Genomic DNA, 144,179 nt, shown 5'->3' on the forward strand with positions numbered 1-144,179 from the left:
AATTGACTCAAAAAGTCAAAAACATCAAAAACAACTATCAAAATCCCCTGAGGCGCACTTGAGGCGCAGTCTTCTTAGCGCCCCAGCCCCTTTGAGGCGCATTAACACTAAAAACCCCATGAGGCGCGTCTCAGACTCATTTTTTTGGCCGTTTCGCCTCGAGGCGTGCCTTGAGGTGTTGAGGAACACGCCTCAAGCGTTTTTTAAAACCATGGGGTTAGACGGTGTGTTAGTTAGCGGTTTATTTGAGTTTAGAATTTTGATAAGAGCTTAAGCACAGAGTCAGTTGTAGAACCTCAACATTGTTGTAAGGGAGCCAAAATTTATTTATTTTTGACCGAAGGGCTCTTAGCCTGGTGGTTTAGAGGTGAGATACTACGGTGGACAAAAGGTGTATCTGTGTATATATAAGAGTAGAATATAGGGTGTGTGAGTTACGCGTTTAAAAAAAGAAAAAAATAATTGTCGCTGACTTTTCATTTTATGGGATTCAACAGTGAAAATGGCGGACACTAAGGCTGTGACAATCCGTACAAGGAAGTTTATGACCAATAGGCTTCTTTCCAGGAAGCAATTTGTGAGTTCATGTTTAACTGCCTACTTTTCAATTGCTGTAATTTAATTCCAACATCTGAATATTAATCCGACGAGTATGTCTGTTATGTTCATATAGGTGATTGATGTGCTTCATCCCGGACGACCCAACGTATCCAAGGTTTATACTCTTTTACTACTTTTTGGTTCTCTTTATGAATACGTGTCTTCTGTGCTATGTGCGTTTGCGCGTGTACGTGCACGTGCACGTTTTATCTGTTACCAATACCACATAATCCAAAATGGTATATTTTAACGTAAACGAGATCTTTTTTTTAAATGTCTTTTTTTTTTGCAGGCTGAATTGAAAGAGAAGTTGGCTAGGATGTACGAAGTTAAAGATCCAAACGCCATCTTTGTATTCAAGTTCAGAACTCACTTCGGTGGTGGTAAATCAACTGGTTTTGGATTGATCTATGACTCTGTTGAAAACGCCAAGAAATATGAACCGAAATACAGGCTTATCAGGGTAACTATCTTAAATTTCAAGTTCGTGTGTATGTCACGTCTTTTTTTTTTTTTTTTATGTTTTTCATATTTATTTTTGGTTTTGTAGAACGGTTTGGATACTAAGGTTGAGAAGTCAAGAAAGCAATTGAAGGAAAGAAAGAACAGGGCGAAGAAGATCAGAGGTGTAAAGAAGGTAAATGGTCAAATGTTTAAACAATACAATATGACCCGTATAAGTTCTGATGACTAAACGGGTTAAATGTGATTTTCTTGATTGTGCAGACCAAAGCCGGAGACGCTGCCAAGAAGAAGAAGTAAACCTGAGAGAGTTTGCTGTATTTTTCAAAATCATGTTAGCATCCTTTTTTATTTATCTGGTGTTCAACTTCTTGTCGCGTCTTTTCAAGTTTGATCGATTATTACCTTCATGTGATAAACTGTGTTTTGTTTAGAACTTGATATAGCAAGGGTAATTTTTTGTTGACTGTTTCTCTAATTTTGGATAGTGTATGTCTCTCTGCAGCTGAGTTTGTTGTTCATTAACTTATAAAAGAGTTTCAATAAGCAATCCCTAACCAATGGTAGTAAAAGTGTTTTGAAACCAAATGGGAATTAATATTATAGTTAGGAAAATTACATAACTATGGCAGGTAAACGAGTAACAAGCTGCCTTGCAACCCTCTTTTGAATAGCAAATCCAATTCTACGAAAAACAAAGCTATGGTTCTTTGGTGTTGATAAATTGTTGTGCATGACACTCTATCCGGGAACCTTACAGCTTCAAAGGCAAGAGCCCTAGAAGTATTAAAGGCAAAGGGAATGAAGACATGTTGATTCTTAGCACAAACTTTTTCATGCTTAGTGACTATTCCTGATTTTGTATTCAAAACACCCTCGCCAGCCACGAAATGATTTTCTCTGAGCCTGATAAGTGGGGACACCCCGGTAAGATCTACACAAGCGTGTTTCTTACCTGCCCAACAAAACACAAAAACATCCGCTGGCCGAAGAGTGGAACTCCCATTAGTGACAAAACACATATTCTTCTATAATAACAATTCATGTAGTAGCTTATAAATAGTGTATTTTTTGCTATTTTGTGTTTGTTATGTTTTGATCGGCTCATTTATATTTTTTTAACTCACTTTAAGGTTGGAGGATGTGGATGGAGCTCCTATGGGCTTTATCACGACACATCAGCGTCACCTAGGATCCACCTCAGCCATGAGGTTTTATCACGCCCCCCTTTAACTTGCCTGGTGTGAGCTCCCTATTAAACAAAATTAAAAAAAAAAAATTGGGTGAAATGATGTTGGCCCACCTGATAAAGCCTTTCTCACTCGTTACCATGATGGAGCACAGAGTTGTTCCAACGTTTTTGGAGGCCCTAAGCAAACTACAAAGTCAGGGCCCTATTAAATTGGTATAAAGGAATTGAGGATGAGATTTGAGACATTGAATAACCATATCGATGATTTTTCCTAAGCTTGGCCCTAATTTCGCTCAATCCGCAATCAGTTTCACATTGGTTACTCAAAAGACGCCGCAAGTAATGAGGGTTGATGTGTTGTGTGCATGAACAATGCAGACTTCTAGTGTAAACCTTAAAACTTGGGCCTAACGTTGTTTAAATGGCAAAAAACAAGTCTAATATATGAAAGGAAATAAAATTGGAGGCTCTTGTTTTTTGGTGGCCCTAGGCCTTAGCCTAGATTGATAAGCCTTACGGGCCGGCCCTGATGGAGCCCCATCAATGGCGCCCCAGTTTCATTTTCTTGGTGTGGGTGATGGCGCCGAGAGAAGCGCTATAGGAGGTGAGGTGACACGATGGAGCCCACGCCCTCTAGTCTAAAAGAATAATAATCGCCTTATCTCAATATTTTGGATTTTATTGGACTTTTCTGTACACGTGTAGAATTGTTTTACTTAAATGAGGATATTCAAATCTATGTTTCTATGTCCCTCAATAATCATTGTCATAAATCTATGTTTCTATGTCCCTCAATAATACTCACCATTGTCACTTGAAATATCTATTTCTACAGTATATAATAACTATGCCCCTCAATAATACTCACCATTGTCACTTGAAATATCTATTCTATAGTATATAATAACTACATGTAACAATCCAACTTCACTTAAATTAAATTACCAATCCTATTAGACAATGCAAATATGCATTATAATCCTGTATTACGGGTTTAGTACATACTTAGGGTTTCAATCATTGTGTGGTTAGCATAGTTTTACGTTTTCAATGCCCGTAACGCGAGAGTTAAACACTAGTATATAACAAATGAGGTAGGTCTTAGCAAGGGCGGAGCTTGACCAAAAGTTTCACGCGAGGTGGGGGGTGGAGGGTGGAAAGTTACAGGACCCAATTTATATGTTGTATAAATATTTAGACAAAATAATTGAGAGACGGGGTTGCACCCCCGGTTTCCACTAAGCTCCTCCCCTGATTCTTAGACCATGCGTAGTCATTTGTCGAATAATGCCCTCACCCTGTGGCGTTTTCTGCCATGTGGCAGTCCAGTCAGCATGGGGGCTATTGAGCATTTTTGCAAAAGTGGCGTAGTGAGAATAATGTCCAATAACGCTCCTTCCATTAATGACACAATAATTTTTTTTATATTAAATATTGCAAAAGTTTCCCCATTGGTCAGTCAACCCTTCCACAAGCTCTTTTAGGCATTTTTTAAACACACCGACCCAATTATTTTGTCGAAAAATGCTTAATCACGCCGGGGTGTAATGGGTGGGGGGGCGTTTTCGAGCATTTTTTTTTGAATTAAAAAAAAAACCGCCCCATTACGGGCTATCTTAGAAACATTGCCTTGTTATTATTTGAGTAAATTACAAGTTTTGTCCTTTATGTTTACATCAAATTGCAGGCGCTGTCCTTTTGGCCAAAACTTTACAGGCGGTATCCTTTACCTTTCAAAATCCTACACGTTTTATCCTTTAGACCAAACCTGGTTAGAAACTCAGTTAAAAAATGTCATCTGCAATGCACATGGGGTTACTTTATTGTTTGTGGTTACTTTATTGTTTTGTCTCGAATTAAGGTGTACATTTTTAGTCCCTCAAGCTTGCATCTTTTACTTTTGTCACTTCAAGGTTTTTTTTTTTTTTTTTTTTTTTTTTTTTTTGTCTTTAATTTAAAGCTTTCTCGGTATAAAATCGAGTTTGTTTACGTTTTATACTAGCTCGCAGTATAAGTTTGTGTCTATCTCTGCCTATGTGTTGTATTTTTGTTTCATGATTTTCCTGGTTTTGTTCGTCGTTTGTTACCATTTAGCACCATTTTACGACCCCCGCACCCGCAACACAGGGGTTAAATAGCAGTATGTATTAAATGTTGTTGCACTGATTTTTTTATTTTTTATTTTTAGAAGTCTAATACAATATAATATAATAAATATAACAAACATAAATACAGTGAAATGATATATGCTTTAGTATTTGTGTATACGAGATATAAGAGGAAATGGGTTCAAGTAATCAAGTGCCACATACTTCGTTAAAAAAAGATGCTTCTTTATATTTAATGAATTTTGTAATTGTGTAGGATATTCTTTTTAACAAACTAATCAAAGTGTTAACTCAAAGAATTCTAAGCTAATAATTCTTGGTCATTGTTTTTGTACACAAAATTTTACTTTAGATATATACGTATCTATCTATACTATATAATAAAAGAAACTAATAAGTGACACGTGTCATTCATTGAAGACGTCTACATTTGTAATTTCCTGCCTTTTCATACTTATCTTATATCAATTAATTAAATAATAAATAATTAATTAATATTAAATCTTATCTTACTTTGAATGTCGGATAGAATTATTCTATTTTTTCTAATAATATATTATCTTCAAATTTAAGTTATAAATATTCTATTTTTTCTGATAATATATTATCTTCAAATTTAAGTTATAAATTAAACATATTTTTTTAAATAATAGCACAAAACAATAATCTTAAACTTAAAAAATAATAATACGCTCATATAAAAAAAATTAAAGTACAAACAAAATATACAAAATAACTTATTAGACATTAGATCAAACTTAAAAAAAACACTAATTAGGAAGATAAGCTAATAATATAATTTTGTTTTTGATTTTTCAAATTTGGGTTCTAATCAATTCGAATTAAACTTAACCAAGTTTGTGATTTGATTCGAATTAAACCGAACCAAATTTATGATTTTTTAAACGAATCCAATAGCATATTATTTACTATGCAAAATTATATTTATTTAACTGGCGTAATACATGGTGTTTTTAAAGATATAACTTTTTTATGATTTAGTATATATTCACCCCGCCTGCGGTATGCGCATATAATATATATGTGTGGACGCTCGGAGGGAAAAAGTGAAATTGCACTAATTTTAACGTTATTTTACTAAGTTCGTGAAAATAACGTTAAAAGCAGCAGACGGTTAATAATGTATCATCATCATGTGGTGGTGTTGATAACAGAAAGACAAAAGAGAACATGCACTAATCGGTCTTTGTCCCGATTATGTGCCTTATGTCCAAGGCTTGATGCAAAACTACTATCGAGCCGGGGGTCTCACTGAAAGCAGCCTCTACATCTTACCCTCCTCAGAGCATACCTTAGTTTTTTTATTGGTGGGATTTACTGAGTATGATGATGATGATTTAGTACATATAACTAGATTTATTCAACCTGTATAATACATGAGGTTTATAAGAATATAACTTTTTTATTAATTAGTTTATAAAATTATATTTATCCAACCAGAGTAATATACAAGGTTATAAAATTACATTTATTTAACATGTGTAATGCACAGTGTTTTTAAAGATATAATTTTCTTTTTATTATTTAGTATATATAATTAGATTTATTCAACCGTACAAATCATGAGTTTTTATTATTTGGTATATAAAATTACATTTATTCAGTACAATACATGGGATTCTTAGAGATATAATCTATCTACTATAATAAAAGAAACCCACTTTTGGACACGTGTCATTTATTGAAAACATCCTCAAATATATATTTATTTCATATTAACTAAATAAATAAATAATAAATTAATATTAAGTCTTATCATAGTTTAATAAAATACTATCCTCAAATCTAAATTGTTAATTTAACATATATTTAAAACAAATACCTCTCTTTCATACTTATCTTATATTAAATATATAAATAATAAATTAATATTAAATGTTATCCTAATTTATTAAAAAAATATTTTTTTGTTATTTGGTATACAAAATTATACTTATTCAACTCGTGTAAACCGCGGGGTTTTTAAAAATTTAACTTTTATTATTTACTATATAAAGTTACATTTATATAATCCGTGTAATACACGAAGTTTTTAAAGATATAATTTTTTTTACCATTTGTTATGTAAAATTAGATTTATTCAACACATGTAATACACGGGGTTTTTAAGGATATAATTTTTTATTATTTGGTAGATTTTTCAACCCGACTATACACGGGTTTTTTAAAGATATGACGTTTTTAGTATTTAATAAACAAAATTACTTTTATTTAATCTGTGTAATACACATGGTTTTAACGATATAACTATTTTTTAGATTTATTCAACACGTGTAATATACGGAGTTTTTAAGAATGTAATTTTTTTCTCATTTGGTAGATTTATTCAACCCGATTATACACGGGTTTTTTAAAGATACGACGTTTTTAGTATTTAGTATACAAAATTACATTTATTTAATCTGTGTAATACACATGGTTTTTAAAGATATAACTTTTTTTATTATTTGATATATAAAATTACATTTATTTAACCCGTACAATATGCGAGTTTCATAAAGATATAACTTTTTTATTATTTAATATATAAAATTACATTTATTCAACCCGTGTAATACACGGGGTTCTAACCTAGTTATTATATATTTAAAAAACCAAGTTGTTAACACTACTAAACTTTTATTGTATTTCATTTTGACCATTCAAATTTTATCTTTCACAATTAATGGTTATCTGAAAATAAAGGGATTTACGGTTAAGTTGTACCCCTCCATTCAAAATTGAAGTGAGTGACATGATCGAAATTTAGTTGAAACTTTTGGGATCACATTATAAATTATTAAATACTACATATACATAAAAAGACATAGTAAGAGTAAAGTGTAAATTTTTACGCCCATGAGAAATTACGAGGTTATATATTTTTATTTACGTATGTATTAGTATATATTTAACTTGTTTTTATTAATTTGCAATTTTAAAGATAAATGTCTTTATTTTTGTTATTTAAAAAAAACAAATATATATTCAGTTTTTTCTCACTCTCAATTTCTAAATTGTTTTGGGTGTTGATGTGCATCTTTCTTAACGTGTATTATAGTGTTTTGCATAAAATAAAGTAACTAATATTACAAATTACATTACAACTTAAAGCCCTTCATAGAAAGAAAAAAAAAACATCTCAGATTTGCTTATTTTTAAAATTTTTGTTTTTTACCAAGTAAAATTTGAACTATGTTATTCTTGAATTTAGAATATAAAAAAATTGTAAATGTAGAAGATATACAACTTACTAGATTTAGTAAATCGGCTTATTCTAATTTTATTTTAAATTTATTACACAAAAAAATATATAAATAATTAAAAAAAACTCATTTGTATTACAACCAGTCTAGAGGCTTATTGTTGGTCGTTCATAAGCATAGTTTAACTGGAATGTTAGGGAACCATTGCAGCGTAAAAATATCATACAATCAAGAAAATGTCAAAAAAAATCCTAAAAATAAAGGAGTATATGGTACAAAAAAGTTGTTTTGGATGAAAATGACAAACACGCTCAAACCTCAGAAACGATTTTGGCAATTTACTGTATACTCTATCTATCTTGAATGGTAAAGTGGGTGCAATTTCTATATTACATCCCTCCTGTTTTTTCTTTGATACTTTCATCCTTGACTTTTTTGTAGTTTTGTTTGCATTTTCTATACTACATCTCTCCTTTTTTTTCTTAATATCACCTAAAATATCTATTACTTATAAATAGATATTTAACATACACATGTTATAGTTTAAGGTTTATATGTTAAACTATCTAATGTCATTTTCACGTTTTGACCTAAAGTTTTTCAGAACGAGTCGGGTCAAATATAATATATTTTCATACGTATGTTTAGAGTAATGTACGGATAGTCCCTGTGGTTTGGTGAAATTTCACCTTTAGTCCCCAACTTTTCAAAATTACACTCATAGTCCCTATGGTATGAGAAGTTGTTACTCGGATAGTCTCCAAACTGGATGAAGGTTACTCGGATAGTCCCTGTGGTTTGACAAGTTGTTACTCGGATAGTCCTTGTCATTTCACACCCACATAACCAGAAAAACTAACCTCCATCCGCTTTGGGGACTATCTGAGTAACAACTTGTCAAACCACTAGAACTAAGAGTGTAATTTTAAAAAGTTGGGGACCAAAGGTGAAATTTCACCAAACCACATGGACTATCCGTGCATTTTACTCTTATTTTTATGTACATTTTTAGTTGTTCTATGTTTTAAGGTAAATTAGAAAAAATTATTTACTCAGGTGCTTAACTTATGTATATGTCAATATAAATTCACATTTCAAGGCAAAGAACATAAATTTACTTTTTGAGATAGTTTTTTTCATAAATTAGCTGGATCAAATGTAATATGTTTTTGATGCTTATTTTTATGTACGTTTTCAACAGTTCTACGTTTTGACGTATGAGTTACCGTAGGTTTTAACGCCAGTAAGTCTTGTTTCAAAGGTAAAGGTGGTGTAGTGGTTAGGAGGAATCCCACTAAACGAACCAACCCGGGTTCGATTCCATTTCTTTTATAAAGTATAAATTCGATTTACGTTACTTTTTTATCCAACTGAAATGCTTATATAGGTTACACTAAGTTAGACATGATATGTTGAAACACGATGGTTGACGCCTTACGGACCCGCGTGTCATATAATATATACATACAAAAAGTAATTCAAGACACAATGATTTGGATCACACCTGTTGAAAAAGTAATAGCCCTTCAAATTATCTATATATTATCTATATATTAATAAACCAAGCTAATGAATAGTGCTTGGTTTATTGCACCATTCATTGGCTGCCATGTGACAATTTTTTTATTGTTTTTTCAGTACGGTCAAGTTCGGTATTAGTACATTAAAGCAAAAAATCGACACCAGCCTGATACAGAAAACGCTAAAAGTCGGTACCGAATTTATATTGAAATTCATTTAGTTCGGGAAATTCGGTACTGCTACCCGATAACATTTGCTCATCCCTGATCACGGGTACCGTACGGACAACGGTATCGTACAACTTTTTTTGTTGATTTTCTTCAACTTTTAGTAATTTCATTTTTTTTAGTTTTAGGGGTAGGAATGAGTTACTGGGTTTTAGTGGTTTTAAACACTTGAGTTCAAAATAAAAAAGTTTAACGCTCCTACTCATTAACCGCTCATTTATAACGTTTTGAGTCTATATGTTTTAACCACTTGAGTCCAATATCAAAAGTACAAGTGTTAAAAAACTGGACTTAAACGTTATAGTAAAATGCACAGATAGTCCCCGTGGTTTTGCAAAATAACACCAATAGTCCCTAACTTTTGGAAATTACACCGGCGCTCCCTGTGGGTTGAGAGTTTGTTACTGATAGTCCCTGGAGTGGATGACGGTTAGTTTTCTCCGTTAAGTGGATGTGAAATGACAAATTTACCCTTCATCTTCTCCACTCTATAAAAACAAAACAACCCAACCCCACCCACCCCCACCTTTTTCTCTGTTTTCCCCCACCATTAAGCACCACCCACCTACACCACAAGTGTAACGCCACGTATTTACGTGTATGCTCATTAACTTTGCTAGCCCACCTTGACAATTATAGCGCTATAGGATTTACGCACCGCTCGTTAAACTTGGGGTATTGTTAAGTTAAACATTTACCATCCCGCTATCAATTGGGATTAGGCTATTTTATGCGTTGGATTCTTGGGTTTGATCATAGTGTATGCCAAAATTGCATACTAGTAATTCACATATTATGAATCATGTTGGATTTGAGCCTTTTATTCTATTAAGCTATGTAAACAAACTTGTATACTCGCTCTTTGCTTTTGCATTGAACTCTATTTTAATACATGTTGCAGGTTGATTATTGAAGTATGGATGAATGATGAAACAAGTTTAGGGTGGACTAGATACACACCTAGATTTATCTATCTTTTGTTTGCTATGTTATTTGTTGAAACAATGTTGTTATTTCCTTTGAAATCTTGTATGACATTTAGTTTTTAAATGAAATTTGAATTTAATTAAATATTGTCACATAGTGTTATGACGTCTCTAGCAATCTATACACACTTCGTCTCATCCCGATGTTTCCGCCATCGGTTGGGGTGTGACAGATTGGTATCAGAGCCATAACTATAGGGAATTAGGAAAAGTAGGAATGCTTTAACCTAGTCTATAGTTTTAGAGCTTTATTCGTATGTTTTGCTTGAAACTACTTGCATGCTACTTTATTTGCTTTTATTGATTCTCTTTTGATCTTTTAAGCATGATTTGCCACTTGTGTGTTAAAGCTTGACATGCTATAATTGTTTTATTATGTGTCAATATTTGTTTCATGGTTCTCTCATTTATGTGTTATTTGTGACATACTTTTATGAGTTAATAATTGTTTCATTATTCCATTCTTTATGTGCCATTCTTGACATGTTTATACTTGTTCGTCTAATCCTTAACATACACTTTTCCTCATACATTTTACTCGATTAATCTAAATCCGACAACTCATATTGTACAAAAGAGACGAGTTTACCAAAATAGGCGTGAAACCCACAATTTGGTAAACAACTCTCATCCCGCTTGATTTCATTTTGTTGCACGAAATTACACCATTAAGTTAGGAGTGAAATCCACATCTTAATGGAAATTTCAAATTTCAAATTCAATTTCTAGTGGACCAATGTTAACGTGTCGAAATTAAATTTTGACCCAACGAGTACCAACCACATTTAGGGTACGAAGTCGTCAAGTTAGGGGTGAAACCCGCACCTCGTTGACTAGTCCCACTCCTTGATTTTTATAAATCTCGCTAAGTCTCGAATTTTCGATTGAATTGGGGCATGTAGTAACCGGAAGGGTGAATATCGTTAACCGACTTGTCGGCGAGAGTATTTCACCTATTAGGCCAAAGCATGTTTTCAATTTCAAAGGACCTTTCGACCACTTTGGTTAGTCAACGTTCCATTTTGGAACCATCCAAGTTCTTTTTATCAAACTTACGCTTCATTATTCTCGATCTTTTATGATGAAACTCTCTCTTGTCAATTTTGAACCATTTTTGAGATTTCATTTTTGCGCACACATCATACTATTACTTTTCATACGATTATGCATTACTAACATGCATAATTTCTCGTAATTTCAATTACATTTTTTCTTTTTTGTAACAACAAGTGGAGACATATCGTCGAGATAGGAGTGATTTCCTTACCTTGACGATTAACTCCGCTTCTTTTCTCATCTTACAACGACCTCACCAATGGGTTAGGGGTGATTCCCTTACCTAGGTGATCGTTACCGATACTTTCTTTTAATAGACTATGTTATGTAAACACGATCATTTATACATCTAAATCGTTTATCATTAGTCAAATCTCTAAGTATTTCAAAATTCATTGTTCATATGAATGATCTTCTTACCCTGCAATCTATATTTTCATATAGCTTACACACGGGAATTTTTTAACTTTTCCGTAGACACTTGTTTCTCAATATTCAAAATTTCGCGAAATACTACTCGTCAACTTAGTCGGTCTAACAAATCCATTGCCCACGAATTTTGTATTCAACATAACTAATAAAACAAGCTCATCACATATCATTAAACTAGAGATTTTCTATTTTTAATTGAGAATCAAATCAACTTTTTCGCACACACCTATAAAAATATTACCAGTATTATTTAAGCATTTACTAAAACTCCTTTTCAAAACCAATAAAACATTTTTCAACAATCACTAAGCTCGTATACCAAACTCCTTTTTCTAAGGATCAACTTTTCCTCAAGAATCTATAAACTTCAAAACTTTCTAATATAAAAGTTACTTAAAACGATGCAAGCTTGTTAACCCCAAGAACTTTTCAAAACCTCGCTCGATACGCCAATTAAATTCAAAACACGCGGGCAAGGAAACTTCATAGGAACCGACAAGTTCTCAACTATGTAAATTCTTTTAAAACCATAATAGCATTTCCATTCTTTTACAAAGTATCATTTCGCATAATCAAAAGATGTTTTCTTTTACATTCTCCTTACATTCACAAACTAGATTTTATATTCCATGACAACTCAATCTATTTTAACTTCACGTTTTGCGCAAACAACTATATATGTATATCATTTTACACGTTTTAATCAATATCTCACAACAATCTCACGCACGTCACTCGTTCTTTTTTTTCTTTCATACTCAAAACTTTTAATCTTTTACGCGCATAAACTTGTGTATTTCGATTTATATTGTAAACAAAATCATTAATTCCTATATCCATATTTATACATTTTATGCCTTCACTTATGTTCACACCTAAACATTTAAGTTATACTCGTGATTCAAAGTTCATACATGTTACGTTTATACATACACTCGCTATTTTATGTTGTATTCATGTTTATACTACGTTCAAATTCATACATTTTATGTTTTCATATACACTTATACAACTTCGTTTACACTTATATTCATGCACATATATTTTGTTCATACTTAAACCTTCATGTTTTACATTTGAAACCACGTTCATATCGATGCTCATGCATCTTATGTTTATACTCATACTTATATATGTATTCATACTCACACAATTCATACTCACATCTATAAGATTTATGTTATACTCGTACTCACATATATACTCTAGTTTATACGATTTATGTTTATACTCCCGTTTATTCGTTTATGCTCAGAATTTGTACTCACATTTTCCGTACACGTTATGTTTATACTTGTACTCGTACTCGTATTCATACGTTTGTGTTATGCTCACATGCGTGTTCATATTAAGGCTTATACTATGCTTATGTTTTTATTCATACTCAAAATTTATACGTTCGCACCTGTACGCGAGCGAAACCCGAGGGATTCGCTTGCGTTGGTCTTATACTATTTGGAACACAAATGTGCTTATATGCTACTTTTCTATACACTCGCAATCTTATTTTCAAAATTTATGCATACATTGATTCATACGCAACTAGTACAAGATATGCGGATCATGCGACGATTGTTATAATCGCGGGTGCACACGGGATTATAGTAATAAGCGCATGAGAACCATAGAGTGTACTGCTGCGTATGGTAAGACACGGAACGTAACATGACACGAATAACGAAACGGACGTAACATGGTCAAAACATTGTGGATACGCCGCTGGTACTTCCTATATATAAGTGTTTTCACCATGTTACCAAACTCTCGTAAAACGTGCCATGAGAAATTCAGTGTTTTGCAGACCCTTTGACCTAATACAACCTTTAAACAGCTCACAAACGCATTATATCCGATTATCCACGACGAGACCTCATTCTTAACACTACTTTCGTCTATCCGATACTTAAGCTATTCTTATACTCATAATCGTAAGTAGATCAATCGTTCACCCTCATACCCTATTATTCTTCGTTGTCCTTTTTACAAGCCTCAACTTTTATTTTATTTTTTACAATCCTCTTCGGTTTGCCAAAACCCTTTCAAGTCCTCGTTCTGAATAAATTTCGGGACGAAATTCCCTAAAGAAGGGGAGACTATAACGCCCCGTATTTACGTGTTCCCTTGTAAAAAATAATAATAATAATAAAATACAAATAAAAATAAATAATAATAATAATAATAAAAATAATAATAATAATAATAATAATAATAATAATAATAATAATAATAAATTACGACATGTTACGACGTTCGGGTCGATAAAGGGGCTTTAGAATTTTTATTGGACCGCTCAAAACACGCTAACGGGTCCTGGGCCCAACCCACTTAATATAACCCTAGAATAAAAACTAGTTATAATCTTCAACTCTTTTTATAAAACCCTAACCTTCACTGTATATGCAGCCACACGTTCATGTCACCTCCTATTCCCTTTCAAGTCTGCTAATCCAAGGAACACTCACAACACAAACATGAGGACCCTTATCTTTTCATCCCTGTAACTCTTAAATGTTACCACAGACACCAAATCCCACCTCTCCTCCACCTCGATCACTGATCGGCGACCACAAGGAAGGCCGGCGATGGTAGCCGACACCCCACTCCTCCGACAGCACTCACCCCGCTTCACAGTCCCCCTCATCCGATGAACATCAGTGGCAGTGGCGGTGTGATTCTCAGCAGCGACGAAGATGGTGTCGAGTGGCGGTTCAAGCAGGAGAAAGGGAGCGGCGTCGCCGCTCACGGCGGCGGTAGTGGAGGCGACGACGGTGGTGCCCGTTGTCTCGAGTTCGGTTCTCCGTCAAACACTCGACAAAGCTCCGGTAAGCTTTAACCTTTTAATGTTCTTTATCAGATCCCTTCTAGTTCTATGTTTCTTCGGTTTGTCATGTGATGTTTCTTCTCCGGTGGTGTAATAGTGACGATGATGATGTTTGATGGACGGTGGTTGTGGCCCGAGTGACAAACCTCCGCCGCCAATCGGCGACCGGAGACACCACTTCAGTGGTGACGCGGTGGTGATGGTTCAGCGTGGTGCGACATCGGCAATGGTGGTGGACAATATTTTTGGATCGAGTTTTGTTTGGGTCAGCTTAGTTCTGTTTCAGGTCTTGAGCTTCGGTTCCGGTCATCATCAGTCTTGTTGTTCTCGATTTGTATTCGGTATATTCTTTTCTGTCCTTTGTTGGTTTTTTTATGTTTAACGATCCGCTTTAATAACACATAGAAACAATTGGTGTTTTAATTGAAAGTGATGAATGATATAACGCAGTGGGATTATGTTCGGTTTGTTTTAAATGGTGAAGGTTGGCATCTCATCACAAGTTATATGAAAAACAAATCCAACCTTATCACAAATGGAAAGGGTTCGGATGTCGGGTCAAACCGGTCAACACGAGCTCAGTAAAATTTAAACTACGCGAATCTTGTAACTTTTATACTTTAAATCAGTATTACTTATGTAAAACCGAGCTCGAATCGATATAGTTAGTAACTAATTATATTTTGTTTTGGCACATGCTTATATACATTGTTTACAAACGTTGATTAATCGTTGAATTTTGAGTATTATATCGACAACTTGTATTGTCGGGATCGTCCAAAAACAGAGGAAACTCTGCCCGTTTTTCGTAAAATTCCGTAAATCGAAACGCGTTAATTTTGTAAAACAAAACCTTTCGAAGTTCTAATATTTTTATAAACTATAAATAAAATATACACTATTATTGTTTTATGTTAATTAATGGTCGAACCACTAATGAAAATGTATTGTATTCAATTAAATTTTTATAACAATAATTATAAATGTAATTTATTTAATTAATTATTTATTTAATTTCTTTTCTTTTTGACAAAACTTCTATAATATTATTGATAAACTTAGATTAAAATCTTTGTATAAACTTTATATACGAAAAAAATATATATATACTTAACCATCGACTAGTTATACTCTAAGTTCTACTTCGAATCCTCTGTCCTAGTTTCCGAATACTCATACACCTTCGCTTGCCCATATAGGGTGACATCGGTGTTCCATCATCCTAACCTCACACTCGTCGACACTTGGATAATCGGAAGACTTAGCAATTTTGTGAGTATACTCGATCCCTTTTTCCCCTTTTCACTTTGGGATGCAAATGTATAACTATGCAAACATCTTTAAACTAAACTAAACATACTCAATCCTTGTACAAACATGAAACTAATGTGCTTTACTTATGATTCTTGTATGCTCTATTTGAACGATTTGGAACGTATATGCTCATTAACTTTGCTAGCCCACCTTGACAATTATAGCGCTATAGGATTTACGCACCGCTCGTTAAACTTGGGGTATTGTTAAGTTAAACATTTACCATCCCGCTATCAATTGGGATTAGGCTATTTTATGCGTTGGATTCTTGGGTTTGATCATAGTGTACGCCAAAATTGCATACTAGTAATTCACATATTATGAATCATGTTGGATTTGAGCCTTTTATTCTATTAAGCTATGTAAACAAACTTGTATACTCGCTCTTTGCTTTTGCATTGAACTCTATTTTAATACATGTTGCAGGTTGATTATTGAAGTGTGGATGAATGATGAAACAAGTTTAGGGTGGACTAGATACACACCTAGATTTATCTATCTTTTGTTTGCTATGTTATTTGTTGAAACAATGTTGTTATTTCCTTTGAAATCTTGTATGACATTTAGTTTTGAAATGAAATTTGAATTTAATTAAATATTGTCACATAGTGTTATGACGTCTCTAGCAATCTATACACACTTCGTCTCATCCCGATGTTTCCGCCATCGGTTGGGGTGTGACAGATTGGTATCAGAGCCATAATTATAGGGAATTAGGAAAAGTAGGAATGCTTTAACCTAGTCTATAGTAGAGCTTTATTCGTATGTTTTGCTTGAAACTACTTCAACTTTATTTGCTTTTATTGATTCTCTTTTGATCTTTTAAGCATGATTTGTCACTTGTGTGTTAAAGCTTGACATGCTATACTTGTTTTATTATGTGTCAATATTTGTTTCATGGTTCTCTCATTTATGTGTTATTTGTGACATACTTTTTATGAGTTAATAATTGTTTCATTATTCCATTCTTTATGTGCCATTCTTGACATGTTTATACTTGTTCGTCTAATCCTTAACATACACTTTTCCTCATACATTTTACTCGATTAATCTAAATCCGACAACTCATATTGTACAAAAGAGACGAGTTTACCAAAATAGGCGTGAAACCCACAATTTGGTAAACAACTCTCATCCCGCTTGATTTCATTTTGTTGCACAAAATTACACCATTAAGTTAGGAGTGAAATCCACATCTTAATGGAAATTTCAAATTTCAAATTTCAAATTCAATTTCTAGTGGACCAATGTTAACGTGTCGAAATTAAATTTTGACCCAACGAGTACCAACCACACTTAGGGTACGAAGTCGTCAAGTTAGGGGTGAAACCCGCACCTCGTCGACTAGTCCCACTCCTTGATTTTTATAAATCTCGCCAAGTCTCGAATTTTCGATTGAATTGGGGCATGTAGTAACCGAAAGGGTGAATATCGTTAACCGACTTGTCGGCGAGAGTATTTCACCTATTAGGCCAAAGCATGTTTTCAATTTCAAAGGACCTTTCGACCACTTTGGTTAGTCAACGTTCCATTTTGGAACCATCCAAGTTCTTTTTATCAAACTTACGCTTCATTATTCTTGATCTTTTATGATGAAACTCTCTCTTGTCAATTTTGAACCATTTTTGAGATTTCATTTTTGCGCACACATCATACTATTACTTTTCATACGATTATGCATTACTAACATGCATAATTTCTCGTAATTTCAATTACATTTTTTCTTTTTTGTAACAACAAGTGGAGACATATCGTCGAGATAGGAGTGATTTCCTTACCTTGACGATTAACTCCGCTTCTTTTCTCATCTTACAACGACCTCACCAATGGGTTAGGGGTGATTCCCTTACCTAGGTGATCGTTACCGATACTTTCTTTTAATAGACTATGTTATGTAAACACGATCATTTATACATCTAAATCGTTTATCATTAGTCAAATCTCTAAGTATTTCAAAATGCATTGTTCATATGAATGATCTTCTTACCCTGCAATCTATATTTTCATATATCTTACACACGGGAAATTTTTAACTTTTCCGTAGACACTTGTTTCTCAATATTCAAAATTTCGCGAAATACTACTCGTCAACTTAGTCGGTCTAACAAATCCATTGCCCACGAATTTTGTATTCAACATAACTAATAAAACAAGCTCATCACATATCATTAAACTAGAGATTTTCTATTTTTAATTGAGAATCAAATCAACTTTTTCGCACACACCTATAAAAATATTACCAGTATTATTTAAGCATTTACTAAAAATCCTTTTCAAAACCAATAAAACATTTTTCAACAATCACTAAGCTCGTATACCAAACTCCTTTTTCTAAGGATCAACTTTTCCTCAAGAATCTATAAACTTCAAAACTTTCTAATATAAAAGTTACTTAAAACGATGCAAGCTTGTTAACCCCAAGAACTTTTCAAAACCTCGCTCGATACGCCAATTAAATTCAAAACACGTGGGCAAGGAAACTTCATAGGAACCGACAAGTTCTCAACTATGTAAATTCTTTTAAAACCATAATAGCATTTCCATTCTTTTACAAAGTATCATTTCGCATAATCAAAAGATGTTTTCTTTTACATTCTCCTTACATTCACAAACTAGATTTTATATTCCATGACAACTCAATCTATTTTAACTTCACGTTTTGCGCAAACAACTATATATGTATTTCATTTTACACGTTTTAATCAATATCTCACAACAATCTCACGCACGTCACTCGTTCTTTTTTTTCTTTCATACTCAAAACTTTTAATCTTTTACGCGCATAAACTTGTGTATTTCGATTTATACTGTAAACAAAATCATTAATTCCTATATCCATATTTATACATTTTATGCCTTCACTTATGTTCACACCTAAACAATTAAGTTATACTCGTGATTCAAAGTTCATACGTGTTACGTTTATACATACACTCGCTATTTTATGTTGTATTCATGTTTATACTACGTTCAAATTCATACATTTTATGTTTTCATATACACTTATACAACTTTGTTTACACTTATATTCATGCACATATATTTTGTTCATACTTAAACCTTCATGTTTTACATTTGAAACCACGTTCATATCGATGCTCATGCATCTTATGTTTATACTCATACTTATATATGTATTCATACTCACACAATTCATACTCATATCTATAAGATTTATGTTATACTCGTACTCACATATATACTCTAGTTTATACGATTTATGTTTATACTCCCGTTTATTCGTTTATGCTCAGAATTTGTACTCACATTTTCCGTACACGTTATGTTTATACTTGTACTCGTACTCGTATTCATACGTTTGTGTTATGCTCACATGCGTGTTCATATTAAGGCTTATACTATGCTTATGTTTTTATTCATACTCAAAATTTATACGTTCGCACCTGTACGCGAGCGAAACCCGAGGGATTCGCTTGCGTTGGTCTTATACTATTTGGAACACAAATGTGCTTATATGCTACTTTTCTATACACTCGCAATCTTATTTTCAAAATTTATGCATACATTGATTCATACGCAACTAGTAAAAGATATGCGGATCATGCGACGATTGTTATAATCGCGGGTGCACACGGGATTATAGTAATAAGCGCATGAGAACCATAGAGTGTACTGCTGCGTATGGTAAGACACGGAACGTAACATGACATGAATAACGAAACGGGCGTAACATGGTCAAAACATTGTGGATACGCCGCTGGTACTTCCTATATATAAGTGTTTTCACCATGTTACCTGTCACACCCCGATTTCCACGTGTATCACCGGTGGGCCCGGTGGGGGATTACCGTGACGATGTTGGCAACAATATAGTCAACCACACAATTATATAAATGCACAGCGGAAGCTTAAAGATAAATATATATAAACTTCAACCTCTGGTTGTAATATCAAATGTATTACAGAAGTCGAATATATCCACAGCGGATCAAATAATAAAGTATTGTTCATTCAGACACAGCATCGAGTTTGCGAGACTATTTACGATGCTTAGGAACCAATACCAGCCCATTTCGTATAGTACCTGCACTTAATCTTTTTGGGGAAAATACGTCAGTTTACACTGGTAAATACGTTCAACTGACACATTTGAAAATGTTTATTAAAATTGATTTGAATGCACAAGGCACAAACTCTTTTATAACTTGGGAAAATTATTAAAATCTTGTGAACGTTTTACATGTTCTTTTATGCGTTCAGTAGCCCGGGTCGTGCCGGGTTAAAGATTAATAGACACACCACATTGCGTAAAACCATAGTATAAAAACCAACGGCTACGTCTTTTAATTAAATGTCGACAATATATACCGGGTGTACGCCTACACCGGGATGTCGATGGTCGTGGCCATTTCGTAAAATGATGCCAAGGATATCCGGGACAACGGTCATTAACCCCCCAAAGGCTTTTAAGAAACAAAACTGTTTAAATGAGCCGATCATATTATTTAATTAACCACCTAAGCAATGGAAAAATATAATGCTCAATCAAGCGGTATTAACATACCGTATCCCAAGCCCGTATAGGGGAAATAAGTTAAAGTATTTACCTTTGCAAGTATATTCCTTAATTTGATTAAATCGCCGATAGCTTTTACTGGGGCTCCTAATCTGGAACGAAGGTTTTAATTAACCTCTTAGAATCCTAACGAGTCTTTATATTGGCCGTAGCCTAGACCGGTTGGTTCCGGATTATAAATATGGTTTAATCGCGCGGAAAGGCGAAAACCAAGAATGGAGGGTGATTCTGACCCAACAAGTTCAGATACTTGTGTTATATGGGTTTATGGTTCACACTCTGGAATTTGGGGTTCAAATAATATAATTTGACCCGTATCGGCTAATTTATGAAAACTAGTTTCATAAGCCGAACCGTGCGCGCAATAGGCGAAACGGTTAACCATGAGAGTCTTACGGTTACTTCCTAAGTCAATATGCCTTAAAGAGGTTGTGGTATCAGTAGGATACCTTCCGTGATGCCCGTAACGAGTTTAAGTTATTATTACGCCCCGTAGGGGTTTTTCGGTTATTTTAAAGACTTTTAAAGAGCTTTTCGAGTTCTACAGGAAATCTGAGTTTCCCGAACAGTTTGTAAAGTCTAAAATACTTTATTTATTATTTAAAATCAGTAGCAACTGGAATCGGGTCAAAAGACCTTGTAGAACTCAAGTTTTGGCCAAAAAGGGCATATTCGGTATTTACCGAACCGTAGCCATAACCGCAGGTTATGAGCGAGGTAAAAATTATTAAAAATCTTTAAAATTCCCAAAATATTAATTTATAACAGTGGGTAAAAGTTTTGGTGACGAAATCTTGGTTTAGATAGGCGTTATGCTAATTGCGCCTTTTATTACAAAAGTTTATTCTAATTGCGCTAATTAGCATAACTCTCATTCTAGACCTCGGATTGACGTGAAACTTTAAGGACATGCTTATAATTTAATAAGCAAGGTTCTGGTCCGTTCACGTGTCCGAAATACTCGTTTTATTTTCGAAATGGCGTTACGGTCAACTTTTAGGCGATTAACGGAAACACGTAAAAGACTCGGACAAATCATGAACCGATCACAGAGGTCTATACCATCATGTGACCTGGTCCTAAGAGAGTCCTAAGGCACATCTATACCTCACTAAAACGGGTCAGAACTGCAGTCAAAGCAAAAGTCAACCTTTTGCGACATTCGGCTCCGAACCGGTTCAACATAGCAAATGGTCGATTCAAACGAGCGCAAACAAGTTTATATTCTTAATATCATGTTTTATGAGTGTCTAAACAGGTTTCATAGCATACACATTACAGATTATGCATAAATCGCGAAAATAGCTTTCTGTTGACTTTTTAACCGCATGTTTGACTCGATATTGACATAGTTAGAGTGGTGATCAGAGGGAACCCTTTTAGAGGTTTATTACCCACATTAATACCAACTCATAACTACCTTTTATTCGTCATAAGACAGAACCATCACGGATTTATTTAATAGTCAAACCGTATTTACGACGGTTTGGTTTTTAGCTATATACTAAGCATAATTCAAACCACAAAGGTTCTAAGGAACTTACAGAAGTTAAGACTTGATTATAGAGCAGAGAAAAAGACTTGAAAGCTTTTGGAATGATCAGATAGAAGTGTTTGAGTTGTGATGAAAGTTGTGAGCACAAGGTGCTTATTTATAGCCAAGGACAAGCCTTTAGATCATTACAACTCATGCTATAGATGAATGTGGATCAGTGGCATGTGTCCTAGAGGATTATGGGTCGAGTAGGGGGCAACCATACCTCTGAAAAACCCATCACTTCATGTTTGGCCGCTTAACAAAGCCAACAGCCACATTTCTGTCGCTGGGCGCTGCTTACGGACCGTATGGCTTCGGCCTTGCGGTCCGTAAGCCATAGGCGGATCTCAGCAATCATTCCCCCTCCTTACGGTCCGTAAGGCATACCCTTTACGGTCCGTAAGGGGTTAAAATTAAATCTTTTTCAAATCTTTTTGTAATGATTAAGAATCTTGGTAATTAATTACCTGACCTTTCGGGTTTGAAGGGGTAACTTTGTGATAAGGCCCTCAATTAATTACGATTAGGGACCTCACCTTATTTACCCGTATTGTTAAGCCCCTGGTTAATTTATTTATTATTCAGAACGCCTTAATTTATATCATTGACGCTTTTAACCCTTCTCTTACGAATTCGATCGTAATTTTCTTGTTTCATAACGAAACTTCGCGAAATTTATATATTATATTCTAGTGAGTGTAAAATACTGTTACAAAGCTTTGGGAACGTTAAAGGGTCACTCAGAGGTATAATTTAAACATGTTGACACAGTTAACCCCTGCAGCTTGTAATCTCTCACTTTCTTTCGCGTTTCGCTTCCGTACGATTTATGATTTATTCGTTTGAAGGTACAAGCATTATTTAGGGTTATTATACAGTATATTTTCCCTTGTTGACATTTATAACCATCGAATTTACATACTTTCAAGGTTTGTCAAAATTAGTCCTTTGTTTATTATAGATGCCACGTGTAATCAAATGACACGTGTTAACACATCATTGGACACAAAAATTCGAGGTGTTACATCCTCACCCTATTAAAATAAATCTCGACCCGAGATTTACTCAAATAAATAGGGGTATTTCTCTTTCATTGTAGTTTCGACTTCCCACGTATATTCAGGACCTCTACGAGCATCCCATTTGACTTTTACAATTGGTACGTGCTTTCTGCGAAGCTTCTTTACCTGCCGATCCTCAATCGACAAAGGTTTTTCTATAAACTTTAAGCTCTCATCTATCTGCACATCTGTATGTGGGATCACCAATGATTCATCGGCGAAGCACTTCTTGAGATTGCAGATGTGAAACACATTATGGATTCCATTGAGCTCTTCAGGAAAATTCAATTTATAGGCAACTGATCCGACACGTTCAATGACCTCAAAAGGTCCTATGTACCTCGGACTCAGTTTACCTTTCTTGCCGAAACGCATCACCCCCTTCCAGGGCGATACCTTAAGCAACACCTTTTCACCTACCTCGAAGTGAAGATCCTTACGTTTTGGATCGGCGTAGCTTTTCTGCCTGTCACGGGCAGCCTTGAGACGTTCCCGGATTTGGACAATCTTGTCCGTCGTTTGGAAAACTATCTCTGGTCCCGATAATTGGACCTCTCCTACTTCCGCCCAACAAACCGGCGATCTACATTTCCTACCATATAATGCCTCGAAAGGCGCAGCCTTTATGCTGGTGTGGTAGCTATTATTGTAGGAGAATTCGATTAGGGTTAGGTTCTTATCCCAGTTACCACCTAAATCGATCGCACATGCACGAAGCATGTCTTCTAGCGTTTGGATAGTACGCTCACTTTGACCGTCCGTCTGTGGATGGTAAGCCGTACTAAAGTTTAAGCGCGTGCCCAAAGATTGCTGGAAACTCTTCCAGAAATGTGACGTGTACCTGGTATCCCTGTCGGAGATAATGGTCACAGGTATGCCGTGTAAAGCTACAATCTTATCGACATATAGTTGGGCTAACATATCGGAGCTATATGTCTCCTTGATGGGTAAGAAATGAGCTGATTTAGTCAGCCTATCGACTATGACCCATATCGTGTCGTTTCCTTTCCTGGTTTTCGGTAACTTGGTAATAAAATCCATAATTACACATTCCCACTTCCACTCGGGAAGCTCAGGCTGTTGTAGTGTAACGCCCCAAAACCGAATTATTAAATTTGTTAGTAAGACCCCATGTCTAATAAAATAGAATGTAGTAATTAGGTTATTGAACCTAGTTAAATGCTTAGTCAAAACAAACAAGGACATGAAATTGGGTTAATTATGAGCAAGTGTCAAACATGAGGGGGTTGATTTGGAAAGAATGGAAAGAGAAAATATAAAATAAAAATTAAAAACCCCACACACACACCTGGGCGTGTGTGTGTGTGTGTGTTCGATCAGAGGAGAAGAAGAAAGGGGGAAACCCCTCTCAAACCCTAATCAACGAATGGGATGGATTATGGCCGAAATCGAACTTGCATGAGCCCTAAAAGTGATTATCTAAGCAAGCTTTAGCCAAGGTATGCCTTAATTTTTAGTTTTGATGAACAACCATGAAGTGGGTTTTGATGAATATGTAAGTTTGATCCAAATTAGGATGAAAGTTTACTATTGCTATCATGTTTAAGTTGAATTATGGCTAAATTTTGGTTGTCATAGTGATTTGGAATGAAACCTATGTCAATGAGTATGAGAATAGTCGTGATGAATATGTGTATGTTGATGATTATGTTGATGCATAGGATATGTGGTAGGTTTTGATGGTAACATGATGCAAAATTTATGACAAAGTGATCTTGCTTGAATATGGAAAGAATATGCTTGAATTACTTATACATTATGCATAAATGTTAGTTTGATGAAATGTCTAGGCGAAGCTAGAAAGTGAAATTATTGCAAGAATTTGGTAATTTGGTGTAGAATGTGATAATGTTATGTTAGATAGTTAAGTTAGCATGAGATACGTGTTTTGGATGAAATACATGTGAGTAGTTAGTTGATGAGATGGTTCCGTGAAAGTATGCATTAGGAATTAGTACCCGATGCTTGAAAAGTGGTGCACACCATGAGACGGACTATTGGCTTAATGGTAATTTAGGATGAGCATGTACTAAGTGAAGAAGTTGTGAGCTACTAGTTAAGTATGATGTTACGTTTCATTAAAATGGCTAACTTGGTATGTAGTTGTCAAATGTAGGATTATGAAAATGTAAGTATGTGTAAATTGATTTTGTGTAACTAGGTGATCATGTAGTTTATGAGTCATACAACATCATGTATGAAATGAATATGATGTCATCATTATGGCCTACTATATCAACATGAATGCGTGTTCATAAGTTGGAGGTTATATGCTAGAAGGTTGACTTTCTGAAAGTCAACCGAGAATTTATAACATGATTAAGTATTTGACACAAATGAAAGAATTGAGAGATCATGGGATATGTGTTAGATCGATTATGTGTTATGTAAGATAATGAAATTTGAATTTTTAAGATATTGAACAATGTGGTTGACAATTCATGTCGTATACGTGATAGAGAAAGTCAATGTAAATAAGAATTTGGTAAATGTGTGTTAATTTGAAAGAGCATGAATACTAACATTATTATGGTATGACGACATGAAAGAATTGGAACCACACAAGCATGGACCAAGCATGGAAGGCTAACGGATCAATATGAGACAAGGAAGCGGTTACGAGCACGGATGCACAAGGTAAGTGACTTCCGACTCACTTCTTAGTATACATAAGAACTTATTCTGGATATTAAATGAAGGGAAGTCATGTAAGGTATGAAATGATTGAAAGTATTAAGATAACTATTGATCTAGATAGTCGAAGGTAGTTTATGGGACCAAACGGGTCGGATAAATAAGAATAAGTGAGGTAACGGTAATAATACGGGTAATGATTAAGGACCCGGGGAAAGAATCTTAGTCTAATATGTGAGGAATTGTTTTACGGATGTTTAGGAACAAGTTTCAAGTGAAACGGATGCAAAACGAGCAAGTTATGCAAATTTTAGTTTTGAAATGGAAGGCTGATCTGGGCGTCACCGTAGCTTACGGTGCCCACCGTAAGTTACGGTGGGAATTGGGGCTTTATTTCTGCCGTAAGGCAGTATAAGGCTGCCGTAGGACTTTTGGGGCCACCGTAAGCTACGGTAGCCACCGTAGCTTACGGTGGAGGTCAGGTACAAATGTAAAGTTTGTGGATTTCTTTGTTTTTCCTTCGAATTTGGACCCCGTGGACCCATTCCAAGCCTTGTTAAGCTTCTATAATGATCCTTAACCCTACTAAATGGCTTGGTAAGTTATGGATGAGTATGAACCTCATTTTTATGAACCGAAACATACCCGATAGATATTTTTGAAAGCGTTTAAGATGTGCGAATAAGATCGGGGTATGTAAGCGAGTATGCGGGGTAACGAATTAAGTACGTGGGTATGTGTGTGTGTATGTATGTATGTATGTATGTATGTATGTATTTATGTATAGATTTCACTAATGAATGTATGTATGTGTATAGTTATGTTTCGTTTTAAGTATGGGTGTAAGTATGTAGATATGTACGTAGGTAAGTATATATGTAGGTAACGGTGTAGGTGCGTATGCGGGGAGTCATACATGGGTGTAAGTTTTATGTATTTAAGTGTGAAGGTGCATACGCGTGTAGGTGTGAACGTATATATGCGGATGCTAGTATGCATGTATAACCGAATGCCAGAAGGTAAGTACGTATGTTCATATGATTTCAATATGATTGTGTATTGATGCAAATAACAGTGTACCTTGAGAATGAAGAATAATACAGGTACAATGATGAAGTCTCTCTGGAGAATGGATACTCAGACGGAAATGCCTAAGTATAAAGGGATAACGGAATAGAAAGTAAGAGTGTATGAAACTTGTTACGTTCATATCGTGTACTAATGTTTGAAATTGTATGGTAAGTGTAGGTTGTATGAGTCACGGAGGATCACTGAGGAGCGGAGATCGAAGACCGAGTCACAAGTTAGATTGTACGGGAATACTTGATTATGTAAAATGATAGTTATAAGTTATGCTTTTATTTTGTAAATGTGTACAAAAGATACATATATTGTAAGAAGGTATTTTATAATGAACTTGCAAGTAAGTCAAAAATGTTTTAACGAAAGAAATTTTTATAGTACAAATTCCGCTGCGTCTTTTCAGTTAAAGCGTGTTTGGGTGTTACAAGTTGGTATCAGAGCCCGGGTTTGAGAGAATCAAGTAGAAGGAGGTAAATACTTGAACTCAAACCAGTGTGCTCTCGTGACCAAGGACCCGCACAATCTAAGACTCGATCAAGATCTAAGGGCAGAAGCCAAGGTAAGTATGTGCTTAAGTATGTGTTTGAAAATAACTAACAGTATGTTATGTGTAAGGTCAGCATGATTGCTTGGAAAGGATGAATTGTAAATGCGGTCTAGCGCCGGCACCAAGGTATATAATATGACATATTGACCGAGGTACGTAGATTTAACTTATTGGTGCATGAAATGGTATAATTAAGCAAGTAAAAGAAAATTTCAAATGAAATATATAATGACAGAGTAAGGAAGTTTTGAAAATGTTACACGTGCCGAAACTTAATTCTGCGGACATAAGGTGGCGATTACGCGAAGGCACGAAACTAGTATGTGGATTGTGTACCTGGCCAGTACACAAGAAACATATGACGTTCGTGAGACCGTGATAATTGTTACAGGTATGTCCGTTAGAATTAGGTAGTAGGTGGACGTGGGGGGGTGAAAAGAAATGTAAGACTTTCATAAATGAAAGTATGAATGATATGTTGGAATCCGCGAGACGGACTCGAAGCATGAAAGGAATGAAGTATGAATGATCTGTTGAATCCGCGAGACGGATTCAACACGTGTAAGGATTGAAAAATATGAATGGAATGTTTGAATCCGCGAGACGGATTCAAGGAATGAAAGGCTCGAAGGGAATGTTTGAATCCACAAGACGGATTTAAAACATATAAAGGATAAAATTTACCCACATCAGTATTGTGTCGATAATTGACCATAGTTATGTCAAACGAGTTCTATGAGTAAATGTAAAGTAAATGAACAAAAGGATGATCATAATGGGCTCGCAAAGCTAAATTTTAAAATGAAAGAAAGAAGTTTTAAACCCGTTAGGTGTTAAATGTGTTAGTAATTGATCCGTAGGAGTCGTAATGTAGGGCGGGCTATGACCCAGACAATAATTTAAGTACGAATGAAAAGGGTAAGCTTGGTCATGAGTACCGAAATAACGTAATGAATGATTTTGTAAGTAAGCATGAATGGAAAGAAGTACGAACGTATACCTCGATGCATATACGATAAATAAGAAATGTTAGTTGGCCTTGAAAGATCAAATTATGAAGGTTGGCGAACTAAGTAACTAGAATGAAAAAGTTTCGTGTGAGAAATGAAAAGTACTAACTGTTAAATTTTTTTGATGGTAATGTTAGAATCTTTGATGTGATGAAACCAACAGAATTGGTGAAGGATGTGTTCGAATAGAGGCACATTACATGGATGAATGGAATCTAGCCTGGTCTGGCTAGTACTCGTGAAGAAGGTGGACAGATCTGATTTACAGATCGTTGTAGTATGGAATGAAATCGAGGTAAGTAAAGTGTTTTAATTATGACGGATAAGTATGAATTAGTAAATCGAAATCGCCCTGCAAATTGAGTGGTGAAAGGAGTATGGTATAGTATGGAATGGTTAATTCCTTATAATTAACATAAGGAGAGAACCATGTCATTGAGAATTACGTTTTATAAGTTATGAGCGAAACCTTCGGGTATGGGTTAGACTCTCGTATGAAGAACCTATATGATGCGCTTGTGTAGGCAACTTTAGTGATGCATGATTTGAGAAGAATAGTAATGTAGGACAAATGAGGTAAGTTGAAGATAAAGTATGAGAAATATGGACTTACTAGTAAGGAATGGTGTTGAGATTATGTCAAATTTCTAGTTTTTGAATATGATTGTCAACTATAGTATTTCGAATATGTTAGTGTGAGTTGAAATGGTGATACATGTGCATATATGTAATTAGTTGATCATGTACTTATGTACATGTGTGTCTTTCACCATGATTATGAAATGTAAATAATATCATTGGTATGGCTGACTAGGTTTAGATGAGTACATGATCATATGATGAAAGCATGTAGGTAAGATGATTGACTTTCTGAAAAGTCAACAATGTATGAATTTGCACGACATGTTTGCTTAAGTAGATTAAGTAATGCAGGAATTAAGGGTAGTTGTAATGTCAGATGAATAGGATAATTTGAAGGTAACGTAAAGGTACGTATGATACAAGTAACTATAGAAATATAAAATGATGTCAACCTTGTAGTTAAAGCATGTATAGTTGACTATGAATTAATAGTTTTGTTGCGATAACAAAACAAGAACTAAATGTTATATGATATACGTATAGAATGTAATTTTAAGAAATGAGATGAAGGTATTAGACCCGTTATAAACGGATCATATGAATGAAAGTGTTAGTACAAGTTCGAATAAATATGAATATTGACCTGTTGTAAACGGTCAAGGAAATGAGAATGTTATGTGAAAGTATAGTATGGATAGTAAGAGCTTATTAGGAATAAGTCAGTTATATGAATGATTTATGAAACAAGGACTGATAGTTACCTAACATGAGGAGGTACCAGTCAAAGTTAGACATATATGTGTGTGTATAAATTTCGAAATAAGGTTGTATAGTTGACGAAAATAATAAGAATGTTGAGGTGAACAAAAAGATGTATAATGCACATGATATATGGGTATTAGAATGATGAATGAACCAATAGCTAAGAAAGAGGGTTGTTACTAAGATGGGCCAGTGGTCGTGTTGATAGAGTAAGGGAAAGGATATTAGTGTCTAATAGAAATGAGAAAGGTTTCGGGGACGAAACCTCTTTTAAGAAGGGTAGACTTGTAACGTGTAACACCCGTTCTTAAAAATCATGGTTTAACGTATGTTTTACGAAAACAGTCATGTAATTAAGATTACATATACATCGAAAATACAGGCTTATTAAAACCTTTTACAATGTAACAGTTCAGAACATAATGTAATTAAGTTCTTCATTTAAAAGTAACAACGAAACGTCATGCGGAAGCTTTGTTCTTTATGTGTTCGGTTCCTCGCTGAGCTTGATCGTCCTCCGGTGCTAAATTTTACCTGAAACTCATAAAACATGAGTTGAATTAGTCATACGTAACTTAGAACGTATTTAAACGGGTTCGCAATGCGTATACGATTAAAATAAACGATTTTCGAGAAACTGGCACATGCTAGCGTAGCGCTAGCACATGCTCGCGCTACGCTAGCACCTGTTTTCGACAGAATGTTGTTTGCTGGTGCTGCAGATTCCTAGCATAACCCGATTTCACGGAAACGAGCATAACTCTCTCGTTTTTAATCCGTTTTACCCGATTCTTTTTCCTACACGTCCGTAATTTAATTCTCCATCTAATGGAGTTAAAATCCAACATCCGACATAATAAAATTTCAGACTTTTAACTCTTCGGCTTATTACCCTTTTTTATCAAATTTTGACCCGTTCGTGATTCATCATCAAACATGTTTATTTGGTCTTTAAGCTTATGAAATTCATAGTTTCAATGTCTCCTATCATGTTAACCTCAAATCACGGGTTTCTTACATAATAAAAATCGTTTACGCTCAAGTGCTTATTTTGACCCGTTAAGGGTATTCAAGCACTTTCGAGCTTAAAATCGCTTTCGATTGTTTCTAGCATCTTATTCCTACATTTCTTATCAAGTAAACTTCAACTACAACTCTTTGCGTGTTGGATTACAATGTGTATATCTATATGTTCCGAGTTTTGCCCTTCGGATTGTTATTTTACGGCAAGACTCAAACGGAGCTATTTAACTAACATATTACATCTTTCAACTTCTATACTTATTCTAAGTATCTATCTAATCATGAAATTCGTTTCCAAACAACTCTTAAGGGTTGTTTGTTCAATTTCGCCTACAAGGGCATTTTGGTCAATTTTGGTCCTTCTTTTACGACGAAGGACTCTCGCCAATTATTTGACCAAAATAGCACTTTTAACTACAACATAATTGTGCGTACCTGGCTTGGATCAACATATTAATCCGTTTTAATACCTTGTCTTGACTTACTTGCTATTTCATAGATTCGCTAATTCACGAGCCGTTCATCCTGCGAGCATGAGACTCGACATACACTTATTAGTCATTAATTGTCAAAGGGTATCAATATTACCATTTGATCCCCTTTTACTCTTTTTGCTAGTTTTAGCTTACTCATAAAGTAGCCGTTCGAAAACTCATTTTATCTTATTCTTTCCTTGACTAGTTTACCGTTCCACCCCGTTTTACCATTACTATGGTTTCTAACATTGGTTTCTAATTCCGACCCAAGTCATTTCGTGTCGGAAACCATATTTCGAATATTTTCTCCTTTGTATTTATAACATATAGGATAATTATGTATTCTACAAAAAGGCGTAAGTTTCACTTACCTTGCATCCGAGCTACGCTTTTCTTCCATGCTTGACTTGTTTGACCCGCTTTCACTCCAAGCTTCCACCTAGCTTGTTACGCGTCAACTATCATCATCGTTTTCAAGGTGGTTAGTTTAATCATACTCTAATACGATTATTCCACCTTATGCATTTCATATCAAAATTGCTATTTATCGTATTATAGGTCAGTTTGACCTTTTTAATAGTCAAATGCCCATTAGTATACTAATTTGCATTTTCGAGTTATCAACTAGTTTTTGCACTCTTTAACTACTCGGTAGGCGTTATCTTTAGACCTCCGTTTTAACCAAAGTTCTAATCGCGTTTAACACATTTAGAACTCTCTTTAATCACTTTTTGCATAATATTCGAAACATCACAACTAGGTGTTTTAACTACAAAATTATAGTTTCGAGCCTTCTTTGAGGCATTTCAACGAACACCTTAAGGGCAGAATTTTACATGTTTATTATCATGTCTCTAGCTTATCTCTTACCCCAAATTTCACATAAATCAACCATCTTACAAAGTGGTTAACTTCTATAATTTCTGAATTCACTTCAAAATCGTCTATTTACACTAGATCAACAATCTATTTCCTAGTGTTCATCATATTAACATAAAACCCACTTAGCTTATCAGTGGATCATCATGAATCTCATAGTTTTTTTTTCCAACAATCTAACATGTTATTGACTAGGGTTTACTCCTAGACATCATATTACTTCAAGATTCACTCATGCATGACATAATCAAGCTCAATTTCAGTTTCTTACAAATAACCTAGAATTTGAGATGGATCAAAACGTCACAATTTTACATACCTTGTGATCCTTTCAACTTGGTGTTCATGAATACAAGCTTGGATTTCGATTTAGGACTGATTTGGCCTCTCAATTTCTTGGATTTAGGCAAGTTAGGGTTGAACAAAGGAACTCCTTTGCTCCTGTGGAAGACATCGACCAGAACACACACTCAAGGTGTGTGTTTTGGTGTAGAGAGTTTTATTTAATTAAAACTTGCTTCTAGTTTGTCCCTTATGGCCCCTCTAATTCACCCAAGTTACATTGAGTGTATTTTAACCAATTTCTTTATTACTACAAGACTTGTAATTTAACTAGGTTATTTACTTCCTAGTTATTTTATCTTGTTCATAACCGATATTTAATATATATGTACGAAACCTATATATCTTTGGGGTGTTTCCCTATCCTTTATATTTCGAGTCCCGTCAACTCGGGCCTTTTATAAACTTATTTCCTTAAAATTATTCATTCACGTTTTATTAAATATTAGGTTTATTTATTAAATTCCTAATATTTACCGGGTTACTTCTACCGCTAACGGTACTTTACCCGTCTTTTAGTATTAACGGGGTTTGATTAGTAAACCCGTTTTCGGGGTGTTACAAGTCTACCCCCCTTAAAGAGGTTTCATCCTCGAAACCTTTTCTTACATAATTCATTGAGTTTAAACTCAAGGTATTCGATCCGAGAAATATTTTAAACATTACTTATACTTTTTAACCAATCGTTAGTATTACCCGAAAGGTACGGTAACATCTCTTTGGTTACTACTTGTCTACATATCTCATATGACATAGTGTAACTTCGAAATGACGTAATCTCGTTATTTCCACTAGTTTAGTTAACTTAGCGATACCCATCGCTTTCATATACTATCAAATTTCCTTATGAATCCGTTGCTTTGACCCGTTTAAAGATCTTTAGTGAAATCTTTCACTTTTAGCAACAGTTTCTTTTGTTTTCAAATTTACTTATTCGGTTTAGTTATACCGAATTTACCGTTTACAAGCGAACCAAATTTCTTAACTTAAATTGCTGACTTTAACCGGTCTCATTAACTAGACTTATTTGTCCAGTTCCTTTTTACCGCTTGCTTGGTTATATTGTGATTTTACTTCACATTACATTTCTTGACCGTGATTGTGTTACATCATGTTTAATTTATATCAACCCTTCATTTTTGAGAATATCACTTTTCGAATATATCATCTTGCGCCTATCAGTGTCAAGACTTGTATATTTCATGCTTGCTATTTAAATTCCTATCAGAATTTATGTTTGTAAAAACATTATTTCTTACTAAAACCGAAGTTTTAGTTTTAGGATCTTTTCTTTAACTTGTGTCAATCAGCCATACTGGGATATTGACAGTCCGTAATTTAATCCTTTACAGTCTTAGTTTTTATGCGGGGATTCTTAACTGATTTCCTCGCTTTATTCTATCTAACCCGTAGGTTTTATCACTTAGCCTTATGGGCTATTTTTATATATATATTTTTTTTATTAGACATTCACCTTTTTAAGGCGAAGTCCTTATAACTTCTTTCTAATCACGACCCGTGGGTCGTTTTAGTCCGTATATCTCTCATTTGTTTATAACCCTAAAGGTTATGTTGATCCCGTAGATCACTCTTTTTACTCGTGTCTTATTAAAATATATATTGGGTGTCAAAGCACTCTTTTTACGTTTGAAATTCATTTGTCTCAAGCTTACCGTTATCTGGCTTGCGTTTACTTACGCCTTCAAGCATTATGCTTTATTCAACCCGTTCAATCTCAACATAGTTGAATATAATTATCAGAATTTCTGTTTACGAAATTTTTATGGTCTTTTAGTCATAACTCATAATCCGAGTCTTTTGACTTTAAATTCATGTTCTCGTTTCTCGATTTACGCATGTGTTTAATTCTTACCCATCCACCGGGTGTTTTACCAAAGTCGTTATTATTGCAACCCTCCCGGTATGCATTAAGACCTCGCTTCATTTTTTTTATATTCTGACTTTGTCTTTAAGTTCGACGTTTTACAAAAATGACCCGTTAAGGGACATATTTGCATTTTCCGGGTTCGAGTGCAAGTACACCCCCTCCCAATGCATATCTAACTCATCTTACATGTTTACATTCTCCGGGTTCGAGTGTAAGTATCACTCCCTCCCAATATTTGTCTAAATCGTTTTACATGCTTGATGTTTTCTGGGTTCGAGTGTAAGTACACTCCTTCCCAATACTTGTCTAAATCATTTTACATGCTTGATGTTTTCTGGGTTCGAGTGTAAGTACACTCCCTCCCAATACTTGTCTAAATCATTTTACATGCTTGATGTTTTCTGGGTTCGAGTGTAAGTACACTCCCTCCCAATACTTGTCTAAATCATTTTACATGCTTGATGTTTTCTGGGTTCGAGTGTAAGTATACTCCCTCCCAATACGTGTCTAAATCATTTTACATGCTTGATGTTTTCTGGGTTCGAGTGTAAGTACACTCCCTCCCAATACTTGTCTAAATCATTTTACATGCTTGATGTTTTCTGGGTTCGAGTGTAAGTACACTCCCTCCCAATACTTGTCTAAATCATTTTACATGCTTGATGTTTTCTGGGTTCGAGTGTAAGTACACTCCCTCCCAATACTTGTCTAAATCATTTTACGTGCTTGTTTGTCCCTTCACTCGGGCTCATTATCCTAATGTAATACGCTCCCGTCACTTGGTTGTGCGTTTACCTTATTATCAAATATTTTGCTTATCTGATTCATTTGGGTACTTTTTAATTAGTCCCATTCACCCTGCCCTTACTACATCGGATGTAAACGTGTCCGCCATAAGAAGTTCATGGTATCATATGCCGCTACTTACTTGGCCAGAGTAAGCGATTAACACATGAAACGCATGACCTTTTTACAGTTTTCACATCACGCCCTATGTAAGTAATACCTCTATCTGTTTTTCTTGGAAACAATATCCCGGATAGGTTTTCTATTCAGGTCTTTCCAAGTTTTCAATCTACATATGCAACTTTCAATCTCTACATATCTGTTGCATATTACTATTTATGCAATGATTTAAAACGTGCACCTGATAATGCTTGCCCTAACGGGCTTCTCTTGCCATTAGCCTTGTTCGCGGTCGTTACGCGATTTAGTCCTTGATGGGCATGTTCCTCTTGTCATGCCTCGGACTGTTCCTCTATCACATCTTGCATTTGTTTAACTTTTGCGATCTTTAAATGTAAGTGTCCTTCAATCAAGAAATTCACAAGGTTAGTAATGTCAACTTTACTAAATGCCCGTATCATAGTACAAGGCTCTTGTACTATATGTCTCAACGCACGAAATGTTGTTAACCATATCTATCATTTAATTTGGGGTAACGTGTATTTCACGATAACCCTATGTGTTGTTTACAACACTTTAATACGCTAACGATTAACATACATACACTTACCGGATTTGTGATCAAGCCTCGAACCGAACACTATTCTTTAACCTTGAGCTCTGATTACCAACTTGTAACACCCGTTCTTAAAAATCATGGTTTAACGTATGTTTTACGAAAGCAGTCGTGTAATTAAGATTACATATACATCGAAAATACAGGCTTATTAAAACCTTTTACAATTTAACAGTTCAGAACATAATGTAATTAAGTTCTTCATTTAAAAGTAACAACAAAACGTCATGCGGAAGCTTTGTTCTTTATGTGTTCGGTTCCTCGCTGAGCTTGATCGTCCTCCGGTGCTAAATTTTACCTGAAACTCATAAAACATGAGTTGAATTAGTCATACGTAACTTAGAACGTATTTAAACGGGTTCGCAATGCGTATACGATTAAAATAAACGATTTTCGAGAAACTGGCACATGCTAGCGTAGCGCTAGCACATGCTCGCGCTACGCTAGCACCTGTTTTCGACAGAATGTTGCTTGCTGGTGCTGCAGATTCCTAGCATAACCCGATTTCACGGAAACGAGCATAACTCTCTCGTTTTTAATCCGTTTTACCCGATTCTTTTTCCTACACGTCCGTAATTTAATTCTCCATCTAATGGAGTTAAAATCCAACATCCGACATAATAAAATTTCAGACTTTTAACTCTTCGGCTTATTACCCTTTTTTATCAAATTTTGACCCGTTCGTGATTTCATCATCAAACATGTTTATTTGGTCTTTAAGCTTATGAAATTCATAGTTTCAATGTCTCCTATCATGTTAACCTCAAATCACGGGTTTCTTACATAATAAAAACCGTTTACGCTCAAGTGCTTATTTTGACCCGTTAAGGGTATTCAAGCACTTTCGAGCTTAAAATCGCTTTCGATTGTTTCTAGCATCTTATTCCTACATTTCTTATCAAGTAAACTTCAACTACAACTCTTTGCGTGTTGGATTACAATGTGTATATCTATATGTTCCGAGTTTTGCCCTTCGGATTGTTATTTTACGGCAAGACTCAAACGGAGCTATTTAACTAACATATTACATCTTTCAACTTCTATACTTATTCTAAGTATCTATCTAATCATGAAATTCGTTTCCAAACAACTCTTAAGGGTTGTTTGTTCAATTTCGCCTACAAGGGCATTTTGGTCAATTTTGGTCCTTCTTTTACGACGAAGGACTCTCGCCAATTATTTGACCAAAATAGCACTTTTAACTACAACATAATTGTGCGTACCTGGCTTGGATCAACATATTAATCCGTTTTAATACCTTGTCTTGACTTACTTGCTATTTCATAGATTCGCTAATTCACGAGCCGTTCATCCTGCGAGCATGAGACTCGACATACACTTATTATTCATTAATTGTCAAAGGGTATCAATATTACCATTTGATCCCCTTTTACTCTTTTTGCTAGTTTTAGCTTACTCATAAAGTAGCCGTTCGAAAACTCATTTTATCTTATTCTTTCCTTGACTAGTTTACCGTTCCACCCCGTTTTACCATTACTATGGTTTCTAACATTGGTTTCTAATTCCGACCCAAGTCATTTCGTGTCGGAAACCATATTTCGAATATTTTCTCCTTTGTATTTATAACATATAGGATAATTATGTATTCTACAAAAAGGCGTAAGTTTCACTTACCTTGCATCCGAGCTACGCTTTTCTTCCATGCTTGACTTGTTTGACCCGCTTTCACTCCAAGCTTCCACCTAGCTTGTTACGCGTCAACTATCATCATCGTTTTCAAGGTGGTTAGTTTAATCATACTCTAATACGATTATTCCACCTTATGCATTTCATATCAAAATTGCTATTTATCGTATTATAGGTCAGTTTGACCTTTTTAATAGTCAAATGCCCATTAGTATACTAATTTGCATTTTCGAGTTATCAACTAGTTTTTGCACTCTTTAACTACTCGGTAGGCGTTATCTTTAGACCTCCGTTTTAACCAAAGTTCTAATCGCGTTTAACACATTTAGAACTCTCTTTAATCACTTTTTGCATAATAGTCGAAACATCACAACTAGGTGTTTTAACTACAAAATTCTAGTTTCGAGCCTTCTTTGAGGCATTTCAACGAACACCTTAAGGGCAGAATTTTACATGTTTATTTATCATGTCTCTAGCTTATCTCTTACCCCAAATTTCACATAAATCAACCATCTTACAAAGTGGTTAACTTCTATAATTTCTGAATTCACTTCAAAATCGTCTATTTACACTAGATCAACAATCTATTTCCTAGTGTTCATCATATTAACATAAAACCCACTTAGCTTATCAATGGATCATCATGAATCTCATAGTTTTTTTTTCCAACAATCTAACATGTTATTGACTAGGGTTTACTCCTAGACATCATATTACTTCAAGATTCACTCATGCATGACATAATCAAGCTCAATTTCAGTTTCTTACAAATAACCTAGAATTTGAGATGGATCAAAACGTCACAATTTTACATACCTTGTGATCCTTTCAACTTGGTGTTCATGAATACAAGCTTGGATTTCGATTTGGGACTGATTTGGCCTCTCAATTTCTTGGATTTAGGCAAGTTAGGGTTGAACAAAGGAACTCCTTTGCTCCTGTGGAAGACATCGACCAGAACACACACTCAAGGTGTGTGTTTTGGTGTAGAGAGTTTTATTTAATTAAAACTTGCTTCTAGTTTGTCCCTTATGGCCCCTCTAATTCACCCAAGTTACATTGAGTGTATTTTAACCAATTTCTTTATTACTACAAGATTTGTAATTTAACTAGGTTATTTACTTCCTAGTTATTTTATCTTGTTCATAACCGATATTTAATATATATGTACGAAACCTATATATCTTTGGGGTGTTTCCCTATCCTTTATATTTCGAGTCCCGTCAACTCGGGCCTTTTATAAACTTATTTCCTTAAAATTATTCATTCACGTTTTATTAAATATTAGGTTTATTTATTAAATTCCTAATATTTACCGGGTTACTTCTACCGCTAACGGTACTTTACCCGTCTTTTAGTATTAACGGGGTTTGATTAGTAAACCCACTTCCACTCGGGAAGCTCAGGCTGTTGTAGTGTAACGCCCCAAAACCGAATTATTAAATTTGTTAGTAAGACCCCATGTCTAATAAAATAGAATGTAGTAATTAGGTTATTGAACCTAGTTAAATGCTTAGTCAAAACAAACAAGGACATGAAATTGGGTTAATTATGAGCAAGTGTCAAACATGAGGGGGTTGATTTGGAAAGAATGGAAAGAGAAAATATAAAATAAAAATTAAAAACCCCAAACACACACACCTGGGTGTGTGTGTATGTGTGTGTGTTCGATCAGAGGAGAAGAAGAAATGGGGAAACCCCTCTCAAACCCTAATCAACGAATGGGATGGATTATGGCCGAAATCGAACTTGCATGAGCCCTAAAAGTGATTATCTAAGCAAGCTTTAGCCAAGGTATGCCTTAATTTTTAGTTTTGATGAACAACCATGAAGTGGGTTTTGATGAATATGTAAGTTTGATCCAAATTAGGATGAAAGTTTACTATTGCTATCATGTTTAAGTTGAATTATGGCTAAATTTTGGTTGTCATAGTGATTTGGAATGAAACCTATGTCAATGAGTATGAGAATAGTCATGATGAATATGTGTATGTTGATGATTATGTTGATGCATAGGATATGTGGTAGGTTTTGATGGTAACATGATGCAAAATTTATGACAAAGTGATCTTGCTTGAATATGGAAAGAATATGCTTGAATTACTTGTACATTATGCATAAATGTTAGTACGCACGCCTAGTGTTTGATGAAATGTCTAGGCGAAGCTAGAAAGTGAAATTATTGCAAGAATTTGGTAATTTGGTGTAGAATGTGATAATGTTATGTTAGATAGTTAAGTTAGCATGAGATACGTGTTTTGGATGAAATACATGTGAGTAGTTAGTTGATGAGATGGTTCCGTGAAAGTATGCATTAGGAATTAGTACCCGATGCTTGAAAAGTGGTGCACACCATGAGACGGACTATTGGCTTAATGGTAATTTAGGATGAGCATGTACTAAGTGAAGAAGTTGTGAGCTACTAGTTAAGTATGATGTTACGTTTCATTAAAATGGCTAACTTGGTATGTAGTTGTCAAATGTAGGATTATGAAAATGTAAGTATGTGTAAATTGATTTTGTGTAACTAGGTGATCATGTAGTTTATGTGTCATACAACATCATGTATGAAATGAATATGATGTCATCATTATGGCCTACTATATCAACATGAATGCGTGTTCATAAGTTGGAGGTTATATGCTAGAAGGTTGACTTTCTGAAAGTCAACCGAGAATTTATAACATGATTAAGTATTTGACACAAATGAAAGAATTGAGAGATCATGGGATATGTGTTAGATCGATTATGTGTTATGTAAGATAATGAAATTTGAATTTTTAAGATATTGAACAATGTGGTTGACAATTCATGTCGTATACGTGATAGAGAAAGTCAATGTAAATAAGAATTTGGTAAATGTGTGTTAATTTGAAAGAGCATGAATACTAACATTATTATGGTATGACGCATGAAAGAATTGGAACCACACAAGCATGGACCAAGCATGGAAGGCTAACGGATCAATATGAGACAAGGAAGCGGTTACGAGCACGGATGCACAAGGTAAGTGACTTCCGACTCACTTCTTAGTATACATAAGAACTTATTCTGGATATTAAATGAAGGGAAGTCATGTAAGGTATGAAATGATTGAAAGTATTAAGATAACTATTGATCTAGATAGTCGAAGGTAGTTTATGGGACCAAACGGGTCGGATAAATAAGAATAAGTGAGGTAACGGTAATAATACGGGTAATGATTAAGGACCCGGGGAAAGAATCTTAGTCTAATATGTGAGGAATTGTTTTACGGATGTTTAGGAACAAGTTTCAAGTGAAACGGATGCAAAACGAGCAAGTTATGCAAATTTTAGTTTTGAAATGGAAGGCTGATCTGGGCGTCACCGTAGCTTACGGTGCCCACCGTAAGTTACGGTGGGAGCTGGGGCTTTATTTCTGCCGTAAGGCAGTATAAGGCTGCCGTAGGACTTTTGGGGCCACCGTAAGCTACGGTAGCCACCGTAGCTTACGGTGGAGGTCAGGTACAAATGTAAAGTTTGTGGATTTCTTTGTTCTTCCTTCGAATTTGGACCCCGTGGACCCATTCCAAGCCTTGTTAAGCTTCTATAATGATCCTTAACCCTACTAAATGGCTTGGTAAGTTATGGATGAGTATGAAACTCATTTTTAAGAACCGAAACATACCCGATAGATATTTTTGAAAGCGTTTAAGATGTGCGAATAAGATCGGGGTATGTAAGCGAGTATGCGGGGTAACGAATTAAGTACGTGGGTATGTGTGTATGTATGTATGTATGTATTTATGTATAGATTTCACTAATGAATGTATGTATGTGTATAGTTATGTTTCGTTTTAAGTATGGGTGTAAGTATGTAGATATGTACGTAGGTAAGTATATATGTAGGTAACGGTGTAGGTGCGTATGCGGGGAGTCATACATGGGTGTAAGTATTATGTATTTAAGTGTGAAGGTGCATATGCGTGTAGGTGTGAACGTATATATGCGGATGCTAGTATGCATGTATACAGGGGCGGAAACAGAGGGGGGTCAAGAGGGTCCGTTGACCCTCCGGTCACCGGAACTTTTTGAATTTTTATTTATATATTTTGAGTTTTCGAAGAACAAACTTAGAGATGGACCCCCTAATTTGAACCAGTATAGAATATAAGCTTATGATGACCCCCTAACTAAATCGTTCTGGTTCCGCCACTGCATGTATAACCGAATGCCAGAAGGTAAGTACGTATGTTCATATGATTTCAATATGATTGTGTATTGATGCAAATAACAGTGTACCTTGAGAATGAAGAATAATACAGGTACAATGATGAAGTCTCTCTGGAGAATGGATACTCAGACGGAAATGCCTAAGTATAAAGGGATAACGGAATAGAAAGTAAGAGTGTATGAAACTTGTTACGTTCATATCGTGTACTAATGTTTGAAATTGTATGGTAAGTGTAGGTTGTATGAGTCACGGAGGATCACTGAGGAGCGGAGATCGAAGACCGAGTCACAAGTTAGATTGTACGGGAATACTTGATTATGTAAAATGATAGTTATAAGTTATGCTTTTATTTTGTAAATGTGTACAAAAGATACATATATTGTAAGAAGGTATTTTATAATGAACTTGCAAGTAAGTCAAAAATGTTTTAACGAAAGAAATTTTTATAGTACAAATTCCGCTGCGTCTTTTCAGTTAAAGCGTGTTTGGGTGTTACATGTAGCAAGCCAGATGGCTTTTGGTGCTCGGCTTTGACTTGAGCACAAGTCAAGCACTTTGCTACGTGGGCGGCTACAGACTTTTTCAAGCCTATCCACCAATAGTTTGCCTTTAGATCTTGATACATCTTGTCAGCACCAGGATGGACTGAGTATTTGGAACTATGGGCTTCCTGGAGGATAACATCTCGTAGTCCTCCATAAATAGGAACCCATATACGTCCGTTCAGCCTCAAGATTCCATCCTTGCTAAGAGTCAACTGCTCCTCAATTACTCCTAGCTTCTCATTTGGATAGTTAGCTTCCAACACAGCCTCTCGCTGCGCAGCTAGTATCCTTTCTATCAAATTGTTCTTGACCTCAATGCTCTTTGCATTGATGCGAATGGGTTTTACCCTTTCTTTTCTGCTCAGGGCATCAGCGACTACATTCGCCTTGCCGGGATGGTACCTGATCTCGCATTCATAGTCATTCAGGGTTTCCATCCAACGGCGTTGCCTCATGTTCAACTCCTTCTGGTTGAACAGGTGCTGGAGGCTTTTGTGGTCGGAATAAATCACAAATTTAATGCCGTAAAGGTAATGCCTCCACAATTTTAGTGCAAATACAACGGCACCCAATTCCAAGTCGTGGGTGGTGTAATTCTTTTCATGCACCTTTAGTTGTCTTGAAGCATAGGCAATCACCTTGCCCTTCTGCATAAGCACACACCCCATGCCTGTGTGTGATGCGTCGCAGTAAACCACGAACTCATCAGTACCTTCTGGTAATGTCAACACAAGAGCGTTGCTTAGCTTCTTCTTCAGGACTTCGAAAGACTTCTGCTGCTTTGGGCCCCAAATAAACTTTTCCTTCTTCTTGGTCAAGTACGTCAAGGGCGCAGCAATCCTCGAAAAATTCTCAATGAACCTCCTGTAGTACCCTGCCAATCCCAGGAAACTACGAATTTCGGTAGGCGTCTTTGGCTCCTGCCAGTTCATGACCGCCTCTACCTTAGCGGGATCCACCTGGATACCACGCTCACTCACAACGTGACCCAAAAACTGAACCTCTCTTAGCCAGAATTCACATTTCGAGAATTTGGCGTAGAGTTTCTCACGTTGTAGTAATTCGAGGATGCAACGGAGGTGCTTCTCGTGGTCAGTTTGGCTTTTGGAATATATAAGAATGTCGTCGATGAAGACTATGACAAATTTGTCCAAGTACGGCTTGCAGACGCGATTCATGAGATCCATGAACGCAGCCGGTGCATTTGTGAGCCCAAAAGGCATCACTAGGAACTCGTAATGACCATAGCGAGTCCTAAATGCTGTCTTATGTACATCTTCATCTCTGACCCTTAGTTGATGATAGCCCGACCTCAAGTCGATCTTCGAGAAATAGCTTGCTCCTTGTAGCTGGTCGAACAGATCGTCGATCCTTGGCAGGGGATATCTGTTCTTTATGGTAACTTTATTTAGCTCTCGATAATTGATACACAACCGCATCGATCCGTCCTTCTTCTTTACAAATAGGACAGGTGCTCCCCAGGGGGATGAACTAGGTCGGATAAAACCTTTTGCCAGCAGTTCATCCAACTGGGTCCTCAGTTCCTTCATTTCCGTCGGAGCTAGTCTGTAGGGCGCTCTCGCTATCGGAGCTGCTCCAGGAATGATGTCTATTCTGAACTCCACTTGTCTATCTGGTGGCAAACCAGGTAGTTCTTCGGGAAAAACCTCGGGATATTCAGAAATAACAGGAAGATCTTCTATCTTCGGCTTAGGCTCTTCAATTATCACCTGAGCCATGTAAATGACACAGCCTCTGTTCAAACACCTAGAAGCTTTGAGCATAGATACGTCCTCGGGCAATCCGTACTGCGTATCTCCTCAAATGGTAAGCGATTCACCACTCGGAGTCTTTAACACTATATGCCTTTTGCCGCAAATGATTTGGGCCTGGTTACGCGATAACCAGTCCATGCCTAGAACAATGTCGAAACCCGCTAGTTTGAAGGGAAGTAGAGATAAGGGAAAAGAATGGTTCTTAATGGACATTTCACATCCCTCTAGAACAGTGGAGACGGTTTCTATCGTGCCGTCTGCTAGCTCTACTTCGTATTTTACATCTAGGGTTTTGATCGGCATATTTAACAGTTGGCAAAATTTCTGGTCTACAAAGGATTTATTGGCGCCAGAATCGAATAGTACTCTTGCAAATATATTATTTACGAGAAAAGTACCTGTAAGCACATTGTCGTCCTGAACCGCCTCCTTTGCATCCATGCGAAAGACTCTCGCATTTGACTTCTTAGTCTCCTCCGCCTTTCTGGCGTTCTTAGGGCAGTTGCTCTTGATGTGCCCCTTTTCATTACAACCATAGCAGGTTGCATCTTTGATCTTCTTGCACTCCACAGTCTTATGATCCTTGGACTTGCATAGTCCACAGGAAGGAGTCTTTTGCTGTGACTGTGAATTCGACGCAAACCTACATTTCCCAGAGTGGGGTTTCTTGCAGATTTTGCAGTAGGGTCTCTCACCAGCTTGCCCATCTTTCTTCGTCTCAGTCCCTCTCTTGCCGTCACCGCCACCATGGTGGTTCTTTCCAGACCGCCGTGAGGTATCATCCTCGCGTTTCCTCTTCTCAGCCTCCTTGCTCCTTATGGTCCTCAAACGGACCGCATCTAATGTGAGAGACAAGGAGAGGTCAGTAACTGACCTGAAGGTTGTCGGCCTGGAGGCCTTCACACTGGCCTTAATCGCAGGCTCTAAGCCCCCAATGAAACGGGCAATTCTTCGGGGTTCTGGTGTCACAAGATATGGGACCAGCCGAGACATCGTATTGAAGCTCGTTAAATATGCCTGGTAGTCCAGGTTCGTCATCACCAGCGACACAAAGTCAGCCTCTATCTTCTCAACCTCATGCTGAGGGCAGTAGTTTTCCTTTATGAGAGAAATAAATTCCTCCCAGGTCATCTTGTATAAAGCAGACTTACTTGAAGCCTGCACCAAAGCCCTCCACCATGTCAGGGCCTCGCCCTTAAATGACTGGGACACAAACTTCACCACGTCCTTCTCTGCACACCCGCTGATGTCCACAATAGTGTCCATCTCATCTAGCCAGGTGATACAATCAACAGCACCTTTCTCCCCTTTAAATTCCCGGGGCTTACAAGATACAAAGTATTTGTAGGTGCAACCCTTGGCACCAGATGCATCAGTGTATTCTCGCTCGCGACGAATACTATTTTCAGCTGACGAGTGATTGTCGTCATCTTTCTTGGGTTGAGAAGGTGGTTTGGAGTGTGTCTTTGGTTTGGAGAGTGGTTTTGTTACAGACCTGCTGTTGGACTCGGTGTATTGACGGTCAAGAGCCGCCTGAACAGCATTATCAATTAGAGCCTTTAGTTGGGCGCCGGTCAGATGCACCTGCGCATTATCGTAATCCTCTTCGCTTGTATGGCTGTTTACTCCGTTAGGATCCGCCATTTGTAACTTGAATCTGTTACAGAAGATAACAAAATTTTATTTAGTAGCTTATTATGGAATTGTCTTCTATGACAATTCGTTAACCATGGTAACAGAGACCATATTGGGTTAATTTATCATACATTTAATGTTAGGATTTGAATATATCCTATTGTAGCTATAACAATAATATTGGCGGCATAAAGCCTAATCACGAGGATGTTTTATAATATCAGCCGAGATTACAGAATATCAACGGCATAGAGGTTTGAACCGTAGTTCTATTACCCCTTTTCTGGCAGGGAGTCATAGACCACCACTGTCTTCTGTCTGTATAAGACTATTATTTCGGCCCATAGGCACTACACCACTAATGGATGTTTCAATATGGTTGGCCTGTAGGCACTACATCACTAATGGATGTTTTAATATGATTGGCCCGTAGGCACTACATCACTAATGGATGTTTTAATATGATTGGCTCGTAGGCACTACATCACTAATGGATGTTTTAATATTTTGATCACCTTCATTGGTGTTTTAGCCCATGATTTACAAAATCATTTAGTTGGGTCTTGAAATCCCTAAAAGGATTATTGTATAAGAATGACGTGTGTGATTATAACGAATCACATCTGCCATGAGTGTTAACATGCTTACAGAGGTTAACAGGGAATCTGAACCTTTTAATTAGGTCTTACCATCTTGACCGGATCTTAAAAGACACCAGGCTAGGTTTCACCTTTTAAGATTCTTTATTTAGGCAGATCAATGTAAAAGGAATGGTTTGGATTTATTTCATACATATTAAAACAAAACTCATAAAATACATTCCATAAATTTCAAATATTACCACATATTGCCCTAAACGGGTCTTTAAACAGTACATACCTTTATAAAGGTTAATAAAAGATAGGTCCGTACAGGGACTAGTACATGACATGTGTCCTTGTAGGTTTTAACGGATAAGTCCATGCAAGGACTAAAATACGATAAGTGTCCACGCAGGGACTTATTTCAAAAGTAGAAATTACAGTAATATAACCATAAGGGCTAATGGTCACGCTTCTTCTTTTTGCCCTTTAGTAGGTTTGCTAAGCCTTTGAGAAATCCTCGGTGGCTCTTTTTCTCTTCCTCAAACTCTCTCTCCACACGATCTAGTCGTTGGAGTATCTCTTCCTGCTCAGGGGGAGAGAAATGTGGTTGTGGTTGAGGAACTGGAGGTCTTGGTGCGCTGGATACCCATGAGCTGAGTAATCCGGTATTCCTCTGTTCCCGTCGGGATATCGAGTGTTATACCTTGACGCTACCACATATGGGTTGCGCTCGTAATTGTAGTTGTAGTGAGCTTGCGACGTTGGCTCAAACGGGTTATAAGCCGTTGCGTACGGAGGCAATGGGCGGTCGTCCCCAAATGGTGGCGAAGATGGCGCAACTGGTGCGGAGTTCGCCTCTTGAACTGGGCTTGAAGGCCCTTCCTCCGGTACGGATGGATAATGGCTACTTGAATGTCGAGGGGTGCTAAAGTGGAATTCCCCTCCACGGGTAGACATTCTTGCGCCTGATCTTCTACGCCTTGGCGGATCGGGCATTACTGGCTGAGTAGCTGGGGGAGGCGGTGGCGTCACTGCCTCGAAGTGGGGATCCTCGGAAGGATCTCGTGGATGTTGTTGCTGCTGCTGCGATGCTTGTTGAGATGGTGTATAATACCACTCATGTTGATCAAACAAGGCCATGAAGCTGTCTGGGCCTTGGTACTGCGGACCATGATAGGAAGATCCATCGGAGATCTCAATCGGGTGCGTGGGCGTACCACGTGCTGGTTCTGTAGGATCCGTGTCTTCATCCATGTGATCTTCAGAAAAGTGGTCTTGAGGACCAAGCGGAACAAATCCAGCGAGTTCCTGTATGTAGTCAGCCGGATTGAACTGACCTCGAAAGTATGGGGTAGGATCACCAAAAGCACGGTGAGACACCGAGCGCTGTAGAGGTATGTAGGATGGCTGGGGGTTGTTCGGATCATTTTCGGAGTCCGGTCCGAAAGAGTGACGATAGGATGGCGTCGAACTGTGCGAGGTCGAATGCCTAGCTGGCTCGTAAAGATCTCTTCGTCGTTGTGGTTCTTCGCTCCTCGTCATCGAAGGAGGTCTTGTACCCGATGGTCTAGCTTCATGATCGTTACGAGTAACAATCTCTCCTCGGCCTCTTCTTCCCCTTCCTCGTCCTCGAAATATAACAGGTGGCATTTTCCTGCTTCAAAACTTATTAAAAATCATAATGAAAATAAAGACAAAAAGGAGTATTAATCCGAATTTGTCCTAAGTTATTGTCTAGACTCAAGTATGTGCAATTGTGTCATTGAGATTAAACACATTAGGATAGTGTTTAATTCACTCAACGTTGGCTCTGATACCAACCTGTCACACCCCGATTTCCACGTGTATCACCGGTGGGCCCGGTGGGGGATTACCGTGACGATGTTGGCAACAATATAGTCAACCACACAATTATATAAATGCACAGCGGAAGCTTAAAGATAAATATATATAAACTTCAACCTCTGGTTGTAATATCAAATGTATTACAGAAGTCGAATAATTCCACAGCGGATCAAATAATAAAGTATTGTTCATTCAGACACAGCATCGAGTTTGCGAGACTATTTACGATGCTTAGGAACCAATACCAGCCCATTTCGTATAGTAACTGCACTTAATCTTTTTGGGGAAAATACGTCAGTTTACACTGGTAAATACGTTCAACTGACACATTTGAAAATGTTTATTAAAATTGATTTAAATGCACAAGGCACAAACTCTTTTATAACTTGGGAAAATTATTAAAATCTTGTGAACGTTTTACATGTTCTTTTATGCGTTCAGTAGCCCGGGTCGTGCCGGGTTAAAGATTAATAGACACACCACATTGTGTAAAACCGTAGTATAAAAACCAACGGCTACGTCTTTTAATTAAATATCGACAATATATACCGGGTGTACGCCTACACCGGGATGTCGATGGTCGTGGCCATTTCGTAAAATGATGCCAAGGATATCCGGGACAACGGTCATTAACCCCCCAAAGGCTTTTAAGAAACAAAACTGTTTAAATGAGCCGATCATATTATTTAATTAACCACCTAAGCGATGGAAAAATATAATGCTCAATCAAGCGGTATTAACATACCGTATCCCAAGCCCGTATAGGGGAAATAAGTTAAAGTATTTACCTTTGCAAGTATATTCCTTAATTTGATTAAATCACCGATAGCTTTTACTGGGGCTCCTAATCTGGAACGAAGGTTTTAATTAACCTCTTAGAATCCTAACGAGTCTTTATATTGGCCGTAGCCTAGACCGGTTGGTTCCGGATTATAAATATGGTTTAATCGCGCGGAAAGGCGAAAACCGAGAATGGAGGGTGATTCTGACCCAACAAGTTCAGAGACTTGTGTTATATGGGTTTATGGTTCACACTCTGGAATTTGGGGTTCAAATAATATAATTTGACCCGTATCGGCTAATTTATGAAAACTAGTTTCATAAGCCGAACCGTGCGCGCAATAGGCGAAACGGTTAACCATGAGAGTCTTACGGTTACTTCCTAAGTCAATATGCCTTAAAGAGGTTGTGGTATCAGTAGGATACCTTCCGTGATGCCCGTAACGAGTTTAAGTTATTATTACGCCCCGTAGGGGTTTTTCGGTTATTTTAAAGACTTTTAAAGAGCTTTTCGAGTTCTACAGGAAATCTGAGTTTCCCGAACAGTTTGTAAAGTCTAAAATACTTTATTTATTATTTAAAATCAGTAGCAACTGGAATCGGGTCAAAAGACCTTGTAGAACTCAAGTTTTGGCCAAAAAGGGCATATTCGGTATTTACCGAACCGTAGCCATAACCGCAGGTTATGAGCGAGGTAAAAATTATTAAAAATCTTTAAGATTCCCAAAATATTAATTAATAACAGTGGGTAAAAGTTTTGGTGACGAAATCTTGGTTTAGATAGGCGTTATGCTAATTGCGCCTTTTATTACAAAAGTTTATTCTAATTGCGCTAATTAGCATAACTCTCATTCTAGACCACGGATTGACGTGAAACTTTAAGGACATGCTTATAATTTAATAAGCAAGGTTCTGGTCCGTTCACGTGTCCGAAATACTCGTTTTATTTTCAAAATGGCGTTACGGTCAACTTTTAGGCGATTAACGGAAACACGTAAAAGACTCGGACAAATCATGAACCGATCACAGAGGTCTATACCATCATGTGACCTGGTCCTAAGAGAGTCCTAAGGCACATCTATACCTCACTAAAACGGGTCAGAACTGAAGTCAAAGCAAAAGTCAAACTTTTGCGACATTCGGCTCCGAACCGGTTCAACATAGCAAATGGTCGATTCAAACGAGCGCAAACAAGTTTATATTCTTAATATCATGTTTTATGAGTGTCTAAACAGGTTTCATAGCATACACATTACAGATTATGCATAAATCGCGAAAATAGCTTTCTGTTGACTTTTTAACCGCATGTTTGACTCGATATTTGACATAGTTAGATTGGTGATCAGAGGGAACCCTTTTAGAGGTTTATTACCCACATTAATACCAACTCATAACTACCTTTGATTCGTCATAAGACAGAACCATCACGGATTTATTTAATAGTCAAACCGTATTTACGACGGTTTGGTTTTTAGCTATATACTAAGCATAATTCAAACCACAAAGGTTCTAAGGAACTTACAGAAGTTAAGACTTGATTATAGAGCAGAGAAAAAGACTTGAAAGCTTTTGGAATGATCAGATAGAAGTGTTTGAGTTGTGATGAAAGTTGTGAGCACAAGGTGCTTCTTTATAGCCAAGGACAAGCCTTTAGATCATTACAACTCATGCTATAGATGAATGTGGATTAGTGGCATGTGTCCTAGAGGATTATGGGTCGAGTAGGGGGCAACCATACCTCTGAAAAACCCATCACTTCATGTTTGGCCGCTTAACAAAGCCAACAGCCACATTTCTGTCGCCGGGCGCTGCTTACGGACCGTATGGCTTCGGCCTTGCGGTCCGTAAGCCATAGGCGGATCTCAGCAATCATTCCCCCTCCTTACGGTCCGTAAGGCATACCCTTTACGGTCCGTAAGGGGTTAAAATTAAATCTTTTTCAAATCTTTTTGTAATGATTAAGAATCTTGGTAATTAATTACCTGACCTTTCGGGTTTGAAGGGGTAACTTTGCGATAAGGCCCTCAATTAATTACGATTAGGGACCTCACCTTATTTACCCGTATTGTTAAGCCCCTGGTTAATTTATTTATTATTCAGAAGGCCTTAATTTATATCATTGACGCTTTTAACCCTTCTCTTACGAATTCGATCGTAATTTTCTTGTTTCATAACGAAACTTCGCGAAATTTATATATTATATTCTAGTGAGTGTAAAATACTATTACAAAGCTTTGGGAACGTTAAAGGGTCACTCAGAGGTATAATTTAAACATGTTGACACAGTTAACCCCTGCAGCTTGTAATCTCTCACTTTCTTTCGCGTTTCGCATCCGTACGATTTATGATTTATTCGTTTGAAGGTACAAGCATTATTTAGGGTTATTATACAGTATATTTTCCCTTGTTGACATTTATAACCCTCGAATTTACATACTTTCAAGGTTTGTCAAAATTAGTCCTTTGTTTATTATAGATGCCACGTGTAATCAAATGACACGTGTTAACACATCATTGGACACAAAAATTCGAGGTGTTACATTACCAAACTCTCGTAAAACGTGGCATGAGAAATTCAGTGTTTTGCATACCCTTTAACCTAATACAACCTTTAAACAGCTCACAAACGCATTATATCCGATTATCCACGATGAGACCTCATTCTTAACACTACTTTCGTCTATCCGATACTTAAGCTATTCTTATACTCATAATCGTAAGTAGATCAATCGTTCACCCTCATACCCTATTATTCTCCGTTGTCCTTTTTACAAGCCTCAACTTTTATTTTATTTTTTACAATCCTCTTCGGTTTGCCAAAACCCTTTCAAGTCCTCGTTCTGAATAAATTTCGGGACGAAATTCCCTAAAGAAGGGGAGACTGTAACGCCCCGTATTTACGTGTTCCCTTATAAAAAATAATAATAATAATAAAATAAAAATAAAAATAATAATAATAATAATAATAATAATAATAATAATAATAATAAATTACGACATGCTACGACGTTCGGGTCGATAAAGGGGCTTTAGAATTTTTATTGGACCGCTCAAAACACGCTAAGGGGTCCTGGGCCCAACCCACTTAATATAACCCTAGAATAAAAACTAGTTATAATCTTCAACTCTTTTTATAAAACCCTAACCTTCACTGTATATGCAGCCACACGTTCATGTCACCTCCTATTCCCTTTCAAGTCTGCTAATCCAAGGAACACTCACAACACAAACATGAGGACCCTTATCTTTTCATCCCTGTAACTCTTAAATGTTACCACAGACACCAAATCCCACCTCTCCTCCACCTCGATCACTAATCGGCGACCACAAGGAAGGCCGGCGATGGCAGCCGACACCCCACTCCTCCGACAACACTCACCCCGCTTCACAGTCCCCCTCATCCGATGAACATCAGTGGCAGTGGCGGTGTGATTCTCAGCAGCGACGAAGATGGTGTCGAGTGGTGGTTCAAGCAGGAGAAAGGGAGCGGCGTCGCCGCTCACGGCGGCGGTAGTGGAGGCGACGACGGTGGTGCCCGTTGTCTCGAGTTCGGTTCTCCGTCAAACACTCGACAAAGCTCCGATAAGCTTTAACCTTTTAATGTTCTTTATCAGATCCCTTCTAGTTCTATGTTTCTTCGGTTTGTCATGTGATGTTTCTTCTCCGGTGGTGTAATAGTGACGATGATGATGTTTGATGGACGGTGGTTGTGGCCCGAGTGACAAACCTCCGCCGCCAATCGCGACCGGAGACACCACTTCAGTGGTGACGCGGTGGTGATGGTTCAGCATGGTGCGACATCGGCAATGGTGGTGGACAATATTTTTGGATCGAGTTTTGTTTGGGTCAGCTTAGTTCTGTTTCAGGTCTTGAGCTTCGGTTCCGGTCATCATCAGTCTTGTTGTTCTCGATTTGTATTCGGTATATTCTTTTCTGTCCTTTGTCTTTTTTTTTTTTTTATGTTTAACGATCCGCTTTAATAACACATAGAAACAATTGGTGTTTTAATTGAAAGTGATGAATGATATAACGCGGTGGGATTATGTTCGGTTTGTTTTAAATGGTGAAGGTTGGCATCTCATCACAAGTTATATGAAAAACAAATCCAACCTTATCACAAATGGAAAGGGTTCGGATGTCGGGTCAAACCGGTCAACACGAGCTCAGTAAAATTTAAACTACGCGAATCTTGTCACTTTTATACTTTAAATCAGTATTACTTATGTAAAACCGAGCTCGAATCGATATAGTTAGTAACTAATTATATTTTGTTTTGGCACATCCTTATATACATTGTTTACAAACGTTGATTAATCGTTGAATTTTGAGTATTATATCGACAACTTGTATTGTCGGGATCGTCCAAAAACAGAGGAAACTCTGCCCGTTTTTCGTAAAATTCCGTAAATCGAAACGCGTTAATTTTGTGAAACGAAACCTTTCGAAGTTCTAATATTTTTATAAACTATAAATAAAATATACACTATTATTGTTTTATGTTAATTAATGGCCGAACCACTAATGAAAATGTATTGTATTCAATTAAATTTTTATAACAATAATTATAAATGTAAATTTATTTAATTAATTATTTATTTAATTTCTTTTCTTTTTGACAAAACTTCTATAATATTTTTGATAAACTTAGATTAAAATCTTTGTATAAACTTTATATACGAAAAAAAAATATATATATACTTAACCATCGACTAGTTATACTCTAAGTTCTACTTCGAATCCTCTGTCATAGTTTCCGAATACTCATACACCTTCGCTTGCCCATGTAGGGTGACATCGGTGTTCCATCATCCTAACCTCACACTCGTCGACACTTGGATAATCGGAAGACTTAGCAATTTTGTGAGTATACTCGATCCCTTTTTCCCCTTTTCACTTTGGGATGCAACATGTATAACTATGCAAACATCTTTAAACTAAACTAAACATACTCAATCCTTGTACAAACATGAAACTAATGTGCTTTACTTATGATTCTTGTATGCTCTATTTGAACGATTTGGAACGTATATGCTCATTAACTTTGCTAGCCCACCTTGACAATTATAGCGCTATAGGATTTACGCACCACTCGTTAAACTTGGGGTATTGTTAAGTTAAACATTTACCATCCCGCTATCAATTGGGATTAGGCTATTTTATGCGTTGGATTCTTGGGTTTGATCATAGTGTACGCCAAAATTGCATACTAGTAATTCACATATTATGAATCATGTTGGATTTGAGCCTTTTATTATATTAAGCTATGTAAACAAACTTGTATACTCGCTCTTTGCTTTTGCATTGAACTCTATTTTAATACATGTTGCAGGTTGATTATTGAAGTATGGATGAATGATGAAACAAGTTTAGGGTGGACTAGATACACACCTAGATTTATCTATCTTTTGTTTGCTATGTTATTTGTTGAAACAATGTTGTTATTTCCTTTGAAATCTTGTATGACATTTAGTTTTGAAATGAAATTTGAATTTAATTAAATATTGTCACATAGTGTTATGACGTCTCTAGCAATCTATACACACTTCGTCTCATCCCGATGTTTCCGCCATCGGTTGGGGTGTGACAACAAGTAACCATCTTCAACTGGTGTGAGTGATAAAGTTTCCAAATTGAGTTTGTCTGTTAAGTCAAAGTCAAATATTGACTCAATTCCTGCTTTTTATGAAGCATTACCAAGTTTTCGAATAGTGTCGAGTTCTGAAAAACACAACTTTGTTCATCAAGAAGTTGAACATGTGTTGTGTGGTGTTCGATTTTAAAGAACCCGACAAGAATGTTAAAGAGAAAGATGTGAAGAAACAGACTCTGCTCGAGCTCGTTGATTATGTGTCGTTGGTTAATTCGAAGTTCAACGAGGTTACAATTCAGTAGATAACGAAAATGGTGGCTGCGAATCTGTTTCGGGCTCTACCAAATTTGAATCAGGAAAACCAAGTTGTGGATTTGTATGATCAAGAGGACGATGAGTTTTGTATGGATTAGTCGTGGCCGCATCTTCAAATCGTGTACGAGTTTCTTCTTCGGTTTGTGGCGTCACCTGAAACGAATGCGAAGCTTGCTAAACGGTACATCGACCATTCGTTCGTTTTGAGGTTGCTTGATCTGTTTGATTCGGAAGATCAACGAGAACACAAGTATTTGAAAACAATCTTGCATAGAATTTACGGGAAGTTCATGGTTTATTGACCGTTTATTAGTAGCTGGCGAAACCAATGAAACGGCGTCGGATTTGAAGGTGGTTATTTGTGGTGTAGGTGGGAAGTGGGAGGTGGCGGGAAACATAGAGAAAGGTGGGGGGGGGGGGTGGGTGGGGTTGGGGTTGTTTTGTTTTTATAAAGTGAAAGGGACTATCCGAGTAACAAACTGTCAAACCACAGGGAGCAATGGTGTAACTTCCAAAAGTTGCGGACTATAGGCGTTATTTTACAAAATCACAGGGACTATCCGTGCATTTTACTCTAAACGTTATAAAATGAGCGGGTAAAACTTTTTGAATTTTGAACTCGATTGGTTAAAACTACCGTGAAAGATAGTAATTTACTCTAATAATTAAAAAATGGCGTCATCCTGAAAATAAAACTCTAGATATAGATATAAAAAAAGAATTAAACATAAAGCCCCGAACCAACATATGAAAGTAAATTTATTCTTATGAAACAATCGAAAGCTTCAAGTCAATTGATGTTCCAAGCAAACATAAAAAAAAACATACGAAGAAAGCAGTAAAGTAGATACGAATGACACAGATAATAAAGCCAAAAACAAGTGAATAACAAACATTAATAAGAGTTTATATTTTGTGAATACATCATCATCATCATCATCATCATCATGATCACGGTGGAATGAAGAGGAGACTGACTCATGGAGATCATTTATGAAGGCGTTTGAGCTTGTACCAGCCTTTTTTGCACGAGTTTCCAATCATCCTTACACCGTTTTTGAAGAACCTCTTTACATCCTTAGCTCTTGTCTCAACTTGACGCTCAAAGCTACCCATCCTTCCTTCCTTCCTCGTTGCTTGCTTGCTCTTCTCTTCAACAAAATTAAGATCTCTTCCAATTATTGTAAATTATTGTTTGTGTGTGAGATGAATAATTGAATACACGACAGAGAGAGAGATATATATATATAGGATAAGACGGAAGTGATAACAACCGTTGGATCCAAGCACACTTATTGTCTTATAACTACTTCCTCAATATATTATATTATCTACTCTTTCTATCTAGTTAGACCACACACAACAACATAAGGTGTCGGCATGGAAATCGGGTGTGGAGCATATTATTGTGGTTAGGGCTGTAAACGAACTGAACGTTTAGCGAATAGTTTGTGAACTGTTCGGCGGGAAGTTTGTTTATGTTCGTTGAACGAACATGAACAAGAAATTTCGTTCGATTAGTTAAATGAACGAATAAACAGAGGTCTCGTTCGTTCGATTGTGTTCGTGAACGTTCGGTAAGGTGTTCGTAAACATTCATTGATTTGCTTTCGTTTATGTTCATATGTTTGTGTTTTAATTGAAGATCTTTATACTTTCTTATATTTTATTTGTAGTTTTTATACTATTAAACTTTTATTTATTTTATTAACCTAACAATTAAACTAGGAAACCCACTTTCAACTTGTTTATGCATTATTTCCCTTTCATTTCTCATTATTTACATCGGCAAATACGATCGACCTCCGTTCCACAATAAGGGATTCAAGTTCGAGTGCTACTCTCTAGGCCATCTATCTTTACCCTTCGTCGCATTCGGCAAATTTATTTGTGTTCGTTTGTAAACGCACGCTCATTTCCTTAATGAACGAACACGAACATAAAATTTTGTTCGCTAAGTGTTCATGAACCGTTCGTGAACACATTTATTTCCTTAACGAACTAACACGAACAAGGCCTTGTTCGTGTTCGTTCGGTTCGTTTACAACCCTAATTGTGGTTGAGGCTTGAGGATCTCTACCGACATGGGGGCAAATGTATGGGTGAGATGGCGGCGTTTCATTGTTGAATGGATTTTGGGTTGGTTTTGATTGGTTAATGTTTATTTGTTTTTTTATAATAACGCCACTTTCCATGCCTCGTTTCACTCCTACTTTTTGCACCAGGCCATTTTTTTGACGCGTGTTGATGTGACTGTCACATGTTGCATAACGCATCATTTTCATGTCCTTCCACACCGAATGGTCTTAAAGCTTAACTTCTTAAATTTTATATCCTTTTAGCGTATATATTTTAAAGAATTGTATTAGTATATGAAAATAGTTTTACTACTGTCACTAGATTATTTGAGTTTTAACTTGATCCTTGTTGGTCTAACTTTAGCCTTATGTATTTTTTAAGCGTTATCACTTATCGAGCTTAAATGAGGGGCGGCTCAATCTTCTTCATGCCTAAAGGCTAAAGCGGATCAAAACTCTAAAAATGCCTAAAGGCTAAAGTAGACTAAAACTCTAAAAGCTGAGACATTTTAGATATTGGTCGAAATTTATCTTGTAGTTCTGATATCACCTGATGACGAATAAAACTACAATCCATTGCGTATCACCGTGATACTATCACGTAAGACAAAAGCTAAAAAAAGATGAACAAGAGAAATAATATTTAAGAGAAAAAAATGATATATTATTGAATGACTAAACTATTACATTAGGTGTCCTTATATATAAAATTCTAAACTTGACAGATATTGCCAATTATTTAAATTAAATTTACGCGCACGTAATTAAATATTGAAATTAATGACAAAAATAAAAGACTAATAAATTGCATGAGTTGTTTACAAGTAACGGTCAATATAACTTTCATAGAAATTTCGAGCTATTTGAGCTCGAAGGTGAGTTCGTTTTTGAATTAATAAAACTCATAACCGAGTTCAAATTTAGCTTAACATCGTCCAGCTGTCGAGATTGAGCTTTGAATAGTCGAGCTTGACCGCTTATGATATTTCTTATCCCAAGGTTCATCTTATGAATATAAGGTTGCCACCACATGATCTTTAAGTTATTTGAGTTCAAGCCCGTACAATGAGATGCTCAACCTTAAAAGATGAGCATGAAACATGTAATGAGTTGGATCAAATCTCATATAGGACCCGACTTAAACTCTTAAGTAAAACCGGGGGGTCGAAAACGTATATACCCAAAATTTCTATACGAAAGCTACATACATAACACAACTGAGCGAAAAGTTCGAGGGGTCGGACGCTCCCCCACCCATCCCTTCTAACCTTCGCCCCTGATTCTATGCGCAAATGACATCGCTTTTCTATAAATCATGTTATTATATTGTAGAATTATATGTATATTTTTCTCCTAAGTTCTAAATATATTAATGCAATATTAATATTAATATTATTCTTGAATAGGTAGAGGATCCTGTAAAAAGTCCAACTTTTGTGAGAAGTGTGAGAAATAATTTGGGAATGACAAGTGTCCCTTATCTTAATTAATTCAAAATGGTATATTAGTAATTGTCCATTCTTATCAATTAATTGATTTCCAAAGATAACTGCCAAAAATATTAGGCGATATATTAGGGATGTGATTCAAATTCGATTTGTTCTATACATTTAATTGTTTCCGGTAAGTTCTTGTTGTAGTGTTATATTCCCCAGTCAATAGTGTTATATTATGTACATGTATCTTTAATCTCCTTTTCATAGTGTTTTATCCCCATCAATAGTGTTTTATTCTGTATAGTGTCTTACAGTAAACAGATAGTGTTATATCTTTCTATAGTGTTTTATCATGTAATATACTGTTCCTTTTACTAGTGTTTTATCCTCATCAATAGTGTTTTATTCTGTATAGTGTCTTACAGTAAACAGATAGTGTTATATCTTCCTATAGTGTTTTTATCATGTAATATACTGTTCCTTTTCATAGTGTTTTATCCCCCATCAACAGTGTTTTATTTATGTATAGTGTCTTACAGTAAACAGATAGTGTTATATCTTCCTATAGTGTTTTATCATGTAATATATTGTTCTTTATAGTGTTATACAAAGTTGTTGTGAAGGAAATCGAAGAATTTATTTCAGTACGAGAAATTCGCTGATTTTTTAGGAGATTGATGGGGGTTTTGAAACAGTTACCATAAATTCGGTGATTTATAGGAGATTGATAGGGGTTTTGAAACGGTTACCATATATTTGAAACGTTGGAAAAGTCACTATTGCCCTTTAATTTTACATAAGGTCCTTCTAATTAAAACACAATTTACATTTTATACCCTATTGATCTCAACCATTAGATCAAATATCCAATGGTTTAAAACACTTCTTACCCTTATGGTTTATTTATTGACATGAAAAAAGTTAATAATCAGATGATAATTTTTACTTAGAATGGTATTTCATATGTCTATACTCGCACGTCTATGTGGGTGATTACATCCATATACAAATGTAATGCAAAATCTAATGAAGAGAACCGTTATTTATTGGTAACAAAAATAAAACGGAAAACATCGTTACGACGGTTAGTGAGTAACTTCGGTTTGGATACACTAACAACCATTGTCCTTAATAACTGTTGTATCCAAAATAATGGATAGTTGTGCGTTTAAACGTCATCCATTATCCCAAATCGAATCTGACAACATTCCATAACTGATTTCTCGTACTTTCAAGCTATCATGTCGCACTATCGAAGTTAACTTCATATAGCAACTAAAAACTGCTTTGACGTAATACAAAATCGGAAATGTTTTTATGATTGACTTAGCATGCAAACTGGGCAGGTTTGGCAGCAAGTCATTACTGATTTGGGTAAGTTGTGGTCTGAAGTTCGGGCTAGAAGGGCCGTTTTCAAAAAGAGTTACGAATTGGTTAAGGTTAAAAGGGGTTCTAACCAGAACGGACCCTGATTAAATGAGTTGTTTTAGAAAGAAAAAAAAAAAGTCAAAATAAATTCACCTATGGCAACTCCGAAGTCGGTAGTAGCATAGTGGTGGTTTCGTAGTAGCGGCATATCATCAGTAGCGGTGTCGACGTTGGAGAGAGGCAGTGTAGAAGGTGGCATCAGAGACTGAGTAAGTGATGAAGACAAACAACAAAGAGTTATGCTAAGTGCTAAGTGTTTTAATCCAAATCCAAGTGACTTCCCATATTTATTTTACCCAGATCAAACAAATATTCAAAAAATGGTCATAAACAACAAGATGTTAAAACTTATCAAAACTCCTACAAAAATGTTAACGGCATTTGGAAATATAAATGTACTGTCATCAAACCCTTTTAATTCCGAGTTAAATACAAAGTTATAACCCATAAAATTATTTATTTCCATAATTTCATTCTCAGATTCAACAGAATTTACAAATTCACAAATTCCTCTCTTTTTTTTAAACTGCAAATAGAATCAATCCCGAGCACTCTCGGAGCACCCACTAGACCAAACGGAGTACTCCGAGAGTACCACGAGTCCACCACCAATTCCGAGGAAAACCTGATAACCCACCCGTCCATAGGCAGACGGTGAAATTACCGATAAAACCGGTCCCAGGTTTCCCTCGGTCTCGTATTCCACACTCTGCACAAATTCCTCTTTTATTATGTATTTTCTGCAGATGTTGACTGGACCAGATGCTGTAACAAAAAAGCACTCACAACACACACATCGATCCTTCTTTCTCACTCTTAATTTCTTCTCTCTCTAACTTCATCACTTCCACCATGTATCCGTGGTGAAATTAGATCGATCGGAGCGGTTTTCAGGTACGAATTTCATTAATTCAGCTGTTTTTCATTCGAATTTTGCTGTAATTTGTTTACGTTCAGATACTGTTTCGATTATTTGTTGTAATCTGTTTGATATTCTGCACTTTTTGTCTGTTAGTTTTATTGAATGATCTCGAATCGTGTTTTACTTCTAAAATTGAAAAATGCATTGGTGATGTATGGTTATTATGTAACCCTAGGGTTTGATCTGCTTCAATTTGTTACTACGCATTGGTGATGTATGATTATTATGTAACCCTAGGGTTTGATCTGCTTCAATTTGTTACTACATGTGTTTAATTGATCATGACTTGTAGCTATTGAGATTTGTTTTTGAGCTAGAAATTGAATCAATTTGTTTATGTTGAGAAATTGTTTTGATTATTTGTTTGATTCTGTTGTGTTCGGACTGAAGCGTTTGGTATTCATATTCTACATTTTTTTGTTAATTCAATGTGTTGATTTTTAATTGAATGATCTCAAATTGGAAACTGTATTGGTGCTATACAATTATCAAGTAACACTAGGGGTCCACCCCTCCAGCTCAGTTGGTTGTTGGACCGGTTGTTTCCTTGTGAGACTCCGGTTCGATTCCCGGCAAAGGCATATGGGTGTGACATGTGCGCTATGATGGTGAAAAACCCACCGAGGAGGGTTTGATCCTGAGCGTCACTCCGGTTTTCATCCGGCTGTTACTCCAGCGAGTAAAATCGCGTGGAGGCAGTACGGTTTCCGGGGGAATGCCTTCGACCCAAGACTGGTTAACCGAGCGCTGGCCCCGCTATCTGGGCCCACGTTCTTGGAGAGGGTCCGCAATGTGCGGATGTGACAATGGTCACCATTAGAAGTTCACCTTTCAAAAAAAAAAAAAAAAAGTAACACTAGGGTTAGATCTTACTTCAGTTTGTCACTATTCGTGTTTATTTGATCATGGATTGTAACACGTGAGATTTGTCTTTGACTTAGAAGGGGTGTTGATGTTAGTTGACATTGTGTAGGGTTTGCCAGGATGAAACTGAGATCAACTAGGGTTCTGAGAGGGGTAAAACCCCAAATCGATTCAGACATTAAGAATCAAGATTGTTCTAATAAAAAGAGATTGTTGTTGAGATCTGGTAAATCAATTTCTAATAACAAAAGAGCAAATAAAGCTGATATTTGGGCATGTGTTGATAATTCTGTTGAAAATTGTGAAATTGGTGTGAAAGAAATCGTAAATAGTGATGATAAAGGGTTGTTTTTGGGATCAGAGGTGTTGGATCCGATCAAAGATTCGGTTGTTTCTTGTTTTAAACAAGAAGTTGAAGAGGAACAAGGAAACAAATTGATGTCTGTAAATTTGGAATCAGAAACATGTGCTGATGATTCAACGGTAATCAATGGTGAACGTATGCTTATGCGCTGTAAAAATAAAAGGGGAAGGAAAAGAAAAAACGTGATGGGTTTGGGTTCTGATTGTAATGGAGAAGGAAGAGCTAAGAAGGAGAAAGTTGAGAACGATCGGGTTCGGGTTATTGGCGGGAAGGTGTTGCGGTCAACGACTTTGACCGGTGCCACCACGGTGGTTGATGGTGGAGTAAAGAGCATGCGAAAACGTCGTGGAAGACCTCGTAAATTTCAGGGCGATGTTACTCCTATACCATTGATTGAGGTACCATGGAAAAAACCGAAACGTCATGGAAGCCCGTCTAAAGTTTCACACGAGATTCCCGTTGGACCCATGAAGTCAAAGGGAATAAAACCGAAACTAAACGTCAAAGATACCACTTTAAAGAAATTCAACCGTCGTGGAAGACCACTGAAAATGGAGGCGGAAACTTTAGCAACACATGTGATGAAAATGAGAATGAAGAAACTCGTGTCGGTAAAAAGAGACCTCAAAGTTCGAAAAAAAGACGATGAAAATCAAAACAGTGAACCGTTGGTGGAAAAAGTTGATAATGATAGAAAAGGGATTATTGTCGGGAGTTTGGAGAGACGGTTGTTGAAACAGTCGGTGAGAGATAAAATATCCGATATGCTTTTGAAATGCGGATGGACAATCGATTTCAGACAAAGACAAGAAAAAACATACAAAGATTCAGTATATATTGAACCTAAAGGGAAGAGAACTCACTGGTCAATAACGCGAGCTTATGCTAAATTAAAAAAGAAGATTGAAACCGGTAATGCTGATAATGTTGAAATATCTGCATTTACACCAATACCCGAAGAAGAACTCAGTTTGCTTTATAGACACCAGGAGAAAGTACGTAAGGATAAGAACCAGAAGAGAATCAAGGGTAAAATCATCACTTACAAGAAGAAAAAAGAAGGGTCCAAGAGGAAAATGCTATTTAAGCCACGAATTCTAGCCCATGATTCTGAAAACGGGTCGAAACAAGGTAACGAGGGCGTTTTGGTAATTAAGAAGCGGAATCTTTTATCATGGATGATTGATTTAGGCGTTATTTTGGTGGGAATGAAGGTTCGGTATGGTAAAACTAGAAGGCAAACAAGATCAATTGAGGGTATTATTACTAGTGATGGGATTCGCTGCGGCTGTTGTAATGAAATTATAGGTGTATCGGCATTTGTAGCTCACTGTGGAGGGAAAACTGGTCAAGTTTTTGATAATTTATATTTGGAATCGGGAAAATGTCTTAGGAATTGTTTGATGGATTCATGGAGGAAAGAAGAGGAGTCGAATATTAATAGATTTAATGTTGTTGATGTTCACGGTGATGACCCGAATGATGACACGTGTAATATTTGTGGAGATGGCGGGAACTTGATTTGTTGTGATGGTTGTCCTTCGACTTTTCATCAAAGCTGCCTTGATATCCAGGTAATTATGGTTCCTTTCAATGATGTTTTTAAACGACCCGTTAGTACAGGTGCGAAAATGAGTGGGTTGGGTAACATGTCAAAACGTGTATATTTGTGTGGGTCAAAACAGGTCGGGCCCAATTAGAGCTGGCCCGCCACCTTCTTTTTTCTTGGTAACTAGTTAATATATCAAACATGCTTAGAAAAAAAATATAGAGTAAATTGCCATTTTCGTTCCTGAGGTGTGGCCAGTTTTGCTACTTTCGTCCAAAGGAAGGTTTGTTTTTCCACATCTCGATCCAAAAGGTTTGAAATCTTGCAATTTTCATCTGGCTCGTTAACTCCTTCCATTTTTCTCCGTTAAGTCAGGGGTATTTTCGTATTTTTTAACTTAAAGGGCAATTCGGTCTTTTTGCATGACCACCACTCTCAAAGTGGTGGTCATGAAAAAGACCGAATTGCCCTTTAAGATAACACAACCATTTTCATCCGGCTCGTTAACTCCTTCCATTTTTCTCCGTTAAGTCAGGGGTATTTTCGTCTTTTTAAACTTAAAGGGCAATTCGGTCTTTTTGCATGACCACCGAGTGGTGGTCATGAAAACGACCGAATTTCCCTTTAAGATAACACAAAAGACGGAAATATCCCTGATTTAACGATGAAAAATTGATGGAGTTAAGGAGCCAGATGAAAATGGCAAGATTTCAAACCTTTTGGATCCAGATGCGGAAAAACAAACCTTTGGACGAAAGTAGCAAAACTGAACAAACCTCAGGGACGAAAATGGCATGTTACTTAAAAATATTGTAAAGATTACAAGATAAATTTTTCATAATTGTGGTTTATGTGTTGTAGAATTTTCCCTCGGGGGAGTGGAACTGCATCTACTGCACGTGCAAATTCTGTGGAGTGGTTTCCGTTAATAACCCTCAAGTGGAAGACTCTCATGATGCAGTTACCTCTCAAATACTCTCATGCTGTTTGTGTGAGGAAAAATGTATGTCATTGGTATATAATAATGATTAACTAAACAAGTGCCTTTTTTCTTGAATGACTACATAATTCATCGTATATAGCTAACAAGTTTTTGAATCCAACAGTCCACCAATCGTGCTTACAAGAAGTTGAAGCTGAATATACTGATTATAATCGACTACCTTTTTGTGGAAGAAAATGTCAGGAGGTATGTTGTTCGATACCATAAATTATTGGAAAAATTACAAGTTTTGTCCTTTATCTTTATACCAATTTTCAAGCGGTGTCCTTTTTAACGAATGTTGACAGGCGGTGTCCTTTAATATGTATTTTGTTGCAAGTTTAGTCCTTTACACCCAACCCAGTTAAAAAACCCTGTTAATTGTTGGGTGTAAAGGACTAAACTTGCAACAAAATACCTAGGTAAAGGACTAAACTTGCAACAAAATACCTAGTAAAGGACACCGCCTGTCAACAATTAACAGGGTTTTTTAACTGGGTTGGGTGTAAAGGACTAAACTTGCAACAAAATACCTAGTAAAGGACACCGCCTGTCAACATTCGTTAAAAAGGACACCGCCTGAAAAGTGGTATAAAGATAAAGGACAAAACTTGTAATTTTTCCTAAATTATTATTTTTTTTATGTATGAAACATGTTGATCTGATATTGCTGCTTTACTAGCTCTTTGAGCGACTGCAAACGTATCTTGGGGTGAAACATGAGCTTGAAGACGGATTATCTTGGACTCTACTTCAACGTTCTGATGTTGACCAAGGTGTTCATGACACTCGGTTAAAGGTTGAACACAATTCCAAATTGGCGGTTGCACTCTCTGTTATGGATGAATGTTTTGTGCCAATTGTTGATGAGAGAAGTGGGACCAGCATAATCCATGATGTTGTTTACAATTGTGGGTAAGTTGAATTATTATATTTAGTTTGAATGTTTGATACAAATCGGTTGACTTATTAAAATTAAATGTGATAAATTAACAATTGTAACCGCTATTGTAAACTTATTTAAAGTAGCATGTGATAAATTAAGTGTTTATAATATTCTGAATAAAAAATAGATTATCATTCTAATATTCAGTTTTTGCAATCATATGTAGTACACTAATCACTTATCAAATAAATAAATGTACCAGAAAGCGTGAAAGACTCATTTTGACCTGTTACACGCCCCAACCGTCTTGCCACATATACTTACAAAGTTACAAGGTATCCAGATGCGTGATTTGGATATTATTAGATGTTAACGTTTTGACCCATCAACTTATGAATAAGGTCAAACTAAATTTTTCAGATCTCTAACGGGTAAAGCGCATGTAAAGTCGCAGATGGTCCCTGTGGTTTACCAAAATTTTGGATTTGGTCCCTAGCTTTTCAAAGTCCCTGTGGTTTGCACTTTGTTACGCATGTAGTCCCCGGCTTTTTTCCAAAAGTACATGGATGGTCCCTGTGGTTTGCACTCTGTAACGCATTAAGTCCCTAACTTGGACATGCTAAAACCTTTAGATTTGTTGGATGGGGACCAAATGCGTTACAAAGTGCAAACCACAGGGACCATCCATGTACTTTTGAAAAGTTAGGGACCAAATCCAAAGTTTTGGTAAACCACAAGGACCACTCGTGTACTTTACTTGTTAAAATGCATAAAACCTTATAAATAATTTTTTTCTAAAAGATTAAAAGAAAGCTGAATAATATAATCCTATAGTAATATTTGACTATCCTAATTATTCAAAAAGCACCCGTGATTCTTGGAAAAAAACCTTCGGGTTAACCAATCTGTCCAACCCATACAAAAAACGACCCATTTGACCCAACTCTAGATATTATTATCATTATATTATTATGTTATTATTTGTAATTCTTTATCATACTTAGGCTATGGGGTGTGGGATAAAGCCCCTAGGGGCTTTATCAGGACACGTCAGCGCCACCTAGGATCCACATCAGCCAGGGGGCTTTATCACGCCTTCTCTTAACTTGCAGGGTGTGGGATAACGCCCCCTATTAAACAAAATAAAAAAAAAATGTTATTGGATGAAATGATGTGGGCCCCACCTGCCCCCTCCCTTCTTCCTCGTTACCATGGTAAAGCCCCATCAATGGCGCCCCGGTTTAACTAGCAGGGTGTGGGTGGTGGCGCCGAGGGGGGCGCTATGGGTGGTGATGTGGCACGGTGGCGCCCTCCATACCCTCCGGCCTTATGTGCTCACCTCATATATTGGGATCCTTTTGTCAGCTCAAACTTCAGGCGACTGAATTATGCTGGCTTCTTAACCGCGGTTTTGGAGAAGGGTGATGAATTTATCTCTGCAGCATCCATACGGTTACTATCTTCAACTCCCCTGCTAATATGTCATACTAAAGATCTTAATTAAAAACTACTTACAATTTTAGTATAACTTGTGACAGGATACATGGGTATCAGTTAGCAGAAATGCCTTTTATTGGAACTCGACACATGTATAGACGTCAAGGAATGTGTCGTAGGCTTCTGGATGCCATCGAATGCGTATGTCAACCTTATTTGATACCTTGTACTTTAGCCTTAATTTCTTTGTTTTGTTGAATTGATGTAAGCTGATTGGTAGTGTTAAAAATGGAGGCGGCAAAATGGTCAGGTTAAAATTGGATTCTGATCCAAATGTGTAATTTTTTGTACGGGTCTAAAAGGGTCGAGCCTGGTTGACCGGAAACACTTTTGGTCAGGATTTTTATGATTAAAGTTTTACCTTTAGTGGTTTGGAAATAAGTACCAATATATCCGCATGTTATATCTTCACAGCGTATGTTAAGCCCAATTGTACAGTACACTTATTCTTAAAAAAAGTTATACATATATATAGGGGAAGGTTTAAATGAGAACCGTGAGAACGAATGAAAAAACCGCGAGAACTTTATTCAAAAACAATTCAAATTCAATATTATTATTATTATTATTATTATTATTATTACTATTATTATTATTATTATTATTATTATTATTATTATTATTATTATTATTCGAATACAATATTAGAAATTTAATTTACACGTTTATATTTACGTGAATTCGTAAATAAAGAAAATTTACACATGTGTAAGTTTGCTATTTACAATTGTGTAAAAAATATAATAAGAGTGATTTTGAGAGGACAAATGAATTATTTGATGTTGTACTTTAATTACAATGAGGACTATCTTAAAAAAATTGTTTTAATCGGTTTTCTCATTCGTTCTTGAGGTTCTCGCAATATTTAGCGTTCTCAAGACCAAACATCACAATTTAAGACACAATGCAACGAATTCTAGGCATGAAATTTAAAACACAAATAAAACACACTACTTAACGTTCTTGGCATGGTGTTTTAAGTTTTAAGCCTAGAATTCAATGCATTGTGTCTTAAATTATTATGTTTGGTGTTTTCTCTTGCCACAACAACCCAAAACGTCATGCCTAAGTCCAAAACATGATGCCTACATGTTAATTCCTATGCCTTCTCACACTTATCACGAAAAATGTCCTTTTTACAAGAACCTAAACCTATATATATATATAGAGAGAGAGAGAATAAGTGTACTGTACAATTGGGCTTAACGTACGCTGTTATGCGGATATTGGGTTTACAACATGCGGATTTGTGTTGGGGAGGTAAATCCGCATGTATATATAAAAAAAGAAAGTCGCATGTTGAAAACAAAAGAAATCGCATGTGGAAAAAAAATAAAAAATCGCGTGGTAAGGAAAACATCCGCATGTTGATAAAAAAAATTCCGCATGTTAAGGAAAAAAAATCAGCATGTTGAAACTGCTCAGCGTACGCTTCGTACGTTAAGGGCAATTGTACAATAACCGGCCTCAATTTCTTAATATAACTAAAAACATGTTTTGTATGAAGTATTACAGATGACTTTTATCTAAGAAGCCGACTAGAGTTTAGACTCCATATTAGATAATTCTACTTTGCTTCGTTTTATTTTATTTTAGAGTAAAGTACATGGATGGTCCCTATGATTTACCAAAATTTTGGATTTGGTCCCTAGCTTTCCAAAAGTACACAGATGGTCCCGGTGGTTTGCACTTTGTAACGCATTTAGTCCCCAACTTTGCCAAAAGTACGTGGATGGTCCCTGTGGTTTGCACTTTGTAACACATTTAGTCCCTAACTTGGACCTGCTGAAACCTTTAGATTTGTTGGCTGGGGACTAAATGTGTTACAATGATCAAACCCCAGGGACCATCCTTGTACTTTTGAAAAGCTAGGGACTAAATCCAAAATTTTGGTAAACCATAGGGACCATCCGTGTACTTTACTATTTCTTTTAAGTTCAGTTAGTCAAACATGAAGCTGGTATATTTAAACGAGTAAAATAAATAATGACAACTATTAATCATCATGTTTATACAAATGCAACGTCAATTTTTGTGTATGAAGAAGGTTAACCACTGACAGAATTGAATGATAATCACAAAAACATGGAACAAGTTTCTTTTTCCATACAAAATAAAAAGAGTTAATTGCCCGGATGGTCCCTGTGGTTTCACGTTTTTTCACGTTTAGTCCCCACCTTTTGAAAATAGCAGGTATGCTCCCTATGGTTTGTTATTTTGTTACTCGGATAGTCCCTTGAGTAGATGTCAGTTAGTTTGGAAATAACAGATATGCTCCTTATGGTTTGCATTTTGTTACTCGGATAGTCCCCTGAGTAAATGTCAGGGGACTATCCAAGTAACAAAATGACAAACCACAGGGAGCATACCTGCTATTTCCGAAAGGTGGGGACTACACGTGAAAAAACGTGAAACCACAGGGACCATCCGGGCAATTAACTCAAATAAAAATTTATATTTAATTATCTATTCTTTAATCTTCAGACTCTTTCTTCTCTTGGTGTGGAAGAATTAATAATTCCCGCCATCCCTGCACTTATGCAAACATGGACCGCTGCATTCGGTTTCACACCCCTTGAAGAATCAAAAAAGCAAGCAATGAAACGCATGTGCATGCTTGTGTTTCCCGGTATCGTTATGCTTAAAAAACCGCTTCTACAATTTCAGTATCGTGATGCGGATCATAGTCCATTTGCAGGTACTCATAATCTCCTAACCTAAAACATCAAATACTCCATAAATGTTTGTTTTTTGTTTGCTCATCCGAAACCTAAATCAAATGCAGCAGGGGTAGAGAAAGATGTTATTGATCGTGAGCCAAAAGACGAAAATAACCCCCAACTTGAAGCCACTTCATCGAACGCAATTGATTACGACCAAACACCTATTCGTACAGCTGGCATTAGTTATGAACAAACAGAAGAAGCTACTGTCGGGAAAAATGTTATTGATGATAAAATAACTGCTTCCAATGGTGTCAACGGCTTATGTGACCTAAATTTACCAGTAAAGAATGATTTTCCGTGCGATACAGACGGTCAAACTTCTGTTGACTCGGAGTTGTTTCATGATTGCACGGCTGACCCGTGTTCTACGGATTCTGTGGTTTGTGGGAATCATCAATCACCAGAGTTGACGTTAGATGTTGAGAATGACGGTGTTCCTGGGGTCAAAGTCAAACCGTCTCATTTGACTTCTATATTGGCTTTAAAAAACACATTTGACTTGAATCTGCACCCTACTGCAGTTGAGACCGATGTGCATATCGTTAGTGATGATTCTACTGATTCCAAAACCTGTGAAAGTCAACCTTTCGGCATACTGTGACTCCATTTTGTCAACCAAAGGTAATTAATGATTGTAAAATTTATTTTTAGAGATCACAAGTTTTTTTTTTACTTTTTTATGCACTTTACCCTTGATTTTTTTTGGGGCATAAATTCCATAAAAAAGTGTTTTGTTTGCAGTGTATATTTATTTGACCCATTAACTTGCAGGTAGGTGTCTGCCAGTTGGATCGACTTCAGTACGTGATGAAACAATATAAACGGTTGCATGTTAATAATAACAATAATCAACCAATTCGTTTTGGACGCTTCATACGGGCGGCTTTTTATATATATATTATGTTTGTAAATTAATTTTCATATATAGAGTTAATACGATCTTTGAGCTTAATTAACATGTGACAAGCACACAATGGTTTCGAGAATCACGGCATATTTTGGACTCCAAGATGATGTTAATGCTTAAGGTAAACTGCGTATTACCATCTTACCATTTTGCGTATGTTTGTTATTTGAGTTAATTACTGTTTTCGTCCCTGTGGTTTGTCAAAAATCACTATTTCAGTCCATTAGTTTAAAAATTGCGTTTTCAGTCCCTGTGGTTTCACTTTCATAACCATTTCAGTCCCTGTGGTTTCACTTTCGTAACCATTTCAATCCATTTATTCTGTAAGTACAGGGACTGAAATGGTTACGAGGTGGACTGAAATGGTTACGAAAGTGAAACCACAGGGACTGAAATCGCAATTTTTTAAACTAATGGACTGAAATAGTGATTTTTGACAAACCACAGGGACGAAAACAGTAATTAACTCTTGTTATTTTTTGCTTGATTTGATGCAATTAGTTGGTTCTAGAGTGTATTAACCAGTGGCGTATTTTGTAAATTTGCAGGGTGATTTTTATAGATTTTAGTCGGGAGCAACTCATGCTATTGATCATGTTGCTGATAGTCGAGTCCTTAGGTTTACTTGTGTTTGGGCATCACACAAAGGTCGTAGAGGTCGTCGTCTTTTAAACATTATGATATGTAGTTAGTTGTCTTGATGATGTTCTTGTGGGTGTGATGCACATATGCTCATGTTGTACAGCCAAATTGGCATACTGGTAATGTAATTTATTTTTTAATATAGCATGATGTCTTCTATTTTAGTTTGACCATTCTATCTGTAATTATAAAACATACTCATGCATATATATATTTCAAATATAAAAAAAAATATTAAACGACTGATTCGGTTTACATACAAACTAGATCGATCCTTTTTTTTTTGAAAGGTAACTATCATTAACACAAACTAAATCGATCCTTTAAAACCATAAATATATAACATTTTGGAAATTAATTTAAAAATTACCGTCAATTCATAGGTGATAAAGTAAACTTGTGAAAGTTACATGAAAAAGTTTCCCTCAAGCTTAGTTTATTATGTTAAATCCCCTTAAACTTGTTTAGACCATTCTTAATTCATCAAACAAGTAAAATAAGTAACAAGTTATCATTACAAGTACGTATATTTGAGTTGATTGACTTTTTGTATACTTCTACCAACTTCAGAAAATTTTTGTATACCAGATTATTCTGGGTGATCATTTGATCCACTTTAGCTATGATTATGAATTGTAGGAATTGTAGGAATTGTGTTAATACACACGTTTGACTTACTTTATACCTTATAAAACAATATATATATATACACACAAACACACACATATTTATATTTATACTTTAAAAAAAAACTAATAAAGTGCATGAGATAAATACTAAAATAGTTCTAAATATTATTATTATTTTATTATTTATTTTTATTTTTGAACAGCAATAAGGATTTCATTCATTAAAAAAGGGCATAAATAGCACGAAGCTTAGACCATGCCACACCTTAATTACACATGATATGGATTAAACATTGTGGAAAATTTAAGGTTAAAACAATTGATGAAACAAATAGAGAAAGGGGTATTCTGGTTCTTTCTCATTTGAACTCTTCACCGTCATGATTTTCAAACGGCTATAAGTTTTTCATATGTTAATTTTTTTTTAAATAAATACGTACTAACGAGCACTTCATTCGCTTTATTCGAGCAGCCTATTTCTATAGTTTTCTTAGAAAAAAATTACATGATTTTGAATACTCATTACGTGATTTTGAATACTCAGCACATGACTACGTGATTTCGAATACCGATTACGGGATTTCATTATAGAATATGAAATCACACTAAGTGATTACTTAATTACGTAACAATAGCTGACTATGTATTATTAAGTGACTACGTGATTTTAAATACCCATTTCGTGATTACTTGGTTCATTATAGTATTTCATGTTAAACACACTAAGTAATTACGTTATAAGCATAATTGTAATAACAGTAGTTATAACAAATTATATTGAATGTGTAATCAAGAAATTGATTTACATTGAAAGTGTAATCACGTAATGGTTTGTGTTGAATGTGTAATCACGTAATGGATATTCAAAATCAGTAGTCATGTGCTGGGTATTCAAAATCACGTAATGGAATAATGTGTATTCAAAATCATGTAATTTTTTTTAAAGAAAACTATAGCAATAGGCTACTCGAATTAAAGAGAATGAAATGTTCGTTAATACCATGTATTTTTTTAGATATTAACGTATGAAAAAGTTATAGTCATTTGAAAATCAATGGGGAAGTTGTTTCAAGTGAGAAAGGACTAAATTATCCTTAAAGCCAACTCTCCATGTCGCGTAGGCTTCGTACTTGAATATGGTCTTGTATAGGCTCTTTTCTTTTAAGGGTGGAAGGGGAGTAGTCACCGATGCGGGGAAGAGGAGAGAGAGAGAGTTAACGGTGTATCCTATTCTCTTCCAACTAATCACACGTTTATTTTTTTTTAAATATGTTTACCATTCTCCATGTGCGGATCACCCTAGTGTTTGAGTGTAAAATGCGGAGTGAAGAGGAAAGTTGACATGACAGGATTGGCTAGGGGAAAAGTTTACCACTCCCATGTGGGGTCTGGGGAGTACCCCTTCCACCCTAATCATCTTTGGTAATTGAAGACGAGTTCGTTACTAGCCCGTCAAATGCACCAAAAGATCTCGAATGGTGAAGGCAAAGATTGGTGAGATATTACACAACGTACTCATTCAATGCCAAATGAATGGGATCATTGAACATCCAATAAGAATGTGGCTTGTCGATTCGTTAGTTTCACTGCAAAACGAACACAGACATGATGTTTCGTTTTGCAAGTGCATCTGGCTTTAAAATTCGACCCATTTCCGTTCTCCAAGCAAATATATTTAGTTTGATTAGCACCTATCTACTCCGGGTTAGAACAAAATTCCCCAATGTTTGCCCTTCATTTTATACATATTAAAATAAACTTGCTATGAATAGTGATTTTTTAATTTTTAAGCAATTGTTTTAATTTTCTTAATAATATTTTATTTATCATATAATTTTATTATTTTCTAACAACTTGCGTTCTATGATTATTTTTTTAACATTGCAGTATAAATCTATTGAAAACGGATAATGTGTCACTATCGTACTAAATTGAACCAAAACTGATTGTTTTTTGCAGTATAAATTTTATTGAAACGGATATTGTGCCCCTATATGTATTGGTACTAACATTTATTTATATTGTGTTTGCTGCCAATAAACCAATATTTATTTATATTGTTTTTGCTTTTGATAAATTGACATCGTATCGTTACCACATCCTACCGAACAACATCGGTACCTGTACATGTACTCATTTGTTTGGTTTCTGTTTGGTAATAAGTTTTATGCCGCTACTGTAGTTAACCAAATCTAAACCGACCAAACATCATCAGTAGCGAAACCGGTACTTATTTTTATTGGTTTTGCTTTTGGTAAACTGACGTATCCTACCGAACAATATTGGTATATCTACCTGTATTCATTTTTATGGTTCCCGGTTCTGATATTTTTATTTATACAACTCTGCGATTATAAACGGATATTATTACCAATACCGTGACGATCTGAAGTGATTGATACCGTGTGGACAACATCGTCGTCGGTACCAGTGTTCGTTTTTTCGGTTTCGGTAGATGTAAAACACGTATTGATTTATATACCGAGTGCATGTATCGTACCAGTACTATAACGAACCTAAAAGACACTAATTAAATGTCCGCGATAACGTGCCGCTGCAACGCGCGAGAAAACAATCTAGTTATTATTAATGTAAAAATAAGTTTTTTTAACAGGCCCAATTTTATTTTGGCCCAATTTACAACAAAAGGCCTGGGCCGCTAACAGCTAAAACCATATTAACACAACCTCCACACCCCTAACCAAAACCTAGGGTTTCCATTATTATAGCGACTGCATCTTCCCGGAGCTTCAGCCGCCGATACCTGCAACTCCGACTGTAATCATGGTGATCTTCACATCCTTCAAAACCTTAATCTCTATCTTCATCATATTTTCATTATTTCAGTTATTGATCCGTTTTCTGTTGCGTGTTGTTGTAATTTCATCAATTTTGCAGTCGCTAGTCGCAAATGAAGATTTCCAGCACATTCTTCGTGTGCAGAACACGAACGTTGACGGAAAGCAGAAGATTATGTTCGCTATGACCAGTATTAAAGGTATTGGTCGTCGGTTTGCTAATATCGTCTGCAAAAAGGCTGACGTTGATATGAACAAGAGGTAGTTAATTTCTTCTATCATTTGTATGTTTGATGATTGATCTGTAATTTGTTGAGTTAATATGTGAATGTTTTTTGTGCTCTTAATTGCTACTGATTGAATTGTTTCGAATTATCAGTACTTTAGATTAGTTATTTATAACTATGTTCCTATTTGACACTAAAGTGTATCTTTCTAAGCATTGTTGAATTAACTGTATTGTTGCTTGTAGTTTTGTGCTCTAGGATATGCTTTTATTTTTGGAGAATTGCAGAATGAAAATTGAAATCTCTAGATTTTTGGCTACCGTTCTTTATTTTGAAGAGATTTTTGTCAAATTGTGTTTGATATGGTTTGGATTGTTTGTTTTTTGCTCTACAAATAATTATGTTGAATGCATAGTTGTTAGTAGCGAATAGCGGACAATAGCGACAACCTACCTGTACGCTGTGTAGCGATAGCGATGAAATAGGGGGCGCTATATCACATTTAGCGATACACTAGAAGAAAACTTTAGGAATAGTTTTATGTATATTTTACCAAAAAGTTAAAAGAAAATAGAAAAAAATTTAAAAATCTGCTATTTTCGCAATTTGTTGCTACCAATTATATAGCGACACATGAGCACTACCCTACGCTATTTGCTATGCGGGTACTCTTCTCGCTATTAATAACTATGGTTGAATGAGTTATGGGCCTTTACTGTGTAGAAACTGGTCCATATGATATGACTTTAGGATCATTTTGAACTTAAATTACTTTTAAAAAAGTGTACCTAGGCACAATGCCCACTTAAGCGAGAGAGGGATTACTTCTGACGTGTTAGGCGTTTATGACATATCAGGTGCACGATGTTTGCTTTTTCTACAAGAGCATAGATTGAGCTTTGGGGTTTTTTACATAGAGCTCTGTAGGCTGTGCATAGAGGTTATATATATATATATATATATATATATATAGGACAAAGATCCGTTAGGAACCACCCCTTATTGCGAGAACCGCGAGAACCAGTGTGAACACAAACAGTAATTCCTAAAAAAATCTAAAAAACACCCAAAAATTTTTTTTTTATTTTTTTACTATTTTTTTTGAAAAAATCGCTATATTTTGTTAATAAAAAAAATAAAAAAAAATTTCAAAAAAAAAAAAAATTCGAGTAACAGTTATCCATGCACATGTGCATATGTGTCGTTTCTTTGTCAAATTCCGTAATTCATTACAAATAATAGTCAATTGCACTTTCATTTACACTACTACGTGTAATACACTATCTTTTACATTACCAATGTTAGAAATGCACATGTGCATCTATATGTATCAACAGGAAATAAGGTGTTTTGGTACATTACTTTCTCTTTCATCTATCATTCCATCCATAATACACAAGCATGCACATGTGCATTTCTGTCATTTCTTTGACAAATTCCGTAATTCATTACATATATTAGACAATTGCACTTTCATTTACACTACCATATGTAATACACTACTTTTTACATTACCAATATTAGAAATGCACATGTGCATTATATGTATCAACATGAAATAAGGTGTTTTGGTACACCACTTTGAATACACTTTCCCTTTCATCTATCATACCATCCATAATACACTACCATTACCTCCTACCATCCATAATACAATACCATTACCTTCTACCATCCATAATACAATACCATTAACAATATTTTCACTTTATTACATGTATGTAAACACCATTTATACCATCCAATCAACATATTACATAAAAAATTGACAACTATAACCAAACCATCAACCACTAGATATAACTAACCAAAAAACATGCATATGGGTCTACTTCTCCATTCAAAATCACAAACTTTTTGTACCAAAACACGTTATATCATGGTTATACCTAATTATGCACATGTGCATTTTGAATATTGGTAATGTAAAAAGTAGTGTATTACTAATGGTATTGTAAATTAAAGTGCAATTGTCTATTCCTGATAATGTATTACCGAATTTGTTGAAGTAATGATACATATGCACATGTGCATGGATAACTGTTACTCGAAAAAAAAAGTTTTTTTTTTTTTTTTTTTTTTTATGGAACGAAATATAGCGATTTTTTGTTAAAAAATATTAAAAAAAAAATTTTGAGTGCTTTTTTGATTTTTTTTTAGATTTTATTTTGTGTTCACATTGGTTCTCGCGGTTCTCGCAATAAGGGTGGTTCTCGCATGAACCTTACCCTATATATATATATATTATATACGTGTGTGCATATTTCTTAAATTAGATATAGAGGTTTTTTTACATCTGAATTTTGGGCATGCGATGATAGAAATATATTATGCGATGATAGAAATATAACTGATATTTAGATTATGTTGAACTGATGTTTTGTTCTGACCCCACTTGTGTTTCTAGGGCTGGTGAACTCTCAAGTGCTGAGATAGATAATCTGATGACAATTGTGGCTAACCCACGCCAATTCAAAATCCCAGACTGGTTTTTGAACAGGAAGAAAGATTACAAGGACGGGAAGTACTCGCAAGTCACATCAAATGCTCTTGACATGAAATTGAGAGATGATCTTGAGCGGTTGAAGAAGATCAGGTTGGTCATAATTTCATAATAAATTGATTGTTTTGGGTTGTGTAGTTTTTAGATCTCAAACGAGTTTAGTATCTTCCATCCAAAAGTTAATATGGGTAAGGGTTAAACATGTTTATAGGGTTGGTTATTTTTCTAACAATATTGTCCTTTATCTTTGTACCCATTTTCAGGCGCTGTCCTTTATGTTCAAAATTGACGAGTTTTGTCTTTTATGATTTCATATCATACACGTTTTGTCCTTTAGGCCTAACTCAGTTAGTTTTTTTCAGTTAAATTTGGTCATATGCTTTGCACATGAGGGCATTTTTGTCAATTCAAAGGTAAATTCAACGGCAGATTTACAGCTCAAAGCTTCTTAAACCTTTGAATTGACAACAATGCCCTCATGTGCAAAGCACATAACCAAATTTAACTGAAAAAACTAACTAGGTTAGGCCTAAAGGACAAAACGTGTATGATATGAAAACATAAAGGATAAAACTCGTCAATTTTAAACATAAAGGACATCGCCTGAAAATGAGTATAAAGATAAAGGACAATCCATGAAATTCACTCTAAAACATATAATAAGAAAGAATCTTTATAGTCAACGCTTTATTTTAAAACGGAAAATATTTATTAGTTTGTCAAGACGGGTCATTTGTAATATACTTTTCTTATCAAAATAGGATTGGATGCTTAATATTTTAATAGTTTATTGCAACTTTATAAAATCAAATTGTTTTTGTATAAATGATATTTCACTTTTTGCCAATTTTTGTTACTAAAATAATAAGTTTTAAAACAATTATGTTACTGGGTCTGCTTGTTTTGCTATTTTGTCATATCAACATCAGACATATTTAACCGAACCTTTTGTTTTGTACGATTCATTTGAAGGTTCTTTTCGAGTTATAAAATACTGAATGTGGTTTCATGTGGCTTGTTGACAGGAACCATCGTGGTCTTCGTCATTACTGGGGTCTTCGTGTGCGTGGACAGCACACCAAAACCACTGGTCGTCGGGGAAAGACCGTTGGTGTGTCCAAGAAGAGATAAGGTGTTTTGTTTTTTTTGAAATCAGGTTACGTTCTGGGCTTAGACATTTTAATGGATCTTTATTGTCATCAGTTTTGAATGTTTGGGTTAAAGTTCTCATTTTATGGTTATACTGTTACAGTCTTTTATTTGATGTTCTTGCCAGCATGTTTTTGATTTCATGTTAGAAGGAAGCTGTTGTTTGAAATGGATAAATGATGAATTTTTATGTGTATTTATTGTTGCTGCTGCTGCTTTTTACTATTATTTCAACAGCAAACCAACCTACTATAATAATTATCATATTTTTTCTTGTTATTAATAATTAGAAAACTATAAAAGTCAGACATTTTTTGGGCTTTAGTATGAGTTACACGGCGTACTGGCTGCGTTAGTGTGTTTAATAGGACTAATATGAGATAGCCTGTATACGAAACTATTTTTCGTTTAATAGTTTGGCTCGTGTGGTCTGTTTTTTTATACAAGAAAATTCTAAGCAAGTGTATTTGAAAACTGACACGGAGATAAGGATATGTGTTGTGAAAGAGCGTGAAGACTGCCAGCTCTAGCATGAAGGGCGCTGCACGCCGCAATGGAAGCGGCTGATTAGGTGATTAGGCGCTACATGCATTATTCATTTACTAGTGGGTTTACCCGCACCATGGTTGTAAAACAAGGTCTCGGAGGCCGAGTACTCCCCGAGTACTCGCTACAAGGTAGGTTGCCGAGGCACGAGTACTCCTCCTCTAGGCCAATTACTCCCCGAGTACTCTCCGCCTAGGCCGAATACTTCCCGAGTACACCCGACTCCGACTAGGAAGCGCCTAGCGACTTTTGCGACCATGACCCGCACGTTGCAGCGGGATAAAAAATTGCAATACAACATAATTATGTACAAAATGGAAAAAAGCACTCTGGAGTAAAAACTGAGTTGCTCGTGATACTTTATTGGTGATTGCTTAGATAAAGAGGATGTATGCAATATGTTTATAACGCCTATCAAACATTACCACTTGAGTTATTTGCCCATTTTTATATAATTTATAATTCAAAGATGCTATTGGTATCATACTATCAGTAAACACATAATCTTATATAAGCAATGGTTTTTATTTTGTGGGTTGAGGTTTACTCTAAACAAGCTCGGGTCAAACCCAGTAACATATTTAGCTAAACATAATGTGTTGGTGTAACCCGTTTGCCCCATTTATTTTATTTGTTTTTTTTAATTGACGACCATGATCACGCCCTTTGTGGCGGGTTAAACCTCTTTCCAAATGGGTAATATTGCACAAAGGGACAATCCACAATATTTTGGCAGACACTAATTAACCTTCAAGTAAAGCCAAAACTAAATGTTCATTTTGAATGTGATGTCATAGAATTTGAATACGAAGCATTGACAAATGCTAATACATGTCCAAATGAATCCTTTATAAATGCTAATATTGGGATTTTACATATTTTTCTAAATGAAATACAAAATGTAAATATAAACCATAATTTGGTTTTACATAGTTGGTGCTTGTACTAACCACTACTTCAAATAAAGTAGTGGGGTGCGCGTGTGTTGTGGCGGAGACCACAACACTTTAATCAGTAATCAAGTTTTGGGTTTGCGAATATAACCCGTTAATAATAATTGTCACAAGCATTATATATATGTTCAGAACGTTGACGTATCACCAAATGTAAATTACAATCAGATTCAAAAAGTTCAGGTAACAACGAACATTAACACATAAGTTCAAATAAAATTACTATTGAAATTCGTTAAACTATATACCATAACAAAGTAAAGAAAGTAAACAATAATAAATGAAATAAATCCCTGAATTAGCTCTATCGAAAAGTGCAAATCCTTTGCGTAAAGTTCTGTAGGCAGAGTCTTCTGTTCACAACCTGATGAAGATCTTCCGTCAACGGGTTCGGTTCTCTCCCGATTGAAAACTTATCTCCTCCACATGCTCCTTGGCCGAAGCCATTGCAGACGAACAAGCACACAATGCACAATATAATTTGAATGTTAATCACTCCACAATGATGCAACAATAAGCTAATGGATCAATGACGTTATATATAATAAGGTAAGAGAGCAGAAGAGTAAAAAATTTACGTTTATGGACTCCTTGTCTTCGTTAATTATGAGTCTTCAAAACAATGCACAAATTTATACACTATAAATTAGCAACACTTTTTGGCATATACTTGTTGTACTAAGTGTTTAGGGGGTTTTTCAAAAAAAATGTTTTTTTATTGTTAACTTAAAAGTATTTAATAAATTACTTTTAACCCAAAATATATGTTTTTTTACTTTTAACCCAAAACATTGGGTAAATTACTTTTTGAGTCCCTGTGTTTTAGGGGTTTTAACCACTTGAGTCCAAAATCAAAATGTTTAACGCTCTGAGTCCCTATAGCCACTTTTCTTAACCATTTGAGTCCAATTTTCTAATACAGTTAGAATTCTATTGTTAAGTTTTGTTAAATGACCAAATTACCCCTATAATTAAAAGAACTAATTTATTTATATTTCTCTCTTTACCCTTCTCTCTCCCCCGTTTATCTCTCTCTCTCAAATGAGAGCATCTCCCAATGACAACACCACTCTGTACCAGATCCCTTTCTTCATCGTCTTCTCAATCCTCCAGGCTCCAGCTTCAATTCCATGTGATCTTCACAACACAATTATTCATGGCTGACAGTAATGAAATCAACGTGAATGAAGCTAAGGTAATGTTACTTTCTTTCTAATGTGTTTACTCTGTTTTTATTTTGTTTTTTGTCATTTTTTTCTTAAATTAGTAAATATTTTTTGGTTTTTTTCGCTAGGTTCACTTGATTTTGTTATGGGGTTTTCTTTTGTTTGATCTAGGGGTTAATCTTTAACCATCTAATTTCAGTTTTGTACATCTTTATTAGGGTTCTTGATTGAATAATTTCCGATTTGGGGATAATGTTTTTAAGTTTTTTTTTTTTTAATTTGTGGTCATCAAAGTCTGTGTTTTTATGATTACCCACTTGATTTTTGATCAATCTGAAGTGGATAGATGTTTTTTTTTTTTGAATAATTTTTAGGGTTCTTGATTGAATGCTTTTAGATATGGGGATAATCTTGTTTATTTAGAATAACAAATAGAGTAAACTTCCGTTTTGCTCCCTGTGGTTTGGTCACTTTAACGGTTTTGCCCCAAACCTTTAAAAATAGCCATTTTACTCCCTGATGTTTTGGTTTTGTTGCCAGTTTGCTCCCTGCGGGGAGCAAAATGGAAAAACAAACAATTTGGATGGAGTTAGAGGCGGGGAGCAAACTGGCAAAAAAACCAAAACATCAGGGAGTAAAATGACTATTTTTAAAGGTTTGGAGCAAAACCGTTAAAGTGACCAAACCATAGGGAGCAAAACGGAAGTTTACCCTAACAAATAAGTTAAACTCTTTACATTTCATCTTAATTAGGTGCTGAAATCCCTAAAATGCCCCTAAAGTGTCTTAAATTTTTGGACAATACACAAGTTTACCCCTCTAACATAGCTTAGCTCTCTTGTACATGTTGCTTCAATATGTGTACACAATGTAAAATTACCATAAAGGTAGAAAACTCAGTTCTCTTAATAAGGTAGTATAGATAGGCTAAAACACCACATAAGAACACAATTGCATATATTTAATAGTGTTATCATTCAGATTTCAATATGTTCATCCTCAAATGAACATATTTTTAAACATTAGGAGCTTATATGTATTCACTTTGTGATGCTAATTTCGTTGAAGTCATGTCAGACGATATGTCATAATATGTTGATAAAATCATAACCGGTGGGAGCAGGGGCGTGGCTACATGGAAGGAAAATTTTGACATATAGGTGTATTTTGACATGTAACCTAAAGAAATTTCGTCATCGAACTCGTAGAATCATTTAAATCGAATCTTAGAAAATTTCTAAATCCTTAGGGAAAAAATGCTGGTTACGCCACTGAGTGGGCAATGTGTTAAAAGACAGATGAGAAATACTATTATCCCTTCAGGATGCAAAGAATATACATAGCAAAAGCCTAACACACAACCATTTCATCCACATCATATTCCTCCAAAGATAGAGATAGCCAACACAATAGAAGATGATGACAATCACTTGTAACTTATAAGGAGTTATCGTTTAAACACACATTCCAACACCTTTTAAATGGCACCATCCAAGAAGAAAGTTGGCCCCACACCCGATAACATTTGTCATCTTTTGGTAATATGTGGCAAAAGGAATAGCAATCTATAGCAATATATGTATATACGAGAATTATAGAGAGAAAACTCACTAAGTTAAGAAAACTTTATGCAACGAACTCTTTTTTTTAAAAAAATAGGGAATGTAAGTTACATGTTATCGAATGTTCTGTAACAAAAAAAGCGCCGAGTGTTTTTTTATATATATTTTTGAAAATTCAGTGTTTTTATATATATGCTAAAAAACTGAATTTTTAACAAATTTTTATAAAAAAAATCCCATCAGCGTTTTTTTTTTTGTTACAAAACGTTTGATAACATATAACTTACATCCTCTAACTTTTTTTAGAAAAAAAAAATTACTTACATAAGGTTTTCTTGAGTTTTCTTAACTCAAGTGAGTTTTCTTTCTTTCTCTATATATATATATATATATATTTCACAAGTTTGGTTGATTTATGTAGAAAACAAACTAGTACAATCAAGAATCTCTAGTTTGAAGCTTTTCTCAAAAGAAATTAACAATTCAAGGTTTAAAACCAAAAACAACCAATACCATGGTTCATGTGCTAGGTAGGTTGCTAAGGACACAAAAGGTTAGGCAGATTGTGGGCATCAAACAAAGTGGAGAGAGAGAGGGAGACCTACATCCAAATAGCTCAAATTTTATAAACTATATATATTATCATATTATAATTGTTATCACCATGTATAAAATTATGACAAAATAGCTTAATAAGACCAAGTGTTCTGGTTTACCATTACACTTCGTTAGATCATTGTCACAAAAATAACGAGTTTTAACTAGCCCATTCTTTAAGGGGGAGCGGGGCACAATCGGTGACCCCTTGCGGGGACCATTGTTGCCGATCGGTGGTGGTGCCGCCATCCAGGCGGTGAGCCAAATCGGGGGGCCAAATCGGTGGGGAGACACCGAAGAAGGTAGGAGAGAGAAGGTGGGGCCACCCTCATTTTCAACCAATGAAAACTTTATTTATTTTTTTGAATAAAAAAACAATTCCCTTAAGAGGGGAGTGCCGCCATCAAATTGGGGTGCGAGGGGAGTTTAAGAGGGGAGTTGACGTGGCATAACCTGATTGGGTGTGCGTAAAAAAAGGGACTCCCCTAAGAGGGGAGTGCCCCTCACCCTAAGACTTTAACTATTATGTTATGAGGGGTGTTAACCCACACCACATAGTCTAATATGTATTACGTTATTTATAAAGAGTAAAATGTCATTTTCGTCCCTGAGATTTGACCATTTTTGCGAATTTTAACCCTGAAACGCCATTTTCATCCAAAAAGTTTGAAATATTGCCTTTTTCATCCCTAGAGATCACTTTTCAAGGACGAAAGTCGCAATAAAAACCAAAGGTGGAGAGGACTCCAATGTAAAAGAGACATACTTATCTAACAATAATAACACAACCAAGCTTTATGAATAGAAGCTTAAAAGGAGTTGAGCTCAAGACTAGTCAAGGCTAATAACGGGTCGATAACACCATAATAGTTAACCATGTAGAAGATGAAGATTTCATCATCAAAAGTAACACACATCATCAATCAATTTCACAACATTTGATTCAACAAAACCAAATAATTTCAAATTTTCAATCACTATACAACAACCAACAAATCCCCATCCAAGTCACCATCCTTCGGAACAACCACCACAAGCTCCCCATCACTAAACGACGCCGTCGCAAGCTCAGGCACCGTACAATCCGGCAACCGGAACCGCCACACGTCAACCTCCACCTCATCAACCGGCTCACCGACCACAACTTTCGTCACACCGGAGCATATCTCAATTGCGCGCGCACCGATTTCACCACCGATGACGTCATCATCGGTGCCGATGACGAACTTTAGCGAATCCGATGTTTCGTGTACGGAAACATCGGCGTCGGAGTAGAACGGAAGTTCGAGAACTTTTGTGAAGATGTGTGGGAGTCGCCGGAGCTTCTTTTGACGGCGGTTTATTACGGCGGCGTTGTCGTAACGCACGGTGATGTTGCGACGGTTAGGTGCCGGATGAACCTTCATGGTGGATGGAAATACGTACAGAAAGTTGTATCTATATGTGTGAATGATTGATTGGTGTGTGTTTGAGGGATATGCGTATAGGAAGGTTGTATGTATATGTGTGTGTGTGTGTTTGTTTGATTGTTGTGGATTTTATTTGATTTATATGAATATAAATATTTCTGATTTTGTAAATGAAATAAAAAATAAAAAGTATTGGCTCATAATAAAATTTTTAAAAGTGCATGAAAACGGAATTTACGAATAAATCAAGTTTTATTCGTGTGGGAATTTCATTATCTTTCTTGATGTGTGAATGAGGAAATTGGTAAATTGTCACGTGAGGAAGAGTTTTCTTTTATTTTTTTTTCTTTTTTTTTGGCACAAACCGGCCAGTTGGGATAGAAGATTGTTTCGGGTTTAAAAAACTGGTTACTAACCGAAACCAGTTATAAAAAAAACTGGTTTTTTTAATGAAAAAAAAACCGGTTCAGTTTTTAACCGAACCGATTTGAAAAAAAAAAAAACCCCAAAAGACCTCTACCCACGAGCCCACCCTGGCCTCATTCGCGCACAGTGTGTGGCTGTGTGAGCACCTAGCGCCCAACCTGTGTGGCTGCCCTTTTACGCCCACAATACATAGTCTAATAAAGAAAGCTTCGCTCTTCTTTTCGCAGAAAGGAAACCATCGATATTGTCTTTCGAAAAGTTTGTTTTTTTTAGTTCTATCCATTAACCCCATCAAGTAGTCATGAAAACCGCATATGGCACCCTTTTGTATATTGTGGGTAAGGAAATTTTATTTGGAACGTTAACTTAAGATGATATTGAGTTTTTATATTTTTACTTAAAATATTATTTCATAAAAAGACAACAATCCCTCAAATTGTTTGAGTAGTGACAAGAAATGTTGAGTAATGACCACAAACGTCTAATATTGTACAAATGCCTTCACTTGTTGTTGAGGTGAATTATTCTATAGTGTTTACTTTCGATTCTTGATTTTGATTTTGAAAACTTTATGTGTATTTCAGAATATCTGAGTAACAATTTGCCCTTATCGATTCTTCAAATAAATGACACTATGTATTTTAGCTTCTTCATCATTATACTCAGTGAATCCCACTAATAGTCTGAAAAGGGTAAGATGTAGACAGCCTTACCTCAACCCCTAGAAATAGAGAGAGTGCTTCCTATTGGACAATGACACTTCAATTTTCCCCCGGCTCAACACTATGTATTTTAGCTTCCATACTCTAAATGAACAAAAATGTAATTTGTTTAATTTTTTTTTTTTGATGGTGGCAGTTTACTTACACTAATAATAATATAACAAAAAGATAAAAAGAAAGAAGAAAGAAGACGTAAGCATGTGATTGTCACGTGATCATGGACAATGACACTTCAATTTTCCCATTTCACATATAAAAACAAAACATGCAATACAAACAAAACATGCAACATTCGTATTCCATCTTTATTGTTTTTTTACTATATAAACTACTTTTATACCACTCTATTGTGACCGGAACGCGTGTTGCGATGAGAAATAACGACGGGGTGTTCGGTTTGAAAATGTATCGTTTAACATCGAAATGTTGTATAAAAAACGAATTTAAAAATGTCATTTTACTAAGATGATAAAATGAGATTCATGATGTGATAAATTTATTAAAGTGTAGTAGAAATAAAATTTGCTTAAAAAACTAAAAAGAAGTTGGTTAAATTGTAGTGGGGTGTGTATTATTGCTCCCATTGAACCATTTGTATCTATCTGTATGCAGAATCCTGATTCATGGATTTCTTGGTTCGAGAAAAGAAAATAAGAGGATTGAACCATCTTTTCAGACTTTTTTTTCAAAGGGTTATTGGATTTTATCACCCCAAACTATTAGCTATTGGCCGCTGTCACCCCCAACTGTCACTTTAACGTCCGTCACCCCCAACTTAACACTTAGTATGTTCTGTCACCATATCGTTAACTGATCACTAACTTTAGATCTCGTTACTATACTTTTGGGGATGTCATAGGGATCTTAGGAAGGTTTTAGGGATCTTCGGACACCCCAAATGTATAGTAGCAGGATCAAAAGTTAGTGATCAGTTAACGACGTGGTGACAGAACAAACTAAGTGTTAAGTTAGGGGTGGCGGGCGTCAAAGTGATAGTTGGGGGTGGCAGTGGCCAATAGCCAATAGTTAGGGGTGATAAAATCCAATAACCCTTTTTCAAATTCGATAAATGTTGGTTGATCGTACATTTCATAAGTGTAATTGGTTAGAAAAAGATAAAAATAAGTTTTTTAAAATGCATGTAATATAAAAATATACCAAAAGACAATAAAATGTGCATTATACACTTTTTACTTGTATAAACACTCTCAAGTTTGGTAAAGTAAAAATAAAAATAAAAAAATATTTAAATTACTGTAGCTAACTTTTAACTTGTGTATAAACACTCTTGAGTTTGGTAAAGTAAAAATAAAAATAGAAAAAATATTTAGAATACCGTAGCTGAGATTGCATTTTAATAACACCAGTGATATAATTGATATAATAACACCAGTGATATTTCACAAAGAAGATTAGAATACGACAAATGTGGTAACATAATAAAGAACTAATAATCTTAAAGATCATCAACGGATTTTGGTTGTGGACCGTGTGTTATGTGTCGTTATAAATGACGTCGTAACAAGAACTACCACTCTTTAAGGAGAGTGTTTGTAACATTTTAGGCAAGTCTCATATCGTTCATTGAACATGAGAGATGTTGCCTTAAGATTGGAGGGGGCACCCACCTAGCAACTCACTCCACCAACCAATTGAATTCTTATTTAACCCAATTCAAAGCACTTCAACTCAAATAGGAGGGGGCACCCACCTAGCTCAACCCACACTCAAAAAAACGTTCGGGTTCACATGCCTTGCCAAACGTTCACAACTCAGTCGGGTTGACAACAATGTACCCACTTGACCCGGCCAACTCTTTAGTGTTCGGAGGGTTACGGGTTATGCGCCCCCACCTCCCTAAAAAGGATTATTTGACCATATAATCTATAAACGTGTTTCGATGAGAGTAGTATAAGGAAGACTAAAAACAAAGTCAGGTAAATAGTAAATAATAGTACTAATATGGTTATTTGTATCTGAAAGATGATTTATCACTCAAGAAAATAGTTTAAATTTTATTAACTTAATTTTATGCCATCTTATTTGTATTTTAGGTGTGCAACATTTTGTAGTCGTCTTTAATATTGCTATTTTTGAGAATTAAGATTTTGATATGTTAAACTCAAGTTGTATAAGAAAAACATAATATAAACCTTTTATTTTAAAAAAAATGAGTAAATTGCCATTTTAGTCCCTGAGTTTTGTCCAAATTTACCATTTTAGTCCAAATAGTTTTTTTTTGCCTCTAGGTCCCTGACTTTTCCCTTTTGTTGTCATTTTGATCACATGCACTAACTCCATCCAAAAACTCCATCTTTAACCAGGGGTATTTTGGGAATTTTCATTTTAAATGTTTTCAATTGCCATTTTGATCCATTTCCAAAAAATCAAAAAAAAAATCTAAAAAATAATAAAAATTCTAAAAAATCATAAAAATTCTAAAAAATCCAAAAAATCCGTTTCGGCGCGAACCGTTTCGAACCCGGACCGTTTCGAGCTGAACCGTTTCGACGCGAACCGTTTCGACCCGAACCGTTTCGAGCTGAACCGTTTCGACGCGAACCGTTTCGAGCTGAACCGTTTCGACCCGTACCGTTTCGAGCTGAACCGTTTCGAGCTGAACCGTTTCGAGCTGAACCGTTTCGAGCCGAACCGTTTCGAGCCGGACCGTTTCGAGCCGGACCGTTTCGAGCCGGACCGTTTCGAGCCGGACCGTTTCGAGCGGAACCGTTTCGAGCCGAACCGTTTCGAGCCGAACCGTTTCGAGCCGAACCGTTTCGAGCTGAACCGTTTCGAACCGAACCGTTTCGAGCTGAACCGTTTCGACGCGAATCGTTTCGACCCGTACCGTTTCGACCCGAACCGTTTCGACCCGAACCGTTTCGAGCTGAATCGTTTCGACACGAATCGTGCCTCGAAACGGTACGGGTCGAAACGGTTCGGGTCGAAACGGTACGGGTCGAAACGGTTCAGCTCGAAACGGTTCGGTTCGAAACGGTACAGGTCGAAGCGGTTCGCGTCGAAACGGTTCAGCTCGAAACGGTTCGGCTCGAAACGGTTCAGCTCGAAACGGTTCAGCTCGAAACAGTACGGGTCGAAACGGTTCGCGTCGAAACGGCTCAGCTCGAAACGGTTTGGGTTCGAAACGGTTCAGCTCGAAACGGTTTGGGTTCGAAACGGTTCACGCCGAAACGGATTTTTTATGATTTTTTAGAATTTTTATTATTTTTTAGAATTTTTTGGAAATTTTTTGATTTTTTGGAATTGGATCAAAATGGCAATTGAAAACATTTAAAATGAAAATCCTCAAAATACCCATGGTTAAAGATGGAGTTTTTGGATGGAGTTAGTGTATGTGATCAAAATGGCAACAAAAGGGAAAAGTCAGGGACCCAGAGACAAAAAAAACTATTTGGACTAAAATGAAAAATTTGGACAAAACGGACTAAAATGACAACTTACTCTAAAAAAATAGAGGTAAACTTCTAATTTTATCATTTTTTTTTCTTTACCATGAAACCACCTATCCTATTAAATATCATTGCATGTTAAACTGTGTATTGGGTGTAACTCAACTGTGCTGTCACATCATCCAATGACGCTGACAATTTTAGTTCATGTGGTTTGAGCTATTTTGCCTGTTTAGTACAAAGGTTTCATTTTTAACATCTGGGTCCAAAAAGGTTTCATCGTTGCCATTTTGGTCCAACTGACTTAACTCCATCCATATCTGTTAAAGCTGCCAAGGGTATTTTTGTCATTTCATTTTTGTTTTTATTAACCCTTTTTTCTTAATTGCTTTTCCCTCTCATTTTGGCAGACTTAATGCCCTTGGCAGACTTAACAGATATGGATGGAGTTAAGTCCGTTGGACCAAAATAGCAACGATGAAACCTTTTTGATCTAAATGTTAAAAATGAAACCTTTAGACTAAACTGCCAAATTAGCCCAAACCACATGAACTAAAATGGCAATTAACTCTAGAAAAAATATGATAAAATTAACAAAAACCGAATCACAACCTTCTTCTAATAACAGTACATTTTACAACCAAACAACAAACTCCCAAACAAATTCATTCATTTAACCCTAGATTAAAACCCCCCTCTAATTATGGTCAAACTTACAAAAATTGCAACAAAGTAGTCATTTGATACAGTTGCTAAGAGATCATCAATCCATCCAAAATCATTTCTTGGCATCTACATTCTTCACTACAAAATGCTTTCTCACCCCTGTAAACATACAACAATTTACCATATTCAATACTCATGATCATAATTCATCAAGTTTTCTTTAAATATAATATTAACAAGCTTATAAATCTTAAATAGTAATGTTGCTACATCAATTGTCATCGTGTCTGTTCTTGAAGTCGTGTAGACCGTATCTAGCCTTTCTCGAGCCTAAATAAACTCGGAAACTGTTTGAACATGCTAGATGCGAATTAACACGACAACAAGACCCGACCCGTATAGCATTGGAGCAACTCCAAATGATCAAGTGATTTGCTATAAATCAGATCAAGATTTAAATTATTAGGGAATTATTAACCTGTACATGAAAATGTCATTATCCTCTCCAAGATTCTTCTTACACGTCTGACAGAATCTTACAAAACTATCCAATGGTGGTGACCCGACCCGAATACCACAACAACTATTCACAACACAGTTATTAAAAATATGGGTCGTTTTCGGGTTACATCCACGAGAGATCACACGAGTATACTCTTCCGAGAGCTCCATCTCACTCAAACACAAAGGACCAGTAGACAATCTTGGAGACCCGGATCCGGTTACACTCGGACCACCCGAAAACTTCGAATTCCGGGTCTTGATCCCAAAATCACCAACGGATTCCGGTGACCCGCTTAGGATTTCAATCTTTAGCTTTGACCCAAACAAAACATTTCGGATGACCCGACTCTTATCATGTTTATTACAGATATTGCCATTATGATCTTCTTGTTCAAGAACAAGAGTAATTCCTTCAGAATCAAATTTCTCCAATCTGTGATTGTTTTCTTTCAAAATCTTTCTGGGTTTTTCTGGGTTTTTGCTGAATTGAAATGGGTTACTGGCAAAATTACAAAACTGTTTGTTGGTGTCAATTGAAGCTGGTAACAGGTTTTCACGTAAAACACCATTGAAGAACCTTAAAGAATCAAAATTCTCAGAACTGTGTTTATTCTGTTCCAAGATCTTCATGGGTTTTTCTGGGTTTCTGCTAAATCGAAATGGGTTGCCGACAAAATTACAAAACAGTTTGTTGGTGTCGAGAATTGAAGCTGCAAACAGATTTTTATGTAAGAAAAAGCCATTGAAGAACCTTGGAGAACCAAGAAACGATGAACCGGGTCGGGTCGGGTTTGGTGTAGTTGTAGATGAACAAGACGGAGCTTGGTGATCCGTCACGATCGGTGATTGTTTTGTTAGCGATATTGATCGGTTCCTCAGCATCACTACCAGAATGAAAAATAAAAAATAAAACCAAATTGTTGATGAGTTAATGAAAATAGTATTAAAATGAATGGGTTTTCAAGAAAAACAAGAAGCTATTTGAATTAAAAATAAAACTAAAACTAGATTTAGAATATTCGTATCAACGAAAGAGAGAAAGAGGGATTTTCGTTTGGTTGTTTTGGGGGGTTTTGAAACAAGATAAGGAAGAGAGTAGAGAGACGTGTGCATGAGGAGTTGAGTCATGGGTGTCAAATAATTTTTTATAGATATTTATCATTTATGATCATTACTATTTCATGAGTCATGGGTGTTAAATATTTTTTTTATAGATATTTATGATTTATGATCATTACTATTTAATAAAAAATTACTACTTTTTAAGTAACTCCAACAAATGTAAATCTATCTATACTATATAATAAAAGAAACCAACAATGAATGGACACATGTCATTCATTGGAGCCATCTATTTTTAAGTTATCTTTTAAAAAAATCTATTTTTTAGTTTTCTCATCTCTATCTCCTACTTAATTATAATTAATATTAACTAAAAGATAACTATAAATGTTTTGGTTGCTATTACATTAATATATTAATTTTTTATATACTTTTTGCTAGATATAAAATTTAATCTTATAATCTTTTTGTTTTTCTTTTAATTTTTCCCTTTTGTAATATTTATAACATCTTTTTACGTTATCATTTTATTAATATATAAATATATAATACTTATCATATTAGTATACATATTAGATTAGTGATCTACTATATATTTGTTATCTTTTAATATAAAAATTTGTAAACTGTTTAATAAATATAATTTAATTTTATATTATTAATAATCTAGAGTTAGTTACATAGTTAGTCCCTGTGATTTGCACAAAATAACATACTTAGGTACTAATAGTTAAAATCACCTTCTAGGGTATTAACTTTTCATTTTGTAACGTTTGGAGGTATTAACTTTTAGGGTATTAACATAATTAGTCCATGTGGTTTGTACAAAATAACATACTAAGGTACTAATAGAATGTGATTTTAAAACTACAAATAACGTTAATACCTCCAAACGTTACAAAATGAAAAGTTAGTACCCTAGAATGTGATTTTAAACTATTAGTATCTAAGTATGTTAATTTGTGCAAACCACATGGACTAACTATGTAATTAACTCAATAATCTATATCTATACTATATAATAAAAAAAAACTAATGGGTGTACACTAAATATAAATTAATATAATGTAAAGAGTTAAATGTTATTTTTGTCCCTATAGTTTGGACCATTTTGTCAGTTTAGTGCAAAGGTTTTATAATACACAAGGTTTTTAAAGATATAATAACAAGATATAACTTTTTATTAATTGGTATATAAAATTAGATGTGCTCAACCCATATAATACAGGAGGTTCTTAAAAATGTAACTTTTTTTATTATCTAATATATAAAATTAAATTTACTCAACCCATACAATACACAATACACGAGGTTTTTAAAGATATAACTTTTTTTATTATTTAATGTATAAAATTACATTTATTCAACCCATGTAATAAACGAGATTTTTAAAGATATATTGTTTTATTATTTGGTATATAAAATTATATTTATTCAACCAGTGTAATAAACAAGGTTTTTAAAGATATATTTTTTATTATTTGATATATAAAATTACATTTATTTAACCCGTGTATTACACGGGGTTCTAACCTAGTAATATTTATATGACAAAACGACAAAACATTTATATATATATATATATATATATATATATAAAATAGGAGTAAGGATAGTGTACATTAATTTAGAAGTATGAGAAGTGTACTATAACACTATATATAACACCATATAAATACCGTACAGCAATATGTAACATCACAACATCATATAACACTATGTAACACTACATAACAATATATAACACTATACATCTATTATAGACATGCTATCAGACAAAATATAGTATTATATTTGTTATATAGTGTTATATGGTGTTACATCGTGTTATACGGTGTTTATATGGTGTTATATAGTGTTATAGTACACTTCTCACAGTCTTAGATTAATGTACATGATCCTCTACCTATAAAAGTAGTATGGTTTTGAGTTTGGGTAAATATAGATTGGACAATACTCTAAACATTTTTGACAACATGTCGAAAATAAGAAAAATGAAGTTAGGTTCGATTTTTTAGTATGAGAATGGTATATAAGATGACATGCTAGTGTTTCCATGGGTTAACCTATAAAAGTGTGATATGTTTTAAATAAGTTAATTAGGTATCTATTAATGTATGACAACTACGAATATTTTACGGCTGTACTTAACTCTCATACTTTATCTTTTTCATCCACCATCACCATCTCAACTACCGACGATTAAAAACGCTCCTCCCCAAGGGAGGTCGTGATTTAAACTTTTGATTTCGAGGATGCGTGTTTCATTTGCTTGATTTGAACGACAAATGGTAAGTCAGGCTGGTCACAATTAGCTAGACGTAAACTAAAGATGAATGTGGATGTAGGTTATTTGAGGAGGGCGACACTTACATGTTAGCCACATTATCAATTGTTTCGGTTGTACCGTAAGACATACTCCTTTGTTCAAGAGGCGTTATTAACTTGTATTGTCAGCAAGTTTAAATGATAATTTGCCTAATTAATATTTAACGACAATTCTTTGACAATAACACATCGTGAACTTTGAAAACAAGCAACTAACGGACCTACGGCAAACCTCATAACTATATACCAAAATCTACATGATTTGTTACAAGGAAACGATCATGGTCCCAAAATATTAATAGAATCTCTAGTAAGATTTAATTGGAACCGCAAATATTGTCCGCAAGGAAAGCCATATACTAAAGTTGATAAGTCAATAATTGTGACTTAGGAGCCGTTGGCAATTTCTGAATGGTTAAGTGTTAAAACAGCAAGAGATCTGAACTATTAAGTGCTGAACCAGCAAGAGTTCTGAACAATTAAGAGCCAGTATAATGCTTAACCGTTCATAGGCAAATGTCTAACTAATTCTGATCAGAGGTCTTAACCATTCAGACCCAATCATTGACGCAACATAGTGGTGGCGGGAAGGGACGGCTGACCCCCCGAACTTTTCGCTCAGTAGTAGATAGTATGTAGTTTCCGTATCGAAACTTTTGGGTATCTACGTTTTTGACCCCCGTTTTATAGAAATTTTTGGGTATATACGTTTTCGACCCCCCGGTCGGAAATCTCAAGCTTCACCACTGGACCCAGTATATTGCTTAACCATTCAGAGGTAAATGTCTGAACCATTCAGACATCTGCTTGCGAAACAAACAGTTTGAACCATTAAGTGTTGAACCAATAAGAGCCCATTAAACAACCCCTTAGATTTACATCAACACTTGTCATATATTTGAAGCCTTTTAATTAATTTTTAATATCGTTTTCTCAATATCAAATACTACACGTTTGCATCACAATATACATTTTCGTAGAAATAAAACCCATACATTTTCTAGGTGATATACGTTTGCATCACAATATACATCTTCGTAGAAATAAAACCCATACATTTTCAAAATGAATTTGTGACACGTAACAAGGCTAACACATAGTTTACCGTTTTGATTTTAGTTTAAAAAGATTCGGTTAGTTTGGATGGAGCCTGAGAACACATTTAGCTAAAGGGCCTTGTTCGGTTTGACCACACATGTTCAGAGGTAGTCTGTTTAAACCGTTCAACTTTATATTGATTTTTTTTTAATTGTGTTCCTATTATAATTCCAATCGAGATATATTTTGTACAAAAAACTAAAAAGAAAAAATTAGCATAATGTTTACAGTTTAAACGTAGTTATGTTATATGCATTTGTATTTTTTGTTGTAAATTTGTAACTTTAGGGTAGTAATATACAAAGAATAAAATACAATTAGGTTTCGGGTTAATCGAGTCCTATTTGTATCAACCCGTGAAAACTCATGTCGTGTTTGGACTCATACGTCTAACACGATTTTCAGGTTAATGTCAAATTTGAGGTACGTGTTGTGCTTTGATAAGCCAAGCCACAAACACACCCACTTAGTTTGTATAGTTTACGCATCGTCATGTTGAAACAAAATACAAGCTTAAATAGAATAATAATTGTAATTACTTGTACTAGTCTTTCACGTATAATCGTAGGCAGATATGAATATGCGATATTTTTGTGAATTAAATAGCATTGGATAGCACCGTTTTTTTTTCAGTGTTGTAACAATCGCTAGGCGCTATCGACTAGCGATTAATCAGGATTAATAGGGATTAATCGGATCAGGATTTTTATATGTAACTTTTAGTTATATATACACCCCACACACAATTTTTATGTAGTTTTTTAAAGTAGACATGTTTAATTCCCTCATTGACCCATTTTTTTAAGTAATTGACGGGAATTTATACGGTTTGGTCGAAATTTTGCCGACCAGAATAGAACTGTCATTGACCGCCTAATGATTAATCGGACATTAATTGGCGAACCTCTGATTAACGACTAATCGGTGACTAGTCGGGATTTTTACAACCATGGTTTTTTTTGCTTGTATTATATACGAGTAATTTTTATATATATTTCAATTTTTTTGTCACATACAAAATGTCACATAAATGTTTAATTGATCAAAAGTAACAAACGATCATTGGTTACAAAATAACCCGGTTTTAACAATAAGAACACGATTCTAACTAGGGCTGATAACTTTTGACATCATTCGGAACATGACGTTGAAATAATCAGATTTTGGGTTGTTATGTCTAACTGTTTAATAAACAGGTCGTGTTCGTGTTAAGATATATATGTCACTCAACTAAATGGATCATGTTTATGTTGCCTTGTTCAACCGATTTAATTAAGTTGGTCGAATCACCAACCCAAACTTAGAATAAAAAAACGGATCATACTTAGGTTGCCTTGTTCAACCGGTTTAATTAAGTTGGTCGAATCACCAACCCAAGCTTAGAATAAAAAATAAACAGGATACTCTATATAATTGTTGTAACCCATTTATAACTCGTCAACTCATTTATTACCCATCAGCATGATTACATCTTGATTACAGCTTATTTACAACAAGCCAACCAATTTGACTCGTTTAAATAAACGGATTACGCCCATCGTGTTCAGGTTACACGATTTTAAAAGTGTCTGCGTTAAATCATGTCTGTTGATATCTTTAACACGAATAAATATATATAGTGTTTGAGTTCAACTATTCAACCACTTGCTCTAAAACCGCTAATTTTAATACGTATAAACACGTTTTAGATGATTTAACATGTTGATGACCTTGCAAGAGCCGTACAGTCTTGGGTTTGACTTTTTTAATGTGACACAAAAGTCAAAATTCTAATCTACATTTGGATGTTTTCAAGTTTTCCGCTATAAACAAACAAAATGCCTAACGACAATTACATACTAACATACATACAAATAAATCCTCCGATCGATTAAATACACGCGCCATATGTGTGTCGAATGATAATTAAAAACAGGTTCGGGTTGAAACAAGTCATTTCTGCTTTAAACGAAAACTTAAACATCAGTATTCGAAACAAACGGATAAAATATAAAAAAATCCGAAAAAAAAATAACCTAAATTTTTAACTCGACACACCCGAGAATCGTCCCCCTACAACGAGTCATGGAAGCCGCTTTCTGCCACACGGGCTTCTCATTCCCGAGCGTTAAAACATCAACATCCGACATCTTTTTAATATCCGAATTCCATCCTTCGGGCCCGATCACACCACCAATCACATATATATCATCCCGAAAGCCCATCATAGCGAACCCGATTCTCCTCTTGAATCCCGAAGCCGAAATCACAACTTTCCTCGATTCCCGGTCTTGTTTATATATAAGCCCGTGACTCATCACGTACAACGAACCGTTAACCACGGTCATCGGGCCTTGAAGCCACGAATGCTCGTGAACTCTCCACCCGTCTTTGGTCAACACCTGAACCGTGGTCAAACCCTTGTGCACCACATGCACCTCAGCCCCGATTACTAACCCGGTACACGCCGAGTTATGAGAGTAGTGAAGATCGGGAATCGAACCCCAAACGTCGTTATCCGGATCGTAAATTTCCGCTTTCGAGATCGACTTCCGGCACGTCGTGAACCCACCTGCGACTAATATCTTCCCGTTCACCACACAACAAGCAAACATGGCCCGTGGAACAATCATGGGGGCCCGTTGGGCCCACTGTCGGACCACCGGATCATACGCCCAGACCTCGTTTGTAGCAAAGCTCCCGTCTTGGTCACCGGTCAACGGGTCAACGGCATCACTACCGCCACCTAGGACAAACAATTTCCTCGCGGTAGAAACCACACCAAAATGGGCCAAATTTCGAACTTTTGAAGGAAGTACCGGGAGAGTGATCCAGAGGTCTCGGGTCGGGTCGTAAAGTTGCCACACGTTTTCTGGGTCAAACGCGCAAACGCATAACAGATTTTCACTTGATTTGAGTTCTTCACGGGCTTTATATAGCTCGGTGCTGTGAACTGCTTCGCGCCAAGAACGACAAATTACTTCTAGTTTCGGGAAAAGGTAGTACGGGACCCGTGCAAGACACCTGATAGCAACAGCATCGGGGAGACCTTCAATGAGAGCCGACATAACTAACAGCAACCTGCCAAGAAGCGAAAAAGACAAAAATACCCTTCAATCTAGGACCCGATACATCACTTTCTACGATAAACAAACATTGAGTACGTGAATTTAAGCAGTTACGGTTTAAGAAAATTGAAATCCAAGGCTTCTTTACTTACAAGAGTTCGAATCTTATAAGCTCGTGTTTTAAAACACGTAGGGGGGGGGGGGGGGGATTGCTCATAGTTGTTAATAGCGATAAGGTACCCATATGCTATATAGCGATTATCGATAAATAGCAGACGCTATTTTATAAATAACGATACACTAGAAAAAAAATTTGAAAATTTTTATATGTATATTATATCAAAATACCCTGGTATATACGCTATTTTACATGTATATTTAACAAAAACCTAAAATCCAACTATTTTATAGCTATATTTAATCGCTATTCATATTAAAAAAAAAAAAAAACTGAAATCCCACTATTTATAGCTACATACCCTGTAGCGACCTTCGACATATACGCTACGCTATTCGCTACAGCGACCGCTATTGACAACTACGGGATTGCTTATTATCTACTTATTGCTTACTAAAATAAGCAGTTTAGATAAACAATCCCGAAAATTCTCAAAGCTGATTATCGTTGTATCAAAACGCAATAAGCATAGTTGTTACATAGCGAATAGGGATAAACAGCGGGCGCTAATTTATAATTATAATGTATGGGTCTATTTTATTACGACATAAGCCGAAGCCGAGGGCTCAAACTTGATCGAAAAAACAGTTAACCGAGTTATAATCCTACAAAATTTAGATATACCACTGGACCACAATTAATCAAGAACAAAAAACAGTAGCAAAACGTAGAATCTAATCCCTATCTTGATTATAAAACTATCATCAAATCGGATTGAAATTCATGTAAGAACTTAATTAGATTTACAACCAGCACAATCTTATCTTTCTGTTTGCGTTTTTAACCCCAAATGACACAATTGCAATCACAAATTTACAAATCATCAAGATTTCATAATCGAAGTTATAAAACCCAAATCAGATAAACAGAAACTGGATCCAAACAGACCCGATTTCAACATTTTCTAATCGAGATTAATAACCCCACATCAATTGGGTAATTGGGGCTTCAGAAAACGTGCAAATTGGGTCAAATTAGTAACGTGAATCGATAATTGAAGGGAAAACAGCAAAACTTACTTGAAAAGGGAGATTTGAGGCAGTGATTTATCGAGAAATGGGGGCGAAGTGGGTGTGAAGAAGAGGGCAAAATGATTATTTTGGTCGGTTTTTGTTTATTTGAGATGAAGAGAAATCGAGAAGGGATGGAATTGTACGGAAATGCAAAGTGTAGGGATTTACAATTTCCAAACGTGGTTTTATTGGAGGAGAGAAGATTGGGTGTCAATTGTAATCTTAGGTTCATGAGACACTTGTTAATGTTTACCGAAGGATGAGTAAATGGTATCGAGTACCGGTACTGGTATTGAATTTCTTAATCTGAAATATTTTCGATACTGACTCTTGACATTTAGGGTATTGGTTCAACACCATTCTGGTACAGTACCGGTTTTTACATTTAAATACAGGTTCTTGTCTCGTTTCAGGTATTAATCGGGTGGGTACGATCGGTTCGGTTCCAGATATTGAGATCAAAATGCATACCTTATCTATACCCTACGGATAGGGTTGGTTCCAGTTTCAGGTATAGAATACCTGAATATTAAAAAAATTGGTTCCTGGTTTTTTTTACCGGGCACCTCTACCACTTATATTATTTCAACTTTTGCACATGACCCATGAATTGCAAAGTCCTTCTCAGTGAATTTCAACTTTTGAGATTGATTTCCTATATGTTGTGAATCCACATGCCTTCAATATGGAGGCTATTGGGCCTTTCAAATAAAAGTTATGGGGTCTATTGGGCCCATTGTCGGATCACTTGATCATACATTCATAGTTAGATAGCTAAACTATTATAGGGAGAATGATCCAAGATCATCGGTCGGGTTATAGAGTTGCCACACGTATTTAACAGACTTGGTTGACGACGCTAGTAAATTGAACTTAAATGGTTACAAATAGAAAAATCAGGTACCCGGGTAGTTAAAATTCTTGATTTTGAACTCAGATGGTTAAAGCCACTAAAAGACAAAGATTCAAAAAGAAATTTACTCTTGTATTTATATAGTTGTTGGCTTCATAGATTTTACAACATATGTACACATTCGTGAACAAAAAACCATAAGAATATAGTCTCATCTTAAAATTATAAAGAGTTAAATGTCATTTTAGTCCCTGTGGTTTGGGTTATTTTGCTAATTTAGTCTAAAGGTTTCATTTTTCACCTATGGGTCCAAAAAGGTTTCACTGTTGCCTTTTTAGTCCACTGGGTTAACTTCATCCATTATTTATGTTAACTAGAAGGGCGATTCTGTCATTTTATATGACCGAATTGCCCTTCTAGTTTACGGGTAAAATGACCGAATCGCCCTTCTCCTTAACAGAAATAATGGATGAATTTAAACCAATTGACTAAAATGGCAACGTTGAAACCTTTTTAGACCCATAGGCGAAAAAATGAAACCTTTGGACTAACCTTGTAAAATGGCCCAAACCACAAGTCCACAAGTACTAAAATTACATTTAACTCAATTATAAAATTATACTTGTATCTTGACAGTAAGATATCTAAACTATTGCTTAAATACCTCATTAATTTTGAATTCATCAAATTAAATCAATGTGACCACTTACATATGTCATTTCTACCAACAAAACCATAAAATCTTCCCCACTTTTAGGGCAATCACAAGATTCAAATAAACAATGGTATAAATACCAACTCGAATCATCTCAATTGGTCACCTCCTAATAAAACAATAAAATTAGGGCAACAAAAAAGTTTGATACCAAAAATCAAAACCAACCCAATTTGTAACTTACTTCGATTCGCGTCTCGCATGATAAAAAAATGGCATCTACAAAATTTGTTGCAACGCTTCTCGTGTGCGTTGTCATTATGGTTGCATCGCGTATTAGCAACGCCGAAGATCAAGAGCGATGCTTTAAAGATTGTGAGAAGTTTTGTGTAAACGGAGGCAATGCCCATTCTTTCTGTGTGTTAAAATGTGAGAGAGAATGTCGGAAAGGAAACTTATGTTCGTAAATCATTCAGACTTTCTATTTTCTGAATTTCTTAGAATTATTCCAACGGTTTTATTGATTTACATGTATCTATATTCTTTAATTTTTGCAGCTAGACGTTTTAACTGATGATACATATGAACTTACACATGGTCAAAATCCAAGTACATGCATATGTTTTGATCGCTACAAAGGAGATTGGATTTTTTATGGGATTTTTTTCTGTGATTTCAAATATGTGAATGGTCACATGCAATGAGGACAAGGGTAGACGTTATAAAGTATAATACTTTTTTAACTTTTGTGTCATGTTAGATATATGAAATTGTGTATTATATAATTGTTTTTTGTTCATGTAATCACCATTGCTATAACTGATTTATGTTTGGCATTATTATTTTTCTTCTTTTAGTCATCCAATATATTGAAACGAGTGCGTATTGAACATGACACCTCCTCTGAAGAATCAAAAGCGACATCGACGACGGTGTTCCCACTACCCGCAAACATAACTCTCTCTCTCTTTCATTTGTGGCTACTTCCCGATCCATTTACCCAGCCGGTGAGTGCTATCCGACTTCACCTACCCGACTACACCTGGTCTACCCTTACATACGCCTCAACATACATTTGTCTCCTTCCTCCAATTCATGTCGTACTGCCACGTGCTCAACGTCCTCTTCTTAGTGGTGGATGTAGCCTATGATTAGGGGTAGCCTGTGCTACTCCTCTTTTTTTGGCGAAGTACATTTTTAGTGTAAAATTAGTACAGAATATTTATTTTTCTTCTTAGTTTTATGTATTGGTTACTCCAAAACAAAAAAATTGTAGCTCACACTACCTTATACTCCATCCGTCCCATTAAAAGTGTCATATTTTGAATTTTCAAAGTCTTTATTTATAAACTTTGACCTTAAATAATTTTGTTTGTGCTATATAATATTTGATGAAAGTTATATGATTTGAGTGTGTTTTACAAGTGTTTTTATCGGGTTAATTTTCATAAAGTTTTATATAACACAAAAAATATATAATTAAAGTCAAAGTTTATAAATAAAGAATTTAAAAATTTAAAATAGGACACTTTTAATAGAAACGAAGGGAGTAACTTTTTTTCTTGACCCGGCGCTGCCTCTTCTCACATTGGACAAAATTGATGACAACCACCATGCCCTATACTACAAATCCTTACATTAATATTATATTTAATATTGATAATTCCATTTTTCTATGACACCCATGATTCCATAAAATGTTTTGTACTTTTGTCACATCTATCAGCTCATAAAATACTACAATTTCACCTGCATGTCTTTACGGGCACCTTCATGTTTGACACGTATGAAGCCACCTCAACACATGTCAATATGCATGTACGGATTCACCCTTTCACTCGCCACCTCAACTGATGATCTTGCTAACAAACCCACTTCCCAGTGACTGTATAAATAGCTACACATGGTGATTCTCCGGTCAAACAATCATAGTTGAGTTGGAAAAATAATAATGGGGGTTAAAGCAAAGATTTGCTTGGTTTTGTTGTTGTTTGTGGTTGTGTTTGTTTTCGTTGTTTCTGCTGTGAGTTTTGGAGTTGGGGTTGATTGGAAGGATGCAACAAATGGTGTTTTGCTACAACTTGAAGGACTCTAGGAAGAGGAAGCTGTGAGGAATAATGAAGTGTATAATAGTTATTTGAGTTTAAGAAAAATGATAGAATGAAATAAAAGTCTTGTAATAATTGTGATGTTTTCATATTTTTCTCCTCGGTTTAGTTTGTATGGTGTGTACATGTGACATCTTTTAGCATCTCAATCATTGATTAATTTTGAACAATGGTCTATAATCATTTTTGAGGTGAGCAAGTTAACCGTCAGAATCGATAATCGAACCATAATCAACATAACCGAATTGATTAACCGACTATGGTTCTGAAGTTTTTGCTTAATCGACCAAGTGGTTATGGTTAAGGGTAGGGTGATCATCACTTGTCACTAACTCATAACATTCAATCAATTTCTGCCATGTTATCGAGCTTTATTCCATCAGTTCTTCACGTGTGAAAATCTCAACGCGTTATATGTTCCACGCGTGATCAATATGGGTGGCGGTGGTGTATCGTGTTAGAAATAACCCGTTCATGTGACCTAACGGATCATTTGAGTAATGTTGCCAATATGACACAATTACAAGTTCCTAACATTTACTTGATGGAAGTAATCGTTACAAGTTAAAGGGACTTTACGATTTCCCTTTAGATGCCTTTAATAGAGAGAATAGCAAGAGTTTATAATCAACCATGATTTATGATCATAATTATAGATCATTAGTGATAGTAGTCATGGCTTAAAAATAGTTATATAAAGAACTCTTTTGAAGAACACCTGAAATACACTTTTTCTCTCATCATCCCATCAAGACTAAGGCATCATAACGGGAATCATGGTTTCGTCATCATCGTCTGCGAAGATAATCATTCCCACAAGTAAGTGCCTATAATTTCATGTTCATAATTATGTAAGTCTTGAATAAACATGATTAGGGTTCTATGTTTTTAACCCATGTTTAATGATATAATCAACATGTGGTTTCAGAGCAATGTTGATTATGTCAATCTGACCATGTTAATCGATCTGTTACTTTGTCGATTTTTTGCTTTACATTCACGTGATATGCAAAAGCATATCTATAGATCTTATGGAATTGGAAGTTAAAATATATACAATAAATTTGTTCCAATATTCCATGAATCGTTATTCATGAAATGACCAGACTTTTCAAAATCCATTAAATTTTAGAAGTGTTATGTGAATGATATATTTGAATATCAATTGCACTCATGAATTAATTCATTTAATATTCATGAATTGTTTTACTATGAATTTTGTACATGAATATAATATTCATAAGATCTGGATCATGCCAATTTAATTATTTTATTTTTGTACATGAACGATGAACATTGACTCTTAATTGGTGGGTTCATCTTTAAAGACTTCACCAAATATTTTCATTCACTTTTGTTTTATATTCCTATGAAGTTAGTGGGGATATAATTTTGTGATTAAAAATCAGAGTAACGATGAGTTTAAATAAATGGGCTCAAAGTGAATGAATGGGTTTTCTTGTTAAGACTTTTACTTAGGCCAACATAATTTTGTGATTAAAAGTAATATCACTAGTCACATATATTTATGTTATGCCCTTTTAGGCTTTCGCATGGGATATATTTTGTATAAATTATTTTGCATAAATTTTGCATATCTTCTATGCAAAAATATATAATTTTTGCATGCCTTATGTTAACTTTTGGAAGCCTTATTTTATTTGGTTTCGTATGATCATAACTTGCGAATGACCCAACTTTAATTTATGTCATTTTATGTTATTATGTGTATTGTTGGATAATGAACCCAACAACTAATTGTTTAATGACACACACAATAAATTATTAGCCTAGTTTACATAAATATTTCATTTCTGGCCCAAAGGTGTTATGTTAGAGCATTCACATTCAATCCACCAAATCTTGTGAGTAGAGTTTTTATAGTATAAAAAGTATAAAAAGTGGTTGTGAGTGGAGGAGAGATAAAATGTTACTGTTCATCTGTATATTTGAGGGGACACTGTTCACCCCCTATAATTTTTTAATATATTTTGAAAGTGGTTGTGAGTGGAGGAGAGAGAAAAGGTAATGATAAAGGTATAAAAAAATGTTATTTAATTGAAAAGGAGAGAGAAAATGTAGTGTTTTTTAGTGTAATTTAGGGTGAAAATATGATGGAATGGATGTGAATGCTCTTATATTTATGTGCTTTACCTTATTGTGTATGTATGTTCATCATGATACATGAATTTTGGTCAAAGCCAAAGCGAAGCTAGAGTTCATGTAGAACATTGAGACAGTCTATATTTATGTGTGTTCATAATATGTGAATTTTGGTCAAAGCCAAAGCGAAGCCGGAGTTCATGTAGAACACTAAAGACGGTCTATTATTTATATCGTTCATAATGCTGAATTTTGGTCAAAGCCAAAGCGAAGCCAAAATTTAGGTAGAACATTTAGCCGAGGTTTATTATTTTATATCGTTCATAATGCGTGAATTTTGGTCAAAGCCAAAGCGAAACCAAAATTCAGGCAGAACATTAAGTTGGTTTTGTTTATTTATGTTCATAATACATGAAATTTGGTCAAAGCCAAAGCGAAGCCAAAGTTCATGTAGAACAATAAGTCAGTCTATTATGTATGTTCATAATGCATAAATTTTGGTCAAAGCCAAAGCGAAGCCAAATTTATTTAGAACATCAAGACAATCTGTTATTTATGTATGTTCATAATGTCTAAATTTTGGTCAAAGCCAAAGCGAAGTCAAAATTCAGGAAGAACCTTAAGTTAGTCTATAATTTTGGTGTTATAGTAGACTACGTATTCAATGTAATAATTTGTGTCTGCCTTACTTGATTACCCCATAATGTGAATTACTCCAAGCTTCCTCTTAAGTTTGTATCTCATCTATTTCATCCACTCTAATTTCAAAACCTAAAATGTTTTGCTTACTAAAGAGTTTCTATAAAATTTGTTCTTATTGGATTGTTGATTATCTCTTAAGATATGACAATCCTACTGCTCTTTTCTGATAAAAGTATCACTGAAGAAAATTAGAGCATGACTAGTGGGATAAGTCAAACATTATATCTCTTATGATAATCAAGAACTAACTTAATTATTGCTATCATGTGAGCTATTCTAGATTCTAAATTTCCCAAGACTAATCTGTTTTCTTTGGAAGAATCAAAATAACTCCTTAAACGCATGCATTACTCTAGTTTCTTATTATAAAGTTAGTGGTATATGTGAATACATCATGATGTACAATACCATGAACCATTACTTAAAGGTTTACACATGGAAATCAGTACACTTTTCTGATGCATTACATATAACTTTTCCACCAATACCATAAGTTGCCTTAAGAATCAACTATACCACTCAAGAGTACCAAAGGAAAATGAGTGTGTTGATTAGCAACATATGTACAGGAAAATGAATGCATGAAACTGGAAAATTAGATGCTGTTCATCTCACTGCCACTAAACCTAAAAGGAGGATACTTTTAAGATTCAAAGGTAGTGTACAAGTACTACTTCCAGCTATAAGTTTCTTCAAAGAAAAGTCTCAATTCAAATTTTTGCCATTAACTAGGCATGAGCATGGACTATCCATAATTCAATGAGACAACTGGCTAAGATAAGTAGTTAGATATTTATGATATTTGAGTCTGCTAATGATAATATTCCAATTAACACATGATGGGTTGAGTCTAGTTCTATACGTTTACTTACCAGAAATCAACAAATAATTAATATGAGAATTAGTGGCAAAGTTTTATGTTAAGACTATAAGAACCATAATAAACTGTTTTATAATTAGGCTTTATGATATCTTATATATTCTGTAGATTATTCAGAATTTAGTATCAATATAAAAGCTACATTATGACAGTTGTGAGGTTTGCATGGTTAAAACAAAGTCACTCTTACCTTAAACTCTCATATTATTTGTCATTTCAATCTGGATAGAAACCTTATAAGATAGAACTAGATGATGCTACACTTTTTCACAACCTTTTGTTATCATGAAAATGAAAATTTAACAAAACAAAAATGAGATCTAAAAACTTCATCCATTAAGACCAAATTGCATGTGAAATTTGGACCAGGTTCATGAAAGGATGAAATATTATCAAATCTCATTTTTAGTGACTTACGAGCATGTGTTAAAAGCCTTAATATTTAAATGGCTAAGGGAATAAATTAAGTTCCATTAGAAATTATATTTCATTGGAACTTATCCCAAAATGGAATATTCAGACATAAGTCATTTATCATTTCAAATAATATTTACTTGTATCTAATATGTCTCATATGAATCAATTTATTAAAGAAATTAATTATATATACTATGATTCCTTCTAAATATGTCCCTTAAAATTTTTATAACATCTGGACATTAAGGAAATCAAGTCTAACATATATGACATGTTCCCACAGCACGTACATAATTGAAACTTATCTTGTAGCATTCCTAGAGATCTAAAAGGTTAGTGCGAGCATTAAATGTCTTAATCTTAATTTGAAAGAGTTGCAAGAGGTAGGGGAGTGACAACTTGTTGTTATCTCAATTTGTACCTCCTGTACAAGACATTGCTCCTTAACAACTTTTCTCTTTAAGAATATACTCCTACTTTAACAAGAGTTTCATTGTTGCTTAAATGTAGGCACACTCAGATTTCTTGCCAAACTTGTAATCCTCAAACAAGAAACTACAAGAAGTAAATTCATTAATTTGTTTCTTTATTAGAATTTATTGGTCTTTTAATGTTGACCATAAGCATGCTAAATTGTTAAAGACTTCTAAGTCAGTGGGAGCAATAAAAGTCCTTATCAGGACTTGCCAGAAGTGCAAGAGGCGGGGGGAAGATACCTATTAAATTTTACTCTGATTACACTTCTTGCACACCATACTGCACCAACTCTTACACACTTAGAATTTTGAAAGTGATAGCAACTTAATCAAGAGTTAATCCATAAAACTGAAACTCATAATACAACCCAATAATCAACTAAGGAGGTCATCTAGGTTTAACTTTGAGGATTATGTATCCTCCTTGACTTAAGTTGAAATGGATATTGAAAAGTTTACTGGTCCTACTTCCTCTAATTAAGCCATTAGCATCAATCAATTTTCTAAATGGAATAAGAATTGTTATTAGCAAAGTTGATTTTAACGTTTGGGATTTGGTTGAATTACCTAAGGGTGTTCATCACTAAACGAAATCTGAATGCAAACGTTAAGATGCTAAAAGTATGATTGATTGTTAAAGGTTATGCTTAGAAGAGAATTATTTATCAAAGAATCATCTTACCTTTCTTACAAAATGTTTCTTTGAGTATCATTGTTGTTCTAGTGGCTTATAATCATTTAGAGCTACATTATATGAACATTAAAACAACTTTCCTTAAACAAAGACTTATATGTTCATAAAACAACCTGAAAGTTCTAAACTGAAGGTCAAGAACCCTTACTTTGTAAGTCAATTAATTCCATGTATGGGTTTAAGGCAAATATCAAAATGTGATGAAATCTTAATGCATTTTTTCATCAAGAATTAAGTGGATTTATGTACCCAGTACTTACCTCAAGATGAGTGGGAGCAACTAATGTAAACTTGTCCTTATATAGATAGCACTTTTTGGATAAGTATATGTTACACAAGTCAAATAATTTCTCACACATATTTTGATATAATGAATCTCCGAGATATCACTTACGCGAGAGATATCAAATATACCGAGATAGACTCAATAGGACATTAGTTTCGTCCCATAAGCTTTACTCTAAAGCGGGCTCTTACAAGTGTAACAAAAATATAGCTCCCCTTTAGAAGATAAAATGATAAATGATATTACTTCCTTATGCTTCGTTAATTAGAAGCCTTACGAAGGTTCAAGTCTATACTCGTTTAGATATTGCTCACATTGATGAACATTAGACAACTCTAGATTATTGTGAAGCATCTTACGATATCTTTAAGAAACGAGAAAGACTATAAAGAAGAGGTTGATTATTCTTACCTTGATTTTGTAATATTCAAAAGAACCTAAAAGTTAATTTGGGGTAATCCTTATGTTTGCAGACAAATTTATCTCATGGAGGAGTCATAAGAAACTGTTAACAACAACCTAAATTATAATGACATAATATGTTTTTAATTAACAACGCAATTGTCACTAAGTGTTGGTGAAATTTTATCAGTAGACTTATAAACTTATTAACTCCATATAAATACTATATTGAAGACTTACTGTGAAAAGTCAGCTACCTTATTTCCTCGAACAGTAACAGTTCGAGTGGTGCTGCATTAAACTTCGATACAAAATTATTGTTCCTTTATGAACAAGAAGAGGAAACTAATTATTTGTATCGAATACATTTACATTCATGATATGCTTGCGGATCCGATAACTAAGGTCTACACCCAAAGTCTTTTTAAGAGCTCATAATAAAGACGGGTTTTACTAAAGGCCTTACATAATAGCATATCGTACATATGAATGATTAGTTATTTTTCCTCAATTATACAAATTGTTTGTCTATAAATACGTATGTGCACCTAATGACGTATAGACAAGAATTATAAAAATTAATTTCAAAGGGCTTATCTCAGTCATTTTGGTCTTAAATTTACGTATGTTTTGATTTGGGGTTGTAACATGATTAATGGGGGTCTTGAGTTGAAAATAACTCAATGACTGTATTTTTCTGTTACAGTTTCAATTTGAAACATTAATTAATGTTATAACTTGGCCAAACTTACTTATGCTTATCACAAATGATCACTCGGCCAAGTGGGAGAATGTTAGAAATAACCCGTTCATGTGGCCTAACGGATCATTTGAGTAACGTTGCCAATATGACACAATTACAAGTTCCTAACATTTACTTGATGGAAGTAATCGTTATAAGTTAAAGGGACTTTACGATTTCCCTTTAGATGCCTTTAATAGAGAGAATAGCAAGAGTTTATAACCAACCATGATTTATGATCATAATTATAGATCATTAGTGATAGTAGTCATGGCTTAAAAATAGTTATATAAAGAACTCTTTTGAAGAACACCTGAAATACACTTTTTCTCTCATCATCCCATCAAGACTAAGGCATCATAACGGGAATCATGGTTTCGTCATCATCGTCTGCGAAGATAATCATTCCCACAAGTAAGTGCCTATAATTTCATGTTCATAATTATGTAAGTCTTGAATAAACATGATTAGGGTTCTATGTTTTTAACCTATGTTTAATGATATAATCAACATATCGTTGATGAGAACGAGTGATGGGGTGGTATAACGGACCACCCCGGGTTCCCTTACGGTTATGAATCTTTGGTTAATCGATATACTCAAAACCGATTTTTGGTTAACCGATATACTCAAAACCGAATCGGACTTGTAATGTTAAGTGTATATACGAACTTGTAATGTTAAGTGTATATAATGGATTTATGTTTACCTTAACATGTAGAGGTTTTTTCTACCGTCCCAAGTGTAGTCTTGGTATTAAAAAAAAAAACTAAATCTGAAGGTTTCATTTTTATTTTATAGGCTACCTAGTTTATTATTTTTAAACTTCAGCTCAAAATTAGTTTTAGTTAAAGTTTGGGTTAATAACTGATATTAATTTGATATTAATTAAAACCGAATGATAACTGGCTTTATAACCAATTAATTATAACCGAAGCTTATAGTTAAGAGAATCCCAATAACCATAACCGAAGCTTATAGTTAAGAGAATCCAATAACCGAATAAACGGTTATCTAAAATTTTTAAAACCATGATTTTAGTACTTCTAAAAATAAAATAGTTTAAATTACAAAAGAAAAAAAAACAAAAATTATTATCCTTATCTGAGATTATCTATAAAATCAATATATGAGTTTTTATAACATATAAATAAAAGCTAAAAAAGAGTAATTAACCAGAGGACTATCTCGCAACAAGACTAAATTTTATTGCACTCGATTTTAAAATGATAGACGGAGAGAACTTAAGGTTTTGAAGTTTTATAAATGAGATAATATTAAGATTTGTAGCTACATTGATATATGATGTGTTTTCAATTTAGTAGAGCTAAGAAATATATTAATTTCATTTTATACCCATTTGTAACATAGTCAATTACCTTTAATAATGAAAAGATTTTATTAATCGTATATAAACCTTTAACTTATTTCATAACTTTACAAATACTATTTATTAATTAAATTCGCATAACAATTATTAAGAAAAATATCAAATCTAATTTATGTCATATCAATAAAATAGACTTTTTACCGAGAAAGAGAAAAAGAACAACTTAAATAATGAATTTTGTAAGCAGAATTGAGGTCTTAGAGATTTAGTTTAAATAAAAGTTATATTTAAAAGATACACAATGCTAAAAATTATTATTATTTATACATTGTTATATGTAACATAATACATAATTTCATTCATATTAAAAATATATAAATTTGTTTATTACATGTTTTTCAGTATTCAACCTTTGTAGTACACACCTATTATGGTACTTTTAGTATTACTAATTAAGATGGGCCAGTTGTTTTTGTGATAAATTCAAGTTACTTGTGTGAACCATTATATTGTAATAGAAATTCGTTTATATAAAGTTTCGTTACTAATTAACATAGGTGGTTAGTAATATAAAGTTTTTTAAAGATTATATAACTATATCATTTATATTGTGAAACTCGTGTAATACGCGGGTCTATAAACTAGTAACCGAATAAACGGTTATGGTTAATAGTAAAAGTCAACTTAAATCGAATCACACCCCTATGCACACAACAATTGTGATATTTTCATATTAACAATAGTCTATGCACACAACAATTGTGATATTTTCATATTAACAATAGTCTATAATCATTTTTGGGGTGAGCAAAGTAGGGGTGTGCATATATAGTTCAGATGCATGACTGTGTAACCTAATGTACCAAAGATATTACTGATCACTTAAGTATCTCATGTACAAGGGATTAAATCTCCCCATTTTGTTTGTCTTTTGTAACTTGGGTTCAAATGAAAGCATATTCTAGTCTACAAAACTAAATATAGAAATACAGTGACATACAATTGAGTGGCAATATAAGGATTCAAGCTGACACACAAGGCCACAAGGAATGTTTATAAGACTAACTGCCACACTAATTCATATCAGTTTTCACCACTACTTGTCTTTTATTTGCCACAACTTGCCAAATCATAAGAAATCATATGCTTCTCATGCCATAGCTAATTTCTAAATTAAATTTATAAAAAAAAAACTAACCAAGCAATTATATGATTAGCCGCCAATGATCCTTGGTTCAAGTGGTTGGATGATTGGATTTCTCTTAAGAGATTTAGGTTCAATCCCCACTAGACACAACAGGGTGAGGCCAAGAGGTTTTACACAAGCCATGACTGAGTGGTTTCCTTCTAGAAGGGGCCGTGGAGAGAATTAAATGTATATGATATCTATTCTTAGTGGTGTACTATCCACAAATGGATTGATGTCCAGGATGCACCTAGCCCAAAAATGGAAGGACTCCTGGTTTCGAACCTGGGTTTCCCATGTAGCATTGAAGTTAGTGCGAAAGCCCAACCAGTTGGTCTACTAGTCGTTCAAAAAAATTATATGATTAGCTAGTGGGAGAAAGGGGCCCACCACAATGCATTCATCTTCTTGCAGGAGAAGCGAAACTGCAACCCCTCTTGCCGCTTGCCACGGCGAAGGATAGCGAATGGAGACGCAACTACTTGCGACAACGTGTTGTAGCCAACATGTCGTAGCACTCCTTGTGGCCTAACAGCCATGCCACATGAGAAGTATGTGAATTGTGATGTACAAAGGTAATTATAAATATGTGAATATGTGAATGGCAATGTTAAATTTTTAGAACGGCTGTTAATTCTAATCTACTTCTATTAATCACCTACATTTTATAGTATTTGAACCCTTCACCTCTTAGACAGAGAAGAGAAACCTTACCACCAGGATGTCCCTTGGGGACACGCCAATTTTAATTAAACACAGAAACAGATAAAAGCTAAATAACGATTTTGTGATCTCAAAGACGTAAGTAGATAAAGACAAACAACAAAAGTGGTAACAACATTTTTTAAACATCACACAACATGCACGTCACACGATCTAGGATCTGAAATACCATCTTTTTAGTTGTGAAGCATCACTTAATCAAGTTTGTCCCCTTGAGAACAAATCCACCAACTAAAGATATAAAGTTGTGTAAATATATTAATCAAATTCATAATTTATGAAATAAACTAGAAAATTATCACGCGCTTCGCGCCGTGAATTCGGTTGATAACGTTTCGCTTCTCTATGATAATGATACTCCGCTAATCGCTATAGCAATAAAAAAAACAATGCTACAATACTTTTGAATTGAAAGAAGGCAGAAATAAAATAAAATAAAATAAAAAGGAAATGTAAAAAAAAGCTTGTATCCAACTTATTGTGAGTAGCTTACGAACGGGTCATCTCGTTCACAATTACAGCACAAATCATCTTTAGTGTTAAATAGCATTTAATTAAAAATAATAATTTGAGAAAAACATTGAGTTTTACGTACGAATTTGTACCTAAAACAATTTTAGCGTAAGCAAATTATATCTTTTTATAAAACTTTTGGTTTTATAGTTTATAAACTTAAGAAAGAAGCACAAATATATTAATTTATTAAAAATATTTTATTATTTATTCTTAAGAAAGAAGAGGTTGTGAGAAGACGTGTGGCTGTGTGAAGGTTTGTTTTTAAATTGAGTGATAATAGAACAAAAAAGTAAAACCTAGGTGGTAAAACTAAAAGTCTCTAAAAATACACTAGCGCAAACACATGTTAGGATTTGATATATATAATAATTGAGTGGTAATAGAACAAAAAAGTAAAACCTAGGTGGTAAAATTAAAAGTCTCTAAAAATACACTAGCGCAAACACATGTTAGGATTTGATATATATAATAATAAGTGAATAGAAACATGGCTTGAAAAGTAAATAATATTACAATGTGCTAACAGCTATATATGAATGTTGTCTAGATTAACTTTGGGCCAATATAGACAACGGGCCAGAAGTTACTGTTGGGTCCAAGACATTAAGGAAAGCCCACGCGACAAGAACATAGGTTGCAGAAATATATATTCAACTTTAGGACTTGAATGAGATAATACAGATGTGTATTAATTAGTGTACATGTGTACATAATGTATAAACTAGGTGTATAAGTTATTTGTTACCTTCCTTGCAAAAGAAAAATATACCGAAAACTCTATGTGTGTGATGTGGATGCCTTCTATAGTCGACTGAGGTGGTGGTGTGACTTCGGGGTGGAGGAGATAGATAGTGATGTTTGTTTCTTGTTTCGGAATTAGTTTGGGACTATTATCGTGACATAGAGAGAAAATGAGCTCAAATTTGGTTTTGGTTTGACTAAACCACGATGAAAAGAAAATTGAGTATTAAGAGCTATTGTTTGTGTTCATTGGTTCGATATATGTATATGTTTCTTACTGAGATAGTGAGACTATACTATGTCAAGATAGATGCATTTACCTTATTGTATGTAGTTGTATAGGCCATCTATGTACTAATGAGTGCGTGTTTTTTAAGCATAAAAAGGAGCAAAATGGGTGCCCGAAGCACACTTCCTTAATGACGCCTGGCGAGTTCAGTCCCCATACTTTTACACGTTTTTTTTTTTTTCTTTGAACTTTTTCTTGTTCTTCCCACATTGTTAATTTTTTATTATTATTTTAACATTCTTTATTTGTTATACTTATATTATATTTATAGGGTAAAGTTCTTGTACAAATAATCTTAATATACTAAACATACAAATTGAAGGAAAACTCAAAAAGACAAGGTGGCATTTTTGTAATTATCAATAACTATCAAAGTTACTCTACAAATATACCTAAAAAAACCTAACCACTCCCCCCACCCCCAAAAAAACCTAAACCCCCCCCCCCACCTCCCAAAAACCTAAAAAAAACCTACCCCCCCCCACCCCCCAAAAACCTAAAAAAACCTAAACCCCCCCCCCACCCCCCAAAAACCTAAAAAAACCTAAACCCCCCCCCCCCCCCACCCCCAAAAACCTAAAAAAACCTACCCCCCCCACCCAAGCTAAAATGCTAAAAACTAAACCCCCCAAAAAACCTAAAAAAATCTAAAAAAATAAAAAAAAAAACACACAAATTATTTTATTTTATTTTTTTAACATTTTTTATTAAAAAATCGCTACCTTTAGTAGCAGCAAAAAAAAAATTTTTTTTTTTTTTTTTTTTTTTTTGCTAACGAAATGTAGCGATTTTTTAATAAAAAATGTTAAAAAAAAATTTGTGTTTTTTTAGGTATTTTTGGTTGTAACTTTGATAGTTGGTAGTAATTACAAAAATGCCACCTTGTCTTTTTGGGTTTTCCTTCAATTTGTATGTTTAGTATGTTAAGATTATTTGTATTTGATCTTTTGCCTATATTTATAACTGATTTTAGCATATTTTATTTTTTCTCTTATAACTTTTAAAAAAGTATATTTTTGAACCTAATTTTCATGATAATTTACGAGTCACTAAAACACAATCATATAAACCTTCTAACTTGCTTTATGGTTTCGTTTACTTTTTACTCTTCCTATTATAACCTTAATATATGATGTTATATCGAGTTCAAGATTTGTCACTACGACATGTTTTTATCAACATTTGGACATGATCTTTTCACAAGTTTTTATAAATTTTAACACCCTCACTACAACATGCATGTTTATTCCACCGATTCACTGAAACTATTAGGTGATTCACACTAGTTATATATACTACTAAACAAGAAACTTATAACCTTGATGCACCATGGTACAAGTCATGTTTTTTTAGGAACTAAATGTTTACACTATGCTACGCACGGTTGATTTTTCACATTGAGATACGGATAAAAGACACTTTCGCAAATTACAAATTTTTATCACACTTTGAACTTAGTAAAACCATTACCTATTTAAATTATTATAATCAATTAAAATGTTTTCAAGAAGACTAAAAATATGTGATTCTCATGCGTATTTGGAGTGACGCATCATGCACGGGATACGTCTTTAGATATCCCTTCATTTATGTTTCTGAAAGTGCATGGGATGCGTCTGGAGTTGGATGCGTCTGGACCCACCTGCAACATTTGAAACGCCACATGTCCATTTTCTATTATGTGTTTGAAAGCTTTGCGTATAGACGCTTTGGTGCTTGAAAGGTCGCTCCAAAAACGCTTTGGTGGGTGTGGAGGTGGTCCATCACTTTGTGATGGACCGGCGCGTAAGCGACCACGTTACCTGGGTTCGTCTAAACATTGCGTTCGTGTACAGGGGTCCATCGGCAAAGTAATCGGCCACCACTCTATTGTGGGCATCTATACGTACGTTACAAATAAAAATATAATATAATAAGGATATAATAAGTTGCAATAAAAATAAATTATAAATACAAAATATAATAGTGATTGAAAATCTATAAATACAAATATAAACTAATATTATCGGTCTTTTTTAATGGCCGTTTGCTTAATTTGTGGTTGTGACGTGGTTTCTCCCCCTTCTTTCTCCATAACGATCATCTGTGTCGGCTACATTACAATTTTTACAAAAAAAACTGACCGGCTTCACCGGTTGAAGGGGTATGGTCCCAGATCTCGCGCCAGCATCGACCGCGAGTGACCATTACCCTTATCAAAACCCCCACTAGCTAACAACCTACTTGTGCCCATGCGAGAACGCGTCGGCACAAGGGTTGAATCCAATCTATCTAGTAACAAAGGAGGACTTACATGGAACATGAGAACGGTAGAGTGATGCGACATAGCATCACATCTGGTGTATGAAAACGGAAGTATTCACAGCGATGCGGCATCGCACCGCATCCAGTGAACACTTCTATCAATACAGGAAAGCCTTACCTTAGGCATAGAAGAAGATGAACGTAGCGGTGCGGCTGACACCGCACCATACGGGCATTTTCGTCACGACAAGGGATGCAGGCAAGACGACGATGCGGCTAGCACCGCATCTCGCGTATTCCTTGATCACAAGTAGGAGACGCGGTAACTTCAGATGTTACCGCACGTAGCGATGCGGCTTGCACCGCATCCTATGCACTCAAGCAAGTGGTACTGACACCACAGTGCAAGTGGCACCAATGGCAGTTACCTGTCAGAGCTACGTAAGCAATGGACTGACGTGGCGTAACCTCCATAACCGACAAGCCTGACACACCTGACACACCTGAAAAGGTGCAGCACGTCGTCAGTCCATCCATCATCATCCTCCTTCACTCCTCGGCTATAAATACCAACCCCAAACCAGGTTTGAGGTATCTCTTCACAACTCTCTCACTACTACTACTATCTTACTATGCTTCCCAAGCAAACTACTGATTCTCACGCCGGAGAGTGGTAACAAGGAGCACCCCCCACCCCATCCTCCTTGTTACGAGTCACGGCTTGTTTCCTTGTGCAGGAGATCAACCACCGGTGATCCAGCCAGCGATCCTCGAGAGGAAGGGATTAACCCTTCATGACGAGACCAGTGTGTTAACCCTGCCCGGTTAACCATTGTTTCATCATTGGCGCCCACCGCTACTCTTAGCATTTTCTAAACCATCCTTTTTCCTCTCTCACGATCATGACTGATCACCAAAACAATATTGCGGATAACCAAAATCCTCCAATCCCATCTCCGGTAGGGGTCAATGCCTCGACCTCCCAACCCGGACACATCGGCACGTCCACACAAAGGAGTCCCTCCTTTATGTTTGGACATGACTTATCACAGTTCCCATCTGTGATCCCACCAGGCATGACCATTCATGCCTGGTACGAGCAGCAAGCAGCCACGCTGACCGCAGCGTACAACCGCGCTTGTACTGAAGCGAATATACGAGCTGGGCTTCCCCCAGCACCGCACACCCCTGTTGAGCGTATTTTACAATACGACGGCAGGATACATTCACGCCCGGCTTCAAGAAGCCGACGTGAAGAACGGGGATCGTCTTACTGTTCGGTCCACACCCTCAACGAGGACGATTCCTCATACGGGTCCCACACCAGAGGACCGGTACATACCCGCCTTGGCCCCCATGGCGAGGACAGGAGGCGATCAACCTCCAGACGCGACCCAGGCATTCAGAGCCGATTGGGCCCACAACCATACACCGAAGGGTACGGTCATACCGACCCTGACGACCATAGCTACCGCGGTGATTCGCATGACACCAGTAGCAGACCGGGAGGACGCAACTATGTCCCTCCCAGTCACCCCTGCAACACATACCTTAGGGCGGCAAAGCGCCCTGCGAACGAGCCATACAGGCCAAAGGCAGCGGCCGAAAATTCCAAGTTCGGCACGCGGATTGCCAACGCACATGTCACCACGACAAAGTTCCCATTCAACGTTGGAAAATACAGTGGTTCGACCGACCCAGACGACCACATGAACATCTTCATGGGCGCGGGCATCAACGGCCAGTGGGATGAACCCACTTGGTGTAATTTTTTCCCCCAGACCCTTACGGGCCTGGCCAGGGCATGGTTCGATTCTTTGCCAGTGGGATCACTGGATTCATTCGAGGACTTGCGTACCAAGTTCCTCGCCCATTTTTGCCAGCAGCGACGCCACGAACGAGATTCGTTGGACGTCATTAACATCTGGCGAAGGGACGACGAATCGCTCGAAGCATTCGTCGTCCGATATAATAAAGAGTGCCTGGAGACAGGTGACGTGGCAGACCAGATGGCACGAAACCACTTCATCCGGGCCGTCAAAAACAGAGAGATGATCATGACCATCTCTGACAAGGAGGGCTTGCCCAAAAAATGGGAAGATGTCATGACCGCGGTCAAGACATACGCCCAGACACAGCGGTCACTTGAACCACATGTGACAAAGGCAAAGCCCCAACCCGAAACATCCCACCAAGGGTCCAAGCGTAACAATAAACGCAACCGGGACGTTGGAAATCGTGATATTTCCAAACCATACTTCCCGCGAACCAACACGTTCGACCCAAAAAACTACAACCCCGCCCGAGACAGTCGGGCGTCAAAAAAAGAATCTCGGGACCGCAACTGGACCGAGATCACCATGTCGCCAAGTGAGGTCCTCCTTGCGGACCCACAGTTCTTGCGACCGGCCCAACCAATGAAGTCCAAGAAAAATCAGGACCTCACACTCTACTGTGAGTACCACAAGGACTCGGGCCACACCACCAACAACTGCATCAGTCTCCGACTGGAGATTGAGCGCGCCTTAAAGGAGGGGAAACTGCAACATCTTTTGCCAGGTGGGCAAAAACCCACCAAGCGCATTACCCCTCACGGCGAAGGTACCTCCTCCGGGAAGAGAACCATGCACGTGGCTTCCACCCACATGATCCACGGAGGCAAGGGCAGGCCGCGAAAAGCGGCAAGAAGGCCGGAATGTGACTGGAAAGACGAGCAAGTCGTCTTTCCAAAAGTCCGAGGCGGACCGCGCGATAGGCGCGCCGTCGTCATTTCAGGCCAACTGTCACACTACTGCACCGAGCGTCTGTTCATCGACCCGGGCAGTACATCTGATATAATCTACGAACAATGCTTCAACCAGTTCGACCAGGAGGACAAAGATCGGTTGCAAGCAGTAGATTACCCGTTAACCGGGTTCGCAGGGGAAACTGTCTTTCCCCTAGGCCAGATTACTTTCCCTGTGCGTCTTTCCAGCGGAAACCGCACAAGGTCAGAAGAGGTAAACTTCATGGTTTTACCTCACACCTCCAGATATGACGTACTCCTCGGGAGAGAATCCCAAGGAGATTTCAATATGATTACGTCGGTCCCCCACTCTGCGGTTGGTTTCCCAACCGAATCGGGGGTCGCGATAATCTATGCCCGCAGGGACGTCATGATGTCGGACGAAGTACGTCCGACCAAGGTCGCAAGGCCCACTCCCAACGACCAACCAGAAAAATGGGTTCTCAACGCGAGATACCCAGAACAAAAGGTCACATTGGGTCACGCCTTATCCCCGACCACCAAAGCGCAACTGAAGCAGCTTCTCTTCAGGAACCAAGACATCTTCGCGTGGACACCCGCAGACATGACCGGGGTCCCACGTGATATTGCGCAACATCACTTGAATACCATGCCAGGTATTAAGCCAGTGATCCAAGGCCAACGCCACCTTGGGTCAGCTAAAAATCAGGCGATGCAAGAGCAGATCGAAGAACTGCTCTCCGCAGGCATCCTGCGGGAAGTCAAATACCAGACGTAATCCAATCCAGTCATGGTAGAAAAACCGTCCGGGGGCTGGCGCATGTGCGTCGATTACAAAGACCTTAACAAAGCCTGCCCCAAGGACTGTTACGCGCTTCCAGAAATCGACGAAAAAGTCGATAATCTCGCACCATTCAGGTGGAAGTGTTTCCTCGATTGCTACAAAGGGTACCATCAAGTACAAATGGCAATCGAGGATGAAGACAAAACGGCATTCCGGACTCCCACCGGAAATTATTGCTACACAAAAATGCCGTTTGGGTTGCGCAACGCGGGCTCAACCTACCAAAAGTTGATGAACGACACTTTCCGCGGCCAAATAAGCAAAAGTGTCGAAATCTACATGGACGACCTGGTCGTCATGAGCATGGAAGAAGATACCATGCTCACAGATATTGAAAGAACATTCCAAACTCTGCGCAGCGTTAACATAAAGCTCAATCCAGGAAAATGCTCGTTTGGAATGGAAGAGGGCAAATTCCTTGGGTTCATCGTCACTAAAGATGGATTCAAGGTAAACCCGGAGAAAGTCCTGGCGATCGAGCGCATGCCATCGCCTTCATCGATGAAGGATATGCAAAGGCTAGCCGGCAGGCCAGCGGCACTTAACAGATTCTTAGCCAACCACGCAGCTAAGTCTTATCCGTTCATCAAGACCTTGCGGAGCTGTTCAAAGAAAGAACAATTCCAGTGGACCGCAGAGGCTGAACAGGCCTTCCGGGAAATGAAGGAGTGTTTGATACAACTCCCAACTCTAACCGCACCACGCAAGGATGAGCCACTCATCTTATACCTATCCGCCGCGGATAACACGGTGGGTGCGGTATTAATAGTGGAGCGAAAGGGGGTTCAAACACCCATCTATTACATCAGCAAGATGCTCAACGACCCAGAGACGAGATACTCAATAATGGAGAAATTGGTGCTAGCATTAGTGCACGCTTCAAGACGGTTGCGACGCTACTTCGTAAACCACGTCATCACAGTGCTAACCAATTACAGGATCGGCCCGATCCTCTCCAAACCCGACATCTCTGGGAGATTAGCAAAATGGGCAATCGAGCTGGGCGCGCATACGATACACTATAAACCGCGCCCCGCGATTAAAGGCCAGATCTTAGTTGATTTCGCCGCCGAAGTACCGGTGAATCGCATCCAAGAATGCGAAGAAGCACAAACTCCTGCACCAACGCCACCCTCCTCGGAGACATGGGCACTATTCACAGATGGTGCCTCCAACGACGAAGGTGCGGGTGCAGGTCTGCGACTCGTCAGCCCTGACGGTCAAGAGCTTACATATGCAATCCGCCTCGAATTCAAAAGCACAAACAACGAGGCAGAATATGAGGCTCTGTTAGCGGGGCTACGTTTAGCAGTCAAAATCGGCGTGCAACATCTGGAAGCACACGTCGACTCTTTGTTAGTTGCAGGCCAAGTACGCGGTGACTATGCCGCAAAAGGGGATATCATGATCCTCTACCTCGAGCAACTCCTGCAACTAAAATCCAAATTCGCTTCGTTCAATATTCGCCATATTAATCGAAGCGAAAACAAGTCTGCAGATGCACTATCAAAACTTGCATCTACCAGCTTCCAACACTTGGCAAAGGAGATACGCATCGAAATCCTACAAAATCCTTCGTTACCCCTGCGCCAAGTCAACGTCATTCAATACGGTTCAACATCATGGATGACACCTATTATCGCATATCTACAGTCAGGTGTGACTCCTGAAAGCAAATCAGAAGCACGCAAGCTACAATACAAAGTGTGCCATTATCAAATGGGAGACGGTATCTTATACCGCAAATCATACCTCGGGCCACTACTACGATGCGTCAACCCCCAGGATGCCACATACCTCATCCGAGAGATACACGAGGGCATATGTGGCATACATGCTGGACCACGCATGGTAGTGGCCAAAATCATGAATGTCGGGTATTACTGGCCCGGCATGCACCTGGACGCCGTCAAAGAGTTGCGCAAGTGCATCGACTGTCAACGTCATGCTCCAAAAACCTTGCGGCCAAAAAACAACTTAGTCCCCGTCACAACCGCATGGCCCTTTCAGAAATGGGCAATTGACGTTGTGGGACCTTTCCCTGACGCTCCAGGTGCGGTTAAATTTATCATAGTAGCGGTTGATTACTTCACAAAATGGGTGGAAGCAAAACCGCTCGCCTCAACCACTGCTATGATAACAAGGAAGTTCATTTGGGAACACATCATCTGCCGTTTCGGTTTACCAATGTGCATTGTCACCGATAACGGCACCAACTTCGCTGCCGATGAATTCCAAAAATGGCTAAAAGAACTACATATTGAGCACATATTCTCCTCAGTCGCACACCCGCAAGGGAACGGCCAAGTCGAGAGTATCAATAAAAGCCTAGTCGAAGGGATCAAGGCACGGTTGGGAACGGCCAGGCGTGGCTGGGTCGATGAACTCCCAAGTATCTTATGGCTCACCGTACAAGCCCAAAAACAAGCAATGGGGAAACACCCTTCAGCCTAGTCTACGGTTCAGAAGCGGTGATCCCCGCAGAAGTAGGTCTCCCCTCTCCTAGAATGTTGGCTATTGAAAAACTAGACAACAACATGGAACGCAGGATCGATTTGGACCTCTTGGAAGAAAGGCGCGAAAACGCTGCCATCAACGAGGCCAAATATAAATCCAAACTTGAAAAGTACTACAACGCGCGCGTCCGCGTTTGTACTTTCAACCCAGGAGACTACGTCCTACGCGACAATGAGGCATCTAATGCCGAGCGCCCAGGCAAACTCGCCCCCAAGTGGGAAGGACCCTACCTCATCAAAGAGGACTTAGGGAAAGGCGCGTACAAATTGCAAACACTAGAAGGCGAACCTATCGCACGCACATTGTCACAGCCCCCGATCCCTATCTCCCGGGAACGGGCGGCCGTGAGCCAGTTTCGGTGGTATCACATTTATTTATCCAATTTGGCAGCGGAAATTTTCATCAGGATCGTAGTTAGGAAATATTTTAATCAGAGTAAACCACCACATTTTATAACATTAAACATATGGGTAAAAACCCAAGTTTTCAATACACACGTTTCATAGGAATAAATCCTATTTATTTAATAAAAACATCCATTTTATTCTTAGGTAACTTTATTGCCACTTTTCCATGCCTTCAGTGCTGTCCAGCTGGCTTCTATTTGGCTTTCACACTTTGTTACCTGAAACGCGTTTTAAAAACATTTTGTCAGTGGGAAATACTGGTGAGTGAATCCCAGTTTAATCAAGTTTAAGTAAAAACCAATTTGCAGTATTGAGGGCACATCCGCAATTACATTTGTATCCAAGACATCACAATTAACATCAGTGGTACGGTCATACTCAACTTATGGGATGTTACCACGCCAGTAACTAATTTTGTATACAAAAACCCCAACATACCCACTATAATTGTATTCTTCACAAATACTCAATAACTGTCATTTGCATGGAAAGGTATTTAAGGTTTTGTAAAAACAGTTAACAAAAAGGAGATTACTCACAAAAATGAGTATATAAAAAGAGGATTAACTCACATTGCTGTTTTAGGTTTTTCGTAAGGGTTTCCTGGAGATAATCTATAAATTACACAAATGCACGTGTGTTAGTATAATAACCCATTTTAACATTAGTAATACCCTCCCCGAGACGGCATTCCAACGACTACGTCGGGCAGAACCACGACAGCCGTTACGGAACCCTAGATCAATCGGGCAGCGTATCTAATACGTCTCCAGGGGTTATAATACTTACATCGTAGCAGAACCTCGCTATTTTAGGGGGTATAATGCCCGGCTATAGTGTATACTACTTCAGAAATTTAGAAAGAAAGAAAGTTTTGAGCGATCGTCGAATGAAGCCGATGCGTGCTATTTATAGGATCTGATCTGGGGTTTCTCGCGGCCCGCGTGGGATTTGGGCCGGGTTCACGCGGCCCGCGTCAAATGAAGTCAACGGCGTAGCTTGGCCCACTCATCACTAGACTTGACACGGTGTTGACACGTGTCGGCTCCGGGTCATGCCACAAATCAGGACGCTCGCGGCCCGCCTTCACTTCCCCAAACATGTACGCGGCCCGCATCAACTAAAGGTTTTGGCGATATCCTGGTACACACTCGCGCGGCCCGCTTAAGCTTGAGGTGAGGCCCTACGCGGCCCGCCTCAGCTTAATAATTATTGTTTTTTATTTATTTTATATAGTATGATCTATCTTGGGGCTCGGTTTTCACATACGGGGTGCATATAAAGACACATTGAGATATTTAAAATATATTAGGGTGTCGGAAATATTATGAGGATGTCTGTTTTACCGAGGGTTGTTATATCCTCCCCACCTTGTTTTAGAGCTCGTCCTCGAGATCTACTGGAACAAGTGTGGATATTTCTTTTTCATTTCGGATTCAAGCTCCCACGTGTACTCGGGTCCTCTTTTGGATTCCCACTTTACTTTGACCAGAACCAATCTCTTATGCTTGAGATTTTTAACTTTCCTATCTTCAATTTGTAGAGGCTTCTCCACAAACTTGAGTTGCTCATTAACCTCTATATCTTTAAGAGGTACTACGAGTGATTCATCAGCTAAACATTTTTTAAGATTGGATACATGAAATACATCATGTATTCCTGCCATTTCCTCTGGCAGTTGTAGCTGATAGGCTACAGGTCCTATTCTTTTAAGAATTTTGAAAGGTCCAATATACCTAGGACTTAGCTTTCCTCTCTTGATAAATCTTACCACTCCTTTCCAAGGAGAGACTTTCAATAATACTTTATCTCCTACTGGAAATTCTAATGGTTTGCGTCTGTTATCAGCGTAACTCTTTTGTCGATCACGTGCTGTTTTCAGTCGTTCCTTGACTTGAATGATTTTATCAGTTGTTTCTTGTACTATCTCGGGTCCAGATAATTGTTTTTCCCCAATTTCTGCCCAACAGACTGGGGTTCTGCACTTTCGTCCATAAAGTGCTTCGAATGGTGCAGCATTGATACTTGTGTGGTAACTGTTATTATAAGAAAATTCTATTAAAGGTAAGTGTTCGTCCCAATTACCTCCAAAATCAATTACACAAGCTCTAAGCATGTCCTCCATTGTCTGAATTGTTCTTTCGCTTTGTCCGTCCGTTTGAGGATGATAAGTTGTGCTTAGATTTAATCTGGTTCCCATTGCTTTTTGGAAACTTGACCAGAAATGAGAGGTAAAACGGCTATCTCTATCAGAAACAATTGATAAAGGAATGCCATGTAAAGAAACGATTTTATTTACATACAATTTGGCTAATTGTTCCATACTAAAGGTTTCCTTCATTGGTAAGAAATGAGATGACTTGGTTAACCTATCTACAATCACCCAGATTGTATCATTACCTTTTCTTGTTTTAGGCAATTTGGTAACAAAATCCATTGTTATCAATTCCCATTTCCAAACTGGTATTTCTAATTGTTGTAACAATCCTGAGGGTTTCTGATGTTCAGCTTTAACTTGTGAGCAAGTTAAACATTTAGAAACATAAGCTGCTACGTCCTTTTTCATTCCTATCCACCAGAAATTTTTCCTTAAATCCTGGTACATTTTATCACTTCCTGGATGCATCGTGTATTTAGATTTATGGGCTTCTTCTAATATACGGTGACGTAAATTTCCTAATTTAGGTATCCACATTCTCTTTTTATGGAACCTCCAAATTCCATCTGTTCCTTGTTCTAATTCCTTAATCATTCCTTTTAATTTTTCAGTATCTTCCTTGATTACTGATTCTTGTGCTTTTCTAATCTGATTGTTTAAATCTACTTGTAGATTTAATTTAAGAGAACGTACCCTTTTTGGCTTTTCGTGATATTTTCGACTTAAAGCATCAGCCACCACATTGGCTTTTCCTGCATGATACTGGATATCACAATCATAATCACTAAGTAATTCCATCCAGCGTCTCTGTCTCATATTCAATTCTTTTTGCCCGAAGACATATCTTAAACTCTTATGATCTGTGAATATGGTAAACTTACTACCATAAAGATAATGTCTCCAAATCTTAAGGGCAAAAATTATGGCTCCTAATTCCAAATCATGGGTTGAATAATTTCCTTCATGACTCTTAAGCTGTCTAGATGCATAAGCTATAACCTTTTGACGTTGCATCAATACGCATCCATAACCTAACTTAGAAGCGTCACAAAAGACTACAAAGTCTTCAGTTCCTTCTGGTAATGCTAGTATGGGTGTATGGGTTAATCTTTGCTTAAGGATTCTAAAGGCTTCTTCTTGTTTTGGTCCCCATTCAAACTTAACAGATTTACAGGTTAACTTAGTTAAAGGAATGGCTATTCTAGAAAAATCTCGAATAAATCTTCTATAATAACCGGCCAATCCTAAGAAACTTCTAACTTCAGTTGGTGATTCTGGGGTTTTCCATTTGGTAATTGCCTCGATTTTCGTTGGATCTACATGAATTCCTTCATGATTCACCAAATGTCCGAGAAATTGTACTTGCTCTAACCAAAATTCACACTTTGAAAATTTAGCATAAAGCTTCTCTTTTCTCAATAAACTTAAAAGTAAGTGTAAGTGCTTTGCATGCTCTTCTTTGCTTTTAGAGTAAATTAGAATATCATCTATGAAGACAATTATGAATTTATCCAAATATGGCTTACATATTCGGTTCATCATGTCCATAAATGCGGCTGGGGCATTGGTTAAACCAAATGGCATGACAGTAAATTCATAATGACCATACCTTGTTCTGAATGCGGTTTTAGGAATGTCCTCTTCCTGTACCTTTAATTGATGATATCCTGATCTTAAATCGATTTTAGAGAAAAATCGAGCTCCTTGAAGTTGATCAAACAAATCATCGATCCTCGGTAATGGGTACCGATTCTTAATCGTGACTTTGTTCAATTCACGGTAGTCAATGCACATACGCATTGATCCGTCCTTCTTTTTAACAAATAAAATCGGCGCTCCCCATGGCGATGAGCTTGGCTGTATGAATCCCTTCTCCAACAACTCGTCTAGTTGTTTCTTCAGTTCTTGCATTTCAGCGGGTGCCAAACGGTAAGGTGCTTTGGCAATCGGTGCTGTTCCTGGCAACAGATGAATTCTGAATTCAACTTCCCTGTCTGGCGGTAGTCCTGGCAATTCTTCTGGAAAGATATCTGAAAATTGGGATACTACTGGGATATCTTTTACTTCTTTTCCTTTAGTGTTAGTGATTATTGAAATCAAATACACTATAGATCCTTTTCTTATACAACTTGCAGTTTTCATCACAGAGATGAATTTAGTGGATTTAAAAGGTTTATCTCCTTTAATTGAGATCTTTTCACCTCTTGGTGATTTTAATTGAATTGTCTTTTGATCACATAAAATACTGGCTTTATTGGCTATTAACCAATCCATTCCTAATACTACATCAAATCCAACCAGATTCATTGGGTAAAGGTTTGCCATAAATTTTTGATTAAAAATTTCTATTCTTGCTCCCTGCAAGATTTCAGAAATCTTAACAGTTTCTCCATTTGCGGTTTCCACTAGACATTCTTGTGGTAGTTTAGTTAATGATTGATTTAGGAGTTTGCAAAACGAAGTATTAATAAAACTTTGGTTTGCACCAGAGTCAAATAATACTTTAGCAAAAATATCATTAACTAAAAACGTACCAGCAATTACGTCTGGAATCATCCTGGCTTCCTCTGTAGTTAGCACGAATGCTCTGGCATTTTTAGGATTTTTGTTGGTTGCAGCTGGAGCCAATTTCGGACAGTTTGTCCTAATGTGACCTTTTTCCCCACAATTGAAACACATTCCATTACTGGATTTCTTCTTGCAATTCTCTTCCTTGTGTCCTGGGGCCTTGCAAAAATTACAGTAAGTAGAGCATCTTCCAGAATGCTTCTTTCTGCAGGCTTTGCAGTAGGGTGCAGAGGTAGAACCTACATTCCTACGATTGGAATTCCCAGAACGGAATTCTTGAGTAATCCTTTGGGTTAGGTTTCTCCTCTGGTCTTCTTCTCTAGTACGGATTAACTCATCTGTCAAGGTATTAGCTAGTTCTACAGCTTCCTCTATGGTTTGGGGTCTAGCTGCATTGACTACATGTCTAATTTCTCCAATTAATCCCCAGATGTAACGGGAGATTAACACTGGTTCAGGTGATGCAAGGGTAGGTACTATCCTAGCATATTCAAAGAATGTGGTAGTGTAACCCTTACTATCTACCCCGGTCATTCTTAGGTTCAGAAACTTATTTGCTATCTGTTCTTTTTCATTGGGAGGGCAGAATTTCCTTTCTACCATGTTCTTGAATTCTTCCCATTCCATATTATAAATCCTATCACTTCCTCTGGATTGGAGGATAGTGTTCCACCATTCTAGGGCTGCATTTTTAAACAGATTTGAAGCAAACATTATTTTATCTTCTTCAGCACACTTGCTTATTTTTAGAACTGCCTCAGTTTTCTCTATCCAGCGTAAAGCTGCAATGGGTCCTTCATTGCCCGAGAATTCTATTGGTTTGCAGGACCAGAATTCTTTGTAAGAACAACCATGTGGCATGGTTCTTCTTCTTTTGGGAACGGGCGCTTGAAGTATTGGTCCATTGTTCACGCTGTGCTCTGGTTCACTTGGTCGTTTACTGCTATGTTTACTTTTATTATTCGCTTCCTGAACTGTTTGAATAATAAATGGCATCGCATCTATAATTCCCTGTGCCACAATATGCTGAACGGCACTATTATCCATTTGATTTCCGTTGTTATTATTGTCCGAATTCTCATTAACCACGTTAATGTTACTCTGGTTATCGTTATTCAGATTTTCTTGATTTCCCGCGTCGGCCATCTGAATTTTAGACATTTACCAAATATTAATATCACAAATAATATTTATATATAGCCAGTCACATGACACGCACTTTTTAACCAAAAGCGTCGAGCATTGCGACTTTTACTCTTTTTATATAGTATGCATCAGTACACACCAGTACAGAAATAAAAATTACAGTACCGACTGAAATGTAAAGCTATAATACTAATAGTATGCATCCGTAGTTTTTTTTTTTTTTCTAACACATACACACATATATTATTTTATTATTATTATTACTGTTTCTACCATCACCTTCACTGATATGGATTCATCCAAAAATCCATATTACGCTCATCGTATTTCCATACGAGGCGTTCTCCCACCTGTCGCATACGATCACTGCTTTCTAAAATTTCTTCCCCAAAAGTCCTAAGTTCCTGGACATTTTCTGCACTCATTGGGGGTGCAGGTTCTAGGACTGGGTTTGGAAACTGAGGTACGGGTTCCTGATACGGAGGCATAGGGGCTTGGTACGGGTATGGATTTTCTAAAATTTCCCTAACATATGCGTCACTAATGTTGTAGGGATCTTGAGGATCTAACCCTGGATAAGCTCCTAAGTTGGGTATTGGCACATTTTCCTGAATTGGGTTTTGTTGCACGTAGTCCCTAACATCGTCCCACCAGGGGTCGTAGTTGTTTGGGTCTAAAGGATCAGGTGCAGGTACCCTAGGTATCTCCTCCGGGTTGTACTCAGGCATTTCTATCTGGTCTTCTATTTCCATGGGTTGATCAAGATTTTGTGGTTGGGGTGCTAGCATTTGTTCCAGGTTTGGGTCGGCAGCAGTGGTTGCTAAAATATGGATATTAGCGATACCCCTATTGAGCATATCCTGATTATAAGCATCAGTTTCTCTTTTTGCTGCGGCTAACACTCGCTGTTCCTGCAACTTTTTCATTCTTTTCCTACGCTCGTGCGCTCCCCTACTGAACCATCCCCTCTTTTTCTGAGGAAATGGCTCTTCAGACTGAGCCTTAAACACAAAGATCCCTTCTTCTGTGTCAGCAGAATACCCTGAGAGGGCAGGCTGAGAAGAGGAGGTGCCTTCGCTCCTAGGCGAACCAGACAGTTGACGATAGGCGTCAGAAGGTCCTTGGTCACTCATACTGTAAACTAACAAATAGTCAGATAACACATAGCAAGAAATACAATTATACACGTATTTCCATAATTTATTTCCTAACACTTTGATGTCAGCAGAACACTTCTGTGGCTGAATCAGTGGCATAGCTCTGATACCACCTTCTGTCACAGCCCCCGATCCCTATCTCCCGGGAACGGGCGGCCGTGAGCCAGTTTCGGTGGTATCACATTTATTTATCCAATTTGGCAGCGGAAATTTTCATCAGGATCGTAGTTAGGAAATATTTTAATCAGAGTAAACCACCACATTTTATAACATTAAACATATGGGTAAAAACCCAAGTTTTCAATACACACGTTTCATAGGAATAAATCCTATTTATTTAATAAAAACATCCATTTTATTCTTAGGTAACTTTATTGCCACTTTTCCAAGCCTTCAGTGCTGTCCAGCTGGCTTCTATTTGGCTTTCACACTTTGTTACCTGAAACGCGTTTTAAAAACATTTTGTCAGTGGGAAATACTGGTGAGTGAATCCCAGTTTAATCAAGTTTAAGTAAAAACCAATTTGCAGTATTGAGGGCACATCCGCAATTACATTTGTATCCAAGACATCACAATTAACATCAGTGGTACGGTCATACTCAACTTATGGGATGTTACCACGCCAGTAACTAATTTTGTATACAAAAACCCCAACATACCCACTATAATTGTATTCTTCACAAATACTCAATAACTGTCATTTGCATGGAAATGTATTTAAGGTTTTGTAAAAACAGTTAACAAAAAGGAGATTACTCACAAAAATGAGTATATAAAAAGAGGATTAACTCACATTGCTGTTTTAGGTTTTTCGTAAGGGTTTCCTGGAGATAATCTATAAATTACACAAATGCACGTGTGTTAGTATAATAACCCATTTTAACATTAGTAATACCCTCCCCGAGACGGCATTCCAACGACTACGTCGGGCAGAACCACGACAGCCGTTACGGAACCCTAGATCAATCGGGCAGCGTATCTAATACGTCTCCAGGGGTTATAATACTTACATCGTAGCAGAACCTCGCTATTTTAGGGGGTATAATGCCCGGCTATAGTGTATACTACTTCAGAAATTTAGAAAGAAAGAAAGTTTTGAGCGATCGTCGAATGAAGCCGATGCGTGCTATTTATAGGATCTGATCTGGGGTTTCTCGCGGCCCGCGTGGGATTTGGGCCGGGTTCACGCGGCCCGCGTCAAATGAAGTCAACGGCGTAGCTTGGCCCACTCATCACTAGACTTGACACGGTATTGACACGTGTCGGCTCCGGGTCATGCCACAAATCAGGACGCTCGCGGCCCGCCTTCACTTCCCCAAACATGTACGCGGCCCGCATCAACTAAAGGTTTTGGCGATATCCTGGTACACACTCGCGCGGCCCGCTTAAGCTTGAGGTGAGGCCCTACGCGGCCCGCCTCAGCTTAATAATTATTGTTTTTTATTTATTTTATATAGTATGATCTATCTTGGGGCTCGGTTTTCACATACGGGGTGCATATAAAGACACATTGAGATATTTAAAATATATTAGGGTGTCGGAAATATTATGAGGATGTCTGTTTTACCGAGGGTTGTTATACACATGGAATGCACAACAGCTTCGACGCTGTTATATGTAAGTCATGTTCATACATTTCTCTATGTAACCTATCGGGCCGCAGGCCATTTGCAAATAAATAAATAAGCAATTTTGTACATTATTGTTTGTTATTACTATTACAAATGCGTGTTCCACTTTGCGTTATCCCAAAAATAGATTGGCAAAATTTTCATTCGCGATACCCATACAAAGTGGTAACCACACACAAATATTGTAATAGGCCAGCAAAAGGCAAAAAGACTTGCATGTTTATCCGGCCGGATAAACAAGTTTTTGTTAAACACTTAACACAATTCCTGAGCCCAAAAAGGCAAACAATGGAATTGACGCGGACTCATACGACAAAGGTATGGAGTACACTTGACCCCGTTCATAAATGGGTAAAGTTATGCATACATACGTTCAGACATGCAAGAATTAAAAACACTTGTACAAACTGAACAAAGAAACTTTGTATTCAAAAAATTCAAGCACCTACATGATGCTTAATGAATTTACATAAAGTTCCTATTCTATACAAGAGGAAAACAAAAAGGGGGCACACTCGCCAACCTAAACCCTATTTTGTACCGCTGGTTCCCGCATCTCCTCCGGCACCACAAGCGGGTTCTTCCTCTTCCGTATCCGGATAAAGCATCCGCAAGCGGTCAACATAGTCCGCAACCTCCAAACAATCGTCCAGTTCCCCTACACAGGCAAGGGGCGTATCATAAAAGGAGGCTACGGCCGCTTTCAGGCGACCTTCGGTATCCACATCACGGAACCTGGATTGCTTATCAGTATAACCGCCTGCGGATAATACATTGATATGCCCAATGCAGCGGTTATAACCAGCTTTAAAGCCAGCATCGCGCGCACGTTCCTTAACCAGGTCCAAACCAGATGCGGTTTCAGGGGCATTCATGATAGCCTCAACAATCTGCAATAAAAGGATCATAAATCTTGGATACTAATCCAAGCAAATGTAAAGGCAACGGATACTTACACGCGCGATGCCGTGAGTCCGCAACCACTCACGGTCAGCCTCCAGCTGGTTAAAAGAGGACACCAAGGCATCCTTGGCCTCAGCAGCGGCGTCAGCCCGCTTCTCCGCAACAGACCCGAGGGCAGTAAGGTCTGTAACCGCGACCTCCCGGGCCTGAACCTCAGCCTGTCAAAAAATAGTAAACAGTTTACACGATAAACATTTACGAAACACGGAAGAAAGTAACACAGTTAAAGAAACATACCTGCAGGCTGGCAACAACTTTATCCAAACGAATGCGCTCCGCATTCGCCTCTTCAAGAGCCTTAGAAGCACGGCTCTCCCTCTCTTCAGCCTCCTCAAGAGCTTTCGCGGCACGAGCCCCGGCTTCTTTAGCCTCTTCAAGCGCCTTCAGGGCGTCGGCCTTCGCCTGCAGCGCTTTAACAGAAATGGCCTCAGCCGCAGCTTTCTCCTGGCTCAAGGTAGCGTTCGCTGCCTTGGCATTTGTCAACTCCTGCCGAGCATGAAACAGAATGTCATTCTGCTTAGCCCACGATGCATTCCACTTCTTGCGCTCATTGGACATTTTTTCATTCCAACTCTTGCGCTCATCAGCAAGAAGTTTAGCAAGGGTACGCACCTGTTTCAGCTGGGCAGCAGCAGCCCATTCAGAAGTTTGTTTCTGCTTCTCAAAAGCAGCCTTTTCCTTCTCAAGCTGCTCCGCACCCGCACGAGCAACCTGGACCAACTTTTCCGCTTCCGCCCGCATACGAGCAGCCTCCTCCTCGCGGCGACCCAACACCTTGTAGTCTTCCAAGATGGCATTCGCCACAATAGAAGACCCTACTAACATTGTTGAGAGCTGGTTTATGCGCAGCTCACGGGGCGCAGCGCGGGCTCGCTCAACCTCAAAAGGGGTGCCTAGACCACCCAGAATCTCCTTGCACGCCGAAGGGTCATTGGAAATATCATCCCCCTGCATAACAGTCCAGGGGGGTCGGTGATACACAGTACTGCGACCCTGGGTGTAGGTGCGGTAGTAGTACTCCAACTCAGACTCCCCAGGCTGAATTGGAGGCCCATCATACCCCGCATCACCGGCAGACGAGCCGGTACCCTTATCAACAGGAGACTTCTGCGGCTCAGCATCATGCTGCCGCGTTTCAGCGCCAGTTTTTTGCGGTTCGGCATCAGACTGTTGCTTCCCAGTATCAGCGAACCGCACACTCAAATTGTCTCCCTCATTGGGAGAGATCAGATTGTTGGACGAGTCAACAGTGTCAAATATCTGGGTCGCAGCATTCTCTGCGGTACCCTCCTTCCGCACGTTTAACTCAGGCACCACCTTGACGGGAGGTGTCGACGGCACCTCCGTTGCACCCGCACCCGTGGCACGCGGGGGGGAGTCCGGAGCATCGAAGATAGAAAAATCTTCATCTTGAGGCTCTACAAAAAACAAAGTCAAATAGCTATCAAAACAAGTTACACATAACAGTTAAGACAAGCTAGCCTACACTTACCAACGACAACCGCAGGTTTTTTCTGCGTCGGAGCAGACCTTTTGGTTACCAGTCTCCGACGTTTGGTTTCAACACCACCAGCAGCTTTCTGCTCTGGCCTTCTCTTCTCACCAATCACAGGGGGACCCGCAGCTGTCCCTCCCGCGGCCGTCTCTTCTGCCTGCTTCTTCGCAGCACCAGAACGCGACCCCGCGGCTGTACCCAAACCCTCAAGGGTATCAGATACTATCACATAATCCTTGTGTCGACGAAAAGAGGAGTGAGAGATACCTGCCGCCTGCGGCACCAGATGAGGCACAGTAGTGACCTCCTTTATCTTCTTTTGGCGAAAGCGCACGCCCTTCACAGTCTGCCTCTTTGGCACACCTTTCGCTTCGGGGTCCCCTAAGGCCCCAAGATCACCTGCATGGAATCAATCCAAAGGGTGAGTCAATAAACCAACATTATCATCACAAGTGAAAAAGCTTCCAAATTATACCTTTGCCTGGCGGTAACTCAACTGCCAGTGCGGCCTCAGTAGGCACCCGGAAGTTACTACGGATGATAGCATTATGATTCTCCTCACCATCCGCGCAAACTACGGTCTCAACCGTACCAAGGAAATCCGGGGCAAACATCCTCCATGCGGGAGCATCCTCTGATAACAAACATAAAGTCAGTACCGCAAAAAAGAATAGGGAACTTAACCACATGAAGAGTACGTACCACCGCTTTTCTCCCGCACCACGGGTCTCGAGTTCTTGTTCCTCCTCGTCAACATCATACGCAACAACCACAGTTGCGTGTTGGTCAGCTTCACAGACTCAATAGTCTGAAGCTGCGGAAACCACTCCACCGTCTTAACACTTGGGACCGCAATGGTCTCTGCGATGATCGTCTCGGTCACATTCCGGAACGTCATCCTCGCAACAATGGCAGCAGCCTTGATGTAAAAGAACTTCTTCTTCCACATCGTCATCCCCTTGGGAGGAGTCATCAGCTTGGGAGTATAATCCCGCTGACGGAAAGAAAAGAACCCCAAGGACACCGTCATTTGATAAAACCGTCGGAAATCTCCAACGGTGGGCTCTATGCCAAGAGCACGAAAGGTGAACTCGAAATTTCGAATCCGAATCATACCAAACGGACTCATTTGAGAGATATGGACCTTGTACCACTCCAAAACCTCGACAACAAAAACGGTCAGAGGTAACCGGAGATTGCAGTCACCAAAAAAGTCCGACCACATGGTCACGTAACCGGCCGGAGCGTCGGCACCAGTGTCACCTTCAGATGGGTACATTGCCCCATACTCAGGGGGCATTTGGACATCAAGCATAAGACGATCAAAGCTTTTTCTGGTCCACTTTAACGCCGGTAATCCACCACCGGCTGCCACCTCTTCTTCTTCTTCAGCCACTACCGGCTGTTCAGGGTTTTCACCCTCCACATTGTGTGGACTAGATGGTTCAGCCATCAAGAATATCAAAGAAACAGAAGATGGTGAACAGAAAAACTAGAAACCCTCACTGGAACTTCAAGAAATTTCGTCGGAGAAGACAAAGAACAAAGTTTCTCTCACCGGCAAATTTTTGAAATTTCAAACAAGTGAGGGGAAACCACGAACGGTTTCCCCTTATATACCCATCGCAATTAATGCGGAGGGAGAAAACAAATCATCACGTTCAAAAAGCGCGAATCATATGACACCACGTGTCAAGCGCCGTTTCCGCTGACGGTTATCACGCGCGCGTGGCCGCCCACGCGCCTGACACAAGAGACGTTTACACTCTTCGCTACAGTGCATTTAATGCCTCGGGCAGTGCAAACGTCCTTTCATTTCAGCACATGCCAGGAAGATCTCACCAACTTCCACCAACTCACACGTGAGATCAGCCACGTATGCAACAAAAAGCGACTACATTATCCAATTATAAGCGGCATGCGGTTTCTCTGGTATACCGCACCATAACCCATACCGCATGTCGTTTTTTAACATACCTCTGAAAATAGGTAAAAATATATATCTCTACACTATAAGGGGGTATAATACCTATCCGCACTACCCACGAGCACACGTGGAATATGCGGACATGACACACACGAGCCCGTTCAGGTGTGTCAGATGCTCAGAACCAGCGTTGTCCGTTGGACTGAACCGCATCTCAGAGACATGGGAACCGCATTGCCTTCATTCTCTTCAAGCTTCAAATCCCTCCTGTCCGGTTCACAACCGCAGAGGGTACATGAACACCTTCTTTAACAAAAGGAAGGAAGGGAATGCACACGAACGCACATCAGCAACCCTGTCTCCTGAACCTTCAAGAGCTACATCCGAGCCACACCCGCTTCGAGCAAATGTGGTAATGCAAAACCACAGACACTCACGAGGAGCTACGGACATAACCATAGCTTCCGCAGAGTGGTTGCTACGGAAGAGCCAAGCTCACTCCACATCACCGAGCAATGCTACTGCAAGGCAAACTCGGTATTGGAGCGGGAAGGTAAGTGGTTCCAAAACGAACGCAGATAAGCGCTCTAACCGAGCCCTCGTCGAACAACAAGCGTCCGAACAGCGGTAACAAGTCTGCTTATGACTTTGTTTGCCCGACTATGGGCCACATAGAATAAACAATGGTGGGCATACCCTTGCCTATGACCATGTTTATTTACCCATAGTACGAATATACATTGTTCGACCAAACATGGCCAACAATGACGCAACGAGGTAACCGCAAAGAACGTGCGGTTACTAGAGAGCTATGACGACAAACACGAAAACCCAACAAAAAAGGGATCGTCATCTCATAACTAGATGCTGAACATAGAGCTTGAGCAAAGCACTTGCAAGCATCAACAACTTTTGATCCCAGTCTCAAAGATTGGTCCAAAAGTTTCTTTTCTTCTTCATGCACCAATTCAACAATTGGTATGAAGAAAAGACCACCTTTAAAGGATGGGAAACCTCCACATACCTTCAAACCACCATCTCAGAGGTTGGTTCGAAGTTTGTGCAGCATTACTAACAAGATCTCCAAGAGACCTTCGGCACAACAACAGGTGGCAAGCCACCTGGTGACATAAATCGGCTGAGAATCTCGCATCAGACGAAGATTCCTTCACCGATACGGGCGTCAGATGACCCTTCCAGACCTCCAGCTTGATTTACATACAGAAAAGACCACACATGGTCTAGGATCTTCTCCAGACTCCAAACTACCTTCCAAACACCATAGTCCAGTACTCCTCCCACATACAACTTGTATGTGGCAGCAACACTAGACTGGGGGGACTTGAAGGGGTATGGTCCCAGATCTCGCGCCAGCATCGACCGCGAGTGACCATTACCCTTATCAAAACCCCCACTAGCTAACAACCTACTTGTGCCCATGCGAGAACGCGTCGGCACAAGGGTTGAATCCAATCTATCTAGTAACAAAGGAGGACTTACATGGAACATGAGAACGGTAGAGTGATGCGACATAGCATCACATCTGGTGTATGAAAACGGAAGTATTCACAGCGATGCGGCATCGCACCGCATCCAGTGAACACTTCTATCAATACAGGAAAGCCTTACCTTAGGCATAGAAGAAGATGAACGTAGCGGTGCGGCTGACACCGCACCATACGGGCACTTTCGTCACGACAAGGGATGCAGGCAAGACGACGATGCGGCTAGCACCGCATCTCGCGTATTCCTTGATCACAAGTAGGAGACGCGGTAACTTCAGATGTTACCGCACGTAGCGATGCGACTTGCACCGCATCCTATGCACTCAAGCAAGTGGTACTGACACCACAGTGCAAGTGGCACCAATGGCAGTTACCTGTCAGAGCTACGTAAGCAATGGACTGACGTGGCGTAACCTCCATAACCGACAAGCCTGACACACCTGAAAAGGTGCAGCACGTCGTCAGTCCATCCATCATCATCCTCCTTCACTCCTCGGCTATAAATACCAACCCCAAACCAGGTTTGAGGTATCTCTTCACAACTCTCTCACTACTACTACTATCTTACTTTGCTTCTCAAGCAAACTACTGATTCTCACGCCGGAGAGTGGTAACAAGGAGCACCCCCCACCCCATCCTCCTTGTTACGAGTCACGGCTTGTTTCCTTGTGCAGGAGATCAACCACCGGTGATCCAGCCAGCGATCCTCGAGAGGAAGGGATTAACCCTTCATGACGAGACCAGTGTGTTAACCCTGCTCGGTTAACCATTGTTTCATCACCGGTCGATGATGAACACCACGAAAATGAAGAAGATATTTATTTTTTATTTATTTCTTTTAAAAGGTAAACGAGAAGAATCCAAAACACGAGAGAAGCCAAAATCAAAATCATGCTGCAATATTAAGACATTTACACTGACACTCGCCACAACACATCTTTATCTTCCTTTCTCTATTTCCGGCCGTACTGCCACGTGACCACCCTCTTCTTCTCACGTGGACACCATTCATGCCCACCTATGCACTAAACTACAAATTCTTACATACAAGTTGCATAAGAAAATTTCAAAAATTACGATTGACTAAAACCATTTTCAGAAATGGCCATCTCATACATTTTGGAGTGAACCATCATACACGGAATGCGTCTTTGGATATTCTTTCATATTTATGTTTTTAAAAGTGCATGGGATGCGTCTGGAATTGGATGCGTTTGAGCCCACCTGCAACATTTGAAATACCACATATCCATTTTTATTGGGTGTTTGAGAGCTCTGCGTATGCAGTGGCTAAGCTTGAGATTTCCGACAGGGGGTTAAAAACGTATATACCAAAAAATTTCTATAGAACCAGGTGTCGAAAACGTACATACCAAAAAATTCTATATGAAAACCACATATATTACACTACTGAGTGAAAAGTTCGGGGGATCGAACAGCCCTCCTTCCCCCGGCCCTTCTAACCTGCGCCAATGAACATATGGACGCTTTAGATGCTTAAGAGGTCGCTCCAAAAACGAATAAGGTGGTTTTCTTTTTTTGAAAATTATAGTGGTCAATGACTATTTTTTACAAATTTAAATTAAATTTCACATCGATCTTCCAATCTTTGATGATATCTGTAACAAGTTTTGTATTCTTGTTAACCCTGTCACCTAAAAAAGTGCAACAATTTTGCCTTTATGTCTTTGCTGGCACATTCATGTTGACACGTATGAAGCCACCTCAACACATGTCAATATGCATGTACGGATTCACCTTCTCACTCGCCACCTCAACTGATGCTCTTGCTAACAAACCCACTTACCAGTGACTAGTGACTGTATAAATAGCCATGCATGATGTTTCTAAGGTCAAACAATCTAAACAATCAAAGTTGACTAGAAAAAAATGGAGGTAAAAGGGAAGATATGTTTTGTTTTCATGTTGTTTGTAGCTATCCTTCTTGTTTCCGCTACTCTGAGTCTTGGTTCGGGCGAACTGGGCTCGAAATACGGGCCCAGTTCAACTGAACCTGGCTCGGATTACTACGCTTGTAAGCTTAAGTGTGTGAAAATGAGCGGTGGAGTAGATGAGAAGTTAAAGTGTAGAAACGAATGTGAGGAGAAGCAAATGCAGAAGGAGAGGGAAAAGGGTTCGGGTTTCGGGTCGGGTGAAACGGACCCGGATTATAGGGGTTGTAAGGCGGAGTGTGAAAAGATACCGGGTGCGGTTGAAAGTGAGAGGCTAAGGTGTAAGAAGGGGTGTGAAGATTACCATGATGAGAAGCAGAAGAGGGAGAGAGGAGGCGGTCAAGGACGAGGCGGTGGCGGTCAGTACGACATCGTTTTCGCTGAGGAAACGCAAGGCTTGAGGAAGATGGTGGGAGAGTGCCACCAAAGTTGCCAGGTAATGAGAAACAGTCGTGTTTATTAGTTTATTTCTATTAAAAAAACAATATACTTTCATATATTGGTGGCGGCACAGCTTGTCGCCCGTCTACCTTCTATTATGCAATTGTTGAGCCCCAGAAGGGTTTTGTTGGTAGATTAGAGTTTGTAGTTCAGATAGGGGTGACGGCGCAACTTGTTGCCCGTTTACCTTCTGTTTTGATGTAACTTGACAAAAGTGACATAAAAGTATTATAAATTTATGTTAAAAAATATTATATGAAAAAAAAATCATTAAACCTAGTTCATTTATTATATTAAGGTTACTAACTGGTTTTGGTTTATTTACCATAAGTAATAAAAAGTCTTATTTTTATATGAAAAAAAAAAACCTTCAATCTAATTCAACTTTATATTAATAAACTAGATTAAAATACAGGGAAAATCATGAAATTAAACATTGACCAACCCATTTCGCTAAAATGAACATGTGAGGCGTCTGAAACCATGTAGCCAATTGAAAGTTAGTTGACACATGGCACGTTTTCGAGGTAGCGCCGCAATTCGTGTTGTAGCGTCTGAGCGTTGCTGTTGTTAGATGCTTGAAACGGCTAGGATCAAACGCTACAACATACCAAAGTGGCTGTTAGACGCTTGCTCATAACCGTGCCACGTGTCAACGTTTAATTGGCTAAATCGTTTTTTACCTGAAATTTTCAGTATTCGACTTTTTAAAATATATAAAATCTGAATATATTTTTTTAATTCGTAGTTGAATATATTTTTTTAATTTGTATATCTACGAATTAAAATAATATATTCAAATTTTATATATTTTAACAAGTTGAATACTGAAAAGCTATGTAGCACGGGGACTCCATTTATGTGGCCGTACCCGTCTCGGGTACTTGTCGGGGACGGAAACACCATGGGTACTCGTCGGGGACGTTTCCTAAACGTTTCCAATGTCGGGGACGTATCTGGTAGAAGTATCCAGTCCGTTTCCATTTATTTTTAGGGTTTTTACCCTTTCAAATTCCACAACCGACCATTAAATAAATAGGCCTATCATATTCGGTTTCTCTAATCTCTAAACTCTCAAGGCTCATCATCTCTAATTCTCTATCGATTGCTGATCTCTCACTAGATGAACCGGAATTTGAAAATGATTTGATTATTGATAATTAATTACCTTTAGAAGATGTAGTATTTTTGGAATTTGTTTAATTTATTTTTATTTTTTTATATTTTTTATTGCTGTACCCGTATCTTGGAATTTTGAGTTTTGCCGTTCCTCGTTCCCGTATCGTCCCCGTACCCTGATCCCGTACCCGTTCCCGTTCCAGTGCTACTTAGCTGAAAAGTCTAACGCAGACATATATTAAATTTGTTTTTAATGATTTTGTGTAAATTCTAATAACATTAACTAACTATATGTCTTTGTCAACAGGGGAGCCAAGGAGAACAACAACATCCCCAATGCTTCCAATCATGCATCCAGAAACGCCTCCAAGAGCAAGGAAGGCGTCAAACCGGCGACACTAGGCGGCCCGAAACCACCCCGAGAACCGATAAACCATACCGCCAACAGTCCAACAATCCTTACGTGTTCGAAGACCACCATTTCACCGCTCGACTAGAAACCGAGCATGGTAACCTTAGGGTTCTTCAAAAGTTCACTGACCGATCCGAACTTTTCAACGGCATCGAGAAATACCGCGCTGCATTTCTCGAAGCCGAACCTCAAACGTTCGTTGTACCAAACCATTGGGACGCCGATGTTCTTGCTTTCGTAGCAAACGGTATCGATTTCTCACTACATGTTAAAAAAAATAAAGTTAGTTTCATAATATAAATCGAATTGTTTAACGCGTTTTGATATAATTTGTAGGTCAGGGAACGATTACTTTGATCGAAGGAGATTCGCGACAAAGCCATAACATTAAGCGCGGAGATCTCTTCCACGTACCCGCGGGAATCACCGCGTATCTAATCAACACCGACAACAACGAACGCCTTGTTTTGGCGAAGATTCTACATTCGGTCTCCGTCCCCGGTGACTTGCAGGTGAAGTACTAATAACCAATTCGAATACAATCGAATTCGATAGTTTTTATGCTAAGTTTCTAATTAAATCTCCGGTTTCAGCTCTTTAGCGTTGGAGGTGGCGACGCGGAGTCATCGTACTACAACGCGTTCAGTATCGAAGTTCTTGAAGCTGCATTTGGTGTAAGCTTCAACAATTTTTAGTAAACAGATTGATGAAGTAATTAATTTAGTTTCGAGTGTTGTAACGACTTCGAATTGTTGTAGGTTGATCGCGAATCGGCCCATAAAATGGTCGGGCAGCAGAAGCTACAACAAGGGATGTTCAAGAAGGTTACCGAAGAGCAAGTTAGATCGTTGTCCGGAGATGATAAAAGTCGCGGATGGCCTTTTGGCGACCGAAAAGGAAAGGGAAGGGGCACGCATAGTATCTACAAGAACGAACCGTCCGTGGCGAACGAGAACGGTATTCTCCACGAGGTTGATTCCAAAGATTTCCCCGATCTCCGAGATATCAACGTCGCCTTTTCGCTCTTCAACATAACTCAGGTGTGTTTTTTTACCTTTTGGAAAACCCAGTGCACAAGGTTCTTGCATGCAGGGGCGGACCCAGGTTGATGACTGGGTGGGCGGGCGCACCCCTTGAAAAAAAATAGTGTCTTTTTTAAGAAAAAAACTCGATCGCACCTCTGGAAATACGGTTGAACCCCTCATCCACACCCCTAGAAAATAATTTATGGGTCCGCCACTGCATGCATTGACAGGGTGAGGGGTGTCGGGCAAACATGACTATTTTTCACCCTAGCTTTTTGTCGTAAGAACAATCGATTTAAACGGAGATTAAACACTTTTGTAGGGATCTATGGCGGGACCGTTCTACAACACCAAGGCGACGATGGTTCTAATGGTGTCGAATGGTGGAGGTCGGTTTGAAATGGCGTGTCCTCACTTGGCCGAGCAAGGCACCCGAGGCGGTCAAATTAACCCACGTTACGAGCAAGTGAGCTCGGAGCTAAGACGTGGAACGGTAGTTGTAATTCCCGCGGGTCATCCTGTGGTGATTGAAGCATCCAATGAGCAGAATCTTGAAGTGATCGGTTTCGGGTTGAATTCGGATGAGAACGAGTGGTTCCCGCTCACGGGGCGGGACAATATTTTGAGTCAATGGGAGGATGAGGCGTTGGAGCTGACGTTTGGTTTTCCGGCTAGCGAGTTGCAAAGTGTGATTCAGAAGCAGAACAAGAAGCTTTTCTTTAAGGCTCCGGAGAGGAGTGGTCGTGCGTTTGCTTGAAGTGGCGGATCGTGGCGGTCTGCGGTGGTTGTTGAGGGCGTTAATGTTGTAATAAGTGTTGATGGTGGCTGTTTATGGTGGTGGTGTTAATGTTGTAGGCTTGTAGCTAGTTTGAATGAATATGCTAACATGTTGAAATAAATAAAACTTGGCTCTTTCCATCTGCACAAGAACTAGAACAACTTTTGAGGGTTATTTATTTATTTAGTTATATAAAATTATAAATAATTATACTTTCCTACTCATTTCTAATATCTAAATTTTAAAATCGGTAGCTCAACATGTAGCTCGAGTGTCACACATCCAGCTTAATAGTAAACAACCGAAACATAATTTAAAATGCACTCTTGCGCCCCGCCAATTATTTAGCCTGAAAATTCTCTGCCCCTATTTGTAATTTTTTATAATTGTTTTTAAACTTGAAGTGACTTTATATAAAGTCTTAAATTAGTTTTTATATAAATAAAACTTGAGGGTTCAAATTTAGTTTTTTTTATATGTACGAATGGGTCCTTTGAATAAACGAATATTATTTAGTTTTATTTGGAGTTATTATTGTTTGACTCAACTCGAATCAAATAGATGACCCGAACATATAACCCGATACATAGCGATAGGAATTTTTTTCTGGGTCCTATGACTTTTCGCCCCCGCAGAACTTTTGAACAAGCTCCGCTTCTGCTCACAAATTGACTCGCTGACCATTGTTTTCATACAACCAAACCTTCACGAGTCACGACATCGAGGGATAGGACTACCAGGCATGTGGTACTCCAAATCCATCTAGAATGAGTTCATGACATTGTGGACAAGGCTACCTAGCATATAATGGTCCAGGTAAGCACAAGTGGCAAAATTTGAGATTTCCGATTGTGGGGTCGAAAACGTATATACAAAAAAAAAATATAAAACTAGGGGGTCGAAAACTTATATACCTAAAAATTTTGTACGAAAACTACATACCGATTGCTACTAAGCGAAAAGTTCGTAGGGTCTGGAGACCCCAATAACAGCACATATAATTATCACTAGAGATCTTACCAAACAAA

The 144,179-nt window shown here is 37.1% G+C and overlaps 8 protein-coding genes and 3 long non-coding RNA genes across 12 annotated transcripts in view; 6 read left to right on the plus strand and 5 right to left on the minus strand.

Annotated features, from left to right (window-relative positions):
• The window catches only part of LOC110910291 (40S ribosomal protein S24-1), a 2,777-nt gene extending 1,211 nt beyond the window's left edge, over nucleotides 1–1,566 (plus strand). Inside the window, exons 2-6 of the mRNA XM_022154983.2 lie at nucleotides 498–577; nucleotides 674–715; nucleotides 893–1,063; nucleotides 1,151–1,237; nucleotides 1,327–1,566. Of these exons, the coding sequence (XP_022010675.1) occupies nucleotides 503–577; nucleotides 674–715; nucleotides 893–1,063; nucleotides 1,151–1,237; nucleotides 1,327–1,362 (411 nt within the window). The 5' untranslated portion in view covers nucleotides 498–502 and the 3' untranslated portion in view covers nucleotides 1,363–1,566. The remainder of the gene's footprint in view (nucleotides 1–497; nucleotides 578–673; nucleotides 716–892; nucleotides 1,064–1,150; nucleotides 1,238–1,326) is intronic.
• A 12,609-nt stretch (nucleotides 1,567–14,175) lies between these two features.
• LOC110914693 lies at nucleotides 14,176–15,929 on the plus strand. Its single transcript, XR_002578514.2, has 3 exons — nucleotides 14,176–14,612; nucleotides 14,709–14,952; nucleotides 15,811–15,929. It is a non-coding gene; the product is annotated as an uncharacterized LOC110914693 (long non-coding RNA).
• Nucleotides 15,930–30,065: 14,136 nt separating this feature from the next.
• LOC110914751 lies at nucleotides 30,066–31,611 on the minus strand. The gene is made up of 2 exons (XR_002578556.1): nucleotides 31,570–31,611; nucleotides 30,066–30,233 (listed from the first exon to the last, which is right to left on the minus strand). It is a non-coding gene; the product is annotated as an uncharacterized LOC110914751 (long non-coding RNA).
• A 13,178-nt stretch (nucleotides 31,612–44,789) lies between these two features.
• On the minus strand, nucleotides 44,790–47,463 carry LOC118487412 (protein HOMOLOG OF MAMMALIAN LYST-INTERACTING PROTEIN 5-like). Its single transcript, XM_035984245.1, has 3 exons — nucleotides 46,913–47,463; nucleotides 45,486–45,647; nucleotides 44,790–44,829 (listed from the first exon to the last, which is right to left on the minus strand). The coding sequence occupies exons 1-3, from the start codon at nucleotides 47,461–47,463 to the stop codon at nucleotides 44,790–44,792; spliced, it is 753 nt and encodes a 250-aa protein (XP_035840138.1).
• A 5,049-nt stretch (nucleotides 47,464–52,512) lies between these two features.
• LOC110914694 lies at nucleotides 52,513–54,218 on the plus strand. Its single transcript, XR_002578515.2, has 3 exons — nucleotides 52,513–52,755; nucleotides 53,622–53,694; nucleotides 54,164–54,218. It is a non-coding gene; the product is annotated as an uncharacterized LOC110914694 (long non-coding RNA).
• Nucleotides 54,219–60,291: 6,073 nt separating this feature from the next.
• Nucleotides 60,292–71,184, plus strand: LOC110910292. Of its 2 annotated transcripts, none has more exons than XM_035984116.1 (11): nucleotides 60,292–60,575; nucleotides 61,577–63,405; nucleotides 64,242–64,383; nucleotides 64,487–64,569; nucleotides 65,045–65,277; nucleotides 66,614–66,700; nucleotides 66,787–66,886; nucleotides 69,230–69,443; nucleotides 69,534–70,092; nucleotides 70,243–70,499; nucleotides 70,927–71,184. In XM_035984116.1, the coding sequence occupies exons 2-9, from the start codon at nucleotides 61,588–61,590 to the stop codon at nucleotides 70,070–70,072; spliced, it is 3,216 nt and encodes a 1,071-aa protein (XP_035840009.1). In that variant the 5' UTR covers nucleotides 60,292–60,575; nucleotides 61,577–61,587; the 3' UTR covers nucleotides 70,073–70,092; nucleotides 70,243–70,499; nucleotides 70,927–71,184. The 2 variants fall into 2 exon arrangements, with proteins under 2 accessions (XP_035840009.1, XP_035840008.1); XM_035984115.1 differs by having other exon boundaries at nucleotides 60,293–60,575; nucleotides 69,531–70,092.
• Nucleotides 71,185–74,287: 3,103 nt separating this feature from the next.
• LOC110910295 (40S ribosomal protein S18) lies at nucleotides 74,288–78,522 on the plus strand. Its single transcript, XM_022154985.2, has 4 exons — nucleotides 74,288–74,436; nucleotides 74,548–74,708; nucleotides 77,082–77,270; nucleotides 78,203–78,522. Exons 1-4 carry the CDS (start codon nucleotides 74,434–74,436, stop codon nucleotides 78,306–78,308), a joined length of 459 nt encoding a protein of 152 aa, XP_022010677.1. The 5' UTR covers nucleotides 74,288–74,433; the 3' UTR covers nucleotides 78,309–78,522.
• A 5,605-nt stretch (nucleotides 78,523–84,127) lies between these two features.
• On the minus strand, nucleotides 84,128–84,556 carry LOC118487413. The gene has a single exon (XM_035984246.1). It carries the CDS (start codon nucleotides 84,554–84,556, stop codon nucleotides 84,128–84,130), a length of 429 nt encoding a protein of 142 aa, XP_035840139.1.
• A 5,132-nt stretch (nucleotides 84,557–89,688) lies between these two features.
• Nucleotides 89,689–91,440, minus strand: LOC110910296 (protein MARD1). Its single transcript, XM_022154987.2, has 2 exons — nucleotides 90,262–91,440; nucleotides 89,689–89,942 (listed from the first exon to the last, which is right to left on the minus strand). Exons 1-2 carry the CDS (start codon nucleotides 91,167–91,169, stop codon nucleotides 89,870–89,872), a joined length of 981 nt encoding a protein of 326 aa, XP_022010679.1. The 5' UTR covers nucleotides 91,170–91,440; the 3' UTR covers nucleotides 89,689–89,869.
• Nucleotides 91,441–96,640: 5,200 nt separating this feature from the next.
• LOC110910298 (F-box/kelch-repeat protein SKIP30) lies at nucleotides 96,641–99,180 on the minus strand. The gene is made up of 2 exons (XM_022154988.2): nucleotides 99,020–99,180; nucleotides 96,641–97,835 (listed from the first exon to the last, which is right to left on the minus strand). The coding sequence occupies exon 2, from the start codon at nucleotides 97,820–97,822 to the stop codon at nucleotides 96,791–96,793; it is 1,032 nt and encodes a 343-aa protein (XP_022010680.1). The 5' UTR covers nucleotides 97,823–97,835; nucleotides 99,020–99,180; the 3' UTR covers nucleotides 96,641–96,790.
• A 40,102-nt stretch (nucleotides 99,181–139,282) lies between these two features.
• LOC110941658 (vicilin-like antimicrobial peptides 2-2) lies at nucleotides 139,283–143,300 on the plus strand. The gene is made up of 6 exons (XM_022183322.2): nucleotides 139,283–139,812; nucleotides 141,244–141,595; nucleotides 141,685–141,860; nucleotides 141,942–142,022; nucleotides 142,107–142,388; nucleotides 142,696–143,300. Exons 1-6 carry the CDS (start codon nucleotides 139,315–139,317, stop codon nucleotides 143,128–143,130), a joined length of 1,824 nt encoding a protein of 607 aa, XP_022039014.1. The 5' UTR covers nucleotides 139,283–139,314; the 3' UTR covers nucleotides 143,131–143,300.
• The last annotated feature ends 879 nt before the right edge of the window (nucleotides 143,301–144,179 follow it).

The sequence above is a fragment of the Helianthus annuus genome, chromosome 15 (assembly GCF_002127325.2).
Source record: "Helianthus annuus cultivar XRQ/B chromosome 15, HanXRQr2.0-SUNRISE, whole genome shotgun sequence".
Lineage (NCBI taxonomy): Eukaryota > Viridiplantae > Streptophyta > Magnoliopsida > Asterales > Asteraceae > Helianthus > Helianthus annuus.

Excerpts from the sequence above, each read along its gene's own strand:
- LOC118487412 (XM_035984245.1), bottom strand. The coding sequence starts at position 47,463 with ATGGATGAAGACACGGATCCTACAGAACCAGCACGTGGTACGCCCACG. Across the intron at positions 45,648-46,912 it reads CCATATGTGGTAGCGTCAAG|ATTCAAGTTACAAATGGCGG; the intron begins GTATAACACTCG and ends CTTCTGTAACAG. Across the intron at positions 44,830-45,485 it reads TACACCGAGTCCAACAGCAG|ATGCGGTCCGTTTGAGGACC; the intron begins GTCTGTAACAAA and ends CTCTCACATTAG.
- LOC110910292 (XM_035984115.1), top strand. The coding sequence starts at position 61,588 with ATGAAACTGAGATCAACTAGGGTTCTGAGAGGGGTAAAACCCCAAATC. Across the intron at positions 65,278-66,613 it reads GATGTTGTTTACAATTGTGG|CTCAAACTTCAGGCGACTGA; the intron begins GTAAGTTGAATT and ends TCCTTTTGTCAG. Across the intron at positions 66,701-66,786 it reads ATCTCTGCAGCATCCATACG|GATACATGGGTATCAGTTAG; the intron begins GTTACTATCTTC and ends AACTTGTGACAG.
- LOC110910295 (XM_022154985.2), top strand. Across the intron at positions 74,709-77,081 it reads GACGTTGATATGAACAAGAG|GGCTGGTGAACTCTCAAGTG; the intron begins GTAGTTAATTTC and ends TTGTGTTTCTAG. Across the intron at positions 77,271-78,202 it reads GAGCGGTTGAAGAAGATCAG|GAACCATCGTGGTCTTCGTC; the intron begins GTTGGTCATAAT and ends GCTTGTTGACAG.
- LOC118487413 (XM_035984246.1), bottom strand. The coding sequence starts at position 84,556 with ATGAAGGTTCATCCGGCACCTAACCGTCGCAACATCACCGTGCGTTAC.
- LOC110910296 (XM_022154987.2), bottom strand. The coding sequence starts at position 91,169 with ATGCTGAGGAACCGATCAATATCGCTAACAAAACAATCACCGATCGTG. Across the intron at positions 89,943-90,261 it reads AATGACATTTTCATGTACAG|GGGTGAGAAAGCATTTTGTA; the intron begins GTTAATAATTCC and ends GTATGTTTACAG.
- LOC110910298 (XM_022154988.2), bottom strand. The coding sequence starts at position 97,822 with ATGTCGGCTCTCATTGAAGGTCTCCCCGATGCTGTTGCTATCAGGTGT.
- LOC110941658 (XM_022183322.2), top strand. The coding sequence starts at position 139,315 with ATGGAGGTAAAAGGGAAGATATGTTTTGTTTTCATGTTGTTTGTAGCT. Across the intron at positions 139,813-141,243 it reads AGTGCCACCAAAGTTGCCAG|GGGAGCCAAGGAGAACAACA; the intron begins GTAATGAGAAAC and ends CTTTGTCAACAG. Across the intron at positions 141,861-141,941 it reads CCGTCCCCGGTGACTTGCAG|CTCTTTAGCGTTGGAGGTGG; the intron begins GTGAAGTACTAA and ends CTCCGGTTTCAG.